General features: G+C 40.7%; 1 protein-coding gene across 2 annotated transcripts; it reads right to left on the bottom strand.

Moving 5' to 3' along the window:
- Positions 1 to 16,614: 16,614 nt before the first annotated feature.
- LIN28B (lin-28 homolog B) lies at positions 16,615 to 114,235 on the bottom strand. 2 transcript variants are annotated; one of them, XM_038133329.1, is made up of 5 exons: positions 113,990 to 114,235; positions 104,717 to 104,765; positions 97,447 to 97,634; positions 57,399 to 57,583; positions 16,615 to 20,145 (listed from the first exon to the last, which is right to left on the bottom strand). In XM_038133329.1, the coding sequence occupies exons 1-5, from the start codon at positions 114,206 to 114,208 to the stop codon at positions 19,776 to 19,778; spliced, it is 1,011 nt and encodes a 336-aa protein (XP_037989257.1). In that variant the 5' UTR covers positions 114,209 to 114,235; the 3' UTR covers positions 16,615 to 19,775. The 2 variants fall into 2 exon arrangements, with proteins under 2 accessions (XP_037989257.1, XP_037989258.1); XM_038133330.1 differs by lacking the exon at positions 113,990 to 114,235 and adding an exon at positions 24,674 to 24,715 and having other exon boundaries at positions 97,447 to 97,631; positions 104,717 to 105,298.
- Positions 114,236 to 130,002: the final 15,767 nt, after the last annotated feature.

The raw sequence follows: 130,002 nt of genomic DNA, 5'->3' as shown, positions 1-130,002 counted from the left end.
TCCTGAAAGATCTTCTTTGAATAAGCCTGTATCCAAGCTGTACAACCCACTTCCCTCCTTAAAACCTCGTGCAATATCAAGACACATTAAGCAATTGGAAGTTTGACCTGTGTTGTCAGCATTCCTGCTTCTGGGAATTTAAATCTGTTGTCTAAAATTACATCATTGTGTCTTGTGCTTCCAACAGTTTTGCATTATTATAAATGGCACACAGAGCTGAGACATTTACAAATAGACGAAAAATATCTTTAGACCACACAGATGCAAAAGGCAGCACAGTGACTCCTGGTGGAGGTGATGGAGTGGTCTAAGAGCATCGTTAGGTCAGTGTCTCAGGGACAGTGGCCATATCTCTGAGGTTGCCCCTTGGCTACTGGGGCAGTAAGAGAGGAAATGGGAACTACTTTTCTTTTGAGGAGATACAAGGAGTAATGTCCTTGCCCACATGTCATTTTCCCAAACTTCTGCTGGAGTTCAAACTCCTTTTAAAGAGGAAAACAAAGGTAGTGGAGTGGAACTTGTGCAGTTTAGCAATAACAAAAAGATGCAGAGTGTCTAAAGTAAAAATAACAGCTCCTACGTCTCCTTCTCTGGCTGAACCATTTCTTGTGTTTAGTTATCAAATAAATCAATATGCAGTGCCTGGAGAGACTGCTTCTCCTGAATTATCATAGAATTTGTCTTAATAATCAGGGAGGGCCTGCAGGAGCTGAGCTCTGGGCACCCACTGTGTACCCCTAGCTCAGGTCTGTGAACCCTTGTCTGGTGCCTGGGAGCATGAACCAAGTTATCACCAAAGATAAGGATGCTACAGCAGTAACACTGCAAATAATGATAAATAACTATGTCAGTTTACCAAAAGTGACACATTTTATTACCTGAAAATTTTAAAATTCCTGATTAATGGGTAAAATAATAGGAAATAAGATTACTTGATAAATACAACTTACAGAGGCTGTTTGCTTCTGTCCCTCTGTTTCAAATAGAGTTGTTCTCAGACAACAGAAGTTAAGACAGACTGTAAACTGATTTCCCATATTGAATGTGGCACCCCTTTTCATTGCTGTTGCAGAAGGTAAGGGAAAGGATCATGTAATCATTCTGAGTTAAAGGAGGGCTTGTGCAGAGGAGCAGATGTGCTGTAAACACATGGTTCACTCATTTCAAGGTAAAACTAATTTAAGTTAGTACATCAAACATAAAACAACATACATTTTTAAATCAGAACACCATGTTCATATACACCACGTCATAACTGTAACTAAGTACAGTGAACTGTATGTATGTGAATTATAGTAGCAGATTGTTGGCTTTGCTAGAATTTGCTAGAATTTTTACCCCAGAATGCCTGTGGGGTAAAAATGAAATGTACTTCACCTTTTTTTTTTTCTTTTTCTTCTTTTCTTTTTTTTTGAGATTTCTGTGATTTCAATGAACTTGTATATATGAAAATGCATCTTGAGTACCACGTGTGTCAGGGAGACCAAACTAAAATATATCAATTAGCTCTGTCAATTGTATTAGAGGTACAGTTAAGGCTCTGCCCCATTCTCATAGCAAAGCATCGTTTGTCTCAATCTTCAATTTTGTGGCATGAACTTCATGTGGAGCTGACTGAGCTATACCTCTCATGCTCTCAGGTAGGAGCCTGTGTGTTCCTACCACAGGAGGTAAATCTCTTTTGGAGGAACTGGCCAAAGCTGGAAAAAAATAATTTGAGCATTTAGAGAAGATTCAGAAAATCAGCTGACTTGGGATGTCAGGTGTGTAGTGGTAGAGCTGGTGAACCACTACACCTTAATTAATGCGAAGAAACATGGTAGCCATGATCCACATGATGTTTCTACAGGCTGAAAAACAGCTCTCTGGTTCTAGTCCATGATGGACATTACAGTAAATGGCAAGTTTAGAAAAGGTTAATTCAACAACCAAAACTCTTTCAATAATATGAATGTATTTTAGATAACCCTTGTTTTGAATCAGTCATTTTACAAACAAGACAAATGTATTTAAATTCAAAAAATATCATGTGTTGAACTAGTATGCAAATACTAATTATCTTCTTTCTTTTCCTATACTATTTCCCTTTAAGAAATGAGGACAACAGAATTATAATCTCCTTATGGAAAATAGGCTACTTTACTTGATACATGCATGAGTAAGCAAAACAAAGATCTATCAAAAGAAGTGATTTGGTTTAAAAAAATAGCAATACTGATACAACTAAAAGGCAAGGGCTTCATTCTTCAGCAAATTTTTGGCATCTAGGTAGAGCCTAATTGCAAAAGTACAGACTTGGAAAGTATCTCTGCAGATGGAAGGCAGCAATTTTTAGAGCAATATTGTGCATGACAGGCTATCACATACACATTCACAAATAGTTTGGATGGAGTTTTGGGAAGTCAAATTGCAAAGACCTTTAATTTTAACCTTATTACTGGAATTACAACAGTTACTTTAATTATTCTCTCAGAAATGTTGTAGTAAGTGCTTCTGAGTAAAATGCTGGCTTTGCGTCTCTGATGCCATGTTGGTCACAGCTGCTCCTGCTCAAAGGGGAATGGGTTTTCAGTACTTCGGGGATTAATAAGGGAAGATAAACCATCCTAGTTAATTAGCCCTGACATGTAAACTTCCTGAGAGCATGCTGATGATAATATGAAAGTCATTAGAGGGTGCAGAGATGCAATACAAAGCAAAAGTTGTGGGATCACTCCGTATTGATTGCAATATGGCCTCTGTACTGTTTTTTCAGTAAGGGAAGAGAGCAATATGGAGGGGCACAACAATACTGCAAAAGTTAATGGGCTCTTTTTGGGCCATTGAACACAAAAAAATGCTTTTCAGTTGATAAAGTGATTATGACTACAGGTAGAAGAAGGCATTTTCAGTGAGCTTAAATATTAGCTGGATTTTATTTCACAAGGCTATTTACTTAGCATTTAAAGCACAAAAAATAAGTTCCAAACCTAAGTTAACAGTGGTGCCATGTCATGCCTGTGTGTTTGCTAAACACCTCTAGAAGCCTTGAGAGCTATTTTTTTTCTCCCCAGAGAACTCTTTAAGACCCCTAAGTCAGAGATAAAGTAGATATTAGTACCCCTTTGCACAGGGATGAGTGCAAGTATTACTAAAACCTCCAGTATTACACCTACTGTAGCTGAATACTGCTCAGTCACTGCAATTTACCGTGCTTGAATTACTCCTTAGCTTTCTCCTGGGGGATTAATATCTGTTACAGCCACATCCTGATTTCCTGTGCAAAGTGCTTTTGGGATAACAACTCCCTGTCATCCTTCATAGCAAAGAACAGATCAAAGGCAGTGCCTCTTGACATGCATCCCCCCTTGTATGCTATTCCGTCAACACTCTTGTGTTCGCTGTCACTCAGCGCTCCATCCTGTTCCAGAAAACTAAGGAACTTAATAATAGTATAGACATTGTCTGCCAAAATACTGTGAAGAAATATGAATCTTCTAAGCTTTTAAATGCCTGCTCTTCTGCAGTTTTTTTCAAAATAATTTCCCTGATCACACCATGCTCTGGAATTTTACTTTGTAATTTTTTTTTAATCTTTCAGTGTACTTGGGCTTCTCTCCAAATCTTTATGAAAAGCTTTCTCTATAAAAACTTTTTGTGGCCAAAAATTTCCAGGGTTTCATGACTCATGTCTGCAAGTACTTTGTTAGGCTTTCAGGGACACTTTTTGAGGACTACAACTTAGAAAACCAAACAGCCATCTATATTTTTCTGTGCATTTCCTCATAGTTTAATTTTTCAAAAGCTGCCTTAGGTCCACAAAGAGACAAGAGATGAAGGAATCCTTTTCAAAAGGGTGCAAATTTCATCTTCCAGTCAAGTCCACAACCTGGTTCATTAGGCTACTTCTCTGTGCAGGTGTGCTCAGGAAAGCTGGCAGTGACACTGTTCTTGGCTTAAGTCTTAGAAAGGGCAGGTAACATGTCTGCTCCTGGCTAAACTGGACTCATCCTGACCTCTAAGGGCTTTGGGATGAGTGTAGGGCATGAGGCATGCAGTCACTTTCAAGGGAGAGAGAAAGAAACCTGCCTAGAGGCAGGACTTCAGAGGAATCTTTTTAAATATAAGTAAATGTTAAGACCACAGCATTACTGCTTTGTGGACATTTTCCCATCACACCTTCACCATTTCCCTTTCCTGGAGCACATCACTGGCCTGTGCCAAAGCACAGTCAGGACTGAGCTCTGAGGCGGACTGGGGAAACAGGCTTGTATCTCAGCATTGGGCTTGTTCTTGGACCAGTGGAACAGGGAAATCCAGATGGAGATGGCTGGCTCATTTGGCTGGGAGTGAGAAAAGAGGAGTGAGAGTCAGCAGGATAAAATCAGCATACAGGTGTGTAAGAGACAATCTCTCTTTTCTTGGAGTCGAGTAGGAGCATTCTCTGGGGTTAGGAAAATCCATGAAATGCATTTCTGGGATGTGCTTAAGCTGCTGCAGTGGTGCATGTGGTTGTCACCTGCTGTCTGAGGAGAGGTAAGTGATCTTCAGTGCAGGGCAAAGGGTCTGCAGGCACCTTATATCTCCACAGGAGTTTGTTCCTCTGAGAATTAAGGCAGGTTTAGTCTTATGCTCCAGCTGGTATTTCATGTCTGTAAGCATATGGAGGAATGACACAATTTTGTCCAAAATACTAAAGTGCTTTTGGTGAGGATGAAAAATTGGAATTGCTCTTCTGGAAGTCCCATAGTGAAATGAAGCTCATACAAGCATTGTGGGGATTACTTGGCTCCCTGTGTCTTTCCTGCTGCCTTCCTTATTTCCTTCTTTGAACACATCTGGCAGTAGAGACAGTTATCAAAGGAAACTTCATTATGTTCATTTGTAGCTTTTATGCGCTCACCACTAAACTATACAATTAGAAACAGAAAAAAAAAGACTTGTGCTGACATAAATTATCATTACATTTTGAGGACTTCGTGCCTAACAGATTACTGCTTCTTTGACCTAGAGTGTATTGACTAGAAAATGGTTTTTTATGTGCAGGGGGTATGTTGTAAAACATCCTACAGAATGTGAAAGTTTAAATATAAATCCTTACTTAAATGTCAAAGGGGAAATCATAGTACTTATATAGAAAACAAAAGTAGAGTTTGTTAAAAAATTTGTGGGTTTATTTTGGGAGAAAAAAGACTCCTCTCCTGGTATGTCTTGGACATCCTTTAATTGCTCAAACCTACTACTATGAGCTGTAGTACTATTTGAAGAGGGTGGGACAAGTAAAAGGCCAAGAAAATACACTTCTAACATGTGACTCCTAGAGAAATTGGGATTCTTTACACTGTAGCAAATGTTTGCTCCCTCTGCTGCCTTTTCCTAGAAAACGTGATCTGAAATTTTGCAGGTGAAGAAACAACAGACAAATAAAAGCTCCTAAAATAACCTGTGATAGCAAATCAGTAACAAAATGAGTGGGGGTTGTTTTCATGTTTTGTTTTAGTGGGCTGGGAACCAATCAACATTTTGGGTTCAGCATATTTAATTTGTATCTTAAATGACACATGAACACACAGGTAGTATCTCTCTTTGGGTTCATACCACAGAATTTTTCTGTGACATTGATTTCAATCAGGCAGCTGGAGCTAATCCATCTGTGTGGGAGCGGAGTTTGTGCGCAAGTTGTTTTCATTACATTCAGCTCAAACCAGCTTCTTTTTACATTGACTATCTTAATGGATGGAGCCTGCTTTTAAATCGTATCTCCATTCATCACAAACCTCTCAGAAAACTAATTGCTTTCTGAATGTTGCCTTAAAAATTGAAGGATCAAAGAGAACTGGATTGGTACCTTTTCTCTGCTGCAGCTACCTCATCAGGGTCAGGGAAGGTGAAGTTGGGAGGCTGTATTGTGGCCAAGCCTGTCCCTGAACTGCTTCTGGAGTGCACTCAGCCAGCCCGAGTGCTTCTTCCAGCACAGCCCGATGGCATGAATGCAGATGAGCTCTGATTGACTGTCAGTCAGGGTCAGAAATGAGCTGTGTGCTAGAGCACCCTGCAATTTGTGCTGTTATGCTTATCAGAGGAGAAATCTTAAAAATTGCTCATTTTGGAAGACAAGAATTCAAACAGCAGCCTCTGCTGGGGAGAAACTTCCTGTGCTTTTTGCAAATGCTGTCAATATCAGTGGGGAAGCCAAAAGAAAAAAAAAAAACCAAAAAAAAAAAACCAAAAATGAAAACACTTAATTGGAAAGACACAGATTTGGCAGAGGCTGTGGTAGAGTGTGCAAACTTCAGGCTTGGGGAAGAGCCAGATGAGCTTAGAGTATGTCTTCTGGTGCTAAGTAAGCAATGGAGGCAACACTGCTCTAGGCTAGGGTGCCTAAGTATAGTGATCACAGACTCTTGGGGGAAACTACTAAGGCGAATAGAACTGTGCTGATACATGGCAGATCTGTGAGCTGCCCCTGCACAACTCTCCCAGACAGATGTTCCTATTCTGATTCTTGTCTTCCTCTTAGAGATGCTTCCTCTGCCCCTCTGAGATAGGTGCAGTAGAGCCTACTGAGGAAAGACCAGGAGAAAAAAATCAGTTGTGCACTAGCATAATCATGTCATGGAAAGAATGATCGGTCTGCTGTTTGTGTCTTGAGGCAGCTGATATGAGCTCTGCTCTTGTCCAGCACCATATTTATCATGCTATACTGAGCATTTATAAGCACTAAGAAGTGCTGACTGCTGAAATTAATGGAAATCCCCAATCGAGTCAATCTGAATGAAAGGGAGATGCTGGATATAAATATTATGGGAAATATTTTAATGGCTCCTGCAGTGAGGAAAAAATGATTCTTCTTTTCCAAAGGGAGAAATGTTTGGGGAGAATTTCCACAGTCATCTGGCACTTCCAAGCACTTCAGTTTGGAAAATCAAAGCCTCTTATATGCTTTCTTACCCTCCTTTTGTTCTGCTTACCAGCTCTGTTGACTGAATGGTGTGTACATCAGCTGTAATGCACTAATATCCAAGCCCAGCTCTGGGCTGTACTGTGAAAAGAAAATTATAACATCTACTGAGCTTTTATTAGAGAAAATTTTGGCATCTGCAATATGGCTCTTGCAGAGTGAGTCCTACCTTCATGGCAGGGTAAATGGGATATTTCTCATCAAAACCTGCCTCATTAGGATTTTGTACACCTTGCAGCAGAGCAGGGAGGCAGCAGTCTTTTTTGCAGCTGCTGCTGTGGCAATCCTAAGGCATTCAAGATTCCAGCTAGTTCTTCTCTTTTCTGATGGTCCCTACCCCTTCCGAATGGGACATAGAAAGATAAAACCCCTTCTGCTGGTTTTGTCTAACCCAATCCAGGGCTCCCCTCTTGTAAAGTCAGAGAGGTGGGTGTTCAGTGCTCACCTATGCCTGACCTGTTTAAAAGTGTTGTTAAAGGAAACTAGGTTTAGTGTTTTGGGGTCTTTCTCCTCTCCTTGGGACTTGGAGAACAACTGTTTGTTAATCCCTTTGAGCCAGCCTCCTCTGTAAAAGGAAACTGCTAAAAGAGAGACACTTTCTTCTTTCAGCCCACACCCATAGCTGCGTTTTTTTGGCGTTTATTGCTTGTACTAGAAGCTGTCACCTTATGGCATGTGGTACCTTCAAGCAGAGAAGCAGCTCCAGCTGGATCCTTGGCACTGATGCCAGAACAGAGCAAATTCCCCCAGTTTCATGATATTTTGATGTGTGTCTTTTCAAACAAACAAATAGTCACAGGGCAATTGCACTTTTTCTCTAAGGCCTGGGAGATCTTACCTGTACATTTCGTATTAGAGCTAGTACTTGACATGTACAGAGCTGTCTAACAGCCCCTCTGCCAACAACAGCAAAATTACACATTGAATTAACAATAAGGATACAAACAAGGCAGCTGAGCAGATCTGAAACTTCACAAGGCAAATACCTTGTTTTGTAATCTGGAGAAATAAAGCGGTGCACTATAAAGAGACTTGGGGTATATTAACTGCTTTCCTGAGAACCTGAGCAAACCAAGTGATGACCAGAGAATGAAGCACAGGAGCAGGGATTTCCAGACCTGCGGTCTCCTCACCATGTCACTGCAGGTGACACCAAGCCCACTTTTTCAGAAGGGATTGGCACGTTCTGGAAGCTGCTGAAGCTGCACTTAAAACATTTCAATCCTTTTCAGGGAAGCAGAGGCTTGTCCTCCCTGCTGACCTGTGACCTGGCTGCCAAGGCCTTGCTGAGAGCCAGTGAATAGCAGACAGGGATGAGATGGAGTAATTACAGTGGGTGAATGGGGAAAATAAAGATGGACCCCTTTCTTCTTTTATCTCAAACAGAGGAGCTAATTTAGGGAACCTTTCCAACAAAAGCTCACAGTGACCCAAATCCTTCCCCCTTTGACTCAGTGGGGACAAAGCCAGGCTCAGAAGCAATAGGTTAGATGGACACTTAAGAGGCACCGGGTGATGAGTGCGGCTGGACCCTGGCAGTGCCGGCACGGGCCTGGGAAGCTCAACTGGGGGCTCCGGGTGACCCCAGGAGCCCCTGTGGCTCTTGGGACCTGCCAGAGTCTCTCTGCAGCGAGAGGAAACCAATTGAAAGAGACTCTTGACCTTCTTTATTCTTCTACCAGCCCTTTCTTCTTGTATCCTGTCACTTCACTTAGGCTTTGTGCTGGTAGTGTTCCAGGAAATGGATGATTTTGTTTTGATTTTGAGTGAGTATAGCATGTCCCTGTGTGACTCATGAGGGTGACAAGGTTTTTCTGGTAACTGCTTGTAGCTCTTAGCTGCAAGCTAATAAATACCTTGTGCTACTAAGGGGCTCAAGATCTGTGCTGATTGGTGCATTTTCTTCCATTACCTTCCCTGTTCCTGTGGTGTCTATGTCTTGCTGCAGTGCTTCAAATCCACATAAAAGGAGGCAGGTGGGCTGTTTTCACTGAAAAAATTCACCTGAAAATTGGTCCTAATCCCTGCTGTGGAAAACACTGTCTGTGCTGTTGATTTGAAAAACTTCTTGTTTGTAGAGAAAAATACCTGTTTTAAGCCTCAGAAATAGATCAGCATGTTGTCATTCCCAGTCCCAAAAACCTACCAGTTACCAGAGTGCTCAGAAAATGTTCATCTTGCAGAAGAATTGTGAAGAACTCTAGGCCTACCTTTGCCACTTTGTCAAGCTGAAGAGCAGGAAATCATGAGCAGACAAAAGAAGGGAGGTTTTACACCACTACCTGTAGAGATGATGCTGTCTGGTCAAACAGCTGGAACTTCAGCCCCTCCCTTGCAGTTTCTGGGAAGCTATGTGAGGTTTCTAGGAACAAGCTTTTACCTTCCTCTTTGTGGTTCATGGCCTTCATCCAGCAGGACTGTGGTGACCTTTCAGCAAAGCACAGCACCCAGAGGATGCTCTGCAGAGGTGGCTGTTTCTCACTAGTACTGGCTCAAGGTGAAATACTCTCAGCCTCTCTTGACTTTGGGCAGGTGGTGTGCTGACCCACAGCTAGACACCAGATGCCCACCAAAGCTACTCTATTACTCCCTCTTCAGCTGGACAGGGGAGGGAAAATGTAATAAAAGATTCATTCAGGTCGAGATAAGGACAGGCAGAGATCAATCTCCAGTCGCTGTCATGGGCAAAACAGACTCGACTTGGGGAAATTAGCATAATTTGCTACCAATCAGAGTAGGGTAATGAGAACTAAAATCTAAAAACAAGTTCCCCATTTCTTCCTCCCCACCCCCACCCCTTCTTTCTGGGCTTAGTTTTATTCCCAAAATCTCTCTCTTTTCTGCCAGCAGTGAAGGGCAATGGACATTGTGGATTGTGGTAGGCTCATCACAGGTTGTCTCTGCTCCTCCTTTTTCCTCAGGGAAAGGACTCCTCATACTCTTCCCCTGCTCCAGAGTGGTCCCTCTCATGGAAAACAGTCCTTCATAAACTTCAGTGAAGTGAGTCCTTCCCATGGGCTGCAGCTGTTCATGAACTGCTCCAGTGTGGGTCCCTTCCATGGGGTGCAGACCTTCAGGAACAGAGTGGTCCAGTGTGGGTCCTTCATGGGGCTACATGTCCTGCCTGAAGCCTGCTCCAGTGTGGGCTTCTCATGGGGTCACAGTGTCCTCTGGGCATCCATCTGCTGCCCCATGGACTTCCCTGGGCTGGAGGGGCACAGCTGCTTCACCACTATCTTCACCAAGGGCTGCAGGAGAATCTCTCCTCCAGCCCAGGAGAACCTCACCCTCCTTCTACACTGACCCTGGTGTCTGCAGAGCTCTTTCTCTCACACGTTCTCACTCCTTTCTCCAACTGCAGGTGTGATGAGTATTTTTCCCATTCTTAAATCTGTTACCCCAGAGGTACCACCAGCACTGCTGGGCTCAGCCTTGGCCAGCAGCAGGTCTGCCTTGGAGCTGGCTGGCATTGGCTCTGTCAGACGTGGGGAAGCTTACAGCAGCTCTGCGCAGAAGACACCCCTGCCCCCACGCCACCAAACCTTGTCAGCAAACCCAACATGGGCAGGGGAACAAGGCTGTAGCTTTCAGTATTCAGGTCAATTCAGGGCCATCACTTCTTCATGAGCCATCAGGAGAAACAACCCCAATACCTGATCCGAAAATGGAGCTTTACTGAAACAGATGGAAGGGCACCTGAGCCAATTGCTTCTCTTTGAAGCCCCCTGATAGGCTGTCCTCAAACTCCAGGAGCTGCCACTAATCCTATTTTTTCCAGATTCTTTGGTCAGAGTGGCTAGCAAACCTTGCCCTCTTTTTTCCCTTTCTTTTATTTTCTTTTTTTTTTTTTTTTTATTTTTTAATCATCTGGTGCTGAAACCATATGTCTGTTCCTGCAGTTCTTTTGCTTTAATTCCCCTTAGCTTTTGCTGACAGACAAACAGATCTTAGGGCTCAGGGACTGCTGGCATGGTGCTTGAGCCTGTCCCCTTCACCCTCCCACAACCGCAGCAGCTGAGCAGAGGGTCTCTGTGGGGGCAGCCTCTGCTCCTCTCTGCACAGCTTTGTGCAAGACAGCTGCTTTTCAGAAACTCTCAGGCTTGAAACTCCAGAGAAGTTACGGTTCAGCAGGCTTGACTGTGACTTTTTGTCACAGCTGTCAGTGTAGGTCAAGGAGAGATGAAAGAAACAGGGGCTGAATGGAAAGGAACTTGCTGTGCTTCAAGCCCCCACCCTTGCTGTGCTGCCTTGGGGGAGAAATGGCATTGCTGCTTTCTTTCATAGGCAACTCCCAAAATACTTCCAAATTTAACTTATTATACATTATTCTAGTTACTTCCAGCCAGTATTTCCCAAAATGTCTGATTAGTCTGATTGCCTCAAATATTTTGGATGCTCCAACTGAAGTAAGTTTGGTTGTTCCTTGTTGTTTTTTTTTTAATTATTCTTTTGTTTGATTTGGTTTTGGTGGGGCACTTTTAGCTAATTGCTTTAAAGAACCCAGCGCGTGATAATCCAGCACATTTCTAAAAGGGAAAGAAGACAAAAGAACCAGTTTTCTAGGACACTGAAGACCAACACTGGCAGCTCAATAAGGCTGATTTTAAAGCCAGAGCTGATATGCTATCCCAGCATAAAAGTTAAAGAATTATGAATGAGGCAAGTAGCAGGTTTCTCAAAATCATGATAAAGCAGGAGGCAACACTACACACACACAAAAAAAAAAGAAAAGAAAAAGGAAAAGAAAAAAGATACTGGGTCTTGTCTATCATTTTAAAAACTAAAGAAAGAGGGTTGAATTTCCTTATTGGTGCACATAGGACTTTTCACTACAGTGGACAAAGAGCTGGAAGTTGAAGCCAGTGGAACTGGAAAATGAGGCCCTACTTGTTAGCAGCAGGTGATTAAAACAAGCTGTCATGGAGTAGACCATCTCTTTTTTTTCTCAAAAGCATTCAGGCCTGATCTGAAGCCCTATTAGTAAATATGCTTAAAGCACCCAAGCAAACATGGCTCCAGTTAAAGCCGAGCGCTAAAATTCAGTGCCCGAGTAACTGCATTGAATTTAATAGCCTGGGAGGTCCAGCAGGGTCAAACTAGATAAACAACTGGTGCTTCCTGGCCTGGAATCCTGGATTATTTGGAAGTGAATGGGTTGTAAGCATCTAAACCTGGGTGGATACCTAAGCTCAGGGCTTGTCATTCTTTCTGCCTAGTCTGCCTTCTCCTGGCTGGCCCAGCATTAGAAACATCACCAGTCCATCTTTGCTGGTTTATGAACTGTTTGGCTGCTCCAGCCCTGAATATCTAGGCTAAGAGCTGTGCAGCAAGTAACGCCCAGGGCCAAATATTGAACAGCCAGCAAACAAAAATTGACCAGCTGCATGTTAACTGAGCATCAGCAGCCTGAAAAGGTTCCCCTGGGCTCAATGGCAGCTACTCGGCAATCATGCATTGGCCAATGACTGCAAAAAATAATAACTGGTGCAGAGTAACATGCTCTTGAGGGGACTGCTCATCCTAGAGGTCAACAACATTGTAGGCAGCAGACAACACTGGAAACAGCAGAGCACTTTGCCAAAATGGTGTTTACATTAGTCAATCGGAACACCATCTGAATTATACTAATATCAGGAGAATTCGCATCACATATTCATCGATATAATTAATTCCCTCCTGTCTACCAAAGAGTGTCTTCCTGTACAAGTATACAGGAAGTGTGAGGGCTAATTATGTAAACAACTTGAAAGTACGTGAAATTACTTGCATCTGGGGTATTTTTGTTATTGGGGAAAAGTCAACTGGTGTTGAGGGAAGGAGATAGGTATGCTGAGTCTATCATAAATTAGGAGTAGTTTTGAAATGAATGGCTTGTGTAAATGTAATGGCTTGTGGGAGCTCTTGCTCCCAACAGATTACAAGAAAAATGCAATTCTGTTACCATCATATTTTCTGAAAAATCCCTTGGCCCAGGAATTTCTCCTGGGAAGCTGAGAAGCCTCAGAGAAAAAGGAAAACAAATTCTTATCTCATTTGCTTCATATGTGTTGTGCTCACATGGGGAATGTGTTTGGAGATTGTTTATCCAACAGGTGGTTGTTTTATTGGTTACATGTGAATTGTTTTGACTTAATGACCAGTCACGGTCAAGCTGTGTCAGGGCTCTGGAAAGAGTCACAAGTTTTCATTATTATTCTTTCTAGCCTTCTCTAAGTGTCCTTTCTGTATTCTTTAGTATAGTTTAGTATAATATTCTTTAATACAATATAGTATCATAAAATAATAAATTAGCCTTCTAAGAACATGGAGTCAGATGAATCATTCCTTCCTTCGTCTGGGAACCCCACAAATACAAGACAATTCTTTCAAAAATGGCTACATTTGTTTTGGCACTTACAGTTACAGAAAGGCTGGAGATAGCTTGGAAGCCTGTGTCCCAGGACCCACAGAACAGGGAAGAAAATAAACATGCTACTTTTATTGTTATTTCAAAAGGCTTCTGTGATTTTGATGTTACTCTATTGACTAAATTAGAAGTTTCAACCCAAAGATTTCTTCTCGTTGGCACAGAGCAGTGTTGTTGTTAATGCTGGGTGGCAGTGACCACTTCTCTGCAAGGTTAGGAAGGAGGGCCTTGGCTTGCAGCAGTGGATTTAAGTACTGCTGATGATCTGCCTTTGCCTGAAGCACAAGACAAGGTTTCCTGACTATAACATGAAGAGAATAGCTCTAAACTGTCCTAGGGCAGCTGCTGAGAGGATAAAGACTTGTAGTGGCTCTGGGAAGGAGGGCTGCTCATTTGGGAGATGAGGTGGGAAGAATTAGGTGCTGGTCTTCTTTACAGGTGCTTTGGTCTCAGTCAATGTTAGACACTGCTGGAGAGATTTCTTCATTTCACTTGTTCCAAGGGTTTCCCACATCTGTGCATGGCCAGAGCTGCTCAATGCTCCCGGAGGTGGCTTCCTCCTGCCTGTGTCACCTTGCAGGGTGTTCCAGGAGTTAGGTGGTGGCATACCCAAGGTGTCCCCTCCACACCCTGAAACACTGGGGTAAGGCTGGCCAGGAGCTCATGTAAGCACCTGGTGTGAACCGTGCTCTTCACAGAGCACTCATCAGATGGTTCACAGAAAGCCTCACTCCTCATGACTGTCACCAGCAGTGGGACACATGCAGGATCTCAGCCAAGGGGATTGCGAGTCACCTCTCCCACGTTTCAGGAGAGTGATGAAACCATTTGGCTACAGATTGGGAGTGAGGTGGGGACACGACTGGAAGTGACTGGACGTGTGATTGGAACACACCTTCATAGCTCACTCTTTTCTGAGGACATGTAATAGAGGGGTGAGGTAAGGGGAAGTAAATGGAAGTTTTCTGTGACTAGAATAGTAGATAGTCACCCTTTCATGAAGGTGTTTGTACAATTAGAAAAAAAATATTTTCTGCTTTGTATTAGCAGAGGTTGTTACATTTTGCCATTAATCACTGCATGCAGAGCCGTGTGTTAAAACAGAGGCACTGGAGCTGGCATATACATGTTCTTAAATATTTTAATAGAGAATGATGTGCTAATGCTATCCAAGTCACTAAAAACACTTCATGTAATTTAGAGAAGGAATTTCCAGGTAATGAAAAATGACAGCACTTTTCTTTCTAAAAAGAAACCCCTCTTCAATTCAGTTTAAATGACTATGAAATAGATATATACAAGCTTACAGATTATGGAAGTAGTAATAAAGATGGGATGAGGCTTAAATACCAAAAGCTTTCCAGGAGATAATAACCTAAATGTCTAAATGTCTGATAGCTTTAATGTCCAGTGTATTCTCACAGAGAATAACTACCAAAAGCTATAATCCTGCAGTTTAATTTCAATACCTGAATAGGTTTTGGGGTACAATTTCTGCAGCACTGCAAGCATGATTCAGGTATGAATTGATAATTTATTTCTCCCTCCCCCCAACAGTGACTTCTATAACTAAAACTGTTTTTTCTGAAGTAATATCCCAAAACTAAGTGAGCATAGGTGCAAAAGAAAACTGCCCAGTGACATGCAGTGTGTTTTTACCATGCAAATAAAGCAAATCTCAAAGGCTCACTGTAAATGCCAATGTTATATGTTTTATTTTTAATCAAGTAATTCTTTTCAACCTCACAATATCCATGACTGACAGAAAAAAAAGACATTAGGCATGAAATGAGGATATAAAATACATGATATGTAGAAAGGCAATCAGTGCTTTAGTCCCTCAAGACAGTAAACAGGTGAAATGACTTTCAAAACTTCAACTCAAGGCTTTTTTCTTACAACACAAAATTCAAGTGATTTTTCTTTTATTTCACCTTGTAAACAACATACAAGTCAAAATGGACAATGAGGTAATCTATACTACAGAAGATAATTTAAAAACACTAGATAAGACACAGTATTAAAGACATATAGAAATCAGTGTTCACTTTGGTCTCTAGTATGGTTATTGTTATTATTATCACAAGCAACACATACTAGTTAAAGCCAGTCTGGTGATGTTTGTCAGACAGTTGTTGCTTAACTTAGTAATCCAAGAGGTAGTCAAAACCATTGTCCTTTGTAAAGATATTCATACATTTGGTTCAATGACAATGGTAGCAAATACCTTGCTACTCTTCAACATTCTCAGAAAAATACTGCCACAGCTGCTGATACACAGCTCTGGTTTATAAAAAAAAAAAGAAAAAAGAAGTGTGTTATAGATCAACCTCTTGTTATCAGTCAACAGTTGTAACAGGGGTAACACGACCACTGGATCTTAAAGAGGCTGTTGATAAAACTAAGCAAAATAAGATCGATGCATTTAACAAGGCTCTGCTTGTTTCTAAAACAATACTCAAATCTCATTAAGACTTCTAGGAAATTAAAATCAGTGCATCTGCACATGTACACATCTTCCCAATTACTTTTATATCTAGCACAGGGGAATACATATATATTTTTTATGATAAACATTTCTTACAGATAAATTAATTAAATTAAATTTAAGACTCCATGCGATTTCCCATGTTCTTTTATAATTCTTCTTACAAAGAATGGTACAAGATCTATAAGCACTTTTTTTTGAATGGGGTTTTATTAACAAAGCTAAGTTAGCAGGAACCAAGCAGGAACTCCAGGATAACACTGGTGCAGAATAAAATGGCTGAAAAAGGTGGCCTGCAACGGGAAGAGGTAGGATCCAAATGTGGTGTTTGGCACTCCCTGAAAGCTGGCTAAAGGCAAAATATTGCAAATGGTATATTACAATGCCAGATCTACCCTTAACTGCAGCAAAAATTATTTGGCTCTTCCTCCAAAGACAAGTCTTCCTCACGGCCTATCTTTCGTAGCGTGTAATTAAATATCATGACCTCTCCTTGGGGAAGAGTAAAAAATATCTCACAATGTCCCTTACAATTAAATCACATTGAGCATTTTGGGATGGGGGAAGGGGAGGGAGGGAGAGTCTTGCTTCAGGTTTAACCTTATCTCCACTACTGTTAGGAGAAAAATACATCTGTCTGAGCAGATATTTGAACCATTTCTACTCAAACAAGTTTTATTGTGGAGTGCTCTGGCAAGGACAGGCTGGTGAATACAGGGAAATCTAGCCTGAATGAATGCTGCCGAATATTAATTTTGTCCTCAGACTGTACCTCCTCCTTTAAAAGGTTCTTTGCTTATTTGGAGCAGGCAATTGAAGGAGTGTGACTAGATTTTTTTTTTCCTACTGCAGCCCAGTGCTAAGTAGTTACCTGCTGCAGCTTATGCTGCCATATGTTTAACTTAGGCATGTACATTTTTGCCTCTTCTGGAGATGTATTTATTCCCGTGAACAGTGCCCATAATCCTTTGGACAGAAAAATAAAAACTTTCAAAGAAATGTTTGGAAAGGTCTCATAATTTCAAATGGATGCTGCATGTTAAACAAGTATTTACCATAATGTCTGCAGTGGTGAACTAACAGTCACATATTTAGTACAGATAAAAAGTATGTACCATAGATCAACAGCCACCTTTAAGGCCACAGCAGCACAAAGGTGTGTTCATGCAGTAGATATGAGGTAGCCTTTTGCTGTAAACAGAATAATAATTTTATTGTCACCTATGTAAACAAAGTGGGCTTGATGCTTTTGTGTTTTTGTTCTTCCCCTTCCACCCCCATCCCCCATCCCTCCCCTCCTAGAAAAGCCAAGCACGAGTAACTCCGACTGGAAGTCAGTGGGAGCTGTGGTTGCCCAGCATCTCTGAAAACTCAGACCCTGTGAATGTAAAGACACAAATGCTCACATAAGCAACCAGTACATAATACCACTTCATCATTTCACAGGAACTTATAATACAAAATGCTGAGATCTGATTATCAGAAACGTAGGTCTACGTCAACTCAGAGGTAGTTACTAATATCAGTACATAATACTTATATAGAGATAAAAAGGTCTAAGACTATTTGGTTTGTTCTGAGTAAGCAGGTCTGTAGACTATTCTGTAAAGAAAAAACATTACATGGTATATTCCCTGAGCAAAGTTCTTTGTCCTGAGTATGTTATGTAACAGTGATAACATTCTAATATATAAAAATAAAACCTTAAGCTTTCAACAATAAGATAGGGTTTGGTATGTGCTCTTAGCAGTTCAGTCTGAATTTGGTGCACACTGATTTCAAACAGCACCAATAAAAATCCACATGTTGAAAACATTTCCTTATCTCAGCTCTGAACTTCTTACATATAAACAGGGAATGACCAGTTTTCAAATCCACAGTTGCCTATTTCTATAAGGAACTTTGGTTTATATTTTCAAAGTGACCTAAGTTTTGCATCTTTGCTGTTTAACCTGGCTTTTACACCGACTAGAAGGTTAAGCAATGCCACTTTGATTTGTCTACATAATTTAAATAAGTTTACTATCCTTACGTAAAGCAAGGACGTTCTCTATAGATATATCACATTCAATATCGTCAAAGGTAAGCTTTGCATTAGCATTACTGAGAACTTCAGTACAAACCTTGAGATTCTTGCAAACACTGGCAAGGAATTCACACAAAATAATTCTCTCGACATTGTGCCCTTCACTGAGGAGTTTGATGACTACCTGTGCACTGAAGCAGCAGCAGCACCAGTAAAAGTCTCATCTGGCAGGACAAGTGGGAAGGGGAAAGGCCAGGCGCTGAGCCAGCTGCATACCTGTTGTAACCATCGGCTGCAGAGGAGTTACCACGGTAAGACTTTGGCTCGCTGTAGCCTTTCATGCAGGCTGTTTCTTTAGTTTGATTATCCGAGCTTAAACCTACCCGACACTTTCAAGCTTTAACAGCCTGTGTTTATTGCCAATGTTAAGGATTATACAGGTTTCTCTAATTAACTTACATCCACAATGGGATTTGTCAGAGTACGTTATCTTACGTATGACTTGGTAATTCAAAAGTTACAAATGGAAAGCGACTCGAAGTTTTGATAGGCTCCAACTTATTAACCCCGAGCAAGGCCTGCAGCCCAGGGAGTCTCACTCTGAGGCCACCAATCTTCCTCCTCTTTCACACAGAAGTGTGTGGTCCTAGGGCACTCTGGACCAAGGCTGGTCAGCTGCAGCCCCCAGTTCACAAGAAGCAGGTGATGCCCAGGGCTTCTGGCAAATCTGCAGGTCCCTTCACTCAGGCTGGTCTGCACCCATGCTGTATCATCATCTAGGGAGGCCAGCTGAGCAACCCCAAGTGCCCATCAACCTTTAGTCTTAGGAAACTATTCAGCCCAGGATCTCGTTAGCTTTTCTTTTTGTTTTCTTTAAAACTCAAACAGTCAACAACAATAAAAATCTCTAGGGAGTTCTCTCCATGGTATTTCAACAGGAAATAAGGGGGAAGACCCTTCAAATCGAGGGACACTACCTGGGACCAAGAGAAATTGCTGCTGCTGCGGCTACTACTGCCACCAAGGTACCCTAAATGTTCACAGTATACAAATGGTGCCAGGATGGCATCCTGACACCACTCAAAAGGGTCTGTTTGGTAACAACTTACACATTCTCCCCTACACAACAGACATCTAAATTACAGTCACAATCATATTAATTTAACAAAACGTTTTCAGAAACCATCACAGAAACTACACATTCATTGTCTTTTCTGGAGCTTTAAACTCCTCACCATCAAAGGGTGGTGGCAATGAGAGTCATCTTGAGTCATGAAAACTGCCCTGCACTGGGCACGGGGAGGGGTTTTGATATTTTGTGGAGATGAAAAAAGAAGTAATTCAAATTGATGGTACGGGGGATGTCTTAGTATCTTTAGTACCATACGGCAGCTTTAAAATATGAAGGTATCCTTTGGTTCACAAGAGACGTTAACAGTCTTGATCTCAGTTCTTTGTGTGGTTTATCAAGTTTGGTTTGTTTCTGAGTGAAATTTCAGAAAATGGGGTTTTCTTGTTTGCTTTCTGAACACGTTTGGAAACAGGTTCTAGGAATGAGTTTAGGAACATTGGGTACTGTGTCTTTTGCTTCACAGTAATGTCTGGTGGGATCTGGAGAATGGTCTGATGAAAAATATATATTTATAGATATGTACACATACACACACACACGCATGGCACACTCACACATACACATGGAAAGCAAAACATAATGCACCCTGCTCAAATGTATTTTGTCTGGAGTGATTTGTCTATCAAAGGAAAAAAAAAAAAAACAATAACAAAACATTCACAGTTCCTCAACAGTAGTTAAAATTCCAGGTCAGCTACTGATAATGAATTATTTCCCCTGTACTTGCATGAGGTAGACATCCCAAGAGGGTAAAAAAAAAAACGGAACATTATGAAAAATGCATTAAGTTTTTTTCCTTTTCTGAACAGAAGGCCCCTTTCTGTTTGGTTCTTCAGGCGACACAGACAACTTACTCGACGACACTTCCTGGGGTGACCTGCCCGAGCGCTCCGAGATCTCCGACCTGCCTTCCTGAGAGTACGATGGAGACGAGAAGCCGTGCGTTCCTCCCCCTTCTCTCAGGAAAGCAGAAGTGGAAGGCTGCGGTTCGGCTTCGTGTCTTCCCTGAGAACTAGTGGGCTGCTGCGAGACAGTTTTATGGGGGCAGTTAGCCACCATGTGCATGATGCTCTGACAGTAATGGCACTTCTTTGGCTGCGGAGGTAGACTACATTCTTTAGCGTGGTGGTCGAGGCCACCACAGTTGTAGCATCTAAAACCAAACAGAGACAGAGATGGAGTTATGCAATGCAGCGTCCAGCGCGAAGGTTTCTCGCGGGCCCGGGCCCGGTCCCGCTAGAGGGCACCAGATCTCCAGCCATCGCCGCCCCGCTGCCCCGGGACCGCGTCCCGCTGTCCCTGCGCCGAGCGGGGATGCTCCGGCTCGGCCGCTCCCGGAACCAGGGCCCGAGGGACGCGGTGCCTGCAGCCAGGGAAACGCAAGCCCGAGGAGGGGCGCCATGCCCGCCACGAGCCAAGACAGGCTCTGTCCCAGGGCCCGCTCTGTCCCAGGGCCCGGCTATGTCCCGAGGTCCAGCACTGTCCCAGGGCCCGGCACTGTCCCGGAGTCCGGCACTGTCCCAGGGCCCGGCCCCTCGGCTCCTCTGCCTCAGCCCCGGCACGGCGGGCCAAAGCTCCGGGCCAGTGGGGCCACGGGGTCTGTAATGGCACTTAGGGGTTCGAGTCACTATAAACTCAGTAAAGCCCCGGCAAGAGTCGTGAATCTGTGTTTGTGTGCTCCCTCTCAAAACTCCCAGCCCACGGCTGTGGCCGCGGTGCCGCTTTCCGTGGGATGCGCTGCCGGGGGCCGAGGGGTGCAGAGAGACCCCTCCAGCCGCACGGACACGGCTTCTCCCACAATTCTCAGAAATGGCTGAAGGCCACAAAACCTATTCTATTTAACCTTGTTAGGCAGGGGAGTCCTGAAGAACTCTCCAGCAATTCCTTACAGAATCCTTTGTAACACACACCAGGAACACCAGTTATTGGATTACATTATTCTAACATACGATACAAAGAAATAATTACACGCCTTTGGCATGGTGACCTTATGTGCACCACTGAGTTTTCGACTTTGGCTGCTTTTGTATGGTTTCTGTTTCTTTGTTTTATAAAACTTGCACTGAATGCATAGACATTTCATTTCTAATACTCAAACATTACTGGAAAGAAGAAAACCTGTATTTATTTTGTTTCGTTCCCTTAACCACCAACTAATTAAAAACAAATATTTCACAAATACTTAGGTCTGTGGAGTCAACTTAAGGATTAAAAAAAGACTGTAACTCTAACTATGAACGAAATACTGCAACATGCTCTGGATCAAGCCCACATAAAGATATGTTATATTTTCAGATTCCTGAAAAGTAACAAAGCACCATTTGACTATTTCACCTAGTATTTCGTAGTCCCTACTAGTTTATACAGTATCAAGAAGTTTAATCCAAGCAAAGTTTATGTACAGCCAGAGTGTCACCTACTGTATTTGCTTTATCTTGCAAAGAAATGCTATTGATAAAACCTGTGTAATTTTTTTAAAAGACTGGAAATATCAATGTTCATAATTCCACTCCAAGAAACAATCCCTGGCACCTCCCACTTCACATCTCTTCATCACTAGTAGCTAGATACCAACTGTATCTTCATTTTCACAGGTAAATGAAAAAACAGCACAAGTTGTTCATGGCAATGCCATCATGTCCTACAAGACTGACCAATAATTTAAAGAAGTTAAATAATGAATAGAACTTCATTATCCTTTCAGAAATTGTGATTTATTGTTTTATCTTCCCTAAACATGAGTACGAAGAAACCAAGCCCAGTACAATGAACTCTGCACTGTTACAACAACTGCAATAACATATTTTAGGTGAACTGGTTCCATTTTGATGTCACCACTGCACTGAAGTTTGATGTGATTTTTCAGTGGACTTTGAAGACTGTGCTTACACTACTCTGTCTGCATATACTACAGACTAACCCATGAAGACAAACACAGTCTAACAAAGCTTCCCTTGAATCACAAAGAAAATAACATGTACCAGCCCCATTATCACTTAATATTGATTTCCCTACGACAGGAAGGGAAATGACATACTAAGTACATTGTAAAATCCAAACATCCTGATCTAAGATCAAAACATTATCTCTCTGACTACTTCTTGCCAAAGCATTGCAGGTATTTTCAAATTAGTGACCCTCACTTGACAGTATGTTTAGCATTCAGTCTTCCTAACTGGCATTCAGTTGCATTTCCACCACAAGCTGTCTAAACATCTTCTGAAAAAAGTAGTGAGGAAATAAGCTTTACAATTACAGAAATGAAACAAGAGCAGCAAGTAAAGATCTTTGTTTTACTTTCTCCCCTTCCAATGAATACATCTAAGGATTCATAGATGTGGTACTGATTGTAATTTAGGTTATATTAGAGAATGATGTTTATTATTACCTTTGTCATTGGTTTCTAGCAGTGTACTTGTTCCTGGGATAAATGCATTATAACACAGTATAGCATAGAGTGTGTAGGCATTCTGAAAATTGTGTTCTTTATCTTAATTCAGAATATGGAATTTTATGGCTGTGAATGCATCAGCACATTTATTTTCTCCCTTAATATCACATCTGTTTATAACAGTTAAAAAAATTAAAAAAGTTTGAAAACAGGGTAAAGGGCCTCAGTAGCAGGATAGGCAGTAGCCACAGACAAATCAATTTAATCAGTCACTATGGTATGCTCTGTGTTATCCAATTCAGTGGACCATTTCACCTCACCGATCTGCAAAGAACCTGCTGTCAGGGCCCCTGCTTCCACTCAAGCAGCCTCTGTCGCCCTTTGCATATATTCTCAATCAATACATCCTATCTGCAACATATTGTAATTCCTTGCATCTATTTAAATTTCCACTGAAATGTCACTGTAAAAGAAAAACTTTATCAGAAGCAGTTGTGATTAAACTCTGATTTGGTTTTTTGGAGATGTTTTTTGTTACCAATCAATTCAAGCATCTGAGTAAAGTGTCACATTAGAGCATATATGAGCCAGCCAGGGTGTGCCTGGACTTACAGAGGAGGTTGATATTTATTCAGTTCTTTTAACTATTAATTCATTCCTTCAATCACTCTTACCAGGAGAACAGATCACACCTCACTCTGAAACGCCTTCCCTTTCCAAGGGATTTATCCCAAAATGGAAGTGGTCAGCCACCTCAGAGCTCACAAATAACAGCATGGCATCATCCCCAGGCATTAAGGTATGGCATTAACCCTTTCATCCCAAGCACTTCAGCCCTTTGCTCCTCTCTGCTGCATGTACTTATGTTACAACATCACGGAAGCTGAGAGCACGATGTGCACATGGGAGCTCACATAGTCACATCTCCACCTATGTACATACACAGAACAATACACAAGCTGACTCTTGCCATGAAAACTGGCCAATTCTCATTCCACTCTGCTCTCAGAAACTCCAGATTAGTGCAACCATAGCAAGTATCTCTTCTCTTCTGAAGCACTACGGAAAGAATGTATGTTAGCTTAAACACAACTTTATATGTAAATTCTACCGAGAGATGAATAAAACACAAAAAGCCCTTAAATGTGCAATTATAATAGAATCAGCACTTATGAAGAACAAAAGTAAGAAGGATTTGTTCAAATAGGATTGTCTTTCTCACAGTAGGCTCCCATGATTTGCTAGCTAGCTTCAGGCTCAGAAATATAAAGAGATGGCAATTATCCTAACGGGAAATCCTTTCTTCTCTACAGCACTGACAGGAAGGTGAATCAGGGTGATTTTTTTATATAAAAAAGATGAACATCTTAATAGAGGAACAAGGAACACCTTGAGGAACTTGTCTAGGATTATCTTTCAATACTCTCAAAAAAAACCCTGTAACAATAATACCCACTAATGAAGAAAGAAGAGAGCATATAGCAAGGTTAAGAAAACCTCCTAAATTCTCCTTCACTATGGATTTGTGATTGCATAAAACTATACATATTAAAGGAAACATGAAGAAGCAGAAGTGAACAGATTCTGACATAAAATATGCTGTATTAATTGCAAAAAGCTGATGACTGAAATTGATTAGAAGTACTCAATTTCACAACCAAATAATACCATCTAGTCTTTAGCCTTTTTTCCTTGTTCCAGCAATCAGATACTCCTACTCAGGAAGCATACCCCAGCCCTAAACTTTTTAAAACAACAATACCCTTGCCTTGCAAAAACGTTTTCCACAGTAACAACTCAGATGAGTTAAGCAGCACTAGTTAGAGAAAATACAACTGCTTGCTTCTTTGAGCTGTTTTATAATACAATTTAGATGCTAATCCAATACATATGACAAGTAGAAAAAAATATGTGTAACCCCAGACTGTTATCTGTTGAGAGAAAAAAACTGTAAAATTACCCTAGTGAATGACATGGGGGAGGGGAGGCAGGGAATAAGGGGTTAACATCTAACAGGGATAGGAAAGGGAGGGAAGGGGGTACAGTCAGAGGAAGACTAAAATAATTCACCAGGATATACCCCACACCAATTCCTCTTTTGTTATTCCTTTCTGAATGCTATCAGACTACAAAAAAAAAAATGATTCTTGACTAACAATACTCCATCTTGCAACATTAATGCCTTGAAAAACGGCATGGAATTCTAGCAGCGTGTGCACATGAGATACTGTCACAATACCCTGAATGCAACTGTGCAGTTAAAGCCCAAAGGAAATGTTTAAAATCTTACCTAAATGTGCTGTCCTTTTCAGCCATTACTTTCACAACATACCTAGAGAAAGGCAGATGGAACAGACAGCAGATCACTTCAATTATTCTATTTTGTAAATGGCTGTAAAGGGAAGTTAAACTCTCCATGATCTAACAGAAAAATGCGTCTTAGCTATAACTAAGATTTCCTCTGGTTAAGGCTTCAGTGACTTGTCTTGAAAATAAGGCCATGAAATACTGCAAAAGGATGCTTCTCACTACCTGGATGTGACACTTAAAAAAGCTCAGGGTGCTTACTCAGGTACCACCTGGGACAAGTGAGAAAGACCTCCAACATCTCAGCAGGTGTTGGAGGATCCTCAGAAAGGATCCTCGGGACTATCGAGGATCTACTAATTTCAAGTCGTCTTTGTTGCAGCTTGAAAAGCCAGGTTGGATGGGACTCTAAACAATCTGGTCTACTGGACGGTGCCCCTGCCCATGGCAGGGAAGGTTGGAACTAGATGGTCTTTGCAGCTCCTTTCAACCCAAAGCATTTTGGTGAGCTAACAAGACACACAGAAGATGAGTGGAATGCAAACTCTGCTCGTGCCCTCTCTGACAGGGAAATGGATGGGATGTTTCTGCTCGCATGTGCATTGTTGGGGTTTAAACCGCTCTGCTTAGCAACCTTTAATTCTTAAGCTGTAGCTGAATGCAGGAGAGAATACAGCTAACTTTGAAAACACTCTAAACAGGTATTAGAATTAAAAGTAGTGAATACTGAAATACTACTGAAACAATAATTAAGGTCAAGTGAAACTATCTTGGTAAATAAACTAGAGAAAGGAGTATTTACAATCTTCATCAGAGCATTTATGGATTGTCCAAGCAGGCTTACAATGAGGCAGAAAACCTAACTAGCACCCTCATTTACCAATCCATGGGAAAAAAAAATCAGTTTGATTTTAAAACTGTACGTATTTTTAATCAAGAATGTTGTAAAACAGCATATTATCAATGCAGAAAATGGCACACTGGTGCCACATTTAGGTTTGTGTTGGTCCTCTGTTTATTTGCTACCCTGAACTTCTCGTTCATGCAAAACACTGTGCAGAGGCAACATGCTGGGAAAGTTAATTGCAGGCTGGCATTCTTCAGTGAAATTCAGTTAGAAAATTTCCTGTGCTTTACTAGCTTTTTGAGATATTTAACAGAAATATAATTTAAAAAAAGATAACCTCTTAAAAGGAAAAAAAAAAAAAAAGATGAAATACAATAAAAATGCTCACCCATCTATTTGTCCTGTGAATCCTACAACTCATGATAATGTACCAGAGATCCAAGACTTTCAATTTTGTGAGAAAAACAAGGTCCCTCCATTTTTTTTAAGCTTGCCTTCCTTTCATTTTACAGATAGCCCCATCATGCTGACACAAACCCGGGACTGTCTGCGAGGCTTCCAATAACACAGGGTGGAATATTGATGATGTTTACTCTTGTTACAAATAAATAAATAAAAATGCTCTGTTGTAAACTCATCAGATCGACTAGTTTTCTGTGGTTAGTTCTAAATCAATCTATTTTCCCCAGTGTATCACAGAAGTATTATCAATAGGTTACGGTCTTTTGTTGCTCGGGTTTCCCCTCCCCCTTCCCCCCAACAAAGAAGCTGACAAACAACGTGGGGCATTTGCCTGATAAATCAGGCCTGTCAGGATACAATGTAGCTTAAGTTCATGAGGAAATAAAATTGTTCAAAATCTGCTAATTCAATTTTACTGGAAGGTGATAGGGTTTGTTTTGGGTTTTTTTTACAACCAAGAGCAACAATGAAACAGAAAGGTGGTTCAAAAAGCACAAAATGCAGCTTTTTCTCCACAAAAATGGAAAGGACTACAGAGACAGAAGATCTTAAAAAATAACTTCAACGACATCATTTCCATTCTTCCTTCCCACTAAACCTTATCTCTACTATCCACTCAGCTCCCTTTACAGGCATGGAGGAAAATTATTTTTCACACAATCACACAAAAATCCTTAAGAAATGCATCCTCATGGAGGAATGTTTTGGACTCATTTTCATTTATTACAGCAAAAGAGTTTTCCTTATATTAAGAGCTAAAAAGTCCTGAAATAACAATTTACAAAGTGAAGTTTTGTTTCTAAATAACATGAAAGATGGTTTTGCTCCTATAGTATCAATATAGCATGGAAAGACTGTGTGTATTTTAATGGGTTTAACCCATCCAGAAAAAGCAGATACATAATCAGCAATGGTTTAGGGAAGTTATGTTTTAAACAGCCATATACCACACATTTCAAACATGAAATGTTATACCATGATTTCAAGTAAGTCTACTACTGTTAATATTTTTTGCACTATGAAACCACACACACAAATACTCTCAACCACAGATTTCCCTTGTAAGCTTTAATTTCTGTGGGAATAATAAAAGAACCCAGTTTTTCAACAAGAACAGCTCTGTATGCAGTAATTTTTTTAAGAAGTATGTGTTTTCCACAGTTCCTGCTGGTGGGAAGGCTGCCTGGGCTCTGCTCTGGGCATTGCTGCTGTGTGTAGCCACGTCCGCAGCGCTCTGCCAGAGCCAGCTGGGGCGCGGCGCTGGGCGGGCGCGGGGGTGGCCAGAGCTGAGCAGACCTTGGCTGCCTGTGCCTGAAAGCACTGCTCCGTGCCCCTGTTTACAGAAGCCTAGCTCGGTAACACTAGAAGCCTTTCACAGAGGTGGCTTGAGCCTCCTGGCCATGTGGATAAGGATGCACGCTGCATAAAACCGGCTCAACTCTTTCTGGGTCAGTGAGGTGCTGGTCATGAGCTAAGAGGCATGCCTGACCTTATCTGCCTCTCAGCAGAGCTGGTCCCAGGGTTTCCACATCCACTGATCAGTTAATCCACAGATGAGATAAAAAGGCAGTAGGTAACTGGGAATCAGTTGTTTAAAATTGCCTTTTCCATTTTGTTCCTTATTTCATCACTAGCAGCAAATACAACAAATACAGCAAATGCAAGTGACGCCAACTCACAACAGCAGGAAGTGGCAAATGGCATCCTGGCAGTAGGCTGGAGCACTGAAGCAAGACGCAGTAGAGAAAGAGGAGGAAGAAGGTTGTTCTGGAAGATCATAACCTGTTTTTCCTCCCCCAATACCAGTTATGAGTGGTATGCCTTTAGGTACCTCATATAATTCAGTTTCACGCACAAGGTTTCAGAAATATCTGGTGACAGGAGTATGGACTGACTTAGATGCTAGCCTTGAAATGGATTCTCCTATTACATACACCGAATTAGATGGCTTGCATGAATACAGGCTTCACAAGTGTTAAGGACTGCAGGATTTAACCAGCAGCTCACGTTTTCATTTCATTCTTCAGCAGCAAAGGGATGGTTACTGTCTCTATGACACACTCTCTATGAGGAGACCATGCCATCTATCTTTATAGGGGTTCTTTCCAGAGCTAATGGCACTGATAAAGTCATGTCACATGAATCACACTGAGGGCTTCCCATCTCAAACGTGGAAAAAAAGGGCATCAAACATGGTACTTGGTTTTGCTTAAAATAGCACCTGTAAGTTCACACATTCAATACCCACAAGAACAATTAAATAATTTAGATGCTCTATAGCCACACTTTAATGGTAAGGAAAATCCGCATCACTCGGACTGCACTGACTGAGAAAGGAAGCAGTCCCCTTATTCACTTTTCTGAACTTGTAACTTAAGATGTCTAAAATGGTGTAGCTTCATATATTTGCATTATTACTAAATGGCTGGGCTGAGCATTTTCTGTAACACATTTTTAGGAGGCTTTCAGTATCCTGAAGAAAAAAAAATATTTTGCAACTTTCACATTAAAATGTGGAAGGAACAGCAAAGCGTGAAAAGAGGATTTTGGCTGCAACAGGATTAAGCCATATATGTTAAAGCTTTTAATTCCCACCTGAGGCAGGTATTCTTGTTGTCCCACACTGCCTGATCTCTGAGCATTAAAAGAGAAATAATGCCATTTTCTACTATTCTGCCCTATATCACCCTCGGATTTATCCTCATCGTCAATTCTCACTATTAATTGTGTACGTAAGAATATAAAGCAATTTATGCATACAAAAATTAGTGTTAATTCAGAATTTGGTGTTTCCTTTATCCTTATTTGGCCTCAGGATGGCAAATCTCATGCACATGGTTAATACTTATATCTCTGAATTTTGTTAATTCTGTGTACAGTTAAAAATAATGGAACATAAATAGATTCCCTATATGTGGTAAACTAGATCACTTTATCCTCTTGGGTGGGATTATGCAGATTAAGTGATATCACTGCAGTAAAATTATAACAATGAAGTTAATAAAAGTTTTCTTAAATATTGCTAGTTCCCAGAAACAGAACGTCTTAATAGTCTTAGTTCTGATCTCAGTCACAAGGGTGTAGATCCAGAGCAATATTGATGATTTCGCTGAGCTTATTTTCTGTAATCTTTAATAATGTAACACAGAAAATTTCCCACTGTGTACGAATTCAGAAAAGTCACACAGCAGCAGCCAAGGGTGGTTGCAGAGGTCAGGTTGGTGCAAGCTGTGAGGCCACGGAGCAGTATAGGCTGAAGCTCCTTCGTTCCACCTGTAAATCTGTGCTTGCTGGTTGATGTAACACTTGAAAGCAGAACACAGCATAAATCACAAAGAAAACCAAAGAATAGTGAGAAGAGTAGAGGAGTGATGTGTCTTCTGCCCATTTTTGCTCAGCCTTTCAGCCCCAGAAAGAATAAATTATCTCAAAATTAAGGATGTTTATAGGCCAGGGATCAGCTTTTCTGGCAGGAGTGATGAACTCCAAATTAGGAGATTTGATAAAATAGGAACCCTACACTTAAATACGATATTTGAAAGCAAAGAACAATTCAGATAAGAGCACCCCAGTTGTGATCATGGCAGGGGAAGAACAGATTATAAGCTGGACATCGAGTAAAGGAAAACACAATGGGTATGCTCACTGAACACAGCACAACCAACTTCCTGTAGTTTTGATCAGAAATTCACACCCAAGCCACAACTCCAACTATGAAAGCCTGAATTTACAATTTTGAAAGCAATCACAAAACAGGAATGATTAATGCCAGCATCATGTCTGTATTTTAACAACACATTTATACTCTGAAACAGCCCTCTAGTTATATAGTAGCACTCACCGTGCAAGGCAGAACACTGTACATTAAAAGTGGAAGTGCACTTGCAGAAAGGGCAACATATTTTAATGAAAGCCCAAAAGCTGCTAGTGATAAGTCAAGACCACTGGTTGGGATGGAAGAAGGCATGTGTGTCTCTGCAGTCACTCAGTGAAGTGTGCAAATGCCACAGGAAGGAATTGGGGAATGGTTACAAAGGGATTGGTTACAAGTTCTTCCAATTTGGAAGGAAAATCTTGACTTCCAGTAAAATAGAGGATTATTCAGTTATGCTGGTAGCCTGTCTGCTCTCCTCAGATCCCAGGCTCTGGGGCACGTTAGAAGACACAGAAAGGTGACTGTGACATACTGCAGAGGCTAGGAATGGAACATATAACACATCAAATCCGTAGGACTTCATTAGCCCTGACTGAAACTCAGTTTCTTCCTGCTTTAATGATTATTTACCATACTGCTACAAGGTATGGAAACAATTCTTACTATTCATTGAGCTTTTAATTATTCTAGTGACAGATCTACTGGAGGAAAAATAGATAGTATCCTTCTGCCACAAGACCTTAAAATATCACAGCTGAGGCAGCGGATTTGAACTCACAGCTAGACAGCAAACCAAATTTATTCTTTTTTTCATTCTGGATAAACACTCAGTGCTTGAGGAAGGAGGGAGCTCACTGGCAGGCAGTGTGAGGGAGCACAGCTTCTCAGCATCAGGCTGGAGTAGGACTCCTCCCATTCAGTCAGTGTCCTCCAGTGGCGGTGTCCTTTCTCACAGCTGCTCCTGAGGGGTGGCACATGGGTGCCACAATCCTTAGTGAGCACAATAACAAATTGTACTGGATGTCAGTGTTGGATATCTGTATCACTGCACCATTGGAAAAACCAAACCACCAATCTTAGGAGCTGCTTTGTAGCTGAACTCTTCACCCTCTGCAGCAGATGGAACCCCAGAGCCTCCATCACTGCCTGTCCTCGTCAGGTACAGTCTCCCCATTTCTTGTGCTGCTTCCATCACATCACATCACCATCAGTGTAATGCTCTTGCAACTGGTCACTGACTCTAGTTCCCCAGAGAGTGAAGATGAGAAACTTGGGTGTCTTACCTGCAACCTACTAATCCTCCTTCAAGAGGCTGAACAGCCATCTGAAGATTACAGCAACCTACTCATGGAGAGACGATTTGCATCCAAACTTGTTTTTTCCACTGGGAGAGGTATGTGATGAACTGGGGGACCTTTTGAGTAGGTTAGAAGTGTGCTCACTGGCTTGGGCCATACAAGTTGAAGAGAAGAACTCAGAAGCCAACCTGGTAACTCCTGAGGGACTTGGCTGTAAAAGCTAGAGCACAGAGTTGCTGCTGTCCAGTAAAAAAACCCAGCTGAGACAAGACACAGACAAGTTAAATTTGACATTTGAGTCTGTTGGCAGCACCTAAACATCAAATCTAGGAACCAAATGCCTTTTGTGATGTTGGAAATAGTCACACCTGAACAGTGCTAGACTCAGAAGACAAGGGACCGGACCTTTAGAAATCTGTCGCTTCCTACAATATTCCTGGATACTTCCAGGAACAAATAAATTGTTTATTAAACCAACCTCACTCTTGAAAACTTAAAAGGACTTTGCTCCTAATCAAGATCCCTTTGGCTCTCCTCCTTAGAAATCTTCTATTCAAAATATCCAAAATTTCTGGAAATACACAATCCCACGTCACCACAAAATGAAGAGAAACTATGTGTGCCACCCAACCTCTGGATTTCAAGCACAGCCTACAAACTTCCCTTATGAAAACTCTCATCCTTCCCAAGCTCAAAAGCTGGTGATAGAAACTTCTTTCTCTGTCACAGGCAGCCTGTGTGACACGGTTAGGTATAATCAAACATTTACAGGTATTTAAATGCCTAAGTCCCACTGACTTATAAGCAAGGTCCTCATAGCTTAGAAGATCTGAGTCTGTGCCCCTCAGGATAATATCTGGTACACCAAGGAAAGTTATGGTACAACAAAGTACAACCTCTGATCAGGCCACGAATTGCCATTCACTGAACTAGTGCAGGAATTAAGTACATCCTGAAAAATGCATAAAATACCTGATTTTGAAACGGTTCTCCTTGTTACAGCTATTTCACCACTGTCCAACTATTATCATGAAAAGTCATAGACGAGTTGTGAAAAGTAATTTCAATTACATCAGAAACATTACACAGAAAATGAGGGCTATCATGAGCTTAACTGGACTTCACATAAGCGCTGAAATCCCCTCCACAAGTCTTTTACATTCCCCATTGGGAGGCAGTGCAGATTTGAGAATTAGATGAAGAAAGCACACACTTTCTAAATGATGAAAAAATCTGAAGTAGAATGTCCTCAATAAGCTGCCATGCTTAGATTTCATTCCAGTTTCCTGCAAAGCTTTGCACAGTGAGTGCCACCACTGCTTGCTGTCTTGGCAGCATCAGGAGCAGTTCCCAGGGTGCCCTTCTGTTTTCATACTCTGTACTGCAAAACAAGCCAGCAACAGTGTGCTGTGCCAGGCAGAATGCAGGGAGCATCAGGGACCCTGCTCCAATGCTGCAAACCATCCAGAACCATCAGCAAGTGACCAGGACTCCAGCTCAACCATTTTGCATTGCATTCACAGCTTTTCCTTGGGTAATGTAAAAATAAGTGGAAGATAATTACTGAGTAAACAGCCCCCTTTCCAAGAAGAATGCTTCCAAAGGCATATAAACTGCTTTCAAAAACCACTAAGGATAATCCCTGTGATGATCCATGCAGTCACTAAAATGCTAGCCAATTCTCAAAGGAAAAAAATTCAGTTAATTCACTTACTCTTTTTTTTCCCCCCAATTTGTAGCATTTATTTAGCTTGCTTCATATCACACCTCCAGTTTTGAGACAAAACCATAAATCATTGCATTGGCACAACTGTGGGTGTGATAAACACTGTCAGGAGGTGGGAGGGAGTAGATTAAGCAATGCAATTCCCATTGTCCTCAAACACTCTTGCAGAGAAATTACAATGTAGAACAGGCACACTGTCTGGGATTTACCCCTGGTCACAGCACATACATGGCTTTCACACAGATCTATACTGGATTTCTATCTGGATTCATGAATTTGTCAATATCATAATATTCCATCTGATCCCCACCAGTAGGTGTATGTAAGAGAGGATGAAAGAATCACAAACTCCAAGTCCAGGCAAAAGATGGAGATGTTCAACTTAGTTTTGTGTGGCTGTGGCTGAATTTCCTTTCAGTTAGAGACAATGAGCTGGAGAAAAACTTAACTGACAAAAAGTAGCTGAGCTGTGTGCTTTGAGTTAAATACACTCTAAATATAGCGCACAGAAATGCTTAACATCCCTCCTCTAAGGAAACAGGTTTTTACACCATTCTTTTACATATTCTCCATAAATCAACCAGCTCCATTTCAGGTTAACTAATGCTTTTTTTATGAACTGTCCTTCCATTCATTCAGAGAATAGCTGGGGCATTTCCCACTTTATGCTTATGCAAGTTGCAGCTGGACATATGCTTTTACTTGCAGCCTGACTATTTTCCTTCTACCTCTTCACAGGTTCTGCCTTGCTGTGTTATTCTTTCTTCATTTTCTTACTACTGCAATGCTTCGTGTGGAAGCGCTGCACCTGTCACAGCTCAGCAAGCATAGCTCTCTATTTTCCTTTTGAGGCTATTGTTAAGGTAGGGCCTGAGTCAAAAGCTGCAGCTCATGGACAGACCAGCAGCTAAAAAGGGATAGGAGAAGAGAATGTCAATGGTTTGTCACCAATTACATGAGATGACCTCTCAGCTCCATTTATTTTGCCTGTAGTTACCTCAAATTCAGTGGGCAGGAAACCTTTGAGAGGAGCTTGGCAACTTTGACACACCTCTCAAATTTACAGTATTGTAAATTTGTAAAATTACTGCAGGTTTCAATAATCATGGCTATGATTACAGGACTGATGCATATAGTCAGAAACTCAAGTGTCATGTTCAAGGATATTCCTGTCTTTGCAAGAGAGATGAAAAGGCAGCATGGAGGGGCCATAAGGGTGGATCAGAAAGCTGAACAACTGAGTAAGAAGAGGGATAAACAAGAAGAGGGTCATCCACACCAAAGCCCCTTATTAAAGGCAAGGGAGGCCATCATCAATGGCACTGTCTCACATGCTGGAAAAGCCTGGAAGGCACAAAGCAACTGTTCAACCCTGGTGAGGCTGATGCCAACCCTTCTGCAGCATGCTTAGAAGGAAGTGTGTCCCATCACAGCAGCACTGCACAGCCCAGCAAGGAGAAAGCTCAGAATGGCATGAGCTAAAGGCCTTCCCACGTGAGACTACTGACACTGTCAGCATAACTGCGAGTCAATGATGTCCGCTGGTCTTACGGCATCCGAGTTTAATTGTTTAACTTCAGGAGCAGTATTAAGTTCTGTTCCACTACTGAACTCACAATCATGGTCAAAGGCAGCCAAGATGGCCAGGTCATCCAGGGCAACACTCGCTCCATTCTGAGGAATGCCTTGAACACCTCTGCAGCAACAATAGTCCATCCTCACTCTGTAAATTACCTTAGCTCTTAACCATGGATTTAACTGCTCAAATGCTTGTCTTACAGACAAAACAGCTTTGAGATTCAATTATCAACTCTGATACTCAATCAATAACAATTGATTTTTATTCAAGAATGGGACACCATAGAGAATGCTTGGGTTCCCTTAAATGTGTCAAAGCTGAGACAAAGAACCTGATTTCTGCAAAGTGCTGGGATAATTCCCATGCCTTATTACACTCAATGGCATAGAAGTTAACAGGCCAACATACCTGTTGACCTACCACTGCCTCTCTAGAGCAAAAAATTTTTAAAGGTTCTTATCTGCCATGGTTAACTCTGCTATTATCTAAGTATTTTGGTGGCTCTGAAAACAGAATGCTTTGCAACAGAATACACTTACATGTATCAATATCCCTTTTAGCTTCAAAGTAGTTTGAAGTTTTGAGGTTTTCATACCAGAAATGCTGGTGTCAACATTTCTAGGGCCTCTAATAATTTCTCCTGGTACTGAATCCAGCCTCTAATACTACTGTGCCTGTAAATTACTTGGACAATATTTGACTGCAATTCTAGTTTGTTGACAGGATTTCAAAAAAAAATATTTAAGAAAAAAAATCTGCACTTGGAAATAGTAGTTTAAAATTATCTAAATGCTACCACTCCATATCTTTGAAAGAGCATCAATACCAAATGTGCTTACCACACATCTTAGGTGACTCTTGCCGCGTGCGTTTAGAGTGGCGCTCCCTTCGGTCTGGCTCCAAAGTTAAAGCATCTGAAGTGTAAATTGTGTGTGACACAGCCAAGGAAACCCACTTTACTTTAACCTTGTTAATGGCGAGCCAGATGGAACCGCTGAGGCCACCCATTGTTCGGGTTTGCATTTTTTTGTAATGCCATGGTGTAGGTCCATAGGGCCTCATGAATTCCCCTCCTCTGAATATATACTGTGCTGTTAAAGGCACTGAAAGGATCAAGCTCTGCTCTGAGAGCAGCTGGCTTTGTATTTTTTTAATGGTTGTTAGCAGCAGCAGCAGGTCCATTCTACTCCCCTATTCTTCCTCTGCCCTTCTTAAAATCCTGATCTGTTGGTTCTTGAGGGAAACCAAACCCTAACTCTGACCTATATAGCACATCATACATTACCTCAGGGTCATTACCCCAAATATTCATCAAAAGCCTCAGATTCTCCCTCCCTTGCAGCCTCAGATCCTGCCCCAGCAGTTCTTAATCACACAAGTAATCATCACTGACTTCATCAACAGTCAGGTTGTAATTTCCTTCCTACCAAACCCAGGTAACCTGTGAGCACATCATTTTTGTTAATGACCATTGCCTTCTGAAAATTTGGTCAAATTTCCCTGTCTTGACCTCTTTTGTGCCTTTAAGATGAAAAAGGAAGTGAGGAGTTTGAGCAAAGACAGCCCACAGCCAATGACTCAGCCTGAGAAATAAGGGGGTGCTTGCAAATTGTTACATGCCAAGACCCGTTTGAACAGCATCTGTGATGTAGAAGATGATACCTTGCAGTGCCAGTGCAATGATGCAGAATTGTCAAACATTTGCTGATGAAAAGCTGCAACACATGACTTAACAGAGGTAATAGAAAACCCACGAGACTACAGCTGGCTGCCTAGCAGGTTTCCAGTTGCTGTGCAAGATAACATAATTTTGGGAGAGGGGAGTACTGTTCTCCCGGTCTACTCCAGCTGTGGTGCATGCTGTTCTGCACAGGATGAGAAAAGCACAAAGCCATCTCTCCAGCCCTTCCTACCCAATGGGCCTGCCATCAGGAAAGCAAACTGCATCTCAGGAAAAGGAGGCAGCAGCCAGGAATTACTGAATTGCACCACTGAGCACCAGACAATGTGCCTCCCTCTCTGCAGAGGACTTGACAGTGCAGTTAGCTCAACCTGTGAATGGCACTAGAGGGATGCTGCAAACAATTATCTGTTCTTACAGAAACTGCACAAAGGCTTTGGCAACACTGAGGCTGATCAGGCTATTAAAAGAGCTGAGAAACCATAATCAATACTTTAGAGCAAATTCCCTGATCTGTTCAAAGTGGTTTGCTTTTGCACTACACTGGCACAGCAAGGAAGGGAAGGAAATCCTACTACCTGATTCCCAGGCCAGTGCCTCATCTGGTACAGGAGACACACTAACTCATTGAAATACATTATACCCCTGCCATTCCCAGTTAGTCTGTGTGCCTTTAGGAAGGGGAGTCAGGAGGCACCTGAAGCTCAGCAGAGCTTAGCCTGCTGTTGGCATGAACTGGAGTAAAGAATCAAGGACCTGATTGTTTATCTTCTTTCCACAAACTGCTCTAGATGCTGTCAAAAGAACCGCTTCCACTGTTCTACAGGTTCCCAAAAACCAGCAAAATTCCAGCCAAACTCTTTACTCTTTCCTAGAGTTCCTGTAACCTGACACAAAAACTTTGGGGCAACCATGGCAGGCAGGAAAAGGGGAAGACCAATCTACCCCAATGTTCCCCAATGACCACGGGCAACCACAGGAGACACACCAGCAGGAAAGGCAGGACATGGCAATTCCTGCTTTCCCCCACAAATTTCAAGTTTAAATTCTGTCCCTTACCCCTTTATCTTTTACATAAATAGTAGGGTGCAACTTAGGAAAGTTATTTTTACTTGAATAGTTCTTTAATACTGTTGTGCTTAAAGGCTATCTGTGTGGTGGTGCTGGCATAAGTGGGAGATGCTGCACAAGGCACGGAACTTTTACATTCACAGTGTAGTTAAAACCATTTCTATTTCTAAATAATAAATTACAGGGGAGGGTTCAAAACCAAGTGAAGCTCAGTAAACTATTTTTCACCTATTTCATAGTTCATGTATTGGACTTTCTTTTAACTAATAATTTTCCTTTGCACATTGTAACAGTTCATTTTTGAAGACCAGACTACCTTTAGTACATTTCCATTATCTAAGAAAATTACCTAGTTAACAGAATACAAATACTAGATAAAGCAAATAATAAAAAATAAGGCACAATTTGGAACTGATAAACTAACATTGAACTTCATCCACTTTTTCTAATTTTCCCATGTTTTCTCTATTAGTAGGATGCAAAGCTGTCATAAATATTTTGAGATTGGACAGGACTGATTGCCATTGCCTGCAGTTCTTATATCCATTTTTCATGAACATTCTTTAGTCCTAAGTCCGTATCTCAAAGCAAAAGCTTTTAATAACCCTGGACTGATGTGACACTCAGTACTTTAGCATCCTAGGATGGAGATTATGTGCCCCCCTTGATTTCAGCATGTTAAGCTTCCTTGAAGCTTTGTTTCTTTCACAGGCAGCTGTCTGCATTTCCATACCTTACCCTGCCTCTTGCCTCCAGAGCTTAAATCACATGCGTATCAGTTAGAAAAAAATAGCTGCAAAATTGTTTTTCTTATGAAGTCTTACAGAATTAATTAGTTCAGCTGGTAACTTTCCTCTGTTGATGATGATGACAAGAAGAAAACCATAAGCTGTCTTATAGAAAGGGAAGTCAGGACTTTAGTTGCCAGTACCATATTCTTTGTACAAAAGGAACTCTGAATAACATTAGTATCACTCTAGAGCTTTATCATAAATTAATTTTTTTAATGAACTGGTTGTTTGTTTGAAGTTTTTTAAGACACCTGTTCCATTTTCTTAGTAATAGAGGGTGATTGAAAGATTCACAATAATGGTAGTTTACTATCTCAACATTGCTAAATAGCATTTTATAACTTACTTTGATACTTGAGCACCACTTATAAATCCTTTGAAAACTCACTGATTCCTAGCAATGACTAGGAAAATACCTTTATCTGGAAATATAGGGAATATATATTTCTGTTTTTTGGAAGCCTGGAAAACACAACATTGAGTGAATTGCAGGCTGAGTTTCACAAAGTTATTGACACTTAGGTCTGCCTTCCAGCATTACAGCACTACTAACTTCAAGTGAGGATTCTATATAATCCTTCCCATTTGGTGGGAAAACTTCCTTTGAAGATCTGTCATTAAGAAACCTGAAATATTAACTTCTTCTGTAAGACATACAAACGCTCTGTAATTAGTGCATGTGGTAAAATCAGATGGGAAGAATATGGTTTTCTGTTACTGTATGTGAAATTTATGTTATTTTTACCCTTGTCATGAAGAATGCAGGCTATAATTTTAGTACATTTAAGTTCCCAAGTGAACCTATGAAACTATAACACCCTTCAGATAATATGACTGATGTGAAATAGCAGAACACTACAATGGGAAATGCTAGTTCTAGTACGTATCTCCAATTGTCTTCACTTCAAACTAATGCAACAGAAGCAGAAAAAAAAATGAAACATCGTTTGGCAGAAGCTGGCAGGGAAGGAAGAGCCGTGATGACACCACACACTGACTCCTCCAAGCCTACTGCTTGCATTTTGCAAATTTTGAGGAGCAGCTGCTGAAAGGCAGGAAGGGAACTGAGAAATGACCACTGCATACGTACTAAAATGCCAGGCTGGAAGTTAACAGTGAGTTAAGCCTGAGCACTGCAGCTCTTAAGAGCTGCTCTCCAGCCCCACAGGGACATCAGGCACAGAGCTGAGGAATGCTGCTTACCTTCCCAGTCAGCTGCCAGCTTCCTGGTACTGTACTGTTTCAGAGACAAGTTAATGGTGTGGTGGCACCAAAGCATCTAAAATAGGTAAGATTGCCTTTTGCATCCTGTTCCCATTCCCTGACCAGGGAAACCACAAGCTGCAGCCCTGCTAAAAAGCAGGGACCATTGCTCTTGTGGGGAGCCGTGTGCAGCGAGATCTACTGGCAGTCTGACAGAGGAAGCTCAAATAGAAAAGACCTCGCCTGGGACACTCCCCAAACCCTCTGCGAGGTCTTGCTGATGCCTAATTATACCTCTGGCCTTTTGGAGGCCAAACCCAACTCCCTGCTGGGTTTTGTGTTCCTGACACTTTCCTCCCATGAACCCCGCTGGCTCTTAAATCACCACCTGCCACCAGTGAGGGCAGACTTCCTATCGCTCCTACTGCAGAGGCCAAAAAGCTGCTGCCAGCAGGGAATGTCTCCGCCACGTTGAGCAGAGAGCACAACATGTCTCATGCTGAGCTGCCCGTAGGGTTTCTCACTCCAGACAAACCCACCGAGCGCGGAGCTGTTACTGAGAGGCGTCTCCCACTCTGTCACCTCTCTGTCCCTTTGCTGCTAGGTACCTTTTATTTCTGCAGGATTAGGTTTTTCTCAGTTACGCTCCCTGAAGTGGCTCTCTGAGGAATTAGATCGGCACCGGCGACCCTGCAGGCAGAGGACCACAAGGCTGGCTGTGGGTCCAGGGGGGCCACAGCAGCTGCCCAGCCACAGTAATTTGAAACTGCACCCTGGCAGAGACCTGGCTTCAGAGTCAGGGGCAGCATCCCTTTCTTTTAAAGTCACAGCTCCCCTTCAGGAAAAAATAATAAATAGGGATTCAATCTGTTAACACAGTCCAGAACCTTGGAGATTCCCATTACTTCGGCCTGTACAGAGCAGTGCAGACAAATCAACAACAGCTAAAAGACCTTGTATGTTTTATATATAAAGAAGCATTGCTTTCTGTAATTTATATTACTTTCAACTGAATGGTGCCTTTCTAGCAGTTCTGGCTGAAGAATTTTGCTGCAATTGTTGGGGAGAGTTTTGGCAAACTTAGATCAGACATAATTAAACACCAGCTGTGTGACCCCAAGGAATGTCAACATGGGATGACGAGAGTCTCAAAATCCAACTATGTATTAATGGATACAGGCATGAGATACAGAACCAGTGGATGAAAGTCTACACTCTAGATGTTCCATATATATGATTTACAAGTACATATAAAGAAAAAAAATCTCAGGATGTTTAGTGCTTACATTGACAATAACCTAGATGTACTCCATTTACTGCACATTTAAGAATACTTGCTGATGCAAGAAATTTTAAGTTAACTCCAGAATCTGAAGGAATCTGTCTTGAAAACCTCTGAGAAAGGCTATGGCCTAGGATTGGGCCAAGGCCACCTATGTACGTTCCCCATTTTTGTCTTTCTTTCAGAGTGGCTCTTTTCCCTTGTGGAAAGAGACTGTGGCTTATGCAGAATTATCTTCCTGGCACATTCTGCAAAAAGGTCTCCAGGGCTGTATCTATTACAGCATCCTCAGGAGAACTCTCCTGGCCACACTGCTTGACCACCAGTCACAGCCTGTGTTTGGCAGTGTCATGAGTGCTGTCTGTCTGAAAAGCAAGGGGGGAAATTTTACAAGTGCCTGTCTTGTCACAGAGAGCCCAGTGCAGCCCATCCCCTTTCAGGAGGGAGCACCCTGGGACTCCAGTCACAGCACACCAACAGGAAGCCTGGTTCTCAGCACCAAACTATTGTCTCACCAAACTTCAGTGCAGCCACCACTGTGCTACACACTTTCATTTGTGCTGGCTTTCACAGACACTGTACATCCCCATGCACAGAGTATCTCCTTGGTGGCTAAAAGGGGGTGAGCCTCCAGCCTGCCCCAGCAAAGAGCTGTACCCCAGCCAAGCAGAGCCCTGGCCAGCCGTGCACCCTGGACCACGAGTGCAAAGCACTCAGCTACAGCCTGTGCTGTTTTCTCTCTTGGTCAGCTTGCAGCCAACCCATGTTTGGTACTCCCCTTCCTCTGCATCATGCAAAATAGGCACTTTAAAGAAGCTTCTCTAGCTTTCTGTGGGGGAAATGGGGGTAAAAGGAAAGTGAGCACTACAGATGGCCTGCTTTGGGGCAGAAGCATGCTGAAGACCTGTCTACAAGCACTGGAAGTCATCAGTCCACAGAAAGCATCAGATCAGAAGCAGCCCTGCCTCCATCTGTCACGAAAGGTGGACACTGCCCACCCACCACTTCTCTTTATTCAGTCAGCCCCAGTCCCACGAGATACTGGTTCATATCCAGTAATCCCTTTTACCACATTCCCTTCCTATCTCCAGTTCTTCACACCCCCACCTTCACTCCCATGCTGATTCTGCTCCTAACATTCACATTTAGCTTTTACGTACTGATTTAGCCTTCATACACTGATTGGAATGAACCATTTCAGAGGTCACAGCTGGCTACTTCAAAGAAATAAGGATTTTTAAACTTGAACTATCATTTAACAAAGAAGTGCTTTTTTTTTAAGAAACAGATTTGTTTCAATTACTTAATAATAATAATAGTAATAATAATAAACATTAACCTGTCTCTGTGGAATAATTTTTTTTCTTTGACTAAATGACAATCTGCTTGAAGAAAACATTTCCAAGCTAAATGAAAATGGATTTATATGGCACACACAAACTGTAGTACTCTACAATGTAACAAAATATGCAAGCTTAAGCAAATTTACCACCTGCTACCATAGCAAGGGAACATGGTGGAATCCTGCTCACAACACAGCATCTCACTATTGCAGCTGGATGTTTCACTACAGTGATTAGTGTGCATACTGTGTCACGATTAATTTCTAGTACTAATACTACCTTCATACAGTTTTTCACTTACAGTCTCAACCAGAATCTTTAATTCAAGAACATTTTGCAGGTTTTTGGAAACTCACAACTGACATTCTTACACAGGCAACACTGTAGATGATAAAAGGGCATGCAACATTTTTACTTCTGTTGTTACCTCGCCTAATGAGAGCAAGCTAACACAGCATTATTATTATTGCTTCATTTTGGCTGACACCTTATTAAGTTATCTTTCTTTTGGCACCCACTTTCTGCAAAGCAACTGAGGCAACTTTTCATAAATCTGTTGTATATACCATATATGTGTGTACAACACATGTATACAACATATTTAATAATTATTTTTTCCTCTTGACAATTAAAGTCAATTTTCTGTAAAATGCATCTTAACTTTACACTGGTGTAAGCACTTATTCTGACAAATCCAGAAGCTTTCAGATTTGACTAATTCATATTCTACCCAAGAATTAAGCAAGAAATGTGGGTCATGAAGAAAATTTATATATAACATCTCAGATTTATTACCATATACTTCCAAAGATTTTATGGATAGCTATCACCTGACATTATATCTCACATTCATGTTCTCCTGGCAGTTGGAAACAATTTCAACCACTACTTAGAAACAAAACCAACAAACCAACTACTTAGAAACAAAAACATGCTTTTTTTGCTGGCATCTCATTCAAATCAGCAGCTAGAAACAGATGAGGAACATAAACCTCAACTGTCCCTTAAAAAAAAGGCCACAAATAATCCAGTTTTCTGAAATCCTCTGAACTCAACTTTCTACAAAAAGTGCTTTCTGATGAGTTCTTATTTTGAAAAGACGGGGGGCAGTGCAGGCTAAACCCTAGAAAGCAAAGCAGAAGTAATAATCTCTTTATGGCAGTTCATGGTAAGGAAGTGACTCAGCTGAGGAAAATTACAGAGTCCATTTGGAGACACTGATTCCAAGAGCACCGGGGTCTGCAGTCAGGAATCTGGCACAGCTGCACTGCTAGAAATGTCAACTTTCACAAAGTCATAAGCCTGAAAAATACTATTTGCAGTAATTCTAAACAGTTTTGTCTATCTCTACAGCATTTTTTTGTTGTGAAAAGAAGATGTGAGGGAACTGAGGATATATCCTCTAGCTATTTCTCAAAAGGCCGAGCAAAAACAAAGCAGGGTTTCATCATAAGTAAGTCCAATTAATTTCTAAGTAATTCAAAAATTGCATTGTAACTTCTTTGAGTTTTCAATTACCCTTCCACAAACTCAGCAAGCAGTCTATTCTGCCCCATAAGCTATTGCAGAGAAAACTTGTAGGCAGCTCTTGGCACATTTAGAATTAATGCCACAATTACTAAGGGATGAAAAACCTCCAGCACCTTAAGAGTGTGCACTAGAGTAGTTTTCGATCTGCAGATCTCAGGTATCTACAGATTACTTTTAAAGGGTGGGCAAAAGATATTAAGAAAAGCAAGCTTGTGTACAGGGCGCTTGAATCATCAAACATCATGAAACAAGAGGCTACACACATCCAGCAAAAATCCTGGGGAGCAGGACTTCCAGATCAAAAAATGTATGTGCATCACTGCTTGCTAATAATTCAAATAGCCAAGAATCACAATTACTATTGTAATAAAAAAACTACAGTGATTTTTAAGTACTATATGGACTAAGAAGGATTGCATTGAAGAGTTTACTGGTAAACATACAGAACAGAAGGAAGGTATAGAAATGGCTCAGGCAAACAAGAAAGTGATCTTGAGTCATGTCAGGTACACTGTCTTTGCAGTTAACTTTTTTTTTTTTTACTAATTAACAAATCTTCTGTTCCTTCACAAGGATTCACGAGTTTTTACAAGTGGGTAACGAAAACCATTCTGTAAAACAGAATTAGCTCTCCAACCATGGATTATTTAACCACAGAGAGTGCTGACAAGCAAGAAGCCCAAAATGGCTGATCACAAGCTACCCCATTTTATCCCAAGAATTCAAACAGGGAACAGGTCTCCAAGATGCAATAACCATCAAGGTTGCTTCTTCCCCTTCAAATGCTCTCTGATTCCCAGTGCCTGTGGCACTCTTAGGGATGCAGGCCACAGCCAGTTGTAGCAGCAGCAGTGAGGATGCAGGACACATCCAGGACCGGCAGTGCCTCCGGGATGGCGGAGCACAGCCAGCCCTGCAGCTGGCAGAGCTTCTCCAGCAGCCCAGTGAAATGGCAGGAAGGAAACAAAGCAGTCCCTGCACCCCTGGGAGCAGCCCATGGGCTGCTGCAGTCCACAGCACCTCCTCCTGCTCTCCCTTCTTTTCCCTCCATGAAAGAACAAGAAATTATGGTGAAAATTTTGTTCAATTGCCCCTCAGGTGCAAATCAGGGCTAAAAGCTGCAAAAAGTTTTCACAGTTGGAGGAAGAGTTCGTAAAGTTGTACGCTTGCAAAGGGGTTTAAATCTCATGTCCTTCACTAGTCAAAGAACAAAAAAACATGTGGAGGTTACACTGATGTTTACAGATGGCTGTCTTCTTGAGTTTAACTGTATTATAGTACTTTAATTTAATTAGCAGCCATACCTATAGGAGAAGTACCATAATCCATACGCTGTTAGTCACAGCCTGAGCTGAGAGGTACCTGGAACTTTTGTTTTCTTTCCTGCTAGGTGGGTTTGGATGCTGAAACACTACTCTGGCTTTTGCCTATGATACTGAAACCACTTTCATTTGAACTTTAAACAACCAAGAAGAAAATGTGATTGCTTACACAAATCCTTAAACTTGCATAATTGTTCAGATGTGGGAAGGTGTCTTCTTCTAGATAATAACATTTTTGAAATCAATGCACAGATGTAAGATGAAGTTGTCACTCTTCTAAAAACACACACTAATGAATTTTGAACTATGTCAGACAAGAACAAAGAGACAATGGTGTCTTTTCTTGTAAGTCAATTTATAATCTATAAAAGAACATGTCTTGGTCACAAATTTGTATGGGAAAGGAATTCACATTTCAAAAACTGAAACAAGGAGAGATGCTTACAAATGAGTTCAAACATTGGAGTTAGAAAATTTTAATTTAGGAATAATTTTTCCCTTGTACTGAGAGCACCTGCATTCTCCAACGACAGCAAGGGGTCTTCAGCAGATGACAAGCAAGTTTCAGGTTCCACAACACTTACTGTTGCTGTTTGTAAGCACTACAGCTAATAAAATGCACACAGACTGTACGAGCAGATCCTGAATTATTATCTAAAAATCTTGCACAAAAGCATTTAGAATACAAAATATGTGGTGCATTTATACTGAAGAGGCATTATGTTTCTCCAATAAAAAAAATTCTTCAGTGTTAATGTTCTCAAATAATATAAATTGCTTGCATCAACAAACACAGTACAATTAGCTTGTTACCCTTAAACTGAGTTTAAAATAAGCAAATTGTTTGATGACTTTGATGTTTTCCACCCAAAATGTGCTGGCTAATTTTTCCATTCCAGTTCCCATTCCAATCTTTTAACTGCCTTAATCTCCTGCCCTCAGATGTTGACCTCCTAAGAACAGAGGTCATAGGTTAGCAGAGACAGACCTCAAAAGATCTGGACTATCAATTCATGCCTGAAAGATTTCTCTTCCACAAAAGAACTACTAAAAAAGCAAATTCCAAAATCCAACTCCACAGCCTGCATAAAATGTAAACTTTTTGATAAACTGCATTCATAAATATTCTAAAAAGATTGTATCTAAACAGTCTGAATTAATTTCTGTAGGATACAAAAATAAACCAAAGGCATAGACATGGAATAATGACAGAACTTCAAAGATAAAAAAAGGAAAGCTCTAGACAGGGGAGAATTAAGAGTCGGCATCTTTAACCACAGATATGTATGTTTTAAATGTTTCTAATCTCTACATTTGAAAGTACCATTTTTCCACACCAGGCGTTTTTAAACACAATTTGTTTTCTTGTAAGGGTGAAAGTATGAGATTAGCTGGCTCAGTAAATGAAACAGCACTAGTTAATACAAATTTTAGTCATTATTAGTGAGACTACTACTTCACTTTCTTGCAATAATCAGCCACACAACAGATTCCTTGCTGCTTGTTCAGTCAATGAGAGAACAGATCTCATTAAAAAAATGCCAGATGTTTCTTTTCTATGTATAAGAGAAATGTATAAAATTGTAAAGGAGAAAGATAACTTCAGGAGGCTCCAGGGAGGTAGAAATACAGAGATAATAAGAAAGAACCATTTGATTAAATTATTTTTGGGATCCAAGGAAAATCTGTATGTTACACAATGAACATAAAGACAAAAATTCTAGAATTTCTCACTAGTGGAGTAATGATATTCCCACATTTAATAACATAAAATCACATTGAATTACTTACCAAGGAAAATAAATGAGGATTATTTTTTGACTTAGAAAACTAAAGTGCTTACACATTTTAAGTAATTATTAAAAGGAGGTGTAGGCACATATTTCTAACAATTACTATTTGACTGGATAACCATTATTCTTCAAAAAAATATATCAAAACATAAGAACTTGAAAGAATTAGTCTGATAAACAGGAAAGGAGAGGTTTTTCATTTGCTTACTAGAAAGAAGTGTTTTACAAAAACTAGGGAGAAAGAACATAAATACAATGAAACCTTCAAAAAGGTAAATTAATAGGCTTCAATCTGAACTACATACAACTTCTAATCCTATTGCAACTATTGATGGCTCCTTCTCATTGATGGAAGAAGTAACACTGCACAATTCTGTAGTACAACTCATCAGGCAGACACGCTGACACACACTGACTATCCTTTTGTTTTATTGTATTAGTTTAGCATAACAAAAAGGCACAGATACTAATTTTAAACACTAGCAAATCAGAAATTGAATTTAAAACACTGAACTATTTCAGCTTTTATACCGGTGAGAATATATTTATTTATCATTAAAAGAAATCAAAGCACTCTGGTTAAACTTTGATGCAAAGGCTGTTGCAACATTAATTGAGCAGTCTGTAGTTAACTGTTGTTTGCAGAGCTGCCTAAAGTAAATTAAATGTTTAGCATTTAAACTATCCAACAGCTAAAAGGGTAAAACTCCAAGTGACTTCCATAATAGAGGCAGCCATTCAACACAAGACCAGTGCAATTTAAATAAACCAAATTTTTGTACAATTTTTGTACTTTTGTACTTTCAGCTATTCATTGTAAAAGCTCTAGTGCCAGGAGACTCAACACTGTACAATTATAAATTAATGGAGATCAAAGAAAAGAAATTGTTCAGCTCTCTCCCATATTTCATAGTGAACTTTCACAACTCTTTCTTCCTTAACCATTCCACTGTTACTGAGCAAACCCAGCTCCCTCTTTCCAATCAGTAATGCCATGCTTGGCTCGCTATTCCTCCAGCTTGGCCACAGCACCTCTGCTCTCTTGTGCAATGCTCCACTTCCTCCCCGAAACTCTCTTCATCCTCATCCTACAGTACAAACAAAAACCAGTCCAAATCCCCAAACTAGTGAGAGCAGTATGCAGGCTAACTTCTACAAATCCTATTATCTACCCATTCAGTATTCAAAAGAGACGGAAATAATTTACACTGCAGTAACAGCCTGTGAACCCACATGTGAGTTCTCCTATACTGCCTTTTCTCATCTGCTGCATGAAATACAAATTACTGTATCCTTCTTCCTTAGCCTACTGAATTCAATGCTTGAACTCACCACTAAATCCACATAAATCGTGAACACAAAAAATACTGATGTTGGGCTCTCACGAAGATCTCTTTGTACACTAAAAACATTAATTACTTTGCAATGTCTCTACAAAATTGTGTGGTTTATTTGTGAGAAATGCACAGGATTCTGGAGCACAAGAAAAAAAAGCCAAAATTATTTTCCAGAGGAGCATTATTCTAAGCGCCCAATCTGAAATACCAGTGCCCTTGGAGCACTTACTGTTTTATAGCACCTGATGCATTCAAGGCAAAGCTCAAACTGAGCAACTGCAAGGGCTGCATTTGGTGGTTCTGCAAAACAAACTCCAGATGCGTTACATTTGTCACCTGGTAAACAAGGAACACACAGTAAGTAGAATATTGCAGCAAGTCCCATTTAGGGTCAACCCTCCCAGATCCACTGGAATCACCCTAGCTGTTGCAAGGCTGCAGAGCAGGAGCTCACATATCACTTGTGCTTCAGCTCTTGACTTGCAGCAATTTTTCAAAATGCGGGAAAATTCAGTTGAATCCCTGACTGTGCATGAGAGTCAGGGAGATCCAGGGAGATCCAGGTTTTTCTCTTGTCCCTGAAGAGCAGCAGAACTACCAGCATTGAGGCAACCATTTGGAGCCTGGGAAAGATCTGGGCTTCTCACACTGACACTCTTCACAGTGGTCTGTTCTCCCTTCCCTAAGTCCTTTCTAATCCATCTCCTTCCTCATCTTCCCTGTGTTTGTTTTCCTATTCCTGCTTCTTGCTAATCTTCACCATACCTTTTATCCTTGAAATATCTTCCTATTACCCTGCCTGCGGGATTGTGGATACCACAGGAGTGTTTCTATTCAAGTTCCACTGTCTCTTCACTGAGCAGCTTGTCATAACCAGAAGAAGCAACTGCAAAGTCCCACTCAGTCCTGCTACTTCTGGATGGAGGATGCCACATTGCTGTGCAGGGGTGGCTTCAACTGGTATGTTTTTCCTGAAATAAGAGTCCCTTTCCTTGTGTAAATATGCCCTTACAGACTCATGACTTCTTTCAGGACACAGCCTGTATGTCATTACCTGCTTGACAAATGCTCTAGCACAGGTGCACTTTTGGGGGTGGGGATGCACAAAGGAAGAGCAGCATCGTGCCTGCACCACCACTATGGAGATGACTACCTCTGTGACACATTCCTCTTATATAATGAGCTGCTGAGCTGCTTGGCAAAATAAGATATTGAAGTAAATTCACATTTTAAATTATTCATATTTAAGTAGGTTTGATCTTTAAGTGTCAAGGACAGAAACATGAAGCCACAGCTAATAAAAGAAACAGCTGTAATGATTTGGAATTACATTACCACACAGTTTTTATTAATTTGAAGTTAAAGTGCTCCAGAACTTTTATTCCTTCTAAAGAGCATCAGATTCATCCACAGTGGTAAATCAGAGGCAATGTTTCGGCAATATCTGATTTAGCATATACACTATAATTCATTTTTCTCCAGCTTTCAAGTTTTTGATATCTTTTTCAACAGGCCAAACTATATGACAATTATTTCCATCATCTGGAATCACCATTATAATCTGTCCTCAGTGTTGTGTATTTATTACGTTTTATGTTTTATTATTATGTTTTGAGTATGTTTCCTAGGTGATGCTGGAGTGCAACATATATTTAAAAACAAAAAAAAACAAAACAAAGAAATGCAACTGTTTTCCTAAACTAGAAGATTTGGGGTTTAATTGTTTAATTATGCTGAATATTTCTGTCATAAAATACAGCACAGGCAGTCTGCACCTTTTGAAAAGGCAGCTTATCCTGTGAGCAGGTCTGTTCCCAGTTCATTGACAGCTATAGCATCACACTTGAGTGTGATTCAATCAGTAGAGATGGAATTGATATAATAACAAGTTTGAAGTAACTCTGCTGTCCTAAACTAGCTCTCCTAGTCCATTTAACTTTAATTCAAATGTCCTCCATGGCATGCCACCACACGTCATTCAGCTCTTTCATGAGCTGAAAGCAGCACAGTCTGTAGTCAGGATCAGTATCAACTTAAAACAGAATTTTCACACTTGGGAAAATATCTTCAAATAATGCGCTGTTCCCTGCCATTCTCAAAGCACAAGATTAAGTATTTACTGATTTGGCCTGTGAAAATGTATGCACTTTTTTGTTTATTTTTGTCTACTTGAAAATAGTATAGTAGCAAGAAATTAAACACTGAGAAACAAATTTGAATTTAAGAAGAAGATGCCAGTTATATCAGGAAGATTTTTTTTAGAAACAGAATGATTTTTTGAAAATTATTTACTGAGATAATTTTAACATATACTCTACTGGATTTATGCATAATGTCTGTTAAATTGAGCAACGTTCTCAATTCTTTTTTGCTTCTAAACTCCTTCTGGTGTGTGTAATCGTTAGCACAGGTAAGAATGCAGCGGGATCATCAGGTGTATCAGCGCAGGCAAAGGCCTGAACATACACTGAGAGTTTACTGTGAGAGAGAGCTCACCCCTTGATGAAAGAGACTGGAATAGTCAGAAAACATGAGGCCTAGAGAAGACATCCGATTAAAGAAAAATATCCTGCGTTCCAAAAACAGTGTATGTACTTAAGAAACCCATCTGCTGTGCAGGGACAGCTTTACTCTACATGAGACTGCATAGAAATGACACCTTCCTACTCACTTCATCTGTTCCTGGTATGTTTGCAGAATTGAATCTACTTACTTTAGCATCAAATTTGGATTTCTTATTATAAACACTGTGAAAAATATGGGGCCTCTCTCTTCTTAACTGTACATGCATACAAACAGATACCAAAAAACTTTTTCCAGGCTCTACTCTGTTCTGAGCTTGCAGTGATGAAAATCACACTTGGATATTGCTCAGCGGTATCATGGCTACCAGGTTCCAGGCTCTTCCCTTGGCACCGATATTTGCATTTACTTGAAGCACATGAAAAGCCCCACCAGAAGACACGAGATGGAAAGGCAGCACATATTTTTGCACGTTTTGATGATTTGTAGGCCCAAGTGCAAAGCCCAGTTCCTGCTTGCACCCAAGTGTGCAGGCTGAAACACTGCATGGTCATGCAAGTTCACCAGCAACGGAGGATCTGAAAAGAAATCTTACTTCAAGCAGTCTTGTGATGAATTTGGTAGTTAAATTCTCTGAAACCAAAAAATGGCCTTTTAAATGAATGAGGAATTGCTTGTATAAGCACCCAGCGCACTACAGTGTGCCAGGGTACTCCAAAACATCTAACTGACCTTGGATCAAATTAAGCTTTGTAGCCTGCATCTAACGATGGGCACTTGGCTTTGCAAATTTAACCATGATTTAAAATTTTGAATGGGATTTCTTCCATGTCTTCTGAAAAACAAAACCTTATATTCAAATATTATACATGCTGTTATTCCCAACTGTAATAATTTCTACACTTTGCTCCAACATGCAACCACTGATCTTTCAGCTCTGCATCATGGCTCCTGACTGAGCTACAGAATTATGGAAGAGAAATCCAGTATCTTTTGAGAAAGGCAGCTCCAAGGGCCGTATGCTGGATCTGGGGGTAGAAGCTAGCCTGTCTTCCAAGAGGTGAGGTTTTCCTGCTTCTGCTCTCACTCTGGAACACTTTCCCATAGTTCTACACCAGGCATTTCAGGAAGACTGGTTTAGTTACACCTTGTGCCAGGGAAGAAATCATCACACATAGTGTGTGGTCCATAGGTATTGGGAGCTATTCACACCAGGCAGTGGCAGTTGTTTTCTCTTTTCTCTCTTAATCCACTTTCTTTTCATTTTTTTTCATGCCAAAAATATTTGTTCTTGAAGAGCTGATTCTGTTCTTAGACTGGACAGACCAAGTCCTGGAAGCACACTGTGTGTTTGTTATGAAGGAGGACTGTGACTGCTGAGCTCCCTTTAAACACAGATGGATGATGTAGATTTTAACAAGGGCTGTCTAATGAATAGATGCAGTAACACTTTTCAGAGGCTTCTGACTTAAGACTTGGATGGGTCTGCACAAAGACGAGCAAAGATTAACCTCCTGCCCTAGAGATCCATCTCCAAGCTAGCTTTCAAGCCTCCAATCCACAGCACCAAGTGGTAGCTATTTTTAAAAGTTACCTACTTTTTAACCCTACCAACAAGATCCTCTGGTGTTCTGGTTTTATCTCACTCCTGGAAAACCCAAAATGTTGCTAAAACTTCCAAAGGATTGCCAACCTGAGGGAAAAAAACAAGGATGAAAAACTTTGTCCCTAATGTTTGTAGCCCTGTGAAGATAAAACCTTCTTAAAATACCTGGAGTATTGCAAGCTCTTAAGGTGGTTTTTTGTTTTCTTTTCCTTTTTTTTTTTTTTAATTCAGCATTCTGCAGTTCCTGTTACAAGCAGTTCATGTGCAAGCAGTTTAGTGGCTTATTATGGCACAGTCAGCAAATATCAATCCTAAACTTATGTAAAGAAGCCCAACTCAGAGTGGTTTATCCCCATTCTAGCCCATTGTCTAGACATGCAAATTGTTACCTCTATAAAACTCTGCACAAATAATACCAAGCTTTGCTTGAGGATCCAAAAGGAAGCTGCATCCAGCAAATTCAGGTACTTGACACTTCATCTAATTGTCTTTTCAGATGAGTAGTCGATACTGAAGGAATGCTTAAACCACTATTGCCAGAGATAGAATGCTATACCTCCCTAATTTTTACAGTCTCTCCTTAAATATGTGCCTGTGTTGGAAAGATGACAGTATGCCAGAGGGACTTCATTTCATAGGGCAATTTTCACATAGGAGAACAAAACGATGGCTGTCTTTCCATTCTAAGTTTAAAAGGTTGTCTCAGACAACACTGGAAAGAGCAACTAAACACCCAACAAAATCATTATGATGCAGGGAAAGAGCAAACAGTCAAGAAAATGCCCTATGCTTGAAAAATGGGAAAAGCAAAAATGAAAATTGGAATGAAGAGATTCTTGCCATCTAATACCCGGTGCAAGGGAGCCAGGGAGGAGGGGTTCATGTTCTAATTGCTGAAACACCACCCTCGAGTAAGGTCCTTATGCAAGGTTGTATTTCTAAGAAACTGGTGCAAACCATGCAATTTTTGCACTACTTGTGTGTCAGCCTCCTCTTTAGAAAATGGCAGAACTGTGAATATAATCTACATTGAAGAAGATTAGGAAAATTTCACTGTTTGACAGTAACATGTTGACACCATTTTGTGCCAAAGGCGACAACTCCCTGGCCTTGTTGTCCATTTTCCTGGTTGGATGATTCAGTTTGCCCGTTCCTCACTTCACCCCAGTGCTGTTCAGGACCTGCCCAAAGCGGGTCCCTGGGGCTGGCCAAGTGGACATATCCCCTTGGTCAGAGCTGGGCATGGTGACAACCAGCCCGGCCTTGCTTACTGTCAGGAGAAGGGACTGACAGGCTTTCCCCACCTATCTGCTGAGCACGGGTTTTATGTGCTTCTCCCACTTTGGTACTAGCTCAGGGCTCTCCTCCCCAGCCCATACCACTCCCATTATTTGTATCTCCTCCACAAAAATCTGCTCCATTCAAGCCGTAGGAGGCTTTTCTATGAAAGTTAGATTATACACTTGAGGGTGATTCAATCAGTAGAGATGGAATTGATATAATATCAAGTTTGAAGTAACTTAGTATCATGTAACTTTGCTGTCCTAAACTAGCTCTCCTAGTCCATTTAACTTCAATTCAAATGTCCTCCATGGCATGCCACCATGTGTCATCCCTTCCAGCATCACACCAGCTTAGTGGCTGTTTGTGCAGATCACGAGCTTTTAAAGAAGACCTTTAAGATTTTCTTAATATAGTCTGACTTCAGATCATCCACAATATGTCTTCAGATATTAAAACCACTTTCTGCCTGACTCAGACACAAGCTAGTTTTAAGTGACAGTTCACCCGGGGAGAATTATATTATTTAATTACAGCCCCTCCTTCCCTAAGCGGCTGTACTTCCACCCCGTGGGTGGTTTAGAACTATGTTCTTCTTCATTTGAAAATTATGGGTTTGGTCACATTCAAGAGTTACTGGTGAACACCATTTATAACATCTTAACACAAAACCACTTCTTTTCTAATTATTCCTCCTTCATATTTAACTATATTGGAATAAAAGTTTTCAAAGTGCTGTATCCATGCTGCAGCACTCATTACTGTTTAGCCAGCTGAGCTACAAACACATGGCTGTTTCACCAGTCATATCCCAGGGTGTAATTCAGCATCACCACTTATCCAGGGGCAATGGTTCTTTGAGCTCCATTATTTTAAGCAGCTCCCAAATCCCTTCCTCACCACTCACTTGCAGGGCTGCACTATAAACCATGCCAGTTAAATTTTTCATGTCAATGTCCAATCTCACAATGTAGTACTTATTTATTACATGTTTAAATTAAACTACTTACTGACACGGGTCACCTGTAGTAGAAAGTTTCCCTGCCACAAGTGTGATGTTAGCAGAAGGTATTAGAGGACTGAAATTACATAAATTAGAACCGGGAGGTGGAGTTATACTCTTAATTATTTCTTCCTTGTTCCCTTCTTCTTGCTTTATTTTATTGCTTCCATTTTGGTGTAAAGATTTCAAAACCAATAGAGGAAAAAAAAAAGAAAGCTGTCAACCTCCCCATCTCCCCCAAAACACTCCACATGAAGCAAGTGCCAAGCTAAGCAAATTCAGCATAACAGATACACTGCTGAAAAAGTATCCAAGTTTGAGCTCCTAGCAGGAATATTTACAGATACTGGGTAATACCTCTAGGCCCCAAACATAACTCTAGGTTCTAGTCCTGTGAGCATCATGCACCTTTACTAATATTGTCCCAAATGTCTGTGGGTTGAATTATTTAAATGTACACTGCACTAAAGAATATTCTCCCATCTATATAGATAATTACAACTCATAAAACAGTCCTTTACCTGGTTTCATTTTAGGTGACATAGAAACACTGGGAGTGCTTGTTCAAAAAAAAAAAAGAAAAAAGGTAGCGTAATTTTTTCCTTCTTCCTTTTTACTCTGGTGGGTTAGGTTCTGATTACATTTGTTCTACTCTAAACCACAGATGTGTCTACAAGTTACTAAGTACTTGATTAAGTGTGATTTCAGAGTACTTTATCTTTTCTGCAGCAGATCCTCATGGTCATTCCTAGAGAGCAGCATAGCATACTTTTGGGTCAGCTCACTGCCAAAACTGAGCAAAGCACACTGTGTGTGGAATGTGTTAAGAGCTCCTACAAAGCCAGCTGCAGCTGGTTACAATGCAACTCCTCACAAATATTACCACAGCAAGGTCCCCACAGCAACAAAACTGCAAACTACAGGGACCCTGAGTCTATCATGGAAGCCTCACAAAATCCACCAACATTGGTAGCCTCAGTGTCAGGACTTTTTTTTCCTTCCCGTCTGCACATACTGCTGCTTTTCCCTTTTTTCTCCCCTCATCTTTGCTATCTTTAACTCTTCTCAGTAATGAGAGTAATAGAGTCCATTCAAATGGGATCCAGACAAAAAGATGCACTGAGACTGGGCCCTCACACTCTTACATTGGTAACATAAAAAGAGATGAACACAAGAAGTTGGAATTAGCTTTCATAAATGGAGGCAGTTCTCAATACAAGAGCAATCTTCAAGAAACTTTTCACTAGACATGTTGGAGGTGCACCTTTTTTATTGTCTAGGCATTCAAAATTAATTTTCCTTCAAGCAAAGACACCTCTTTTCACTGAGTGATAATGTCAATGCTACTTCAAACATTTCAAATTTCAGCCTTTTTTGGTGTCTTATGACTTAAGTGTAAGAATTCTGAGACAGAAGTGGGTAGATGTTTTTGCCCACATTTTCACATTCAAATTAATTCAAATTAATTTTAAATTTTCCCCTTTTTTAAAGGCAAGTGAACATTAGAGAGTACACTGTCTCATAAATCAGCCCCCCACACTGTTTCTCAGGGTATATCTGTTCAGCTTTTTCTATGCTTCAGCTATGAAAAAACATGATTGAAAGCAGAATTAATCTCATTTCATTTTAGAGATTTGTAAGGGAAGCATTTACAGGATTGGAGCTAGGATCCCTTTGTAGTCCCTGAAGAGGAACAGCAGAAAGGTAAGATGCAACCCCAACATTTTATGTGCTTCCCTAGGATGAGATGAATTCCACTTGGAAAGAACTGCTTACCCCTCCATCTACTACATTGTATACTGTAGATTGTTCAAATCCCTGCCTCTTTCAATATGCAGTCTTCCCTGACTGCCTACAACCAGCCCATTTAAATTTCAAGGTTTTTGAAGCAAGAGCTGTCTTCCTTCATACACATGTGCAACAAACAGGTAAACAGGATCACACCAGCATGACTGTGGTTTTTATTTGCTGCCAAAGTATGAAACATCAAGAGCAGTGGTAATGCTAATACCCTAAACAGATTAGCAATTAGAACTCATGGAAAAAAAACAATGATTTAAATAAGAATAATACTGAAAGCCTATTGCAAAAGTAAAAAAACCCACCAACACAAAATGAGCCATTGCATGCAACATGACTCTGTAAGGCCAGATATGGAGAAGAATCAAAAAGAAAGCTTTGTCCAGCTTACAAAGTCTCTCTTTGTTATCGTTATGGATTCTGATCTGTTACAACAGCAATAAATTTTGTTTATGGCTTTTAGCTTCCACAAAGAAGGTGAAAGAGGGACAAATATCATGTTGTCTCCAGTCCTTAACTAAAAAAAATTTAGAAACGGGGTGGAGGGGACAAAAAAAAGGGCCTTTTAACAGAGCTGAGGACAAGTGGAGTTCATCTGTCGCTAGTAAAGGTTCCTGATCCCAAATTTCTCAAACCTTGGCTACATTGCCTTTCCAGGTGACTCTATCTTTCCTAAGCTACTTTTTGCTTCAGAATATGCAAAGAGAGCCATCACCTCTCAATAACGCCATACATTAAATGCTGCAGGCAGAACCTGGCTGTTTAGATGTTCTTGTTTGGATCCTCACACTGTATTCCCCTTGGCCTCAGTCATTACAGGTCTGGGCTGGGCAACAGCATGAGAAAAAAAGGGTGAATTCACCTAAATAAAGAAAGAAATAAATAAGCTTTCGAGCAGGAAGGCTGTCCTTGGTGAACTAGGTGCAGGTGGCTTTGTAGTGGAGAGGATTCAGAATTTCTTGAAGCCATCAGAAGTAGAAAATAAAGGATAACAGTGCAGTACAAATCAGACTGCTGCACATATGTACAGACAAGTGCAGCAATCAAAATTAACCTGAAATTTGTAAAGCATTATTAAAACAGCCCCTCAGACCACCAAGAATTAAAACCTTTGAAACACCTTATACTTTGTTCACCAAGTAAAAAATATAATTAACCAAATTATATACATCTCAACCCTTACTGCAGCACCTACATTTTTTTCTATATAAAACTACTGATGCAGTTTAATGATAGTTTAGATAGTCTGTTTAGCATCCACAATTCTCACCTAAACATGACATTATTTCACCTGTATTCAGACTGACCTCTCCAGTCAAATAGCAATATCTTCAAAATAATATTATATTCCTCTGCAGGCTCCTTCTAATTTAATAAAACCTTCTCAAGTAAAACTAATCAGTGGGTGATTGATGTAGTTGTATAGATACAGCTTTAACAAAATGACTAAGCTACATGTAAAAGCCAAATTTGCATAGAAGGGTTTCCTTTCACAAACCAATAAAGGCTGAAAACATAATTTCAAGAAAAACTTGCAAAGGAAAAAAAGGGGGAATAGCAAAGTAACGTAATTACCTGTCTCCCTTTGGTTTTCTTTTTTGTACTGTCTTCCCTTTGGGTCGTCTTTCACTTCCTAAACAGGGGCTCCCACCAGGGCCTGTTACCCGTATTGATTCAAGGCCTTTGGAAGATTTCTTAAAAGTAAATTCCACAGGTTCTCCTTCTTTTAGGCTTCTAAATCCTTCCATGTAAAGCTTGCTCTGTAAATAGGAAAAACACTATTGGTTACCATAGTCTTAAAAACAGTATTTACATTTATAATCAACAGGACAAATGACCCCATCTACCATCCTGTAACACATACAAGTAGAGTAACAGTTTCCTCTGCATGAGCTGTAGCAGATGATACTACAAGTTATAGTCCTGGATATACTGAAAACCCCATTCAGCACTAAACAAGTAAAAAGAACCTATTTTCAGTATCAGCAAAATTGAAATGACATTTTCCTTTTCTGTGATGAATGCTACAGATGAAGCAGAAGAAAGGCTGTATTCTCAAAAGCCTTCAAAACTCTTAACAGGTCTCAGGAAGTGAAAGGGTCTGGAAAGAGCAAATGTTCACTTCAGAGCAAATTAATTTATGATCAAAGTTTTAATAATTTGCATTCTTTATATCTGAGACATGGGTCTGCTGCTCTGAAAATGAATCAAAGATACAGCAAGCATGAGAGGGACGAGGAAGGCACTCTGAACAAAGTCTGCTGACATGGGCAATTCAAATATCCCAAGTGAGCTGCTGAATTTCTGTTGACTACACCAAAAATCTTATCTACCTAGCATGATTTATGCATGGGTTTATATTTTCATTCACAGAAAAGGAAATTTTTATCATCAGGGCAAGTGAAATAAAGACTGATAAATATTTTAATATTACACTGCAGTAGAAAAATCTTGGACAAGCTGAAGTCAACAGGAGCTTACCACTGATTCTGATACAACAAAAATTTTCATCATGATTCCAAACAAATTATGTACAATAGTAAGTAAGCATTCCAGGACAAATCTGATTAATCAAACCCTTAAATAAAATTATAATCAAGTTAAATGACAGGGAGGCTTTTGGGGGTGGTGGAGATAAAATGGTTGCAGTACACTTTTATTTTAGAAATTACACAGTACATGAATGAAATCAGTTGGACTCACAGAGAATATTACAAAATACCTCAATTTACACACATTTAGAGGCTTTTCAGGAGAGTTGTAACACGTATTTTCTTCCTTTGCTCATGAATTCCTCAGAAGAAAGAGAAAAAAATGTATCCTGACTGATTCTTAATCCATTCTCTACCATTCACTTGGCTGAACCACGGAGTCAAGGAGGAAATCTTCACTGCAGGTGCCATCCAAAGCCAGTCACATGTCAAAAAAAGCCAAGTGACACACAGCTTGCATCTGTTACTTGACAAGTGCAACTAGGAACATGTACAAATCAGATGGCAATCCCTGACATGGGCTCCCTGTAACCACTCATGGGAGGTCTGCAGAACCATGACACTGTTATAGCAGAGCACAAGAACTGACAGTTCTTGTCACAGTTCATAGTTAGCGTACAAAGAGGAAGCTGGTTTCTTCACAAGAATGCACAGAGAACAGGACCAAGAGCAAGAGCAGTTCCCCCTGAGCTGCTACAGAGCAAACTAGTTTCAGACATAAGGAGAAATTGCTCACTGTAAAAAGAATTAAACAGAGAAGCCCAAAGTAATAGTTCCCTTTGCTGGAAAGAGTTAAGATTCCTCTTAAAAGAGCACTTAATAACCCAATTCAAGGCCCTGCTTGCAGCAAGATGTTCAACCAGATGAAATCAAGGAGCCTTCCAACCTAAGCTTTCCTGTGATTCTGATATCTTAACCCAGTGCTAGTGAGACTGGAGAACAGGATTACAGTTCCTGGTTCTGCAGCAGAGCTTCCCTGGGGCACCTGTGTCACTTAACTTCCCCCTGTTTTTCTGAAGAGGGGTGCCACTGAAAAGTCTATTTTTCACAGCACTAATAGGCTAAATTATAAATGATAAAATAATTTGGAATATTGATTTTAATGAAATCATGTGAAAGCACATATGCCTCAGCTTTCTGAAACTTTCTGAAAGTTCTCAGTGACCCAGCACAAGACACTACTGCTGCTGGTCTGACTGAGTGGCTCAGGTGCTTGTAATTTTTCCAGCAGCCAAAAGTAACCAAGAACACAGCTTCACTCATTAGGAAAAAGGCTGGTTTTGCTTATCCAGTCGTGCAGTTCTAGTAGGCTTGGCTCTCAAACACAAATGCAACAGTGTGAAACACGAGACAAATCACTGATTTTATAGGCTAGAGGCTGAGCACTATTTAAAAGGTGGGGGGAATAGCATGGGAGGGCTGTGGGACACATGAAAGAAGAAATATATCTGTTCCCTGAATCATTAGCTTGGCTTTTTTAAAAAGTGAAAATTTAGGGCATGAAAAAATAAATATGCAAATATTCTTACTAATGCAACTGGAGGACAGTAATTGTACACAAACCAATGAAACAAACCACCCAGGAGGGCAGCATTATTTCAAACAAGCTCTCCACTTTGAAATGCCTGTATAGCAATAAGGGGATCTTTGCCACAATGAAGAAACATCCAAGTTCAGAATGTGCCAAAAGAAGACACCACCACTCCTCAGCTGAAACAACAGACACTGCCTGTCGTGTGAGTCCATCTCTAGGTCCATCTCTTCTGTCTTCACTGGCCACCAGGGAAATCTTGATGAAAGGAAAGACCTGAACAATGTGTATTCTGTCCTAAAATAAGCACACAGTGGAATGTTCCAAAACCAGACAATCAGTACAACACAGATGGGTGCTAATCACAAGGGAACCTCAAAGGCATAAGCCCTTATTTTCCTGCAATACTCAACACAGCATGGATGCTTGTCTACTTGTTTAATTACAACTTAATGAAGATACAGTTAAGTCTCAGTAAGAGTTAGGCAATTTTTCCTGAGTTTCACCATTACTTAAAAATGCCAAAAGGTTAATATCTCATATATATAACACTGTCTTCTACTTTATCTCAAAATAAATACTTGCTTAAAATGAAACTTAAAGCAGGGCATTATTAGTATTCTAGAACGTTTTTCTTTTTCTCATTTCACTGTTAGCAACAGAACTTGATTTCTAAACAAAGCACTCTATTTACAAGAGATTTTTAAACATCTAAAAGCCTAAGTAAAGCAACAATCATGCTTTCATGAATCATGTTATGCAGGTGTACTTTTTTTGCACGTGTTTTTTTTGAGCACTTTTAACAACAAAAAATGTTGAAAAAGCCCCACTTCAAATGACTTGCACAGTTCACTCCCTGAATAGATCTCAACAGAATTTCAATGTGAGAGATGGATTCGGTGCTGTCTGACTTACTGTGCAAATGTATAGCTCATGGTGAGATTCTCTGAGGGTGCAGTAACAAACAATTAAAAGCCATTGTGAAAAAATGGCATTTGGAAACCAGCAAAACAAATCTAAAACCTGAATCCCTCTTAACTTGTCTAAAGGGCTGGACAAAAAATATCTGTAAAGTTGATAATTTAATGTTGAGAGACCTAGCTCAGTATTTTCCTCACATTACTTAAACAAATAAAACTGACACAATTAAAAGCAGCCAGAGTTTCAAGTCAGTGAACCATTTCTAGAGCCCTGAATGGGAGGTATGGGCACACCGCCAACAAACAAAGAGAAAAACTTAAAAGCAACATGCTTTTCCTTGTTTCTCTCTTTCAGCTGTCAGAGACTTTACTGTTATTTTTACCAGCAGTCAATACAGTGGTTTCAGACTGGAGCACTTTTTTTAAAATTTGACAGGACCATTTATGGTGGTTTGTTGGTTTTTTCTTGGTTTTCTTTTCTTTTTTTTAGTAGATATCCTCATGTAAATTCTCACACCTCTCTGTTACAAGCAAGGGCTCAGTCCAAAATGCTGGCACTCTCGTAGTAGTGTTGGTAACAACAAATATGAATAGAAAACCCCATGATCACAAGTTCATGGAAAGTGTTTCCTACTGCAAAACAAAAATCAAAACTTAACCAGTATAAACTGTAGTAGCAAAATGGTCCCCAAAGAAATGCACCAATTCCTGGGCAGTGTCAGGGAGTGCTTACAGCTTTCACCAGGCTCTACAAAAGAAAGGAAGTTTGGAATTAAGGATCATTACAGGGGCCCTGATTGCCTCAGATATGTGTGCATTACTTTTAATAAGTGTGGGGAGTGGAGTGAGTGCCTCATCACAACTTTGCCATTTCTAGTCAGAGCTGTGAACAACTGCTGTTGCAGACATTAAATCCTTTAGAGGGACAAGGGGGCAAAGTTATTTGGTGGCATTCTGCTTACCTCGTTTATTTTCTGTATCTCTCATTTCTGACCCTTTTTATCTAGTGATTGATTGATTGCTTAGTACAATGACCAGACGCCACCAGTATGCTGAGTTTCCCAAAGTAAGAAAACCGTTATCCCTCCAAAATGATCTACAATTAAATCCAGACATGAAGGAGAGCATATTCTAAAGCCCAACCACAATAAAAATTGTAAGAAAATCTCTCCAAAACAATGTTGTGTAGTTCCATCAAGAGCCGTCAACCTTTGAGTAAAGCAAGGGTACACAGTGAGAGGACCCAGAAATTAAACAATTTACACTGGATGCATACTAGTGCCCTTCCTTGCATTAGAACAAAACCCATGCAGAATAGTATCAGTTGCATGATACAAGTCCTGCTACGAGGACTTTTGCTGTTGACCAAAAGTTCATTCTAGGAGGTTTGTGGAGACCATGTATTTTTGCAAGCAGAATGCTAAAGCAAACAAAAAATTCACTACCCTGAACAACAGCCCCTCCAAGGGCAATGTGCAGCTCTGCTGCACTAACACAGGATTTGAAGACTGGGAACTTGCAAAGCACCTCAACACTGCTCCTGCTGACCCTCAAAGGCTTGTTCCTGCTCCTAGAAGCTTATCTTGCACCAAATCTGGCACTTCTTTTGGTCCTCCCCATAAGCCAATTTAACTCGCTAATCTGACAGGAAACAAACTCAGTTTAAAAAGAAGGGGGGAGGATAAGAGGAAGAGGAAACAGAGATAGATTTTTGTTTTTCCAGTGAGCTAAATCTATTCACAGAGAAGTTCAACGAGCTCTGGGGCAAACACAGTGGAAACAGCAACTTTTTGAGATGAGAATGTGCTCCTTAATGTTTTATACAGAAAAACAAACTCTGCAGCATTATACAGTTTTTTTTAAGCTTAACATAACACAAAATAACTTTCAAAAAGCTACAAAACACTATTTCTCAAAGATTTCCACTTTAGCTCTAAGACAAGGAAGAGCCATGTACACTACATGTATAAAATATTTCTGAGAAAGGGTGAGCTACTGCAAGTAACTTTACAGTAGGGAAAGAGCTGGTATGTAGGCAATAACCACATGCAGCTGGTACACTGCAATTTCACACCTTTATTTACTTGGAATTTGTTTCTGTCTTGAATTTCCACCATGACCGTAGTCATGTTCATAACCTTGTTTCCATTCATCATCCTGTCGCTGTCCCCACACTGTTATTTTTCTTACTGAGAAGTGTGCAAAGGTATTTATTTAACTTTTGAACAAAAGGCTCTGTCTAATTCAAAACCACCCTCCTTATACAACAGAAAGATTTCTTCTTTCTCAATTTATCTAAGAAACTTCCATTAATGCTTTAACATTTAAGAAGTTTAAAGTAATTCTAACTCAGCTTAATACTTACAGCTCTTGTTCCATTACAACTTCCAAGAAGCGATTTCTTTTGATAATCTATTCCTTTTTTGCATTACCTTTTCTCAACCCAATATCCCTCCCAAGAAAAGGGTCTCTGCTAGAATGATTAGGTAATTTGCTACAACTCTCCTTTTCCTTTACTTGGGATTCAAGTTGAACCTTTTCTCTATTTAAGTTTCCATTACTTCAGCTCACCTATGGTTACTAAAAGGTTTTCTTAAATTTAACACATGTATCTTAAAAAAATACAGCTTTCTGTCATGTCATTTAATTTACACCAAGTAAACACAGTTCATGTTTTACCCTCATTTCTTAAACAAGCATATTTTCTGTAGGGCCAGCAATTCCATTCAAGCCCAAAATAACACAACTTCTCTTTGGAATTACTCTTTTGGTAGGAAAGCTATTGATGGTTGTGTACAGAAAAAACACATTATTATATCATAATATTAAACATGTTGACTGTATATAAATCTAAGCTAGATATCTACAACAAGTCTCTCATAATTCCTTCACAAAGTGATTTTGGCCAAATAGGTTCTACTGTGTCCATGCTACTCTTTGTTTCCAAGGTGCCAACTTCACTGATGACACCATACCAATTTTCTGCATAATTTTAAGTGTTTTTGTTCAGGACATGAATGCAATTTGGCTATGTTCTCGCTGTCTCTGTATCTGGTTACACATCCAGCAGGGCCTGCTCTGATTTTGTATACGAATAAAAAGAGCCTGGATGTTAAACATATCTTTTGCTTTTTCTCTTCAACCTAATCCTCTTTTCCTGCTATAGTAAGTATATTTTTTGTTAGTGCAGCACCTACACAACTAGTGTTCTGCTAGTAATTTTCACCCTTTTCTCCTTTTCATAGACCATTTATGTTACTGCATATACAATCCTCATTTAGCCAATTTTCATTGTTCTGTGCTTTAATACCAGGCATGAAAATCAAATCAGTCTCCTCTCTTATTTCTTAGTTTAATATTTTCTCATCAGTCACACTAGGCACAAGAGAGAATTGACTCAGTTCAGTCAGTTTCAAAAGGGAAGTTTCTCTTTTCCCACCAAAGCCTCACGTTGACTCAGGAAGAAAACCGTTTAGCTCTCCTTGGCAGTGCCAGGTTTCTGCTTTGTTTCTGCTCCCTGAATCAGTTCTATGCAGTCAAAAAACCCACCAGCACACCTCAAAAGAAGCCTTGTGAATGTGCAGCTATAGCAGGTAAGGCTGTCCTATGCAGCACCTTGCCAACACTTACATTGCTTCAGTGATCTCCTGAAACCACACTATTAATCTCAGATAATTTAATCTCATACTGTAAATCCCAGACTCATAGAAGTTCCCCCACTGAGAAGCATCTTCTTCTCTTGATGGTCTCCCAATGGTCAAATACCTCCAAGCTCCCCTCCTGCAAGTGTTCCCTTGCTACCAGCTGACTGTACTGCTTTTGGGAGCTCCACAGACACCCCAGGATGGGGGCCCTTTCCTTCCTTCACTCACCACTGAGCTAGTCCACCCTCAGGCAAGTGCAGTCACCCCATGCAACTGAAAACACCTCTTTCTCTGTCCCAAATACTCATCTGCTGTAATGCAGTTTTGCAGAAAACCAAAGGCTCTTTTCTACAAAGATTAGGAACAAACAAACAAACATGACCTCTTATGGAATCAATAAACAGGGTAGATTACCCTCTTTCTATTTTCATTAGGATGAGGCTCTTTATTCCCCACCCCTCAATTTTTATTCTTCCAGGATATGAGGCCCTGATGTCCAGCTGACCAGACTCTCCAAGGCATCCTGGTATTCAATCCATTTTAGTGATGCTTCCAAGTGGAAAACTTCCCAAGAGGGAGGAACACCATCATCAGACTCTATGGTGTACCTCTTCCCCTGACAAAGTGCAATAAACTGAAAAAATCATGACCTGCATACTTTTGTAGTGTCCACCTAGGCACAGTATTTTTCAAACTTCCTCTCAGTTAAAAACCACAAACTTTCAAGGCAGAGGTCAAAACAAGCGACTCCTGCAGCTCATCTATTACATGAAGAAAGGAGATATCATACAGAATCCTAGACCTTTTCTCTTTCTCTTCTGGGAGGAAGAAAAAAAAAAAAAAGGAAAGAAGAAAAACAGTGGGCCACCAGAAAATCCATAAATACCACCAAATCTACTCCTCTAACTTCTTCCAGAATGGATACAAATACAGTGAAACATGCAAGATGGATTTGGCTGTCTCCTGTCAGGTATCTCTCCTGTAAGTTTAATAGTGAGGACAGAACACAGCATGGCTATACTTGACTCATTTTAAAAACCACGCTGAATATACTGAAACACAGTTATCTTCTAGCAGATCTAAAAATTAGCCAACTTCAGCGTACATCATTCCATAGAGGTGGAAATCAAAAGCACAGGAAGGCGCAATGTACAAGTCACAGTCTGCTGCCTTTTTCAAGTACAGAAAATGTACTCTGGTAGAAAGCAGAAAGTCAGTGGTAGAGTTATGTCACCTAAACCACAGTTTCCTGCAGATATACTACACCTTTCTGGTCTCATTACCCATGTTTCCAGAAACAACTGCAGCACCTCTATTTTCCATACCCTACAATGTCTGCGACCTTAATTTCTGTGCTCCTCTATACACCCCCATGCACAAGAACGACAACCCCTGTGTCAAGAGATGTTTAAGCTATATAGAGGTTTCTTATCCACCTCCCTTACCACCTCCCACCATCCCAAGACATTGCATATAATTAAAAATAAATTAGGTTCAGATTGTGATCTGCTAATTCAGATATATCAGGATGTCTCTCTGCACATGCACCTTTCCCTTGCTCTGCATAAAAGTGGCCTGAGAGTGATGTTTTCTTACTATAGATCCCTAACATCCATCTCTGAGGAAGCTATTCCTAACTTTTAAATTGTATACCAGCTGCAAAATGGTACCAGGAAAATTCTGAAAAAGCAGTTCATCCACCTTTTTGTAACCCCTCACATGAGAAAACTTAGTGGTTCACACTTCACTAGAAAACAGAAGAATGGCTAACACTGTGGGCAGCTACAGGAGCCACAGGCTGACACTAAAAAAACCCTGCATCTTAAACAAATGAATCAGCAAATCAGCATACATACAGGGCCCTGAACCTCCTATTCTCATGGCAAAATCTCCATTTCCCCATATTCTCATGGCAAAACATATCCCAGTTATCCTGACCTGCCTCCTTCTTCCTGAAGCATTGTATAACAGGTAGCCACCAACAATCCTGCCGCCCAAAAGGGAAACAGAAGATTAAGGTGATGGTAGCAGGGTTGCGTTTGTAGCTACAGGCTAACAACCAGGACAAAAAGAATCTTACTTGTGGAGCAGTAAATTGATGTATGACTCTGGGATGGTAAGGAGGGAGGTAAGAGAGTTGGATCCTGATGGAATGCAGCAACTGGACTTTCTCAACAGGCCAGGGACAGGGTGATGGAAGGGCTGAGTAATGCCAAAAAAACAGGGCTGGTGCCTTACAGAGAATGGGCTAGGGCAATGGCCTGGCTGAGGAATGAAGCCAAAACCAAGCTGTGAAAAAGAAGTGGTGGATAGTTACAGCATGTCCAAGATCTCAAATCTCCAGAGAAGCCAACTGTGCCCTCTTCCCAGTCAAGTACTGGGAGCAGAATGAAGGTTTACAGGCCAATCCTGACTTGGGTCATGCTGGCAGTCCACCCCTGCCCCTACCTCCTTTTTTCTCTTCCTCCCCAGCCACCTCTGGGTTGGAGTCTGAAAAACTGTCCTCATATCACTTCCACCCTCTCCAGGCCCTGGGTTGAGAACCACAGCCTGCCAGCCCAGCACAGCACTGTGACTGCAACTTCACCTCAGAAACCCGAGATCATGCTGAAGAGAATGTTTTCTGAGAACTACCATCAGCTGCTTTAGTGCAGAGCTCCTCCAAGCTTCAATAACCTCTTCTAATTCTTCAGAGAAAAATGCTGCCTGCTTGAGAGCTCCTTTGAGCCAGGGAGTGAGGGAGTAAGTGAACATGCTTGGTATTTTAGCTAACCGAGAGTAACCATGCCCTAAGCAATTCCAAGATAAAAATCCATTATCTTGTAAACAGACACCTCTCTTGAACTATTCACCAGCTTTTGGGCAAACATAGTTTTCACTTTTATGGTACAGGTGTCCTTGCTTCCCACCAAGGACTCACCAAGGTCCTACACAAATGACAAAAGAAGCCATCCACAGGCAATACATCAATGCTGCTAAACCATTTGGAGTCAGATCCTGTATTTACCATCTATTTTTTAATTCCTGTTACTTAATATGCCAATATAAAAGCAAAACACAAAAATAAAATACTGGTTAGAATGTTTGTTTACTAAAATCAAAGTCTCCACGCACACAAGAATAAAACAAGATTATCTGACAAAATTGGTGGGGTTCAAATGTTGGCTACAAAACAAGCAATAAATAGGCTGAAACTTTTATTGGGGATGATTACTTCTTGTCACAACATTATCTGTACTGTAAATGAAAACCCTTTTCCCTTTACAATAAAAGAAAAATTAACAGCACCATTTATACTATATTAACAATTCCTAACTTACAAGTCAAGGTCCCTAGTACTTCTATGATTCCTTAATTATGGCTTCCTTAGCTATTCTTGTACAGCAGGTTACACACATTTACTCAACTTTTAATGCTTTTTGTTAGAATGAGACAATCTAGCATGACATCAGTTCTACCAACTTACAGGCAGCTATATTTTCATTTGAAACAATTTTATCAGAATTACAAGTATCTATTAGGTATTCAGATATCTGAACAAAAGAACCCATTTGGTTTGGATGAAGAATGAGCACAAGGTTATTTTGTACTTCAAACATTAATCACTATTTCTTTTTGAGGGAAGGGAGTGGCAGATGATCTAAATACATGATAATCAAGGTACTAGATAGCAGTGAAACTAGTAATAAAAGTCTAATTGGATGTAACAGGAAATGAGTGACTGACTTCAAATTAAAATTATTTTTTAGAAATACATAGCAGTGGGAGGAGATAGCATTGAGGGTTCAAAAAGTAACTTGAACTCAGCAGCACTTTTAACTTAGTATTTGAATACCTAATTTTTAACTTTAATGTGAACTAGTTCCCTAAACAGCTGCATTTTAAAAATTGACAGAAATTGTTGGTTTGGAGCCACTTCTGTTACCAAATCTATATTCTGTTACAAAAGGCACAACCTGTGTTTCAATTAAACACCTCTGAATTTACAGTGATAAAAATAAGAAAACAGCATTTGAGGCAAAACCCTTCTCAAGTAAACAGAAGGCATACTAAAGTGATTTTTATGGAAGAGGGCTAACAATTTTAATTATAAATTATAAACTGTTTAATGTTAGCATAGGTATTGGAGAGGTACTAAGAAATGCTTGAAAAACTTTACTTTCAAAATACTGGTTTATTACTATGGTTATGATTATGTTTATTTAGGTAGGAAGTAATTGTGAAATTGGAATATCATCCATGCAACTGCATCAATCAAATTACAATAATATTGGCTTCAGCTCAGATTGCAGAGAATACAACACTACTTAAATATTACTTGAGACTCCATTATTGAATCTGTCATTTTTATGTCCTAATTTTAGCATGCTCTGGCAAAGAATGTAAAAGTTTTCTGAGGCCTCCTGAAAGAGGGTCAGACCAGCTGCAGCAGGAAGACACAAAGGGGTTCCTTAAGGACAAGTCCTTCCTCTTGCAGTGTGCTGACACAGCTCCCACCAACACTCGAGGAGGTGAGCAGACCCAGAAGTATCACCCTGCTAATTCTGAACGTGTTTGCTTTGTGGGCTGATTACACCTCAGACACGCCAGACACATCTCATTATGAAACCCAGGCAATGAGTAGCTCTGATGCAGTTGTAAGGCAAACAATCCATATGAGAAATCCTTCCAAACACACATTTATGGTTTATGTGCCTCACCTAGTAACGTCCTTCCAATATCTGTCCTTCTTTTAATACCAGAAGCCTGTTGTTTCACAGGGCACTGGTGGCATGTATGGCACACTCAGTTTTCCCCTGCCTGTCAGGGGCACAGGTCCTGCCTGACAAAGGGAGCACAAACAATGATTGAGTATATTCTCTTCCAGATACTCTTTCCAGGCTAAGGGATCACAAGACCAGGCTTTGCAGTATTTATGTTTTCTTAATTTCGAAGACATTTATTTCTATTGTACCCATCTGTAGTAAGATTCAATCAGTCATAATTATATTATTCCTCCTAGTCCTGGCTGAAAGACTTTTCTTCCTCATAACATTACATTTCATATTGGAGAAAAAAATCAGAACTATACAAAATTGCATTTTTTTTCACTACAACATATTTATGTTTCTATTCAGTCTTTTTCCTGCTGTAATTGTCTCACAGACAGCCATAACATCAGTGAAAGCCTCCAGCCCTCCCCTCCCCTTTCCACACGAACAGCTCAGTACCCCCAAAAATCTGAAATCCATAATAAACAAAATGCACCCTGAAATCTCTACCATCTGTATTACTCCTTTACAGGTCCAATAAAAGTGGCCTGCTCCTCGTGCTGTTTGCTTTTAATACCAGAAGTAAAGAAATCCCAGGCTTCATTTTTATTGGACTATTTGAAAGGAAAAGCTCCAAAGACTAAAATCAGAGCTATATTATATAGTAACTATAATGCAAGAAACGCAGCTGAGTTGTGGAAAACAAAGAATTCTGAGCATTATTTCTTTTTCTAGACTCCTTTCAGTGACATACAACATTTATTTTCTGGCTACTATGTAAGATGCAGCCATTTATAGCTGAAAGCACAACACATTATGGAATAGATGGGGGCAGGTAATAGATGATCATAAAAATGAAGTGAGTACAAATTGAAAGTCAGAGAAATAAAAAAGTGTTAGACTTGTAAGGTGTGTAACTTCAGTTTCAATATCATCTGCTCCTCCCTGACTGTACAAACTCAGTAGTCCCTTATCACAGTTCACATGCAGTGTATGAGCATGTGAAAACACACATGTAATTTAAAAGCAAGTCCATAACCTAGCTTCACCAAACTGATCAATTAAACAGCAACCAAATTAAATCCTAGGCCACATAAAGGGTCCATTGCAAAGTATAAAAAAGGTTAGCTAGGAAGCTCCTGCTGGCAGAAAATGTGGCTTGTCAGTAACTCGAGTTTGGCAGATGTCTCTTGCACATACTACACTATGGCAGAACAGGTATGTTGCAGCATTTAACCACAAAGGCTTTTTTAAAATCCAGGCACTACATATACCAGATGCATGTGCCCAGTAGTTCTTGCAGCAGCAGCTCCCACAGAGGTATCCATTGGGAGAGGAAGAGAGCAGGATCAGGAAGAAAGCTACAGGAGAAAGAAGACTTCTGACCAAGTGCTCAAGTCCTCGTTAAATAAACTCTAATCATTATCAGTAGATTCACCCGAGCATGGGCCAACACCCATTTATGCAGTCTTTGACTCAGTTATAGCTATAAATAGTTGTGAAGATGCAGGGAAGTAAATCGGGGACAATCACTTATGTCTAGGAATGAGTCAGGCTTTGGTAAAAGATGGTAGGTGAAAATTATGTGAAATAGCTGTGCTCTATTTCCACCAGGTGTGGACAGCTGGTAAAACACAGTTTTTAATCCAAGTCAGATTTTGCACACTCAGTCAAAAGCCATCTCCACCTTCAGGTGGGGACTCAAAGCCGCCACAGGTAAGAACGGGGATGATCAGGATTTAACTGTTGGTTCATCCAGGTTCCATGTTGGTTCATCCTTCTCCAACAGGAGGGAAGAAATACAGATTCTGACTGTAGGTCCCCCTCCTGATGTGCAAGAGAAGACCTGAGAGCCGTGGGGTTGCACAGAGGGGGCACAGGAATAAGTTGGTGTGCAGACCTGCCTGCCTTGGCCAGATGAGAACGTGAGCAACGGAGAGTCTCATTTGCTCTTATAGAACGTATCAAGGACAAAAGGCATAAACAGATAAGCAGATAAGAATTTTTCACTAACCAAAACCAACAAAGGTGTCAATGTGGTGCTACGATCTCCTCTGGAAAAATGTTTCAGCAATTCTGCATAACACAATAAGTACATCTAATTAGATAGGCACAGTCTAAGAAAATATTCTGTGGTAGAGCTCTAGCAAAAAATAATAATGGATTAGTAAATACTAACATACTGCAATTCTATTCACTATGCTGACAAATTTAACCTGATAAATCTGCTTTTTAGGTGTTTTGAAGGCTAAAAAAATACATTACTAATGTCTGTATCCACAAAGAAGTAGTGCATTAATTCCCAAAGCCGACAACCACCTTACACAGCAGGAAGAAGATGACAAAGCTTTGTATTGTCCCTTCCATGTCAGAGAACAGAATGATTCTCCAGGAGTGGCTGTGAGGCTGCATGAAGAGCTGGCAGGCCAAGCAGCAATGTACCCACAGGCATTGTGACACAGCGCAGCTGCTCAGGAGACTTGACACCATGGGCATGAAGAGTACTTGGAATGTGTTTCCACACCCTGGCAAAAAACTAGCACAGAAAAGGAACCACAGACAAACCACCACCTCCTCCAAGAACAGTAAGTATCATGGGCTACAGGACTGTGTAGGCTTGGTAAACACTCTACTCACAAGCAGAACGTGTTCATCAACAGAGACAGAGGAGAAAAAACCAAAACCAACCAAACAAAACAGCACAAAACTTAGGACAGTGACTGATTTTGAGACCAATCTGACATAATTTATCTCACTTTCCTAAACAGTTCAATTCAACAGATCTTAAGGACAAACTAGCAAACCAGCTTTTTTTCTTTATAGCTACATGGTACTTTTGCACATCCCAGACCACTTAGGTGTGACCATTATTTCATGCAAATAGTTATTTTAAGAAAGCAAGGAAATCATAAGATTATACTCCTGATTAATCACCTGCCAGGTTTCTGCAGCTCATATAGCACATGGGATTTTTTATGGCTGGCTTTATTCTGTAAACATGGGAATATTTTTCAGAGTATCCAGGTGCATAAACGTCTGTTATATTGCCATGCAAGATATTTTTGAGATAAGAAATTGAAAAAAAAAATGTTTACAAGAAAACAGAAAGTCAAGACTACAAAAATTTAAAGCCTTAATTGTTGTGGTTTTTTTACTGTTAACACATATTAACTTGATTAATCACACTCAAGTCTTTTCAGAGAAATAAGCCCCTGAAGCTAACAACAAACATGGGAAACTTAAAAGTGATAGAGGGGCAGAGCTTGGCAGTTAGGACATTCAAATACACAGAGAAGAGACACCATAAAAATGGATGCAGAGCTGGAAGATACACGATTTTCATATACTCAAGACCTCAGGTTTCCCTCCTGTAAGCAACTAAAATTAAGAATACCTGAAGATACAAGAATTAGTCCCGTATCAGTAATATATTTCTATTTTCAATTCTGCTGTTTAGAAGAGAGTTAAGGAAGTAAAAATCATCAAAATGATATCACACCACAGCTTTAAGACCTGGTATTTTTTCCTCAAATGACATAACCTAATGTGAATAAGAAGCTTTCTTAGAGAGTAAAAATGGGGATTGTCTGCTTTCCCATCAACACAGCTTCTAAAAACTAAAAATCTTGCTGTCCTGTCTTCCAAAGAAGAAAAACTAGCATCTAAAAACTTTTTTTTCTCATCAAAGAAAACATACTGTGAATGTACTCACAGATAGTTAAGTCACAGGTATCTCTCCTGGGAAATAACACTCTTACCCAATCCATTTCTCATTGCCTGGTATGATAGAGAATGAAGGCTTATCACATATAAAATCAAAACCAGCAGCAAAGCCATTTGTTGTCAGGTGAAAAGAACTGGCTAGGTATGCTCAGTCAAGTGAGCACATGGCCAGGACAGTGACAGAGAGCTCTCCAGCAGTGCTCTCATAAGAACAGCCCAGCTAAGCCACAAGCAACAATTGGGACAAATCCTAGGATCCTGGATAAAGTAACATGGATCTTCTAGTTGGGAAAAACAAAAACTAACTCTGAAGAATGAGAAAGGTCATTCTCAATGGAAAGGGCAAGGTCCCTGCTCAGAAACTAGAAAGATGGACCAGCTCAAAGAGACTCCATTGCAGCTATCTGGAGAAAATGGGTGTTCTTAGCCCAGGAAATCACACAGCACTGCTCTGCAGTCACGTGCTCTGTGGCTTGTGATTTTAAGATGCTTTTCCCTCTGTTGCTTTTAGTTCTATAAAAATTATACTTCTGTTTGAAGATCAATTCTGGTCACTGATTAATACATCACTGCTCTTAAGGGAAAAAGTGGCAGTTATGAGCCCAGTTGCACTTGCTGAGCAGGATCATCACAGGATCCTTTTACAAGAGACAGGATGACTCAGAGCCAGGAAGCAGCTGGGTCATGGATTCAGCCTGGGAGAGCCTGGACAGGTTACCAATGCAGCCTTCCCCAGTGCTTGCCAACACATGATGCTTCCCTGTTTAGGGAGCAAAAATTTTGCTGAAGGGACAAGCTTTTAAGTGTTGTTAAAAGTTTCTGTAAATACAGAGCCCAGAGCTTGCCTGCTGAAGGTCTGGATTGCTTGCACTTCAAATGTCACTAGTTTATTTCAACACACAGAGTCCCTTTCCTTGCACTGGTGCCTTTGGTTTTCTGCCTTCGTGCCCCAGTAGGACATAAAGGCAGAAACACTGGTTTTGTTTATACAAAGATTCACACAGGGCTTCGACTCAATTACTCAATAAATGGTATTTAAACAACTATCCAAGCCCTTAAATTCATAGAAAAAGGTATCTTTCTTGGCTGGTCAAAATGGCTACATGCTTCAAACCAGGATAAAACTCAGAGCAGCCAACAGGAGCTTCACTCACTAAATCTCACAGTGTTAACTATCACTACTGGATAGATGGCCATGAGTACTGTTTCTCTGAAATATGAAGGACACTCACCCCCCAGAATGCCTTATTAATGACCTGATATATTAAAAAACATTTGCTGCACCTGTTTTGTGTTTTTCTACATCAAATAGTAGCACTGCATAATTTCTGATACAGCCTACTCCCAAGTCTTGAACATCTTCTGACTCAATCATCTAAACACCAAGACTATTTTTAGCTTCCTTAACAAGTTTCAACTTCAGGGCTTAACTGGAATTTCTAATAAAGAAATGGTAATATGCTTAATAATGTGCTTAGCTTTATAAGATATACTAACTGTATTTTATGCTGTAACAACCTGTAATCACAGCTGTATAAAATATTGTGGACTTGTTCCTGATATTTTTCTGCTCCATTACAGTTAATATAAGAAGCTATCCAGGCAAGGTTTTTCGCCAAATATGATTTTTGGTTCTTAAAAACAAACCAACGAACATATTTTATTAATTGATCATAAAATAAAAGTAGTTGGCTCTTTCAGCAGCAGCCTGAATCTATAATATCTTACAAAATTCCATCAGTATGTGTAGACAAAGAGAGGCATATGTATATCTGTGCGTAGATACATACAGAATATCCTATTTTCAGAATATCCTGTTTTCAGAAACGGTTTCTGAAAAGCCAACACAACTAAAACGATATAAACTCATTAACGTAATTTTTAATTTAAACAATGGCCTTGTCAGGAAAAATGAGAAGCTCCCTTCTGCTCTTTCCTACTGGAAATGCAGATTTTTTCCTTCAAGGCTTGGCAATCGTCTGAATCATCACCAATTTAGGTAGCAATGTCCACACAAATGCAATTAAAAAAATAAAAAAGAAAAAAGGTGGGGTTGTGTGTGTTTTGTTTTTAAAACAAGTTTAACTTGCTGAACTGCTTGATGCTGGAGCCTGGGCTAGCACAGAAAGAGCAAAGAAAGTAAGACGGCTCCTTCTGATGCAGTGAATCTAAATGTGCTAAACTATGTCAAATCAGACCCTAAGAGTATCAGTTAAATTTTACTTTAAAAGATAAATCAAGTTTAGTAATTAAAAGCAATTTCAAAATATTTTTCTCTGTGGGATGTTTCATGTAGGTATTCACACACTGTGGTCAGAACTCAGAGGGACACAGATGAACTCTTCAAGGAAAATTTTGAATATGTCACAAAGCCTTTCTATCAATAATGACAAAGGACCTCTTAAAAAATATTCAAAGTTTACTTTGCACTTCATTGGGAAGTAAATTTGTTTGTCTTAACATAATATACCGAGTCTATACAATTAAGATCTGGTAAGCTTAGTAACTGATGAGCCAATCAAGACACTAATTTTTTTTCAACCCATCTCATATCATCTTCACTCTTCTATTGCCTCTAAAATCATGAATTAGTAAGTGCTAACGTACTGAACCAGAGATGGCAAATACTGTTGGATTAAGTCTGAGTAAACAGCTGAGCTTCTTAGCAGCTAGGAACTAATACAAAGCAGGAATGAAGAACATTTCTGAGAAAAGATCAAGTTTGTGGAGCAGTGGACCACAGGGCTTTGAAAATTATTGCCATGAGATCTTCCAAAAAGCAATTAAGTGACAAGAAAAGACATTCTACTTCAGTATCAGAACCCAGCCTACACAGCAGCTGACAAATAAAATGGTGCTGAGCACACTGTGCTCACTCCTCCTGCTCTGCAAAAGGCATATTATCAAAAGCTCACTAAGTATTTGGAAAATACATGCAAGAAAACACAAACTACCATCCTAAGTTCCACTCAGACTGTGGATGGGACTAAAGTTAAGCACATTCTTCATTCACTGTGTTATGAAGAAAAATTTCAACCTCCAGCAAGAAACAGCAAACCTGACAATCAAACATATACTCACATTTTAGAGTGTAACTGTGGGCTCATCTTCACTACTGTTAAATCAATTGTACTTAACTCAATTACAGTGAGGTAATTACATTAACATGAGTCAGTGCATCCACACATGGCATTTGCACGTGTGCTGAGTGAATTGCTGTTACCTCCCACATGGCACAAGTACTTTGCTCAATCACATTAAACAGGACAGAGCTCGGGACACTTTCACCTGCAGTTCAAGCCGCCACATTGCTGTCAAATGCCTCTATTCCACCTGTGCAGGGGGAAACCTATTGCACAGCTGCCCTTAACCAGGTACAGACTAACCCTGGTGTGGATTTACCCACTGTAGTAAGTTTTAGAAGATGGAAGGTGCTATGTCCTACTACTTTTGGAAAGGCAACAAAAATACCCATCTTTGCAATCTGTTATTATTAAACTTAAAGGTGATGAGAACATTAACAGTGATAAATAAATTTTTAACAAATTAACGAACCTGTGTGAGTTACAAAGATGCTACCATTACCACAAACAAGCTGATTCACTGGCTTCTGCCAGCATCTGCACCCATCTCAAGTCTCTGCAGTCTCAGGCTACATACATGTCTCTAATTAACAGCTTGGGCATCTTTCCCTGGTTCTGAAGCAAGGTGGCACAATATAATTTAACATTCATCTGGCAACATTCTTTCCTTCTCCACTTCTGCCCCATTCCCAACAGTCAGAGTGGCTGTGCTCTGCCAGCTGATGGGAACAACGCCCTCCTCCGTGTGCCAAATGCAGTAAAAGTTGCTGTGGGGAGGGGAAAAAACCAGCATAGGGAATAATGTGCAACCTCTCACATGATGGAGGATCACACTCCACTGCCTCAGCCTGCCCCTGCCCCAGGGTTATTTATCACTAGAGGCAGTCTTAAAGCGCACAGAGTGAGCAATACTGGTTTGTTAACTGGGAGAGTTTCTGGTACTAGTCGGGCAGGTGCTTGCAGAAATTACATATAGCTGGCCCAAGCCTTAATTTAAGCAAGAATGTGTGCCCTGGTACTGTGAGCACAGCTCAGCACTGCTCCTTGCTCATCTCTGGATCCTGAGAGAAATCTCTGCACTACTTTTTAATATAACTAACAATCAGTTGCCAAGAAACTGAACCTGTAGTCAGACATGTAAAAATGAGACCCACAGGTACAGCAAAACAAAGTAATGCAGCATGTCCTTTCTCTTAAAAGACTTGCCCAAAGCCACTGAACACAGTATTAAGGAGATTCTGTTATCATATATTCACAAAACTTGTGAATGCCTCTCCTCACTGTGCGTGAGGAATGACTGATAAACATGGAAATGAAATACCGACTGCAGAACACATTCCCTGGTGTCCAGGTGTATGACAAGGTTAACAAATGGCAGTGGTCAAATCCTATCAAAGGGAAGATGAAAATCAAACTCAAGGTGGGTATGACTTTGGAGACATAAGGACAAGAAGAATGAAAGTTTCTTACGTTGTCTCAAGAAGCACTTTCTAAAACACCTTTGAAGAGTTTCAGCATGTACTCACTAGGCAGGAATAAGCACACTTTATCACAAAAGTACAGGTACCTTCTGCTTACACTCTGTGTTTGGACACACTATTTTACAAAACGTGGAACCTGGAATACTAATGCCAGGAAATAGGTTAAATATATTAATACAAGGTTCTAATATATCATTATTACAAAACACTAAGTTAAGGTCAACATCTGAATAAAAAAGCATATCTATACACATCAGAGATGTCATATCTTAGGAAAAAATAAAAGGCATTAATTTGCAAGGACAAATTAATATTTAAATTGTGTCACATGATTTTCAAAGGTTTATTTTGGGGAAACTTGTTTGCAATGAAAAAAATAGAAAATAATCCTTCTATTTCGTGCTTGTTTGCCTTTTTAGACTGAGAGTGCTTATTCTTATTTCTCTGGTCTTATTTTTTCTGAATTGTAATAACAAATCACAAGAGAAAAACAGATCTTAACGAAATCTATTTAGGGATTTTTCATAAATAGCTGTGCTATCTTGCAAAATTACATGTCAAACAATCTGTACAAAACTCAAGCCCTGTTTTAAGACTTCTGCATTATTTTATAGAAAAAAATCTGCAGATTTCTGCTTTCCTTTAGCTGCCTTTGCAGACTCTTTCCTGACTTATGGGCTCTTGCTTTAATCCAACAGTACTGCTTTCTGATCTTGCCAGTGTCCTGTGCGGCTACAAGCTCACACAGTGAGGTCAAGAGAGAGCACAACCAGAAAACTTGTGAAAAAGGAAAACAAAATGGAGGAGGGGCACCCGCAGGACATGAAGGAAAGACAGCAGAAATGCCCACGGAGTACAACAGCATTTTTCTCAGCCCTCGTAAAATAGCATGTCCTTATCACTACCTGAGAACTCAAAAAAAAAAAAAAAAAAAAGAAAAAAAATATTAAAGAAAAACTCTTCAGTGGTAAACCTCCACAAATTTCCAGTGACAATTTGGAAATTATTTATTTATTGTAGGTTATATCCTATTTGTAAAGAAATTGAGAGTTTATTGTAAAATGCTAGCTCACAAACACTAAGCTGATGGGACGGAAAACAACTTTATACAGCTTCCTTTTGCAAGTAGTGATTTATGTATGTTTGCTCAGAAAGGGTAAACATTGTTTCATTTTGTTAAATAAAAAAACTCTGTGCTATGCAAATACCTTTAAATGGAAAATAAATTTACATTTCATAGTAGTTCTTCAAATATTACTTTCATAACAGATATTCCTTTTAAAAATGTTTTCTCACACACAGCTTATTCCTCCTTACATTAAATTTTCCATTTGTTTGCAACATACCCTCCCCCAAGCCCTGGGGGGGAAAAATTGCTTACTTTTCATGTCAGTGTTGTAACTTATTATAACTATCTGAAATTTGAAAATCAATAATGATTCAAAGAACAACCTACAAATAAAGATAAATGGTATTTTGTTCACCCAACTCACTCTTTGCTAGAATCATTTGCCAAATAATTTAATTTGTTATAATATGCCTAATATTGATATTCTCCTGATTCTTATCTGTGGACCAGAAACATCCATACCTACTTTGGTCAGCTTTATATTAAGGCAACTTGTGATCAGCCTAGACTGAACATGTAATGTCAGTGCACAAGGCACACAAATAATTGTCTGCAAAAGAAAATTACTTTAATCAACCATTAATCCACTCAATAAATCAAGATTACTGAAAAGTCTAATGATCATCTCAGTTACATGTTGCACTTGAACAGAAATTTTTTAGTTTATCAGTTTTTCATTCTAAAATAAATACCTAGGTGCATTTATGAGAAAAGTAGCTACAAATACAAACCATCTGAAATTTTATAGATGAAAGACAACCTCATTGTGAGGATTCTGATCAAATGCGATTACACAGAGATTTGCTACTTGACAGGCTCTATTCATCAGTGGCAATCTCTCTCTGTAGAAGAGAAATATTTCCGAAAATGTCAGGACATACATTTTGCTCAATTAAAAACAGCTCCTACACTGGCCATCCCAGCTGCCTGAGGACACTCACTTTGATAAAAATTACCTATATATATACATATGTGTGTGTGTTTTTATATATATATATATATATATATATATATGTAATTTCTATTATATGAAACATCCACATACAACAGAGAATATATGTATATAAATAAAGGCTCCCTCAATTTATTTACATCTGTATTACCTCCTCACCAATCTCCTTGGGGACAGGGTGAACACTAACAGTAAGTAGAACTAAGTAGAACTACTTTCTATCTGTAGTACAGCACATCTTAGCCAGTCACAGCAGAGTTTGTGTCAATAAACAATCTCAAGACAACCATTCTTGCTTTTTATTAAATACAACATCCTTCTGACTTCATGTTAAATCAGCAAGAAGCAGAACTCAATGTTTAATGTATCTACTCAGTTTGCCCACATTACATGTAAGCAGCACCCAGCATAAATTCATTGTCCTGCAGACAAAACTCACTCCCACTTGCTCTCACACAAACTGAGGACCCCTCCTGCCACTTGACACTCAAGGGAGTCCTGCACAGAGCTCACTTCCAGACTTCACTCATCAGCAGCCAAATCCAATGAAATCCAAGGGATTTTTAAAGTGTGGCACAGTGCTTTGCAGCATTGGACTTACACCATGAACGACAAACATGTGCACGAACATGAGAAGTATTTCTTAAAGAACATCTTTTTTGTCATTCAGAACAATTCAGAGGTTTATTTCAGTGAAAATATTTTTCAAATGTCCTTACATGAAAAATTAAATTACTGCTACAGCTTGCTTTGAAGCAGTTTGCACAACAGGGGAGAAGCTGTTCATGGCTGAACCATAGTTGAGGTAGCCACTGAGATCAGTTAATAAACATTACATTGAGCCTACTAAGGAAGTTCAAATCATGGAGACACTTCCAGGGAACTTAATATGATCCTCTTGTACTATTAAGGAAAAGGTGTGCCCAGTAAAGCAAACAGCTCTGTTATACCTGCTAGTTACACACCAGAGGGGCAGTCACAAAATAAATGTTGCCAACAGGAAATTCACTCTATTTTTTTACAAGTTACAGAAAAGAGACCCATCCACTATTTGCAGGACTGGACTCTTAACACCTCTTTCTGGGGAAATGAATGCCAGACCAAGCCTGGCACTGATACAATGTGCAGTCACAGTGAGCACACACCAACAGAGGTGGCAGCTCTGTGAGATACAGTAGTGCAAAGTCTTGCTCTACCATTTCTCTCCTAGCTAGCATGTTTAATCAATGAGAGCAACAAGAAGTTTGGGGAACAAGACCTCCCATTTTATTTTGGCTCAGTTCCTCAAAAATTGCACTCCACCAGTGCACTCACTGCACTGATCCCAAATGGAATGGTGTATTCTGCATTTCCTCAGGCTGCACGCCTCTACTGCTTCCCTCAAGTCAGCTGAATTTTTCATGCAGCAATGCCAAAGTCCTATGAGTTTCATGATACAAATGAAACCCAAACACAGCAAATAAATCACTAGTTTGCACTTAAGGAGCGAAGTATTTTAACTCCTGCAACTACAAAGCAGTGGAATTGACATGGGAGTCTGGGTGGGAACATGAGGCCAGGGTGGAGGAAGGAGTGGGAAGGATTGCCTCTTCTAGCAGAAGTCTACAGTTACGTGGCTTAAGGCAGTAATGAAACTGCAGGGTTGTAACAAGCAAGGATTTCATCCAGGAGAAGAGAAAACAAAAAACCAAAACCCAAACCAAACAAGCGAGCACAAAAACAACAACAAAAAAAGAAACTTGACCAAACCAAACAATCGCAAAAGCCTAGCATAGATCATATCTTCAGCAAACAGTTTTTTCTTCAAGATTAATAGAGATGCTTGCTTAATTTAAAAATAACCATGTAGAATAATTCAAGCGCTCCCAGCAACAGCAATGAAAAGTTTAACTTCTATCAACCAAATGTAATTATGCACTGGTGTATGGAATGACAATTACTGGGCTCTCCAAGATAGGAGAGCTGTGAACAGCATTTCTCCCATTTGGCATTATAAAAGCAATATTTAACATTAACGCTAAAAACAGACAAAGAATTTTACATAGAATAGTTAAAATAAGTAGCTTACTTCATACAAAACATCATTAAAATATTTCCATTATCTAATGTGTATATTAGAAAAACTGTACATTTTGTAAAACAACCCAATGTTTACCTGAAAATATGTAAATATAAGGCACACATGGATTAATTAAAACTACAGAAAACCAACATGCTTTGTACTGGAAATACTAAATACTTCTGCTTGAAAAACACTTTCTAAAAGCACGTGCCACCTATTTGAAGGAAGCAATAAAAGTAAAGCAGCCTTTAATCCCTGCACTATTTTGAAACAACCAAAGCAACCTTTGGCTTGTCTGTAAAAACTCCTTTCATAACATATGCTTCTAAAAAAATCATTTGCCAGTAAAAAACGTTATCAAGAAAAAACCATGAGATTCCAACAAGTGGGATGCTGATGGGGGAGGAAGGAGCAACTGACAAATGTATCACAGTCAATGGCGTTCCACCAAACTCACCCCACAGGAGAGACTGTCCCAGAGGGGTGAATCATTAAACACTGCTGACAGCCTGGAAGTACATTTTAGTAAAAAATACTGGATTTAATTATGCTGTTATAAACTACAGCCAGAAAACTTGTAAAAGCTTTGCACAACTCACCCACAGAGACCAAAAAACCAGCATAATGTGACCTGCGTTGGGAAAGATTGCTTGACTGTATTTCCATTAGAGCAAAACTGCAGGCGTGAAGAAACATATATATTTCATCTATAGTATATAAAGTATGTATATGCACTACTTTTTGAGTTTTTTATAAAGAAAAAACTCTATAGACTATCAATTCTTTTTTCAAAAAAGTATTTTTAAGTAGTAAAGCTATAGTCATAACACAAGGAAAAAACATCCCATCAACTCCATGTGGAACTTCACCCAAGGACAGACTAAAGCAGAAGACCGTTTAGTTAAAAAAGCTGCATGTTTAAGGTCCTAATCTTGAAACCTTTATTTACTTGAACAGGTCTTACTTTAAAGAACAAGTGTTTGCAAGACTGGAATCCAGCAATCATTAATCTTGTTGAAAGACTTTTTAGCATGAAGGGCTTTGCTGTCCTTCCAAATAAACAAAAGCAGGTAATTCTGCTGAATATTTTTCAAAAGTTCTGTCTTACCACATTAGGAACTCAGAAGTTAGAAAGAAATGCAAGATATGAGATAAAAACATCACTGAAAAGTTCTAACAATTCAAGGAGAATAATTTGTTATTAAAATTTTATTCCTTTTCAAATATTTCTGTAAATATGACTGCTTCAAGGTGGTCTGGTATTTAGTAGTATGATTTGCTTGATCATTAGGAGGGCAAGCCCGAGAGGTCACAGAAAATTGTGGTGTGCCAAATTTTTTATCATCTTTGCAGAGTTGGTCAGAGCAGGGTGATGATAAAACCAAAAGTTGTGGGTTTTAGCTCCATATGGGCCATTCACTGAAGAGCTGGACTCGATGTCACCTGTGAGCTCCTTCTGACTCGGAATACTCTGTGATTCTGTGACTACCCAAGTTTAATTCCTCCTCTGAGCATCAATGAAGCAAACAAATGGCTCCTGAAAGGGAGGCTGCATTTCTTTTCAAAGTTATTCTTGATGTCAACCCTGCTGCCACCTTGGTGTGCGGCAGCTCCTGTGGGCCAGGCAGAGAAGTGCAGGGTGCAGGGCTCAATGAACCCCAGCTTGGCTTGTTCCACACCCCAGTATGGACAGTGCTGCCACAAATGGTGGCAGGGAAAAGTGTTTGCTGCACAGTGCTTTTATTCGCATTGCCTGGGTATCAGTGTGCCCTGTGGCTGATGGTGGACTGGCCATGGCTCATGGAATATCCATCCCTGATCCGGAGATCAGGGGCACTGACCTTTTCCCTCTGGCAGTCAGGGACAGGACCTGACTGAATGGCCTAAAGTTGTGCCAGGGGAGGTTTAGGCTGGCTATCAGAAAAAGCTTCTTCCCCCCGAGTACGTCTGGGCACAGGAACAGGCTCCCCAGGGAAGTGGTCACAGCACCAAGCCTGAGAGAGTTCAAGAAATGTTTGAACCAGGCTCTCGGGCATATGGCATGATTCTTGGGGATGTCCTGTACAAGGCTAAAAATTGACTCAATCCTTGTGAATCCCTTCCAGCTCAGACTGTTGTGTGATTCTGGCCCTTCAGCACAGGGAGCTGTGATCGTCCCTGCTTGCTGCACACCAGCACCCCAGTGCAAGGCATGGCTGTGTGTCACTGTGGGGACATGGGGCACACACTGCACTAAACCCATGAGCTCCAGCAGTGCTGCCCTTCAGACAGTTTTGACTTATCATTATTTGGATCCTCAAAGATATTAATCAGCATTTCCAGTTCTGCACCGTGTGCCAAATTAGCTTTTTTTTCCTCCTTTTTTTTAAAAATAAAACAAACAAACCAAACATTTAAACCGTATTTAGAGAGTAATAAAATCTTTGAATCTCTCATATCAATCACTTCCTTGGACCACAGTCAGCTGCCCGGGGAGGACCAGGTTATAAATGGCCCGAGGAAGCGATAGGCAATGAATAGCCCTGACCCTCGCTTCCCCGCTTCGGTCGGGGCTTGCAACCTGAGCCGGGAGGGGGCAAATTCCTGCCGCTCCCGCTGCAGCCGGGCAGGGCAGGGGAGCCGAGGGCGCCGCAAAGGAGGCCCCGGCCCCTCCTCGGCGCCGCCGCGGCCCCGCACACCCCCTGCCCACCCGAAGCCAGCTCCATCCCACAGTGCCTCCATCACCGCAGCAGCCACAGGCGGCTTCTGCAGCAGAAGCAACCTGCCCTGCCCGCGGCATTACCGACCGACCGCGCAACCAACACAACATCCGTGCCGAGAGAAAGCAGGCTCGTCCCTCGCCAGAGCGGAGGTTTTCCGCCGCCCGCGCCAACTGCAGCGCAGCAGAGAAGCCGACAGCTGACTGGCAAATCTTGCCAGCGAGCAGAAAAATTAAGGCCCAGAATCTCTTCCTTTGGCCCCTTCCAGATCTGCACTGATCCAGAAGGGAACGGGCAAGTATAAAAGCCGCGGTTAAAGTCTGCACCACCCTCTGCCATTCCTCCGCCCGGCAGAATCCAAACTGACCTACATTGTTAAACCTGTTTCCTGAAACACGCAGGAATGCTGTAGGAGATGAAAACAACGCTTGTACGCAGATATCTCAGGGATCTTGTATTTCCTATATTAGCATCTATTCATAACGACTATTTCATTGAGTTCACACTGAGTTGTGAAATGTCCAGCTTGACTCTCGTCTCTCATAAGACATTTGGAAACATTTTCTCAGAACTGAGATAAACTGCTACATCTGGTGTAGAAACTGTCGATTTATATTTGATATAAGCAGCTTTATGTCATCAACACTCTGAGAGGCATAATTGTAGACAAAACTGAGAACCAGGTTTTTTAACATATCATAATACATATAATTTTTAAATTCATTCTTCTGATTTGATTCCTTAATGCTTGAATGTAGCTTTTTAATAATAACATTTTAATAGCAACATTGCTACCAGAAAGCTTTTGATAAAATTTTTCAAATTAATGGAAACTTCACATTTCAAAATCTTAACAGCTGCTTTTGACACAACAGTATTTTGTTTAGTAATGTGTAAAAATTATGTTACAATAATGTAATCAGTATTTGTCAACAAACCAATTATTAAAGGAAGAAAGGATTGATGTCTTTCTTCTGTATTTAGCATATCCCTTATTGTTTGATGATTTACTTCCATACAGATTTAATAAAAGGAAGCTATTTGCTCTTTTGTCCATCGTATTTAAAAATTTGGCAGTGAGATGTCTGTGTACCCAGAACAATGCACTCATAAGACATACAAATTCAGATTAACTCACTTAAATCGCTGGAATTAAACAGTAACAAAAAAAAAAACCCTGTACTAAATTTTCTACATGTTCACTTAAGTGGAGAAAATAATAGATCACTACAAATTTTTATCTGCCAAGACCTCTTTCAGAACTGAAATCCCAGGAATTTCAAACTTGTCCACAAAGTGGCACAGCTACACTTAAATTAATGAAGATCCTGCTGAATGTGCTGCAAGAAACTCAGATGAACATTCGTGTATGATAAGTTCATACAAATAATACTGTTATATAATTAGTTTTGGGAGCATTTTAAAGATTACAAAGCTGCCACAAAGATAGTAAAAAACAAGTCCACTGAATGATAGTTTATACACACAAAACCCCCTTTCATTTATTTCATCAAGCTTTTCTGGTTTAAGTATCTGAGCTCCCAAATAAAACTATCAGATAAAAAATCCTTGAGACAAACTGCATGTGCACTGAAACTCCTTGACAGCTATTTCCCTGACTTCACATGGCTCAACATTTCATCTCTTAGTAACATTTGGTCCTTGAAATGTAGATAAAATATCCTGTACTTTCAAAATGCACATCAGAATGAGGGAGAAAACAGAAACTAAGCTAAGGTTTATAAGTTTTTAAGAATTTAACAAATAGATTATATTTATCATCCTAAAACCAGAAATGCTGCAATGAAATCAACCATGTTATGCCATTAGCTCACTCAAGAGAATATAATACCCTACGGGTGCATTTCATGACACCTACTGTGGTCAGTGCTAGTTTAGATCCCTTGTAATGGACATTCAGGTAAAAGGAAATAAAATTACAACTATAAAAACATTTTAGTGTTATATATATATATATATATATATATATATATACACTGATTTCCACTAAAAAAGATATTAATATGTGAATCACAGAAAATCTTAAGCATTGATTATACTATCTAATAATGAACACTAAAAATAATTCATCTTTCACCAAATGCTCCAACTGTAGCTGCTTCAGCAGTCTGATCTTAGTCCATTTACAGCTGTCACCAGTTAAAGAATGATCATCCAAAGAAGTACTGTGTGAAGATTAACAATAAACCCACACAAGCATGGAACGGGCTATCAGTTCCCAATAAACTACTTATCATTAGTCTCAGTAAAAAAGAAACTATACTACAAGAAAAAATTAATCTGCCATTGGAAGAAAATATGTAATTGCTCAATTAAAATAAATTAATGAAGATTAATGTGAAAATTCTTCAGGGAATCTGGATCTACCAATTACATTATCAAACATTAAGAGACGTTGCTCAAAGCAGACTGCAGATTAATTTAAAAAGCATCCGTGTTCTTGAAAAAGGTAGTTACTAAATGTAAATACATATAAAATGGAATATGCATTTTTATTTTTTATAGAAGTCTTTAATAATTTCTACTGAAGACAATGTAGGCACTGATCAAATTTAAATAAACTTTCCCAATCAAAGTCTTGAATTGATATAATTGTAAACATTTTCAAATCAAATGGATTGTATTTTGGAATATTGTAAACTTCTTTTTTTAATTCTGAGGAAGAGAAGGCATTGCTAAGAGGAGAATCTGATAGCCTACTTTCATAATGTAGATAATAGACTATAGTCCAGGATAATTAAGCACTCCTTAGTGAAAGATATGGTAATTACTGCTCCATTTAGTGTTGCAAAAGCAGGAACTAACACTAACAAAATCCTACTCCTGCAAGTCTAAGCAAAAAATTTATCTTCAGATAAAATTATCTGTCTTTTATCTACTATATTTCTGCCTAAAAATCTTGAATATTGTTTTCATCTTAACAATGCACCTTTAAAATCTTTTGCTCTCTTATCCTCTAGAGCTCAATCCCACAGTCCTCTCTTTGTGACTAGTGCTGCAAAGTCAATGGTGACATGTAAAGTTCTCTACAGTATCAGAAATGAAGAGTTTCTTGGTTTATTAATGCATCTGCTTCACATTCAAAATTAATTATTTCAGTAGAAATTATCCAGTAGAAATTATTTCATCTTTTTTTTTCCCAGGTTGCAGCAGTTTCTAAACCAGAATCACACAGAACAAACAAGATGCCCTTAGATCAGCCTGCATGCTAGACCCACCCAGACCCCTCCACAAGAAACCACGCATTCCTTACAGGGTTCACTTCCACCCTGCATTTCCCACCCAATAAAAAGTTTCTGCAAAACATGCTACATGGAAACATTGAACAAATGTGACTTTGACTCATGTAAAACATCTATTACAAATGTAATGTGCTTTCTGTAATTAACACACACACACAGGCACACAAACCTCCAAAACCAAACAACAAAGCAGGCAAACAAAGCAGATTTGGCACAGCCAAATGAGAATGTATTCACTGCAGTGGAGACCCGCTGAGGACTGTGGTGAAATGGAAACTTTTTGACTAACTGCATTTACAAATATTTGAGGATTATACAATGCCTCCAAATCTGTGAACTGTCCACCTGCTCCTGTCTGAGCACAAGGTTCAGCTACTTCCTCCTCCCCACCAGCCAGTGCCCTCCCTTGTCTCTGAGTAGGATCTCTGCATCCCTAACACCAGGGCCTGGGAAGAAGACAGATCCTAAAGGAGCCAGTAGGACTCCCATCCTCCTCCTCATCAACAGAGATATGCAATACTGCAAGTTACAAGGTTTTCAAAAGAATTTCCCAATACCTGCTGCATCCCATCAGCCCTCCCAGGAATCAAAGGCCTTGCATGGGACTCAGTAACAGTTCAACACCCCAAAGGCACTTTCACTGCAAGGGTGAACTTCATTCACCTCCAACAGAACGTGCCTGTGCCCACACTGAGGGTTCTTTCCCACACTGGGAGCATTTCGCATACTTCTCCCACTTTTTCCTACTGTGAGGAACTTATTTGGGACTGAGCAATTTTTCAACAGGAAGATGGGAAAAAAAACCCACATTATCAGCCTGATATACCTTAGCATCAGAGCAGACTGGTAGATGAGTGGCCAGGTGAATTTAGCTAAGACATTTAATATTATACATTCACAGTAGGAAAGAAGCAACATCCTGTGAAAAGTATATACAAATTGCACACATAACATAGTACGGATGCATGAACTTGACAAGTTGTATCACTTTTAGTCAACTTTTAATTAAGCAACAGTAACCCAAATCCTGTTTATGACCCTACCTTTTAGGCACTGTACAGGAACAGCTCAGACTGTTTTTAAGCACAAAATGCACACTTACAGCCTTACGAAAACAAAAGCCTGCGAACCACAGAGTTTCAGTTAAAAGATTCATGTAAGAGTCTTAACATCCACTTCTAAGTTTCACAGGTCAGTAGGACCACTTCACGAGACAATACTGAGCAGAATTTGGCTCACCAGGTCTGTAATCAACAAGGGAAGGGATGACATAATTTCATTGCATTAAGGAAGAGGTTTTGTTAACTGTTGAAACAATTCTCAAATTGCCATTCACTTGATGTATTATTGTGTTTAATATCTGGGCAAGAGGGCAGCAAACAAGTTTGTGAATAATTATTGGATTTTATTCCACTTTAGTGTCAAAAATGGCTGATTCTCAGGATGTATAACCCGCATGTCTTAGACCAGGTAATTAAACTGGGTGAGATAACTGGCTGAGATAATATATATTTTAAATACAGGATACAGTTGGGGGTCTAATCCAACATCTAGAGAAGTCAGCTTGGGTCTATTAGGTATGTTCAATACTACTACTTTTATATATTTCTAGTATTTCCAATACATTGAGTCTAAGAATATTCACAAATTATTACACATGGTCAGCAGAGGCTTTTTAAACCCCCTTATTTCCCCTAAAATTGTATTATTACAAATGGCTCATAAAACTAACCAAGATTTTCATTACCACCTTGCAAAACACAGTTGTAAAGTGAAATAAAATATTTTTTAAATTATAGCACATGTGCACAATTAAGCGATTTTAAAGACACCTGTACTTTGAAAAAAAACTCGAAGTTTTGCTTATTCTGGTCTTGTTAAAGAACACAATGGCTATCACTTTTACTCTCAATTTCAGACCAGGGTTTATTTTGGTCCATGTATTATATGACCATAAACAGAGAGTTGCAACACCAATGTTAAAGTAGCCTCACGTGGCACTATAATAAAAACAATCAAGCAAAAGAAATTCTCTCAGCACTGCATACCTATAAATTAGCATGGCTAATTAAAAGAAGGCCTCTCTGGGAACAGATGATCTTTGATGGGAAAACCACTAACAGATAAATTGATGAGAATTACACATTTATGAGTGTAATAACAACAACATTAGCATTTTCTGACAGTGCACAAGATCTGTCATGAAATATTACTTTGATTTTGTAGATAAATTCATACACTAAATATTGATTATATATGCCTTTACTCAGATTTTATGTGTTAAACAATTTTAACCAGTGAAAATATTAACTTAGGATGGTAAAAAATGAATCTGAGCTTTTCAGTCTTCTTCCTTCCAAAAAATGCAATTCTAGCACCCGATCAGAATGGTGGAATAGAAACTGTTTGATTCTCTTGGCTCCTGCGCTGATAATAGAATAAGAATATTCTACAAACTCAGACAAATAATCTCAAATGCTTTGATGTATTTAACTTTCAAAGTTGAAATTCCATATGTACAGAATAATTAAGGAGCTGTACTTTCCAGATTATCAATTAATTTCACGAAGACCTCATTTATCTGCTAAAAAGATCTATCCAAATTATTATGTATATGCCCTGCAAATATGCCTTTTTCAGTTCTGTAGAAGAAAAAGCCCACATATTATTTACATGTATCAAAGTTTCCCTGATTTTTTTGTCTGCTTTATAAATAGTGCTTTTTCAAAACTGCAATCAATATATTTCAGTGCCACCACTGAATTGTAATCACTAAACAAGAGAAACTGGAAGACTGAAGTGTGACACAAAGATTCCTGAAACATTTCACTTCCAAAGAGAGCTCAGATGCTTGTACTCATGCCTATACCCTCAAATGCCCTTTTCCTTGAAAATTCATTATCACTTTCGTTGTCTCTCCTTCCCCAGCTGAAGGTGGCAACACAAGAATGCTTGCTCTTTTGCACCAGGAGACTGCAGTTTATTCATCACATTTCTGTGACAGTAGCTTCCAGCTCTTTCCTCCAATACCTTCACCTCACCCTGGCTGCTGCTTGCTTGCACCCTTGGCCACCCTTCCATGGTGCCAACACTGCCCACCCTTATTTATTAGTGGGGATCGTGGGGATTCTCTGCTATGAAAAATCATACAAAAGTCAGATAAAAACCCGAACACTTCCCCAGATGAGTTTGCAATGCAGCCCCACAAGCACTTATCCTAGTCCAACGTGAAGAGTGATACAAAAGCTCTTGAAACTTACTGAAGCAGCGGCACTGCTGCCAAATGTAAAAGTCAAGTCATCTCAGTAGGATTCCTACTGAGAAGGAAGGCTGTAGGAGTTTAAGCCTCCACCTATTCACCCCACATTGCTACTGCAAAGCCTTGTTCAGCTGCTTGCAGAGCAGCTGCTGAACCTGCTGCATGCTACAGCTTTGCATGTTCAGAAAAAAATCAAATTCAGTGCCAGTTTTCCATAATACAGCAGACTGTGATGCTTGCAGCAAGGTCCACAGCTGCTCCACAAGCAGCCAAGCCATCTCTGGAGTGAGATGTGGAATTCCCTTTAGCCATCTCTCAAGTAGTTAACACCCCCTCCATTTTAAGTCAGAACCAGCCAGACTAGAGGAAAAGCATGGACACCAGTTTCTTCAGCTGAATAGGCTTAGGAAATTATATGCACTTCCCCACCTTCCAAGCAGAGGTGCTTACTGATACTCTGCTGGTGTAAAAGCAATTTAAGGATTCACTGCTTTCACTAGTGATATTCATCAGGCAAAAGCCAGTCCAAATCTGTCCGAAAGAACTGTCCTTTAAAAAGAACCAAGCATCACACAATACCTCTCTAACAGTCCTGGTTACTTTCAGTTGATTTTTAAAAAAGCATCCTACATACAGGGAATTAAAAATTTAAACAGTACATCCTTATTTATTTGTGTTGGTTTTAAAAAGCATCATAAATGGTCTTTACCATCTAGTTTCTAGTTTCTAGGATCATTCTTAAATGATACTTTCATAGTCACTTTTATACACCTTTGTAGAAACTGGTGGGCCTAATTTTGCTTCTGTTGATAATTAGTGAGGAAATATGGCAGGCCTTTACTGCAATGGGTTACTTAAGGAAGATAAACCAAACAATATTTACATGGGAGTATACTTTGTGAAACAAAACTCTGGATGATTCTAAATGGACCTACTACCTTGGTAATGCAGTTGCAAACCAGAACAAACAACAAAAACAACATTTTTCCCAATCTGACAATTCATTTCCTTTTAGCTTTGATTCATATATCTGCTTTGATATCTTATGTTTGTGCCCCAGACAAAATATCCTCTTCCTTCCAGTATCCCAACCCCTGTGCACAACTTCCTCAGTCTTGGAGAAAAAGACGATAGCCTGCTCTGGAAAGGGAGCATTTACTGCTCTGCCGAAGAGGGAAATACCTCTTAAAACAAAGTTTTCCCACTGCAACCCTATGCCTTTGGGCCACTTGTGATTTCTGCTTGTCAACATGCAAGGTTTAAAACTCTTCAGTCAAGTCTGATCTGATTCAACACCACTTAGGTTTAATGGTGTTGCCATTCACTTAAACACTATATAGATTTACTAATAACAATTTACTACAGTGTTGGGGTTAGATGTAAATAGATGAAATATGGAAGGTTAAGAAGATGGCAGCTCCGTAACTCAAATAACCAAATTACAAGTTTCTTCAGACAACCATCTTAAACCATCAAGCTGTCAGTGAAGTATTTCACCATCTGTCTATATGTCCATACACTACGCTAACTTATACACTAATTAGTAGCCAAAACAAATGTTTCAAAATTAGGAAAAAAAAAAATCCCAATGCTGTAGCACTCCATACCACAATCAGTGGTCCCCATTATTTCTCTGCATGCTGCAGCACAGCTGGTGAGTGCCAAAGCTGTGGGTCCGGGTCTCCGGCAGCTCCGTTCTGTTTGGACACTACACGCGCTGAGGCTGCTGGGCAGACTTTGACACCCGTGGCTGATCCCTGCCGGATCTTCCCCACACATGCTCACTGCAGACACACTTCCTTCCTCAGCCTCCCTCCCTAAATCCTGCTAGCCACTTTTGTTTTGATTAGGACTGGGCTTGCCTGGTCCCAAGCAGAAGTCAAAGACGACAAGTCTGTAACAGCATATTCCACGTGGGGACTTCTACACTCCAAACAGGCATACCTATGCTGAGCAATTAAGTAGTTTTTAAAGGCTCCCAATAAAACAAAAATGAAAAAGGTATGCTAGATGAAAGAATTAATGCATCCTTAAAAAAGCACAGGACCACGTGTGCTCACAATATAAGAAAGTCAGTATTGAGTGTATAATGTCATGTCTCTGTCATAGAAAAAGCAGTTCAGCCATGCCTAAAAACTAGGAATCCAAAGAACAGGCATCCGATTGATCATTGAAAAGGACAGTTAGTCACATTAAGGGAAAAGACTGTTCAGATGCTGCTTGTATGTCTCGTTTTCCATTTATTCTTCTGTTTACAGTCAAAATAGTCTCAATAATTTTTCCTCCTTTTGTTACAGGTACTTGAAACAGTAAGAGCAATCTTTATAATACACAATTGATAGTACAGTGCAGGAGGACTCAATGCAAGAGAAAAGGGTGTTTTCTATTTTAATAAAATTTTGCAGTAACAGTAAGAAAGTTCAGATGAAAGTGAAAAATTTCAAGCCAACTATGTTTCTTTTAATGAGAAGACAAAATACACCAGCTCCTACATGCTGCTCCTCCCTTCCTTCCTCTCCCCATCTCATAAAAGAGGATCCCAAAGAATGATTGTGCTTAAGGTCCTAGTTCAGAAATATTGTATCAATCCCTTATTGTGGTAAGAATTTTGGACTACAGAACCAGGTCCCAACAAACTCCATCTAAACGGAATAAAAAAAACACATTCTGAAAAAACACATTATTGAGAAATAGACATAAAATCTTAACCTTTGATACTCACAAACATGCATTTAATTACATCTGTTTACATTCAGTACCCTACAGCTCATGATCATCTTTAACATCTGTGCTTCACACTAAGCGAAGGAGAAAATAATTGTTTCTAACTTAGTCTGTACAAAGTGTGTGTGAAAAAGAATATACAGCATTTTTGCCTGCTAGCATCCAAAAGAAGTAGTATATATTTAAGTTGTCTAATTTTGAATGCACAAAAACAAATTTAACGAACATCATCCTTTTCTGATTCTATGAAAACTTCTGCTCTTCTGAGTTCTTTGCACCAAAGACCTTTATTCACATGCACCACAAAAGGTTTCCCTCACTTCACCTCTCTCTGCTTTACCCTTTGACAAACAGAACTTCTTCTAAAATTTAGTAAGAGCCACTCGCACATAACTAGGTCCAGAATTCACATCACAAAAGAGAAACAAGCTGTATTATTCATTCCATGGTAACTTACAGAGAACATATGATAATATTGAGCCAAATTCAGTAAGGTGCACAGTCCTTGGATTTAAAAAGGTTACAGAGGACTATCGTTGCTACTTTTCCTTTTTTTTTTTTCAGAAACAGAGTTGACTTGGCACATTGCTGCACTGAGCATGGCTTCTGTTCAAAAAATCAAATAGTTTTTAGGACTCATAATTTTTATATGACCCTGAATGACTCAAACACAAGACTTAAAGATAGAAGCTGTATCAGAATAGAACTAAAAAGGAAAAGACTGTAGACTTGTGTAAGTGTACCAAATTACATTGTAGACACACAGATGCACATATATAATGGCTGACATGTTTCTACCTTAAATAATGCATCCAGCTCTAGGTACTTCATTACCAGAAGGGTAACAACTGTCTGAAGGTAGTTCACAGGAGATCAATTGAAATGATTAACACCAAAGGAAGGACTTAAAAGGCAGGGTTAAAAACTCAATACTGCAGCTGTTTCGTGAATAGGATTTTCACTGGGTGAAGGGGAAGGGAAGTCCAAACAAAAGCATGGTCCTCTAAAAATATATCAATATATACAATTAGCAAAGCACTGACTTTAGAAAAATGTGGCTATAATCCACACATAGCTAAGGGGGAACGCCAAGAAGAAAGCTGTATTATTTATTGCAAGCCCAAAAGTCTAGGTATAATGAGCTTAAACTATTACAGGAATTTTGACTTGACATACTGTAAGTTTCTGCTCATAGCAAGATCTCATAAACTGGGCGTAACCTCACCAAAAAACGGTAAGATAAGAAAGTAAAAATACTGTTGCAGGGTTCAAGCTAGCTTTGACAGGACTTAGACTAAGTAAATTAGAAGCTTCTCTCCCCTGCTCAGACTGCTTAATTCTATAAAATTATACTATTAGCTACAAACACTGCAGCATGAGCGAATGAACGCGTGCAACACTACCTGCACACACTTAAATGATGAAGTGTTTTCAAAGCAGTTTTGAACAGTAATGTTTTGTTTCAACAGATTAATAAACTAACATCTTTGCCTTGAAAAGGACCCTTCACGTGACAATTTTTTTCGAATTAAAGAAACTAATAGGAATAGGGTCTAATCACTGCTCAGGCAACAGATTTGTACAAGCAGCAGCATTAAATAACACTACAGAATTAAAAACACTTTTATGCTCTGGCTGCTACTGCAAGAACTGGTCAGCTAGTTAGCTAACAAAGCATTCTAGGTAGCAATATCAATTATCTAAAATGTACTCTGAAACACAACAGATAGTAGTTCTCCCTGTTACATTACACAGAAAACTGATGGAGGGAAGATTCATGTCACGGTGAAGTTTATATATATTTAGACTTCATCAGAATGAAAATGATGAGAAACATACTTTCTTTGCTGCAAAAGCAATTCATTACAAAATACTAATAATAACTTCACTCAGTAAGACGTATCTCTATGTAAACTCAAAATGACTGAGGCACGCAGTTAACATGCAATGAAACATGGTATTTTTCACTGCATTTTACACCGTGATTGTCTTAGAAACCCAAGGGTATGGATAAGTTGTAGATTATTAAACTGTAATAAACAAACTTGTCTAACATTTCCTCCTCTTCCCCTCCTTTAGGGAACACAACTCTATTGAGACTTCCAAATTTACTACTACTTTATTATTTTCTATGACTACTTTCCATTATGAAACTGAAAACCTTGTCTAGTATTACTTAAATGTATCAGGTTATCACGCAGTTCAATACTTCTCTATTTCCACAGCTCTAAGAATATCTTTGTTTCCAAATGTGTTTTTTATTAACAGCACTGCTATGTTTTAAATATTTGTCTTCTACTATTCAAGAAGCAAAAAAATTACATACATTAACACAAAATTACATTAAGAAAGAGAGGGTTTTATCTTTAAAGTGAATTTATAGAACTGTAAAAAGCAACTTCGTGATTCAAGATACAAAGAAGGGAAGAAAAGGAGAAAAGGAGGAAGACTGCTCCTTCTTTGATAAGTGTTTCATTCATTCAGTCTTAAAGAGAAAAAGCAGCAGCAAAGAGGGGGCAGCTTATATGCCAGTACAAAGCAGGAAGTGTAGGAATTTAGTGAGTTCACTACTGGATTCCACGCTTTGTACATGATTTCAAATGCAAGCAGCTGTACTGAAGTGCAGACCCTTAGGTGCAAGGGCACGTGTGTGTAAGGCACCAAGACCAGAAATCCACCCCACCCTGCACTGCAAGGCAACAGGCCACAGCAGCACTTTCTTCAGAATTTTCAGCCACCTACTAACCTAATCGAAGGTGTATGATTTTAAAAAGCCTGATAAAGTTACTGCACAATAAAGCCGGGCCACCAAACGCAACATTAAAAGGGAGTCACTGTATAATCATGGAACAGCCCCTTCACCGTCATTGCAAACGTCATAGAAAGCGGACAGCCACGTAAAAAGATGCCTTTTGCCGCCCTAACATGGCCCTAACCAACCCCAAAATGGTCTCTTTACCTGATAGCTCTCTTCTCCTTCCCTGATCACAGAGGAGATGGGTGAAATTCAAAATAGCATAGTTGCAACTGGAGATTTACAGAAGGACCAGGGAAGGTCTTCTTCACAAACCACAGCACAGGTCTCAAAAAAAGTTCCCTAATTATTTCATACCTATTTTGCATCTGTAACTCGTTTAACAGGAAGGCATTCATATCAGTTTCCACGTTCAAAACACGAAACCAACCATGCTGCTTAAAATTAAAACCATGGACCATACACCCCCTGTCTCCCCAACAGCATTACAGAGACACTGCTTTTGGTCTGAATACTTAATAATTATTTCCTTTTTTTTCTCCCTAGAAAGGAATAATTAAAAATCAACCAACCAAACCACATACACGCTTCAGAGTATCACCACAGGGACACTCTCAGGTCTGAATTACTACAAAAAACCACTGTAATTATGTCTTAATTTCACTAACTAATCTCAGATGAGCTTTTAAAAAGTAAATCGAGGTTTACAAGTAAACCGTTTAAAACTGTACTCAAATGTTATCTGAATGAAACCCGACATTTATTTATTCTTTTCCCAGCTTAATTTTAAACAGTTTCCAAGGAAAGGCATATCTGCTCTTGATCAGTCCGGTGACAAATGATAAATCTTGTTAAAAAGTGTGACATTTGAAAATAAATAAAAACCACAGGAGACTTTTCCAACCAAGGAGGAAGATAGGAAGAAACATTATACCCTTGCACAAATCACCAGCCACAGAAACTAAGCACAATCTAACGACCTTATATATTCAAATTGTACACCGCCAACAGAACCACTACCTAAGGCGACTCCTTAACTACAGATGTACTCAAATACCTAGAAAAAATAGGTTACTTCTCTTCACATAAAACCGGAGTCCCACTGAGCTCAACCAAATGTGGCAGGCTGAGATGGAAGACAAAAACGGGTCTTACTTGGTGTACAAAGACATCAACTGGAGACTCCAAGGGGCTTCCCTCTCGGTTGCTCATGGAGATGAACCCGAATCCCATTCTCACATTGAACCATTTGCAATGGCCGGTTCCGTGCAAAACCTGGGATTCCTCTTCTTCTTCCTGCTCCGGCAACTTCCCGGGTTCGTCTCCACCTTTACTCGCCCCTGCTGAGGTAGAGGGAAAGGCGGGGGATGTGGGGGTGTGGGGGGGAAGGGGGGAGAAAAAGAAGGAAGAGAGGGACAAGATGCAAAGCAAAGAGTTAAATTCTGGTAACATCCTTTTGCCGCTGTTTAAAGGAGTTTCTACAAACAAAACGGGGTAAAAAAAAAAACAAACCAAAACCAAAAAACCAACCAACCCCCCCCCCCCCCCAAAAAAAAAAAAAAAAAACGGGGAGCGAACAAAACAAAATCAAAAAGCAAACGGTGAAAAGTGCGTATTTTCCCTAAATCCTAAATTAAACAACCTTCTCCCCAAAACACGTAAAAAAATTAAATCACCGGAGGTTACAGAGAGGAAACACTGCGCACGGAGGCTCTCCCTCTCTCTGAGCCCAGGGCAGCCCACGTTTCTGTACATACGTGTATTTTTCCATTTAACTCCATCTTTCAGCCACATTACAGCACGGAACGCGATACTTTACTTGAATATTGCTGGTTTAAGACCGATCCCATTTCTCAACAGAAATTCTCAGCCCAATTAGTCTCTCCTCGCAAGGCGCAGGACCGGGGGGGTGAGGGGGGAGGCCGGCCGAGGAGGGGTGGAGGAGAGAGAATAAGCAAAATTGGGTAGATTGCACAACTGGTTATTGCACATGCAGCGCCGAAACCACTATTTTCCACGGTGTATCCATCCCTCCTTGGAATAAACTTTCGATTAAAGTTGGGACAGGTGTACGGCCGTTTTCTCATCCCACCACTGCAACTGTGCTTAATCAAACAGGAACAATTCAAACAATAGCCCCCTGAAAGCTTTTCAAGTTGTGAATCGGTGTGGGCGGTACGGAACAGTTTCTGAGCTGGGTAACAATGGGTTTGGAGAAAGCCCCCTTGCGCGAGCTGCTAAAAAAGGGTAATGCATAGTTGGGTTAAAAAGGGGTGGGGGGAGGGGGGGAGAGGGGGAGAGAGCGAGCGAGCGAGCGAGCGAAAATCATAGTAAAACAATAGAAAAAGAAAATTAACCTTCGGCCATGTTGCCCCACGGGCCCTCTGCTCCAAACTCGTGAGATGAAAACTTTCCCTGTGGATCGAAGTGGTCTTCTGCATTAATCTAACATCCTGATTTTGAACGATCGCAAATTTAGCTCGCATGGTCTAATGTGCTTTCCCTCTTTTGATTTTTCCCCGTCTCTCTCGCTCCGTTTCTGGCCCCCTGCGCACACGTGACTCGGTCAATTACATGCTTTCTTGCTACTAATTTCGCATCGGATCCTTAAGGGGTTGGCAGCAGGCAGGAGCAGCCAATCGCCATTTCAAGTAGCCTGACACACCAAAATAATTTATGAATGAACAAGAAATTTCCAACGAGGCGCTTTTTTTTTTTTTTTCCTCCCTTCCTTTTCGGACAGCTAATCTGCACGCTTCTTTACGGGAAATCGAGATGACGTATTATTCTGGGGTTTCTGCCCTCCCGTGCATGCCGAAATCCGTAGGAAGATCCGTGTGTTTCTAGATACAGCCCACTGAGCAACAGCTGCACGCAGGGGCGGCCGTGCGGAGATTATGGGGGTATCTGTGCCCACCGCAGGCGGGCTCCGCGTACGCACACGAAGGCGAGATGCTCCCGGACGGGGGACACACGTGTGCGCTGACATGGAGCAGGGACACACGTGTGTGCAGACATGGAGCGGGGACACACGTGTGTGGTGACACGGAACGGGGACACACGTGTGCGCAGACATGGAGCAGGGACACACGTGTGTGTGCAGACATGGATCGGGGACACACGTGTGTGCGCAGACACGGAACGGGGACACACGTGTGCGCAGACATGGAGCAGGGACACACGTGTGTGTGCAGACACGGAACGGGGACACACGTGTGCGCAGACATGGATCGGGGACACACGTGTGTGCGCAGACACGGAACGGGGACACACGTGTGCGCAGACATGGAGCAGGGACACACGTGTGTGTGCAGACACGGAACGGGGACACACGTGTGCGCAGACACGCACGGCGAGCAGCGGCAGGCATCTGTGGCACCCTGTGCGCACAACGCGGGCAGATGCGCAACTGGATCGTGACTAATTTCGCATTCAAATTAGAAGCGCGCCGGAAACGCGGTATCACCTTAATATGCCCCAGAATGTGCGGAGATCTAGCGTTTCACAACATTTCTGGAGGGGGGATGGGGCGAGGAATTGTACTTCACAGGTTTCTCCGCCATCTCTTTCCGGGGGAGGGGATGTGATTAATGACTTCCTAAATAAGAGCCCAGTTTTCAAGCCGAGAATTGGAGTGAACCTCAATCAGCAGTTGGGAGAGGACTGACAGAGAGGGGGATTTACTGGAGAAGAGGGCGGGGAAAAAAAAAAAAAAAAGCCTCGGGGAAGAGGACAAAGAGGGGAGAAATAACGGTGACCGGGGACTGCTGTTTTAAGTCTTCACTGCCAGCGGGAGGGGGGATCCAATTCGGAGAAGAAATGTGTGATGTGTAACGGGCTTGGTAACAGCCCCTTTGCAGAGGCACTCCCCTTCCGCGCTCACAGGTACACAGCTATGGCCCTGCCCTCAGCCCTTCCTGCTGCTGTACGCACGGCCAAACGCTTTAAAAATAATAATTTAGAAACGCGAAAAACAAGGGAGAATTAGTTTTGGTTTTCACCTGTCCATCTCCTTTAGTGTAAAGTTGCGGATGAAAGTATTCTGTCCTCATCACCACCTACTCGCATTAGTCTGTATTTCCATGCGGTATTTATACATATATATACATGCAAATATGTAGACATATACGTATATATGTATAGGTGTGTGTATGTGTTGTGTGTGTGTCTGTGTGCCTTAAACGTTGCCCGTACCTTGTAAAACCCAGGACTCCGACTTTATTTTTAACCTCCCCCCTCCTACCCCCAGCATCCTCTCTTATCCCAAGGACACACAAACAAAAGCCAAGGCAACAAACTGATCCGTGCAGAACCTGAATGCTAGGGGCTTATGCATTTGCAAAGCACTTGCTGTTGTTTGGGAAGTGGCGTCGATCAGTCTGCCCAATTAAGGGGAACGCCTTTGCCCCCATGGGCCTGTTTACTCCTTTTGTTGCCTTTCAGGAAAGCGTCAATTCCCCTGCTAGCGCCTCATTTCTGTGTGAAACACCAAGGTGGAGGCTCCGTGTGATCGTTTGCAAGAAAGAGGCGAGGGTGGGCAAGAGTGTACAAATACAAGCACCCTGACAAGTGGAGCAGAAGCTTTAAATCCTGAAATTCCTTTGCAGTCTTCAACCGTAAATTTCCTATAGGTTATTTCAACAGTCAGGTCGACTTCCTACACTGACCTGCCTTAAGCATTCGTGCTACATACCACTGCTTTTGGCTCATAACCTCCTTTCCCCCCTTACAATTGCGATTATTTTGCAATATTAAATCTCCAGTAATTTTATATGCTTGGATCTTATGACCAGGACCATATCTAATATATAATGAATGTACGCGATTTTAATATACGTGAAACCTCAGTTATGAACAAGAAATTAAGGTTACCGGAAGACAACAATCCTTACACCTCTTACTTGAACTGCCCAAGACTACATATCTTGTGGCAGAATGGCACATTAATAAAATACAAGATCCCTCTGCCCCTCGAAAAGACAGAAAATACCCTTTTAATAAAGTTTTTTAAGTATTTGTTTTAAAATTCTGATTTAATTTACCGGTATTCGGTATTAAAAAAAAAAAAAAACCCTTAGAGGCTAGAATATTGGTTAAACAGACACAAACGAGATGATGGAGTTCATTAAATGAAAAAATGTCTTGTTAGCAAATTTCAGTGAAAAGAAAATTCACTATATGTTCTTCGATGAATAAATGAACGACTACAAAACCACCTAAGTAAATGAATGTAAATGTATTGGTTGCAAAGTTTTTCCTAGGTTGCAAAATAAGTGCAGATTTTGTAAAATGGAGGGGGGTGGGATTTGCAAAGTGTCTTTACTGAGATTTTCAGGCCTCCAGTATTAGTGGAATTAAGGTTGGGGTCACTGGACTGGTCACTGGTGTCAGATGTTATCGACTCATTCATTTCCTGCAAGGGACATCAGCCTTTCAAGTTTTGTGGAAGGTAGAGAGCTGTTGCCAGCTGGGAACTCTCCGGGTAAAAGAAAAAAAATTTAAAAAGAAAAAAAAGGAACCACCCCAACCAACACCCTTCTAAAATTCATTCTGAAAGGAGAGTGGAAGAGGTAAGAAAACCCTACGGAACAAGCTAGTTCGTGGGAAAAAATAGATTAATGGTAATAGTTTACCTTTTTTTTTTTTTTTTTAATCCATTTCTAGCCTTACATTTCTTTAAACAGATGCTAATTTTGGAAAAGACAATTATAGGAAGCTGGAATCATTGTCTATGTACATGCACAGCAAGAGCTCGCTTGAAACTATGTAACCAAAACCAATGGTGTTGGATTTCCTATTTGTCACCTTCCTAAAGCTTTTAAAGTCCTAACTTCGGTTTCTTCTATTCCCCTAAACAAAACCAAAACAAGGCAAAAATTGCACAACCCCCCTCCCCGAAAATACTACTCGCCTTCTCAAAAAAGACCCCCACCTCAAAAAAAAAAAAAAAAAAAAAAAAAGAAAAAGAAAAGGGAAAAAGAGAAAAAAACCAAGCCCAAAAGAAAACAGGGGAAAAAAAAACCCACAAAAATCCAAACAAACGACGGAGCCGCGTGCATTTGGGCATTTGAAACAAAACGCGTTTTACACTTGAAAGCAGAGCTCGGGGTGCTGCTACCACTTCCCATTTCAAAGCACGGCCAGCGCTCCTCGCCGACGGCAGGCAGGAGGGGCAGGGACGGCGCCGCGGCGCCCCTGCCCCCTCTCCTCCGCTGCCCGCGCTGGGCTGCTCGGCGCCGCCCCGCCGATGCTGGACCGAATAAGATGTCCGTCGTGTTTTTTTCTGCACGTTCTCCACCGACACCAGCTCTTCCTAGATGTGTGGTCGGAGGGGAGCCTTTTCCTCCGCTCCTGTGGCCGGGAGGCTCTGCCGGTGCGGAGCTGTTCCCGCCAAAACCCTCTCACCTACATTTTGGGCGCCAAAGCCGCTTTCCCTTTCCGCCGCCGCGCAGCGCCCGGGTGGAGGGGCGGCCCGCTCCCGGCGTGGCCGTGCCGCTCGAGGGGAGCAGAGGCCGCTCTCCAGCGCTGCGCCTCCGCTGGGCAGCGAGAGCCGGGCGGCCGCCGGGCGCGGAGGCTCGGGCGTCCAGCGGCCGCGCTCCGCCGGGGCCCGGGAAGCGGCAGGTCTGTCCCCGCAACCCTGCTCTAAAGCCGGGCTTTGCCCCCGGGCTTTTGTTTAACACTTCCCAGAAAATGCGGCTCCTTCCCAGCGGGGACGTGGCGGAATGCCTTCTCGCGCCTTTGGGGGAGAGCAGGGTCGGGCGCGCTCGGGACACCGCCAGTTCCCCTTGTCGCGCTTATTACCCTCGCTTTAAAACGCGAGCATTAATAGTAGAAAATATGCAATTCGTATTTCTATTTTTTAAAAACAAAACAGCGCCGGCCCAACTGCGCGCTGCCACAGCTCGGATCGAGCAGGGACGGGAATTGCCCGACGTGCGACTGCGGAGTATGAAGTTACAGGCTTTCTGGAGGCGCCTTCGCACCGCGCCCGCACCGAACCGCGGCTCTTTTCGGGAAATGCAGTTTCAGGGCTCAGAAAGCGCCTCTCCCCCCTCACTCCCGGCCGGTTTATCAGCTTCCCCGGCGCTCCTCAGCCGCCACACCCAACGCGGGCGCTCCCGGATGCCCAGAGCCCGCCCCTGCTCCCTCATGGGGACGGGGAGTCCTCGCCGAGGTTCGCAAGCGCCGCTGCTCGAACTGGGGTCGCAGCGCAGTTTCAAGCATGAGCTTTGCGAACACGTTCTGTTGGAAAGAGAAGCGGCGGCCGCGGGTGCGGCGCGGGCCCGCCCTGCCGTCCGTGCATCTCCGCTGAGCGTGCCGGCGGTGTGCGCGGAACTCTAAAAGCACTGTCTACTGCTGCGATCCCGCGTGGGATCCGCGGGCAGGAGGACGCGGGAGGCGCTCGCTCGGATGCAGGATGTGGTCTCACGTACATTAACCGTCTCCCAGCTGCGGATTTGCAACTGATAGCGGCCGCTTCCCCGGGGGATTTAAGGAGGCTCTGGAAGTCGTCGCGGGAGACCGTTTGACAGGGCTAACGCCCCGCAGGGAACACCGGCCACCGCGGAGGGACCGGCCACACGGCCCGGTGTCACCGCTTCGCCTCCCGCTCGGCAGGCGCAGGACGATGAGCGGACGGGTCCGCGCCTCGGGCACTTTCGCTCCAGCCCGTCTGCTCAGGCGGGACAGCGCGGCTTTTGCGCGCCTCGTCCTCCCCGACGGGCAAGTGCCCAAGCGCGCTCTGGCCTGCGGCAGCCCGGCGGTGGCACGGACAGCTCCTCCTGCCCCGGCACACAGACGACACCCGGCGCCTGCCCTCGCCCGCCCAAGGTCGTCCACCGGTGCAGGGAGCGCGGTGCGGGATCACGGGTGTCCCCGGGACGGGCGCGCTTCCCTCGGGGGCGCAGCGCCGCTCCGCGGGGAGCTCCGCGCCCCGGCCCGCGCATGCGCCGCCCCGGGCGGGGGCAGGGGGATGGACGGACGGACGGGCGGGCAGGGGGCCGGACAGACGGCACTGCTGAGGAGTCGCAAGCTGAGGAGGTGCGTGGCGCTAATGTGGCAGCGGCACAGAAATAAGTCGACGAGTTTAAATTTTAGTCCGTGATTGAGGTGTGTGCCCACCGGCGCGTCTGCCGCGGTGGTGGTCCCGCAGCGCTCATACAAACCCGTGGGCTCCCACCACTTGGACAGGTATGTGACATGGGGTTATTGTAAATAAACTTTCCTTATGTAATTGTTTATTATTCTTACAGAAGCAGAACACTCAAGACTGCATCCAACAAGAACTCTGAAACCTGTGGACAAAATTAGCGGTTCTTCCCCATCCCACCCAGTGATTATGAGAGTCAGCGGGACAGAAGTGCTGAAGCACCTCAGTTTTACAGATACACAGTCAGCCACGTAAGACGCTGGAGAGAAGACTGACCTGAGCCTGAGGAGACCTTCTTGAATGACCTCATCGTCTTCTGAGGAACCTAAAATCAGAGAGCTGGAGTCAGTACCGCGTTCACTGTCCCAGTGTACCGTATTTAATTACCTCATCTCCAGTTTAACGGCTCATTAGGAGGCCATAAATGGCAGGGCATTGACTCCATGAAGTGACCTGTAAACCTACTGTTTGAGACTTACCTAGCTCATCAGAACCACAGTGAGATAACCAAGGCAAAAGAGAAAAAAAATCAAGTGCTGCTTCCCCCCCCCACCCCTCAGCACTAGTAAAAGCATTGCCCCTTTCATTAGTCTCTTATGAAAGCTACACAATTGATGACAAGAGGGAAAAGACACAGATTTGCAGAATATTGGAAGGTGTTATTTTCCTTTATCAATATTTAATTGCAGTAGGTAACCCAAGAACTAGTGAGTTGTCTTTACTATGCTTAAATTGTATATATAAAACAATCAAGTCATACCTTGTGTATGATTTAAGAAAAGCCAATAAAATAATTCTCCAGGATTCTTTCATGGTCAAAATAGTAACTCAATGCCAAGTATCAACAGAAAAATGCTTTTAGTTATGACTTATAAAACTGTAGAGCATAGTATGTAATAATATTAAATTCTAGGTCTCAATCTAAACAACATCAATCAGTCATACAAATACAGATGTGTGACTTGACTGCAATTTATAAAAGTGTGCTTTTTGCTCTAGTTGAAAAAGGCCTGGCTTATTTTGTATAATGTCAACAAAAATATCACACAGACAAAACCGCTGCAGATGGCACAAAGCATTAAGGATAATACCTTGGTTTTGGAGTATTCTTGTTACTTAGGTTGTCCAGTTTGCTTAACAAATGAAGGATGAATAGATTGGAGCATGCACAAACTCACCTGCCACAAGCCTGTCCTCCTGTTACCCTCTACTGTATTTTTGAATAATCTATGTTAACTGAAACCCATGCAAAAAGAAACAAGGAATTGTAGTATCAACCTGTTTAGCTATAAACCCATTTCTCTTCTGTTTTAGAGAAATCTGAGTTCTGTCTTTTTTCCAGTTTAAGAGAACATCTGGACAGCTATCCTGCTCTCTTAATAAAACCAAAAAATAAAATTTGATATCCTACTAGGAGTGAGCAAATTCAGAAGAAGAATGAACAAAACCAAATCAGAACTAATTTTCTCAAACTTCTTTTCCCTTACAGTCAAATACCCTAAATCCTTTCCAATGCCAGAAATGGGAAAAGGGGGTGGTACAATCATTCTTTTTGGTGCAACAACACTGGCAAGCTAATTTAGTTCATCTTCTTTTGTAGTAACTAAGTTTTTTAGTGGAATTGTGTGGACTTTTGTCTAGTATCAAAGCTAACTCTGCTTTTACACCTTCAAGCACTGAAGCCCAATCTCTTGTATCTGCTTCTTTGTTCTGCCAACCTGTGGCCATGTGGCTTTTGTGTCTTTCAGATTTACTTGCATTATTTATGCAACATAATGAAATATGCAAGCATAGAGTAAAGGATCCGTTCTTGGCTTTGGAACATAGCCTGCTTCAGTTTATGAAGGGATTAAAACTAAGTATTTGGGGGAGTGGTGTTGGGATTCAAAGGAGGAAAGTACAGTTATTAAAAACTGTAGCAGAAAACAGGACAAGTTCAAGTTATTCTTGTTTCCAGTAATGTAATTTTGTAACACATTTTTAGACACATATTCTAGAGGGTCATATAATAGATTATTAAGCAGAAACACGGATATCTATTTTTTATAGTTATTAGAAAAAGCTTCCTGATACAATACTTAAACCTTGACATAAGATGTGTTAGTGTAGAAGAGCCTGGTCATTTCAATTCTATGAACTCATTTAAATAGATTAAATGAGAAACTATTCTGGCATGTATTTTACTGTATTCTACTGAAAGACATACAAAATCAGTCCCTGATTTAAATGGAAGCAGGTTTGGGCTCTGAAATGGCTCATGGTGAACTCTCCTCTGCCTGCTTATGCTGTACAAACCAAAAAATTATTCTGGCATTTTACTTCTGAAACTATCTTGGCATTTACATGAACTTTGTAACTGCAAGTAAGTAAATAAATGCTGCTGAGGAATTGTGTACTAGACAGCAAGATATTTTCAGAAAAAAAAAGTCACTGGCTTTGAAAGCAATCCTTATTTTAACTAGGCATTCACAGCATGCAGAAGGATACTGTAACAGTCAGCATGAAAAATAATGCAAGAGAACACCATATGGAATTATTGCTGGATAGAAAATACAATGAAAAGTGCAGTATCAGGTAAAGGAACACTGACAGACTCCCAACAAAGGTAATCCACTTTCCTCTACAAGTAGCACATTCTGTAATTCAACTAACTTTACAGCTTATGTAATCTATTTCTGACAATTTATCGATCAGTAAAAAATAATAACAAGCTTGTATCTATCTAAAATGAATTCTCTGAGTATGGATTATATGAATTGTTTTAAATTCATTACCTTAAGCAGGTTTGCTGCCAAAGGATTTAGAAACATTGTTTGTTTGGAAGAAAGTAAAGCAGACATAAATAGTTATTCCACTTAACTAAGATATATGCTTTCCTCCAAAAGTAAGTTGAAAAGAAAAATTAATATGTTAAACTTGTTTCTTTCACAGTGGTAGCCAGGAGACTGTTTTCTTCCAGAGTAAAGCCAGCAGTATTTTTTTAAAGAATGCTGGGTATTGCAAGTATGATTAGAAAGTAGAAGAACTAGAAAAGAAAAACCACCAATGTTTATTTTATAACAAACAAGGAAAATAGAGATGCGAAGGAATAGGGAAAAACATTCCACTTTTGAAAGGATCTTCTTTCAGTTTCACTCATCAGGAGTGAAGACTTAAATGGATGAATGCTGCAAAGTATACACAAAATTTTAAAACTCTGTGGACAGAACCCAAGCATAGTTAGAGCACAAAACATGAGTTTTTAAAATGTATCTATATACACATACACGCACACCAGTCAGATATTAACAAACTTTGCTGTCACTTGAACCAGTCAGTAAAAATTAACCTTATTTAGTGTTTTTGACTGCTGATAGAAGTATTATGCACACAGTATTTTCATTTCAAACCTCCCAAATGTGTGTTGTCTGACACTCTGAATTTACTTTTTTTACACAGATTCCTCAATGTGCAATTCTAAATATTGGATTTCCTCCTGAGATGTTTTCATTTAAACTTTTTTCTTCCTTTTCATTTCATTTCGTTCAATATAGTTACTTTGAAATGCATATATAAGAAAAATTAAGATTTCCTGAAAGGATACTTTTACAGTATCAAGTATCATGTGTTAATGTCTTATGTAATAACAGGGTGGATAAGGTTGAAAGCTCTCACAATTTATTTCTTTGTTTAGCCAGAATTTTCTTTGCTTTTCTTCCATACTTTTGTTTATACACCAATACAATATTTTTCTAGCATGTGAAGGTGAAAGCAAGCATGCGTGAGATATTTAAAAATATTTTCACAATGCTGATTTAAGAAAATTAATTGAACAACTAGCAAATGAAAACTTAGCTTTCTTTGCTAATTTCACTCTCTTTTGTCACTGATCTGAAGGAGAGTAACTACAGCTTCAGGTAAATAACACAGCTAGGTAATAGCTCAGATATGGGGTTTTTTTTCTGATATGAAAGAGGCCAAGCATATCTTAGTTTTTAGGAAATGAACAAACAAACATCCAGTTATGCACTTTTTAATTATGTGTAAGAATGTCATTTGACTACAGTGAGAACTGGAACAAAGAAAGGCAGAATGTGCTTGCACCACTGTTAGGAATCTGATTTTTTTTAGGCAATAAAAAGGGTAAAGAACTCCACACAGTATCAGAATGGGAGCCAGTGAAAGCTTGACAACTCTAGGATCAGAGTTTCTCCTCAAAATTAAATGCTACTACTATACTGACAATTGTTTAAGCAATAAAAACTATTAACCGTTTATTTAGTTTAAAATGTTAATAATACATAACAAAGGAATATGCTGAACAAGGTTATTGTTGTTTAAAGGACTGAAATTAATTATATACAATTTTCATATTTAGTGTATTTGATTTAGTAAAATCTGCAATTTCTTGTGGTCTGCATTTGAATATACATATACTAAACAATTATCATAATTGTTTAATAAAAAAAGCAATGTAAACCAGGTATGTTTCAAACAATATTTTGTGATTTAAAGATGAATTTTTTTAAACACACAATGTAAAAATGGATCACTACTGTTCTACTTCCTACATATTTAAAGTATTTTGTTCCCAGTTTGCTGTTAGCAAAGGCATTTGAAATTGCTACACATCAATTTGTTATACAGCAAATGAAACAATGAGAAAACTACCTTGTGATCTTATTACATGTTTTCAGATGGATTTTTCTTTGTACTTCTTAAATTACTTCATATCAGTACTTTGTAAGGAAAAGAACTTTAAAAGCCCTAATTCTCAAATCATAAGTAGGTAACATTTTTCAGAGCTTGATCACTGATTTATTTTGTTATTTATTTCTGTGAGAAACTACATATAGAGAGTAAGATTTTATTTCCCCACTTGATAGCTATTTGCAAACAAAACAATGCCAAATGAAGTACTGAGAAAACACCCTGCTAAAGGTCAAATTAAGAACAAATCTTATGACAAGCTGAATTCAGTATTTGTGTAACTTACAACTTTCACCTAGGTTATAAAAATACTGCAGCCAAGTAGGATTTTAATATCATCCTGTCAAAAGTGATGGCTCTACAATTTTTATTTTAAAAACTGAATGATTTTCATTTACTTTTATAACAATTTTATTATGGTTTGTTCAGACATCTTTTCTGAGATGTTTTACATTAACACTTGTTTTGATGGAATTTACACACCTTCATGTATCTCTTCCTTTGCACAAAACTTTTGTCTTACTTGCATGTGCTATTTATCTACAAACCACAGAATCTTCTTTCTTCATTTTTCTTGGGTTTTTTAATCACTGAATTATTACTTGAGAGCACTACTAATTATGGATTTTATAATCATTTCTATTTTGTAATATGCTTATCAAGTACTGATATGGATATTGTCCATTAAAATAATAAAATCAAACATTGTAGAAGGCAAAGAGCAGATGAGTGTCTGTATTTCAAACACCAATATTCACTTTCCTAGAAAAGTGGATAGTTCAGGGCACATCTTTCCCATTTCAACTGGAGTGGACATCAGTCCTGCATGTCAATGGCTTCTATGTGAGTCATTGTTTAAAACAACCAAACAAATAACGTGATGCAATAGTCTCTTTTTATAAACTTTAGTGGAGATAGGCTATTCATTCAAACGAGAAAAAAAAAGTAAACAAGAACATCAGTGATATATAACTAAAATTCACTATCTCTAAAAGAAAAGATGAAAACTTTAAAAACAACGTACACATCAGTAGCTGAAGTAGGTACAGGACATACAGTATCTGAAAAAAAAGGCAAAAACCTAATATGCATTAGAAAATTATTAGTGAATGAGTGCACACATTTTAACAGTTGAATTTCTAGTTGTTATCCTGAGGTGTTTCATTACTGCATATGGTCAGCCTATAGAATATTTGTTAAAAAGCTTCAGAATATTTATGAAAGCTTGGTTTAGCCTAAATGTGATCTTACTGATATAAACACTGAACCAATACCTTCAAATCGTTAGAACACTGAATCTTAGACAGCAGATATAATAAAATACTAATCACATACACATACTAGTTAAACAGGTATTAGGTCTCTCTAATTACTGCATTTGGACATAGGGCATGCTGCAGACTGGAAGTAGGATTATGGGGAAGTGGTTTGCTAGAAATGATAAGCATGTGCACTAATGCCAAAATGAATGGACCTGCAATCTAACTTTATTGAAACAATAGCATAAGCAGGATTTTTTTTTTCTAAAATCACTGAAAAATCAGAAAATGGCTACACAACCCTCTCATCTCTGAAGCAGTAATATTAAGTACAGGTGGTGGATTATTACATGTTAACTTAAGAAATGCATTTAAATATTTTAATTTAAGACAGACACATTTTTGCATCAGTAACAGCACAAGTAATTCCCTAACAAAAATACATTCAAGAAAATAGGGAATTGTGTAAAACTACTTCTATTTCTCTATTAGAATCGACTTGTTAAATATTACAGTCCTTACTCTTCTGTATAATTAAGCTTTTGTTCAACTATGAAAAAACTAGAAACTGATTGCTTGAAAATGAGCCGCATGACCTTTGTCCTGGTTTGTCACCTCTGACCTTTAATTTGAAGGTCAATTCATTCTGCATATCAATTCATTCTATTTTTAGAAGCAGAATGTATATTTTTAAAAGTGTTATCCTCCCATATGAAACACACCATGTTGGTTTTGTCTTTTTTTTTGTCAGCCTCTACACATCACACCAGAGGAGCATATTTGCTTTTTGTTGTGCAACTGTATTTGAAACATCCAGTGTGCAATTACAGAAAATGAATGCTTGTCTCTGAGATGAAAAAAAAGCTTTTATTTTTTTTCATGTGGTAGAGATGTTGCAGCACATTAAAGTGAATTTGGAAAAAAAGATCTCCAAGACAGCATACCTTTCTGAATTTATCTTTTTTAAATAGACAAAAAAAGGAGAAAACCCTATACCTGTGTTTGCACTGCTGCTGACGGATACCTGCTTTTTCCTGAACCTTCCCGGTGCCACGAGTGGTTATTTCGTGCCCACTGATGACATGCTGTTTTGATATTCACTTTCAGAACGTCCTATCACAAACTGAACGTGTGGTTAAAAACAGCGAATACCAAGTTTTTGTCTAGTTGCTGGTTTCATCCGCACACTTCCATTTCACATAGGTAACTTTAAGCTCCCCAAGTTGGCTACTAAAAAATCTGCGTTGCTGGGAGCGCTCGTGTTCCGAAGGAGAAAGCGCTGTAGTATTTGCCATTGATTGTGCTGTCAGCATGCGGTACGGGCGCGGTACAGTGCATTACAGAGAGTCCGCGGGTGAGAGCACTCCCGTGCCGTGACCCGTGCGCGGGGGCAGCTCGGCCGCGGCGGCGCCCGGGACGGGCGGGCCCGGCAGTAACATGGCCGCGGCTTCAGCACCGCGGACAGCGCCGCGCCCACGGAGGAGGGGCCGCGCCCGCCGCCGGCCCTCGCCGCGCCCCGCGGGGCACCGCGCCGCCTGCCCGCGACCCCTCGGCCGGCACGGCCGCCCCGCCGGCCACGGGGGATGCGCGGCTGCCCGCCCGGGGGAAAGCGCTCCTGGGGAAGCCGTCTCCCCGCCCAGCGCCCTGCTCGGGGCGACGCGCGGCGCCTCGCCTCTGCGCCCGAGGATCGCGCTGCGCGCCGCGGGCTTCAGCTGCCGCTCGAACAAAACGCTGCCACGGGGTTACAAAGCACAAAAAGAGGAGGAACAAATGGCTTAACCGCTTGGGCTTTAAAATTCACTTCTGTGCTCGGCAACGCAATGTGAAACACTGCGTGTGACCTACCACTGCGTCCTGCAAATGGCCTAGACTGCAGCTGTTCAGGCCTAGGAGGGAGAGCATGTGGGGTTTCCTTCTTCCTTCTGTCTTCCCTCCCATTAAATTCTCAGTACATGCCAGCTATCAAATTTTCAGATTAATTGAAATTAAAGAAAAAGAAAAGTTTTGATAAAAGTGAGACAGCAGCACATGTCCTTTACAGAATGTATTTTAAAATGATCAGAGTAGAAGGCAGTTACTTTTGTAATACACACACAGGCAGAGTTCTCAGTACAGCTGCATATTTGTAACTACTGTAAGGGACAAACATCAGATAAAATCACTACCTTTGCCATTACATACATGATTCATTTGACTACAGCAAAGGAAACTTGACTTCCTGGTGTATTAATAATTTAAGTCATAATTTAATTCAACATTGATTCTTACTACTCTTGTACCAAAGGGGAAAAGAAATCATCATTCTTTGAAGAAATATGACTTAGCTGCATATATTACAAATAATTTTTCAAACAAGTTTGTCAGTATTACCTCCCCTGAAGTTTTAAGGGGCACATTTTTGTTTGTTTGTTTGGGTTTTGGGTTTAGGTTTTTTTTCAGTAGTATGTTTTAAAAAATAAATGTAAGCATACAGGTATCAAAGAGTAAACATGCACTACTGCACTTCAGTACAATGTTATATCCAGATATCACTAAAAGTATACTCAACTACATGTGAGTTAACTATGACCAAATTAAGCTGTAATTATTTTCTTAGTGCCTGACGACCTGCCCATGACAGGACACTTCTCTATACTTGCAATTTTTACGCAAGATGGGAAATTCCAAAACAGGTGGGAAAAAAACCACAGCCCTGTGAACGGCCTATTTAAAAAGAACAGCATGACCAGTTACATAAGGAAAAGGAGTCAAGTCTGTAAACAAATCGGTGTAGCATGCACTACTGTTTTGTCCCATCACTGCAAGATCATCGTACATCATTTACTCACCATCACTAACAAGCTAACCAGCTGGTAAGAGAGAAACAAGTAAATGAATCAAATCTCTTTAGGTAACATATTTATCAGATTAAAATGGGTAATACCCTCATGTTAAAGCCAAAAAGATACTTAAAATTAACTTAGAGTTTTCAAATTTATTTAGATACGCCAATTGCGTATTTTATTATAGCTTGGACAAAATGCGCGCATTGCTGCTGTTTACTGATTTTTAGGTTAACGTTCTCATTCGATAGCTGGTTATCTGACCCGCTCCATGGTGTGCTACAATGACACGACAGCCGAGTGGAGCTGCCGGCGCTCAGACACGGTCGCTGCCCGCGGAGCCCGGAGATACCGCGGCCGTACCCTCACCGCGGAGGCAGCGGCCACGCGGAACCGCGGGCGCGCAACCAGACAGGCAGGAGCAAGGCGTGTTGGAGGCATTTCGGCACTTTATTGGTTCTCCCCCGCACCGCGTCCCGCACCGTGCCTGGCCGGCACCTCAGAGCCAGCCGCGGGGCTCCGTGTCACAGTGCCCCGGAGAGCCCGCCCGCCCCCTCGCCGGCGGGGACGCGCCCCCGGCACCGGCGCGCCGCGGTCCCGGCGCTGTCCCCGCAGCCCCGCCGGGGGCGGGCAGCGCCCGGCCGCGACCCCGCGCTCCCCGCGCCGCGGCGGGAGCTATCCAAGATGGCGGCCCCGCCGCCACTCGCGTTAAACCCCCCGCACCGCGCACACGGCGCCGCGCGTGACACGCGGCCCCCGCCCGCCCCGCCGGTGGTTACCGCAGGGCGGTCGAGCCCCGCACCCTTCGGGGCGCGCCGCCTCCGCCCCATCCTCCGCTCCCCGGCCGCCTCGGAGCGGTCGCCTCGCCCGGCGGGTGCCGTCCCGCCGTCAGTTCGCTCTCCTCCCCCGGCCTTCCCTTCCGCCGGGCCGCGGGCGCCCCGCGCCGGTCCCTGCCCGCCCCTCCCGGCCGCGGCCGCTCGCCGGGCGGTCACCGCCATCCGGCGGCGGCTGTCGGCGGGGCGCGGGCCGCCCCCTGGCGTCGGGCTGCCGCACCGTCCCCGCGGCCGGTCCCTCGGCCCCGGCCGCCACCGGCTCTCGGCGGGGCGCTGCGCCCCGCGCCCCGCTAGGCGCGGGGGGCGGCTTCGTCCCTTCACCCTTTCCTCTACCGCGGCAGCCGTCGTCGTTCGCGCTTGACAGGCGGCGCGGCCCGGCGCCCCCTTCCCCCGTGCCGGCGGCTCGGGCGCAGACGGCCGGGGCCGTAGCGGGCGGGCTCAGGGGCAGCGGCGGCCGGCGGAGGAGGGGGCGCGGCGGCGGCGGCGAAGGGAGAAAGGTGCGAACCCGGAAGTACACCCGCCCCGCCGCCGCCCGCAGGGAGCACCCGCGCCCGCACACATAACAATGCGGCGCCGCTCCGCCTCCGCCCAGCGCAACTTTTCCGCCGGCACTGGAGAAACCCGCCGGCCGTCCCCTCCTCGCGGCCGCCCACCGGCGCCCTGGCAGGTGCGGCGCCGGCGGGAGGGCGAGACCCGCGAAGGGAGAGGTGAAGGGAGCTCGCTTACCTCCCGCACGCCATGGTGGCCGGGCTGAGAGGGGCTGTGCCGGCGGCTGCCGCGGTGGCGAGGCGAGCGCGGGGGCTGGGGGACACGCACCCACCGACGGGCGCCCCCGGCGGGGGGCTTTGCCTTCCCGAGCCACTGGGAGGACGGAACGGAGGAGGAGGAGGAGAAAGCGAGCTGCGGCGGCAGAGGGAACCGGTGCTCCCGGCGGGAAGGCGGCGGCAGTAGCAGCCAGCGAGGAGGGGCGGCGGCGGCGGGCGGACACGGCCCCGGCGCTGGCTCACGCCGCCGCAGCCGCCGCGCACCTGCCCCGCCGCCCTCCCCGCGGGCGGGCGGGCGGCACCGGCGGCTGCGCGCGGGGGCGCTCCAGGGCAGCGGGAGCCGGCGGGCGGGGCGGGGCCGGCCGCGCCCCCGGGAGCCACCCGACGGCCCCGCCGGAGCCGACGCTCGCCGAGGGCGACGGCCCCGGTCGCCGCATCCAGCCGACAACCTTCTCCCCCAGGCGCCGCCTTGGCTGCGCATCTTGGAGGCCATTTGGCACCTGTGGTTGCGTCCGGCTCCGCCGCCCCGAGGACTGGACTCTCCAGCTGCGGTGTCCTCTTGCGCTGCTGCTCACCCCCAAATCTGCCGCTAGCAGGTGGGAGGGCATCGGTCCTGTGTGGACGATCTTGTGCGTCTTATCAGTACTTTAACCAACTGCAGACCTGCAGGTGGAGGGTCTGCTGGTGTGCAGTCCACATCCACAAAGCAGGCAGGATTCCCATTGTACAACTGGTTTGTCCGGAATTTGTCCATTCCCAACAGTCTTGCAGCATGATTGGCTTCCTTTACTGGCATATGAGACTTTAAAAATGCCAAAGTTTTGTTCTTCTAGCTTGTCCTGACTTAACTGTGGAATACCCCAATGGTAGTTTGCGTACTGTCATAAGCCAGCACCAACTTCACCCAAGGGTATATTGTTTGTTGTTCTAAAAACAGAAGGATTAACAAAGTTTGGCTACCTATGGAACCCATGTTCCACATCCTTTTCCTACCAATTCACTCTACACAGGCTCCAGTAGTCACCACTTTTCACATACACTAGCAAAATGGATATGGTTCTCAGCAGTGTGGTTCCTCACATGTGCCGAGGATTAGCCAACTGGTGAGTCAAACAGTAGGCAACTGGTGAAATCACACCATCTTCCATCTGGAGAGGACACTGATTAGCAGTCTCATTTTCCTGACTGCTGGTTTTTGTCATGACACATAGTATTTCTGGATCCTTTATGTTGAATTGGGCTGAAACTGTGAAAAGGGTTCAAAATTAGCCTGAGAGCAAAGAGATGGACATCAAATGCAATTCCATTTCCTTAAGAGAACAAGATAAAAACACGGACTGTAGTGAGCCCAGTTCACATGTACTTTCTATCATTAGGCGTTAGTATGCCTGCCTTGAACTTCCCACTCTTGGGCTTTCCTTTGTAGATTTAATTTTTGAGGGTAGAGTAAGGTTTTCAATAATTTATTAGCATTTTTTTGTGTAAGTAAGCACAAAGTCAGCACTAAAATTCTTATCATACACAACTTCCTTTCAACAGAAAAAGCTTTACACAGAATTTTGCTCTGTGATCTTAGCCTGTGATTAAAGCAGCTGTGGAATGTCTCTAGCCCACAAGTACTGTGCCTTAGCTCAGAAAGGTTTTGTGTGGAACAGAGATGTTTCCAAGGCTCAGGAGGCTCAAGGCTTCCAGAGACCAAATGACCAAACTGTCTCACTTTCACTTATCTAGGCACAGCCATAGAAAGCTGTTCCATGTTTCACAGATGAGATTTTAAGTACCTGCATTTATCTAGAATCCTAATATTTGACTCTGTTACCTAGAATTCAGTGCATACTCTGTGTGTATATGTATAAATCTAGCCTAGTACAAAGCTATATTACCTTAACACAACTTTAGGTGTATTTGGCTAATAGTTTGAGGCTACACGATCTTTTCTGAAAAACAAACAAGCAAAACCAAATCATGGTTAGAAGTTGGTTTTTCACTTATTTTTTATTTACTTTTTGTAGTTGGGGAAGAGTTCCTTCCTGGTACCCACTATTTCTGCTGAGATATTTATTTTTGCAGAAAAAGAAGCTTCCCCATATGCTTTGTTTTGCTGCGCCCTCAGAATACGATGTAACCTAATTTTATAGCAAGTTTGTATAAAACAAATTATATATGGAGCATAAGCAGAATTGAACTCCTTCAATAAATCACAGCAAACAGGCTTTGAAAACACGGCACATTTTTTTTCCCTATTGCTTTCTCTTTTTTCCAGATTTTTTCCACTGACCTTGTTCATAGGGTTTCCCCCTGAGAACTTGCTGAAAAATTTGTTTCTTCCTATGCAGATTAAACTGTACTAGGCATTTTCCTGAGCCATGGCACTTCTTCCTAATGTGACCTGTTAAAGTGGCCTGTCGTCCCAATCCACATTTTGCAGATGTGCTTCTAAGTTTTTTTTCCTCCTCCACTGCATTCCCAGACCCTTTTCCTCTTCCTTCTTTTAGCCTATCCTATTTGCCCACTAACTTCCCATACTTCCCTCATGGTTTTCTAATCAGCCACCCCTGTCCTTGCCCCTCAAAATTAATAGGAGAGATGCTGCTGCATCCTGAACATATGTATGACAGCTCTTCCAGCCAACAGTAATGCTAATCTTCATAAACTCATTTTCACATATTGCAGACTAAGCTATGCTGGCCAAAGGACACACTGATATGACTGAGATGCCTTGGCAGGGAGTCTGCCTCTGCTCCCCAGTTTCCAGGCTTAGCTTTTTGCCCCTTGGAACAGCTCTAATCTCAGGAGACTATTCCTCTTAATCTGTGCTTTTTTTTTCTCATTCTGGTCTTGCATTTGTCTTTTTTCCATTTCACTAACAGATTTATTTTTTAAAACCACATCAAGTCTACTAGAAAACTCAACCAAAAGAAATTACTGCAGTTTTAAAGCTAAATGTTCCCTGCATGCTAGCAGCAAAAGTGATATGAAATGTGCTATGGAAGGACACTGGTGAGGGTCTTGTTTTCTTTCCCCCAGAAATGCTCATGGTCCAAACTGTTTCTTAGCTGTCAATGGCTGTGTACAGTTACATAACTATCTCTGTCCTCTTTTTAGCCATTAGTCTCCTTCTTTGCCTTTGGGTTCCTTTTATTTTTTTAATGATCCCATGAAAATGTTAGTAACAGAAGAGTTTCCTATTTTCCATGTGTCTTCCTCCTATTTTATTTGCATTTGCCAGTGGGGCCAAAGAAGTGAAGTGATTTCTTTAGAAGTTTGTTTGAAAAAGCTTTGCCAAAATATGCTGTTCTGCTTTATTTTGTGGTCTTATGAAAATTATGCAGCATTTTATGAAGCTTTAAATTTTAATGTGAGATTCTCAAGAATGTTCCATTTGCAAACCTAGGCAGATATCTAAGCACATGAACATTCAATATGGTAATCAGAGAAAATTATTTTATCAAAAATGACTTTTTAGGCATTTATTTAGTTGCTGCAAAGTCAATTTATTACACAGGCACACCCAGAGTGCTCTGCCAAGCCAAGCCTTAACTGTTACTTCTCCACACCTTTTCTAAGCCATTATTTATCAACTTTTACCAAACTAAAAAGGAAGATGTGAACCCCCACAGTGAAAGCAGATTCTGCTTTCTGCTGTTTAGGCCAAGGCCACACATGTAGCTCCAAAAAAAGTGTTGGCTTGAGTTTTCCTATTAATGGGAATGAGCATGTCAGTATGCGTCGCATAGGTATTGGTTTTACATCAAGGAAGAAGACAAATATTTTGCCCTGCCAAACCAAGTATAAGGGACTGTTCTCAGTTTATCTGTTCCCTTTATCATGTTTTGTTTCATTGATGGAAAATCCTGTGCCCAGGTCCTCACTGCTGGCTTGCTTGCTCAGGGATATGGAAACTCTCTGGCCACATCTGAATTAGCAAAATGAACAGGACCAAAATGAAATGCCAGAGCACTGGTTGTGCATAGTCCATGAAGTGGTTTAGTGCCAACCGGGCTTTGCCAAAACAATAGGTGCCAGGCTGTGGCTGAGGAGCTAGCATAGGAGAAACTGAGTGGGCAGATTCCTATTGGTCTGGTTTTGGGAACAGCTGGCTAAAACTCTTGTATGTTTGTGAGATGTGCCAAGCTAGTAGCCACAGTGTAGCAGAAAATGAGCCCTGGACTTTTTTGTTCACTGGTAGAGACATGGCCTTGACTTCACAATGAGTTTGGTGAGAGGAGGGGAAGCGGAAAAGGAGGGGAGCAGGGGAATGTCCACTATGAGGGCTTCCTTTTTAAGAGCCTGCTTTAAAAATGAGACTCATAATTGAGTGGTTTCTGCTCTGGATTTCTTCTGTATTTTTCATTATACCACCATTAAAGAAAAAGTTAGTAAGGAGGAAATAAGGACTCAGGTCTCCTTGTGTCCAGGTGATTCTCCAAAGTGGTAGTTTTGACCAAGTTTTCAAATGTTCTATTTCTGATTTCAGGATTCAGGATCAGTTCAAACAGAAAGGTTTCAGAATGCTTCTCTTCAGCATAATTAGAGAGTGGAGGTTATGGCACTTTTTAAAAAGGAGAAGTAATATAGAGCTTTTCATATAATGCTCATCAACAGCATCAGCAAAGAGTCTGAGGCAGGATGAGGGATTTATGGTGAAGCTGTATTAGTGCACAAGGTCTTCACACATAAACAATTATTCAAAGGTATGACAGTCATGTTCAAATACTGTTTTAGGAATTCAGGGACATGGACTTGGTTAACCATTACTATTTAATGCTTTTTAAATCAATATGTGTAGCCTTTAAGAGTAACAACCATAAGAAAATATTAACATTAGGAATAAATTTTACGTTATGGCTGAGGCTGGTCTATGGGCTTTATTGCATTACACTGGATGTGGTTTTCATCAGCTGAAACTGTCTGGCTCCTTAGAGCAGCTTGATTTAAGGAGTTTGAGCTAGTTTCCTTTGGGAACTGCAGGCTCAAAAAATTGAATTGTTAGCTGGTAGAAAAAAATTACAGAACATTTTTGAAAGTGTACCGTGATGAAGAAAGGAAATGATTACTTGGAGTTGGGGGCGTAGAGTGAGAAAGTGCCTGCCTCATGCATCTGTGGGTGGAAAGGCACAGTTGGCTTATACATTTACTTTGTTTCTTCATCTACCATTGCTCCAATCACTAGAACTAATTACAGTCAGTTAGGTCAGCATTTCCCTATTCTATTGAATATTGAAAAACCAAGCAGAGAAGTTAACATGATTTAGAAAGAGCTTCTCTGCATTTCCACTGGACTAGAATAATATGCAACTAGAATAATAACGTCCAAGCCTTCATTTGCAGCATCATTCTTATTGTTACTCATGAATTTTAAGAATGAAACATTAATTGATAAGCAAGGCTTAAACTACTCAAAAATATTGTCTCAAAAGATTTTGTTTCACTCCTGGCTTACCTCTGCCACTTCAGTTTCAGTCAATCAGAATTCACTCATAGGTTAATTGCAGAAATAAACCACATTGCTAAAGGGTGAACTGATTGAAAGTGACACTGATTCAAATGGAGACTGCTTTGATACAGGAGAGTCTTTCTTCATATTTCCCATACCCTTTTAAATAAATAAATAAAAAAGACAATGGAAATAAAAGCATGGCTTTTTAATAAATTTTGAAGGTTTTTTTTCTGCCTAAAAGTCAGTATGGTTTAAGTCCCATTGTACTTGATATCAGAAGAAATTTGGAAAATTTCAATTAGGCAGAGTCCAAGTTAAAATATGAGTGGGGAAGGAAGCATTGAAGGGAGATCCTCACAAATCCTACTTATTTATTCTTGTAAAAAAGCAAGAAATGCAAAAAAAAAAAAAAAAAGGCGTGACAGATAACAGACAGAAATAAAAATTGCAGAGAAAAAGAAGGGCTCCTTGGCCAAAGTAAAAGCTGAGCTATGAAGTGGAGCTGTGGAAACAGAAAGATCTCACAACTTTTTCCAACAGATTCTGCAGTATAAATAACAAAGGCATGTCTGAGGCTCAAAATAAAGGGAACAAATTGGTTAGCTACAGAACGGTAGCAAAGATTCTCCAAGCAATCAGGGAAGAAATACTGATGATGAAAAGGAGGGCAGAGAAACTGGAGCGTCAAAAATTTGACAGTCACTGAAGGACCAACTGTGTGAGTAGCAGTAATATTTGGCTGGTTAATGAAGCCACTGAAGAGAAGACTCCATGCCAGAGCTAGGTGGACATGGAGGAAGAAGGAAGGCAGGAGTGACACTCAGCAGCTGAAAAGTTCAGTGATGAACTGTGAATGTATTAAAAACCTCTAGGTGTCTGACATTTTTCTGTCTCAGGAACAGAACACTGGCATGAGCTGACTGAGACTCTCAAGTTATTAGGCTTAGTGATTTTGGCTAAATTCGTTGGTAGTAAAACTCCACTGCAGGCACTGGAAGTATCAAAGAAATTATTCTGGACCTCCAATGCTACAATTTATATAGACCAAGATGTAATTAAGTAGCCAAGCATGTACTTTCTAGTTTTAAATACTGTTCTTTTCCCAAGCAGTTTATTTGTACTTCAGCAACATATCCTTAATGTAGGCAGCTGAAAGTTGCCATTTTTGTGTTTCTTTAAGTACCATGCTTCACTTTTCCTGTGATAAAGTATCCCTTTCCTTATCCTAGCTCATTATTTTTTCAAAACACATAGACCCAAGTGTCCCATTCCTATCTTATTACAAAGAGATGAAAATGGAAGTGACACAAATAAATGGGGAGAATTTTCCACCTGTATATATAAGACTGATTTTTCATACTGAGAAATTTTACCCAATGAGTAAATGTAGAATAATCAAAATGTAAGTAATTTTGATGAAAGCACACTCATATATAATTTTCAGGTTATTTGTTAGTAGTGTCTTCTTGAGACCCTTATTAAAGTAAGAGTTGCAGGTGACCCAACAGAAATAGAAGAATGATCATTTCCTGTGGCCCAGTTTAATGAATGCATTATCTTTAAACCTAGATTTCTGCATTGGGAACAATAACATACCGATGCTGTCTAATGAAATCAGCCTCAATTGTCATGACCTTTCGTTTACTTAACCTTTTGCTTCCATCGTTAATTATATGTGTTTTATAGTTAGTGTAGAGGGCATGATCATTAGCAAAACCTATCAAGCTTGCTTTCTTCAGAAGAAAGAGGAAAAGCTAACAAACAAGTCTGGAAAGAAGTAAAGGGATAAAGCATTCATGAGAGAGACAAGAACTGGACTGATAAACTTTCTGGTGGCAACATACAAAGCAAGTAGTGGGTAAGACATTCTTGGAAAAAGCAGAAGATATTTGCCCACATATACATGGTTTGTACTTGTTTTGGTTTTTGCCTCGCATAATCAAGGGTTACACTAATAAAAGGTTGTAAACTGACGATTCTCTGAAATCAAGTCACACTCATCTGGATTAACTGCATATTTAAAATATATGACCTGGTTTAGAGCTTGCAGTACCCTTCTTACCCTTTCAAACATACTGATATCCTTCATTGTTTCAGAACCTAAGGATTTTGCCTTTTCCAACTTCTCTTCAAACACTAATTGTTTCTAGAAAAAACTAAAAAACACTGCAAGTACCTCTTCCAAAGTTTTGGTCTCTACCAAGTTCCTTTGAACCTGCAGGACTCCATTTAAAGATGCAGTTTTACTTTTGAAAGGGGATTTACTAAGACAAAGATTTTATTTCCTTGCATTACTTAGGTTTCCTGGGCAATGGAAGACCCTTGAAGGCATTTTATTGCTTGCAACAATCTTGTTTGAAGAACAGTGCATTCTAGGAGCATATCCCAGGATTGACAAGAGCTGTAAACTTGATATGAACTCTACAAAACGGACAGACATGAAGAAAAGACCCAACAAAAATATCCCTTTTCTATTTAAAAGTCATGGTAGCTTTGATGTGGATTTTTGCAGGGAGAGAGTTGAGTTGCTTTACACTTTTTGTGAGATAAAACCCAGAAAGAACCTGCACAAAGACTAAGAACTGTCATAGAGAAATGAGAGGTTTTTAAAAGATGAATTTCATAAATGAGTTATAAAGGCATTTTCCCTGCTCAAGTGCAAAACTGCAAGGAGTGATTGATAGATCAGACAGTCACAGTGCCATTCAGTGGGACCTGGATGGGCTGGAGCAATGGGTTGAGAGGCATCCCCTACGTTCAATCAGGAGAAGACAAAAGTTTTGCACCTAGGAAAGAACAATTCCATGCACCAGCAAATGTTGGAGGCTGCCTAGCTGGAAAGCATCATGGCAGTAAATGAGATGGGGATTCTGGTTGATATCAAACTGAACAGGAAAGATAAGCTGGAGTGAGTCCTGCAATGGGCCACATAGATGATTCAGGGATTGGAGCATCTGCTGTGTGAGAAGAGGCTGAGAGAGCTGGAGCTGTTTAGCCTGAAGAACAGAAGGCTAAAGGGGGAACCTGATCAATGAATATAACAAATACCTAATGGGAGAAGGAGAGAAGACAGAGCCAAGTTTTTCTTGGTGATGTTCAGTGAAAACACAAGAGGCAATGGACACGAGCAGAAATATTGGAAATTCCATTGAAACACACTTTGAAAATCAAATGCTGACATAGGTTGTCCAGAGAGGTTGTGGAATCTCCATCCTTTAAGATAATTAAATTTTGACTGGACCCAGCCCTGAACACCCTGCTGTAGGCATCATTTTTTTGAGCAGAGGAGGATTGGATGATCTCCAGGGGTTCCTTTCTCAGTGAATCTTTGATTCTGTGATGTATGAAATAAGGCAAGCGATGTAAAAGATATCACATTAGTTATGGTAAAAAATGCTAATCTAGGTGAAACCTATATCTGCAATTCAGCTGGAACTGTACAGAGCTTCATGGGCTCACTTGGGTGGAACAGCTTGCAAGATCAGTGCTCATATAAGGCCATGTCAAAATTAAGGACATTGAATAAAATGTAGGTCTTCTTAACTTAAGACATGAACTCACCTGGTCAAATACTTGGGTAATTCCAAGTAGAATTTTTACAGTTGAATATGATATGATAAGTGCATTGTGCAAATTGGAGCTGGTCAACTAAGAAATAAATCGCCTGCTGAATCCAGACAATGGCTTTAGACAGATCTCTTAAATGTATTTTTGAGAGCAGAGGTAACCAGGGTGACATCTTGTTCTGTGCCTCTCAGTTTAAAAAAAAAAAAAAAAGGAAAATTGGAAAATTCTTTGTTTTCTGAACATCTGCAATGTGCAGACCAGAGAGTTTTCCAAAAAGTGATTGTTGTGGAATGGCAAATGTTTCCTTCCTCAAATCTGCTCACTTAAACCAGTAATGCACTGTATATTCTGGCATGCAGATCTGATTTTATCACCAGGAAATGCACTCATCAGCTGTGGGCACAGAGAAAGTGTCTAAGGACTAATTGGCTCCATAGCTTTCTCTGCCTCTTGGCCAGTTGACTTAAGGTAGCCAAGGTCTGTATTATTAAACTCTCTAAATTTCAAATAGTGGCCAGGTCCAACCCCATAATTGGAAATGGTGCCTCCTCCTTCCAACTTGAGAGTTGTGCCCTACACTGCAGAGAAAAAAAAAACCTAATAACCTAATTGGTTCAGTGTTTATGCAGTTGAGTAAGTTCCTGTGTTCAGACCCATCTTCTGTCACTGTTTGGTTTACTACTGTATGTGCATCTGTATGTTTTTCATCCCAGTATCTGAAAGCCTCATAGCCATTAATGAATTTTATTTCTTTTGACAACCATGAAAGAAATAGAAGTGTTCTCCTAATTTTACAGATAGGAAACATAGACTAAAATAATTTATTTTCTTGTTATTGCTGATGGCTATATGATTGAGTTGAAAAGCGAGCTGCTATAACAATTTCAGCTTAGTAGCCTATTCATTAGACTATTTATCTTAGAAAGTAAAACCTTAAAAATTTAAGTAAATTGAATTTGATTATACAAACATAGAGGTTAATTAGGCCATTAGCAAAGCTGAAACAACTGAACTCTTAAAGATTTACTATAGATCACAGAGATCTGAGTAAATAAAAGATCAGCTTTGAAAGCTTCTCTGAGAAAACATCTGAGAATATCATGTGTAGAATTTTATATTTAAGGAAGTGTTCAGCTTTGCATTAAGTCAAAGGGAATCACAGATCTGATCTGATAAAATAAGCACAAGTTTCCGCAGCTTTCATCACCTTTCAGTTAAAAAAAGTGTGTTTACCTGAGTTTACATATTTTGTTGTAACTTCTACACCACTGATTAACTAAGTCAACATACAGTAGCTATTTGAAATACTCTCAGATTATGATCTGATTTGAGGTAAATCCCCCTAACCATACAATATGAATTTAAAAGAATTGTAAACCATACAATATGAATTTAAAAGAATTGTAAAATTTAAAACGCACTAAACACAAACATCTCAAACACAAGATGTCTTACTAGAACAGGAATGAACACCACTGTAATTACATGAAATAAATATCCTATATCAAGGAAATTGGGGGAAATATTCAACCAGTTTTGAAGTAGAATGTAATTTTGAAAAAAGGAAAGTATTCCAAAGTTATAGATTAGGTGTAATATAATAGATACATATATATTTACTTACTAAAAGTAATTTCATCTCAAATAAGTGTTCATTTGGAGTGTTCATGACAGTAATTCAAGAATCTTTGGATGACTGAAGAATTTTTTGATGGCTTAAGAAATTCTTTTCTGTTTATTGGTTACTGGTCAAAGATTATAATCAGATAAGGTCAGTGCTCTCCTAATTGTACGTGTTACGCAGTGTATCAGTGCTACTTGTCACTTAACATACTTCCAGTGAGTTATTTTTGGTACTTAAAAAAATATTAACCTCACTCTAAGGATATAGAAATTAGGGCTATTTTGTACAATGGAATTTGGGAACTCTAATCTGTCTGCTAAAAATTCTTTCTCTGATGGGAATAAGATTCCCTCATCTTCCATTTTTACAGCACAGGAATGAAAACATCTCTTAATGAAAGACTTTAGAGAAAAGAATTTTCCACAAAATTTGTTAACCCAACTCTTACTGCCTTTCTAAAAAACTAACTACCAATCTGAGGAAAAGTCAGAAATCCTAGACAGCTGTCTCCCTCAGCATGCCCTTTCCTTAATATAGGTGACAAATGGGATTCATGCACTTCAGCTAGGTAACATGCTACATATGTTACTTTAAAGTTAATAGTGGAACCCTTAGAGGAACATTAAATGAAAACCAAACCACAACAAGGAATTTTCTGTAAATCCTTATTATAGATAGATATAGATATATAGATATAGATATAGATTATATAGTTACAGAACACTTCCTTGTAGCCTTCATTATAGCCTTTTCTGTGTTTGGATAACTAATTCTCCTTAAAAATCCCTGTGCCATTCAACTATAATCTGACACTTAATAAAGGGAGACAAGCCCCATTCAGCTCTGTAGAACCATCCTATTGTGCTTAGCCAGACCTGGAAACATGTAAATAAACAGATACGCTAACACAGCTGGAAGTCTGAAGTAAAAAAGGATTACTTTTTTTTTTTTTTTTGAAAAATCAGTCAGCAGCTTGGGGGGGTAAATAGCAAGAATGAGGAAAGGAGGAGATAAGCCATTTACCCCTTCATTATCTCTATGGTCAGAAAAAAAGAGAGACTGTTAAAAACAGAAGGGAATTTCAACTGAACCTGCATCATCCTGCACTGATTCACCCCTCCAGGCTCTGTCTGTGAAAGCTGAACTGTAGCCATGCAAGTATCCAACTTTTGTTTACTGAAAAGCACCTAGAGTTTAAGAAGTGAGTGAAGCAGAGAATAGGTGATTTAGATTATGTGGGGTGAATTCTTTTTCTTTCTTGCTTTTTTCTTACCTGACATGTCTTTTTTAAGGATTCATGCAAATAGAGAGGAAAAAAATCTTCAGTAAAGAGCTTGCAATTCAAAATAAGAATGAAGATTGATAAGAAGGTATCAGAAGTCAATGAGTTAACAGTAGTTATTGCATACCAGTCATCTAACTGTTGTCATATTTTCTGCAGGCATTATGGAAGAAATATAAAGAACCTACTTGAAAAAGGATAATGGAATAGCTGGGCAGTTGAGAGCTTTTAATAAATGCAAGGAACAGCACAGGAAGGATCACAAAGTTGTGGTTTTGTTTGGTTTTAATGATTTTAACAAATAGACTGATTGGAGACAGGAACTGACATCCTGCTAACAAACGACTTCATCACCACAAATTGAGTTCAGTGGGAAGCAGTATGTGGAATGTTGGTTGGAGATGTGGCAGCACTGCCCCCTCCCAGAGCTGGCTGTCCTGTCACCTGCACTCTCCTGCATGAATGCTCCTGCTGAATCCCTGTTGACACAGAAGAAAGTAGACTGGGTGCAAATAAAAATCCTATAAATGAAGCTGCTCTTTCGTTTTCCTTTGCTCCCCCATTCCAAGGCACTCCTGACATTGTCCATATTTTGTGTAAAGCTCATTGTCACTTCTCTTGAGGGACTTCATTGAACAATGCTGCTATTCTCTCCACCTTCCAAAATGTCTGGCCCAGGACTCGGCAAGTGAAGAGCCATACTTCAATATATTTGAAGAAATTAAATAATCTTTTATCCCTTTCCTACTTATATTTTGTTTTAAATGAACTTGGACGCTCCTTCTACCAACTTGTGCTGGTACTAAGGAAATAAGTCTGTTCTTTGAAAAACCAGCAGGCCACTGTGTAAATGATATGCAAACTCATAGAGGCTGCTAATAAATTAATTTTGTCCAAAGAATTTTATCTAACCAGGAGAGATCTAGCAGCAGACCAATTCTCCTGTCCTTTTAGAGTCTCAAACAAAATCGTAATAGAGCATGAAGTAAACAAAACTTGGGACATACACATTTACTATGTGTATGAGAGACAACAAAGTAGTTAGAGGCAAATTTTCATGGAGCAAAGTACCATTGTTCTGCTGACTTCATGTGGCAAATGTGACCTACATTGCAGATTATGTCCTGACCTTTGGAGTACCACCACATCTGAACCCTTGGACAATTCAGTGCTCAGCTGAAGTAACTAAGGAAGGGCTGGGGGCTCTACTTACTCTGTGAAAGAAAGACAGAGATAGAGCAAGCTTCCAGAGAAGAGGATGATCTGGAGTAAAAAATGCCATCAGCCCTTCTCCCTAAAGACAACGTTCCATTTATTACACTGATCAAAGTGAACTTAAATTCTTTTTTCTTCAAATAATTTTTTGTCCTGCTGTTCCCTAATAACTGTTTCCTATCCACAAAATACTACAGGAATTGGGCTTTCCAACTACCAAACTGTCAATGTCAACAGGAAAGGAATTGATTGTGATTGTGACCAACAATCTATGTCATAACTGTGAAATTGCTTTCTCGTCCTTTCTACAGCATTACATTTTTGCATACTCTGGAACTGGTCATCAGCTCCCCTTCATAAAAAAAAAAAAAAAAAAACCAAAAAAAAACCACTCCTCAACATTTTTTTTGAACTTCAGAAGAGAAGGTTGGAGATTTGGTGAAATTTACTGATTTTTTTTTCATTTGGTGTGGAATGTCACTTTCAAATTCACACCATCAAAACTCCCAAGCTTGCATCTTTCCCTGTATTACACTAGAAATTAGGCTTGTGCAGTTAGTCAGTTAAAATTTTGTTAATGGAACTGGATGAAAAGCAAGTTAAGAAAGATCAGCCAGAAAAAGAAAAAAAAATCAACCTGTGTGATTATCTCTGCACTTAAACCTATAAATTAGCTGGACTTACATGGGAAAGTGTTGAAAAACCTGTCTTATATACCAAGAGTAAGATGAGTTTTCTTCCTCAGCTGAATTGTGTCTCACCTCAATCCCCTTCCAAGAAACTCATATATCTACAAGGCACCACTTGGAAGGCTTCTTACCTTGGTCTTTGAGGTACAAAAAGGACATGAAAAACTATCCACAGACAGCTCTTTCCTCACTGTGTGTTTGGGAGTGCTGTTGAGTTCATCACAAGTCTGTAGTGATGGCTACTGATTTACGCATCATGGACCATGAATGGAGGAGGAAACAGCATGTGCTGAAGGGAGATGCAAAGGAATTGAAAATTCAAGGTGTTTAGGATGTCAAGACAATATGCTCAGAAGTCTGCACTTTCACAAGACGGTGCTTGTCTTGCTGCCTTTTTGTATCTCTCTAAGTTTTCTTCTCAGGCAGTGATGCCAGTTGCACTGTTTTCCACTGATATCTGAATCAGCCAGCATTTCCACCTCACTGATGGTAAATTGCATTGTCCTCAGCACCAGTGGGCACATAATTTGGCACGCACATACATTTCTAATATGATTATATAAGGTATTAATATATAAATGAGCTCAAGGATGGAATAAACTGCAGGAGTAGCTTCCAGCATTCTAAGGACGGGTTTAATGTGATATTTGGAAATCAAGATTTCATAGGAGTACATTTAAGATGCTCTTTTTCCCTTAACAAGATTATTTTTTCTATCAAGGTATCTATCTTCTACTAACACATATCATAATGCAGTATACCAGGATGCTCCATTGTGGGCTGAGGCATCAGTAATTGTACGTATTTTTCAAAAGGAAGTTGAGGCCATAAATCCTAGCTGACCAAGAGCTGGTGTAGACCTTTTACTAAGTCCATGGTTGTGCTGACAGCAATATTAATTTAAACTTATATGCTACGGAGACAAAAATACATTAAAAATACAGATCTGCATAAGCTCATTTGCCAAATTCTTAGGAGGTTAAGAAGCTAAAATCCATGCCTTTCAGTTGTATAGCTTTTCATAGTGTAGTGTTTTCTTGTCAGGCTCAAAAACATATCTACGTTGCCAGAGTTTGAATGAAGGAATGAAAAATACAAAGAAAAAAGAAGATGATGAACAGATGGAATAAAACAGGGCAATTTTTTTTTTCTCACAGCTCAGCTTAAAGATCTGTCAGGATATTAAGTAAAATTTATGTGACTTCATGTACTAGAACTTCCTATATTGATGCCCATTTTCGCATAATTCACTTATTAAGGGTCTAATTTAGCAGAAATTTGGGCCAGAACAACATAATGTTTACCTTTTTCAGTGTTGTTACTGAAGAGAATCATGAGCTTAGTCGGCCTGACTTCATTAACTTCTGAGACGTGGTTG

The sequence above is a fragment of the Motacilla alba genome, chromosome 3 (genome assembly GCF_015832195.1).
Source record: "Motacilla alba alba isolate MOTALB_02 chromosome 3, Motacilla_alba_V1.0_pri, whole genome shotgun sequence".
NCBI classification, from domain to species: Eukaryota; Metazoa; Chordata; class Aves; order Passeriformes; family Motacillidae; genus Motacilla; species Motacilla alba.
The sequence above is the reverse complement of the archived record's forward strand: the minus strand, read 5'-3'. Positions and strand labels throughout refer to the sequence as shown.

Excerpts from the sequence above, each read along its gene's own strand:
- LIN28B (XM_038133329.1), bottom strand. The coding sequence starts at position 114,208 with ATGGCGGTGACCGCCCGGCGAGCGGCCGCGGCCGGGAGGGGCGGGCAG. Across the intron at positions 104,766-113,989 it reads CGGGGCTCGACCGCCCTGCG|GTTCCTCAGAAGACGATGAG; the intron begins GTAACCACCGGC and ends CTCTGATTTTAG. Across the intron at positions 57,584-97,446 it reads TTGATGTCTTTGTACACCAA|AGCAAGCTTTACATGGAAGG; the intron begins GTAAGACCCGTT and ends TCCTATTTACAG.